This window comes from Rhinoderma darwinii, chromosome 10 (genome assembly GCF_050947455.1).
Source record: "Rhinoderma darwinii isolate aRhiDar2 chromosome 10, aRhiDar2.hap1, whole genome shotgun sequence".
NCBI classification, from domain to species: Eukaryota; Metazoa; Chordata; class Amphibia; order Anura; family Rhinodermatidae; genus Rhinoderma; species Rhinoderma darwinii.
The window spans coordinates 49,038,156-49,182,334 of record NC_134696.1 but is presented as its reverse complement, the minus strand read 5'-3'; the positions used below and the strand labels follow the sequence as shown (position 1 = coordinate 49,182,334).

The 144,179-nt window shown below is 41.7% G+C and overlaps 1 protein-coding gene across 1 annotated transcript; it reads right to left on the bottom strand.

The window, feature by feature from the left end:
* Positions 1-47,515: 47,515 nt before the first annotated feature.
* Positions 47,516-140,559, bottom strand: MYBPC2 (myosin binding protein C2). Its single transcript, XM_075840811.1, has 30 exons — positions 140,523-140,559; positions 128,960-129,049; positions 125,282-125,308; positions 124,027-124,104; positions 122,385-122,533; positions 119,521-119,638; positions 116,186-116,228; positions 116,025-116,087; positions 111,226-111,404; positions 107,645-107,777; positions 100,626-100,750; positions 99,323-99,428; positions 98,142-98,308; positions 97,874-98,039; positions 94,137-94,243; positions 92,578-92,607; positions 92,344-92,483; positions 91,052-91,211; positions 90,850-90,954; positions 90,546-90,734; positions 89,105-89,239; positions 87,088-87,255; positions 86,902-86,990; positions 86,076-86,271; positions 79,368-79,507; positions 78,319-78,478; positions 74,615-74,751; positions 62,400-62,586; positions 49,946-49,991; positions 47,516-47,725 (listed from the first exon to the last, which is right to left on the bottom strand). The coding sequence occupies exons 1-29, from the start codon at positions 140,557-140,559 to the stop codon at positions 49,981-49,983; spliced, it is 3,435 nt and encodes a 1,144-aa protein (XP_075696926.1). The 3' UTR covers positions 47,516-47,725; positions 49,946-49,980.
* Between the last annotated feature and the right edge of the window lie 3,620 nt (positions 140,560-144,179).

The following is a 144,179-nucleotide window of genomic DNA, read 5'->3' as shown; positions in this document are numbered from 1 at the left end:
TCTCCATGGCTGCCGGACGGCGTGGGAGCGGGAATAAGGTGAGTTTGAATTTTTAAAAAAAAATTGTAATAGAAGTGTGGCTGTATCTGCGGGGGGACTTTGTCTACACGGGGAACTTTATCTACCGGGGGTGTCTATCTACAGGGGGACTATATCTACAGGGCTGGGCTATATACAGGAGGACTATATCTACAGGGCTGGGCTATATACAGGGGGACTATATCTACAGGGCTGGGCTATATACAGGGGGACTATATCTGCTGGGCTATATACAGGGGGACTATATCTACAGGGGGGCTATATACAGGGGGACTATATCTACAAGGGGGCTATATACAGGGGGACTATATCTACAGGGGGGCTATATACTGGAGTGGGCTGCCTATAGAGCACCATATACAGGGGTGGGCTATATAGTATATAGCCCCCTGTAGATATAGCCCATCCCTGTATATGGTGCTCCATAGATAGCCCACCCCAGTATATAGCCTCCCCTATAGATATAGTCGCCCTGTATATAGCCCAGCCCTGTAGATATATTCCCCCTGTAGATATATTCCCCCTGTAGATATATTCCCCCTGTATATAGCCCACCCCTGTAGATATAGCCCCCCTGGAAACGGCATCTCCCAGCATATCCTTACCATTGTTCGGGCTATGCTGGGAGCTGTAGTTTTACGCCGTACAAACCTATACGGCAGCGGTTGCACTAAATTGAGCTGTATTTGTTCTGGGACTGTATATATGTACCGAGCTTGGTTCTGGTGTTGTGTATAGAACCATATTGCTTGTGAAATGTACAAATAATTTTATGCTCGCGTTACATAAAAAGAAATGACACGTCGATTGGTAGAGAAAACAAACACGGCGAGGGGGAAGGAGATGTTGGGGGGGGGGGGGGGGGGCGCCAAACTGTATCTTTGCCCCGGGTGCTGGAGAACCTAGCTACGCCTCTGGTGGGGGAATCCTTCAACTCATGAATACACCCGACTCAAGGCTCACAGAGTTTACACCACGCTGCAACTCATAAAATGTAAGTTTAGCCAAACGACACAATATGAGACACATTCTCTGTAACCCCATTCTGCCATGCGCAGTAAAAGTATGTTACGGCATCTCAGTTACTTAATGCGAGCTGCCGTCCTAACACAGTGTGATGGTGTGGGCTCAGGAGCTGTACCGGCACCATCATTTGCTGGTGTTTGCTGTAATATGCTGCTAGGGCCGATTCTAGCTTATCTGCTGCCTGAGGTGAAAGTTTAAATGGCACACCCTCCCTTATCCTCAAAAAAAATCATAAGAAATCCAAGTAGCCAACCAGTATTGGATTATTCACACTTGTAAATTGAAACAAAAAAATTAAAACTATGTAAAAAATTTGATACTGCTAACTTTTCTTTTTTTGGTAGGTTCCGCTGAACAGTTTGGACTATGTCCTAGATTCGGTGAACTACTTCGATGATCTATGGTTTTTTTTAAAAATAAAATGGTGAAAGAGGGTTGCATGAGGGAGTTTTTATTTCAATAAAAATGTTTTCTTATGGCTGCTTTTTTAATACTTTATTAGCGCCTTAGTAATGGCCGCTGTCTGATTGACAGTGTTCAATTACTAAGGCTGGGGCTTAGTGTTGGCCAGTAAAAAGGATAGCACTAACCCCCCATTATTAACCCGGTACCAGTGTCGGACTGGAGTACCTTGGGCCCACCAGAGTAAATAATTCTTGGGTCCGATCCGTCAGCTATATAGAAATATTGCGACCACTCTTAATTGTGTAGTAAAACGTGTGTAGTAAACCAAAGACCAATAATCCCACCACACTTTTTCCCATCTTAGACATTTTATTGCATATCCACAGGAAATGCCAAAAACTTCTTTTAGATGCGGGTCCCAGCTTTGGGACCTGCACCTAAATTTATAACCTACTGCAGAATCCAGACAGAGACCGGTGGAGAGAGGGTCACGTATACGCGCAGCTCTCTCCATTCTGTTCAATGGGTGTAATGGAAAACAGCCTGTGGATATGCCATAAATGTCTAAGATGGGAAAAGTTCTTTAATATAATAGAGTGAAATTCAGTGATTCACCGGTGATGTCTTCTCAGATTGGAGCCGTTCACTTTTCCTTTTTTCTTCTTCATCTGACCCGGATTGCCCTGATGCCTTCTCCTGACTACGAATTGCCTCTGCAGAATTTGCAACACAAACATCTTTGGCCTCTTGCTTTTCTAGCATCTCCCCACCCTCTACAAAAACCTCACCATTTAAAGTGCCCCAGATGGAAATAAAGCCCCTCGGTGCCATGCCACACACTATAATAGTACCCCCTTTAGGCCCCACAATAATAATAGTGCCGCACACATCTCCCTGTAGATAGTGCCACACACAGCCCTCTGTAGATAGTGCCACACACAGCCCCCCTCTTGTAGATAGTGCCTCACACAGCCTCCCTCTTGTAGATAGTGCCACACACAGCCCCCCTCTTGTAGATAGTGCCACACACACAACCCCCCTAGTAGATCGTGCCACACAGCCCTCCTGTAGTAGATAGTCCCGTTCAGTCCCCTAGTAGATAGCGCCACACAGACCGCCCCCTGGATAGTGCCAAGCAGCCCCCTAGTAGATTGCGCCACAAATCCCTTCCCCATGTATAGTGCCACACAGCCCCCCTAGCAGATAGTGCCACACAGCCCTCCCCCTGTATGGTGCCACACACACCCCTTGTATACAGTGCCACACAGCCCAGCTTAGTAGATAGTGCCTCACAGCCCCCCTAGTAGATAGCACCACACAGCCCTCCCCCTGTATAGTGCCACACATCCCCCCTTAGTAGATAGCGCCACACAGCCCTCCCCTGTATAGTGCCACACAGCGCCCCATAGATAGTGCCGCATAGCCCCCCCTAGTAGATAGTGCCCCACAGTCTTTCTCCTGTGTAGTGCCACACAGCCCCCCCTAGTATATAGTGCCACACAGCCCCCCAAGTAGATAGCACCACTAAGCCCCCCAAGTAGATAGTGCCATACACCCCCTTGTATATACACACAGCCAGCCCTCCCCACAATTTCTTTTTACTTACCTAGCCCTGTTCCCACGACAGACGAAGCGCTCCACAATCTCAGACGGGACCCTTGCTTAGGCTAGCGTGATGCAATGACGTCATCACGCCAGCCTGCGCAGGGACTCCGTCCCAGCGTCTTATAGAGTGCAGGCTTAACGTGACCTGCAGCTTATACTACTCAATTGTATCTGCGCCCTGAAATGCAGATGCAATTGAGTGTGGCAGTTGCTAGCACTGGGACTCCCTCCTCATGCTTCAGGCCCTAGCAGTTGCTATGGCTGCTATAGTCGGCAGGGGGCCCTAATGCCTGCCCTGCCTACAAGAGTAAAATTCCCACCCATAGAACCCTCTGCAGTCAGTCAGAGGCTCAGACACCCCCCTTGCAGTATAATAAATACTGAGGGCTATATGGGGGGATTATTCTCTCGTCACGGCTGTGGGGTATGTAGACCCACTGGGCCACTCCGCCGTAGCGGAGAAGCAGCTGCTCAAACAACAGTCAATGATAGTGTATAGGGCGAGAGTACCTGTAGAAGACTTGTGCCAGACTGTTGGAAACTTGCCTTGCGCCGGACTATAGAAAGCAGACTTGCGCTCAATAACAGGACTTGTCTTGGATACAGGACATGGATACAGAAGTCGACACACACTCTTGACTTGGCACGGACACATGACTTGAAACGGACACTTGACTTGATACGGATACAGAACGCGGTTAACGCAGTCATCTCAGATACTTGACTTGACTCGACTCGGACACAAATACTGGATACAGCTAAGGAACCATTTGCAGGACAAACATGGGTAGACACAACATTGCTCAAGCAAGGAATGAATGGGCAGAGTTCTTTTTGTAGTTCCTGGTATGCTGGGATAGGTTGGGGGAGATTTTCCTGCTGTGCACGCTGGCACTTTAAGGCCAGGAGCGAGCGCGCACACTACGAGCAGCAGTAGCCAAGTACAGTAATGTGTGCTGGCGTCTCAGAGGAGGGGGACGCCGGCTAGATTTCATTGGTCTGCTGCCACTGGAGTGTAGGTGATGTTGGCAGTCCGCGACTGCAATCATTACACCTCTGCTTTCAGCAAGATGCTCAGACCCCCCCCCCCTTGCAGTATAATCCCGCCTAACTTACTGTTGGCAGATCACTTTTAAATTCGTGGGGCTAGGAGGCTGAGTACAGTAAGTGGCACTCTGTCTGTGGCTCAGCCTTACCTTAAAAATCACAGGCCGCTCTGCTCCTCCTGCTGACCTGCTCCTCTCTGGTGGTGCGTGCTGCATGCAACGTCAGAAAGGAGGAGTGTTCTAGCAGACGTGCACCTATCGTGCTGCATGTCTGCTAAATAAGTTCTGCTTTGCCGTGCCCCCCTCTGGCGGGCCCTTCGTCGCCCCGCAATGGAACCCCCCTCCCGCGATGGCCCCTCTCCCTGGCCCAGCCTGTCCATAAGTGCAACAAGGCTCACCTTGCCTCATGTCAGGTGCGGTCCTGTAAGCCACCGACACTCAGTTCTAACTGATGGGATCAGACAATGTGTTGAACACCTAAATAATGTCTAGATAAAGACTTTTATCCTACAATAGTGTAACACAGGCCTCAGCTGGTGCAGAACTTGTGCCCAATTATTGAAAGTTTTCACATAGTGCCAAACCCATCCCCAGCGGCAGTATTGATAAGTATGCCCCATTGTCTTAAATAACACCAATATTCCTCCTGCTGGAAGTATGTCAGGACTTGCGTATATTTGCACCATTGAATAAAGACAAATAATTGCATAACTTCAGATGAATACTCTTTTCTTCTTTGTATAGTGATACATATATCATGCAGGTAGCAGCCGGTTGCAGTCAAACACTGTGTAGGCCACAACACTATGAGGTGGCATTACTAATTACCTCGCGTCTCTAAGTAGCATACGATGAAATGCAGACCTTGAGCGTGTTTATACATATTACATTGACATGTTTGTTTCCATTTTGTTCCAATGTTATGACCATTATTAGTCGGTGGCAGAGGTCATGACCTTCGAGGATTAAATCTCCTCTTCTACTTAACGTGTCAATCTAAATCTCCTCACTGCTATTACTGATCGCCTCCAGGCATTCTTCATAGAGAACAGAAAGAGTAAAGTTCTTCAATGTTTAAACAAAAAGACACATGGACTGAGCAGACGTTGGAATACCGCATGAATAAAATATTTATTGTCCTATGAAATATATTTTACAACATATTAAAATAACAGCAAAAAGTTAAGCTCAACTTTATCCAATTTTTTCCTAATAAAATATCTTTTTATAACAGCTTTGGGGGGAATTAACCCCTTAGTGACCAGCCCATTTTAGGCCTTAATGACCAAGCTATTTTATTCGTTTTTCTATAGTCGCATTCAAAGAGCTATAACGTTTTTATTTTTTCGTCTACATAGCTGTATGAGGACTTGTTTTTTGCGGGATTAGTTGTGCTTTTTAATAGCACCATTTTTGGGTACATATAATTTTTATATTAACTTTTATTAACCTTTTTGGGGGGATTATAAAAAAAAACTGAAATTCCGCCATTGTTCTATGCGTTTTTAAATTGACACCGTTCACTATGCGACGTAAATAACATGTTACCTTTATTCTATGGGTCGGTACGATTACGGCGATACCACATATGTGGAGGTTTTTTATGTTTTACGACTTTTGCACAATAAAAACACTTTTGAACTAAAATTATTTGTTTTTGCATCGTCGCTTTCCAAGAGCTGTAATTTTTTTATTTTTCCATCAATGTAGTGATTTTTTGGGCTTGTTTTCTGCGGGACAAGATGTAGTTTTGAATGGTACTGTTTTGGGGTACATGGGACTTATTGATTCATTTTTATTATGACTTTTTTGGGGGGCAATGGAAAAAAATTGCAATTTCGCCATGGTTTTTTGCGTTTTTTTTTTACGGTGTTCACTTTGCGGTTTAAATTACATATTAACTTTATTAATGGAGTCATTACGGTCGCGGCGATACCACATATGTGTACTTTTTTTTTTTTTTTACACTTTTACTAAATAAAACCACTTTTTATGGAAAAAAATGGTTTTATTTATTTTTTTACTGTAGTTTTTATTAATAATCTTTATTTCACTTTGATGACTGATTTTATTAGTCCCACTAGGGGACTTTACTGTGCGATGTTCCGATCGCTGCTATAATGCTCTGGTATACTTCGTATACCAGAGCATTATTGCCTGTCAGTGTAAATCTGACAGGCAATCTGTTAGGACGTGCCTCCGGCGCGTCCTAACAGGCATATGTCCAGGGCAGACCTGGGGGCTTTTATCAGTCCCCCGGCTGCCATGACACCCCATCGGAGACCCGCGATTGCATTCGCGGGCCGCCAATGGGTGACAGAGGGAGCGCACTCCCTCTGTAAACAAAGTTAAATGCCGCGGTCGCTATTGACGGCGGCATTTAACGGGTTAAACGGCCGCGATCGAAGTAAACTTCGATCGCGGGCGTTGGAGCAGGAGCTCAGCTGTCATCAGACAGCAGAGCCCCGGCTCCTGCCTGCACGGGAGACCCGTGCAGGACTTAGACTAGGCTGACGTGAAAAGGCGTCAGCCTAGCCTAAAGCCCATTAGTGAATCACATAAAAAGGCGTATTAGTGGTCACTAAGGGGTTAAAATCTAACTTTACTAAAACCTAAACAATCTGATGTGGCAGCAGTAAACCCCAGTACCTCATCCATTCCCCTGCAGCCTTCTCTCAGGGGTCCAGGGGGTTGTTTGTCAGGGTCTCTTTACTGGTGAGCTGTTTGTCAGTGAGTTTTATTTCGAAGACTTAGAAAATAGTAGGGGCTCATTTTCACAGAACTGTACAACTAAAACACCAAACATTGTCAGGGAATATTTTATTTTAATTAAGGAAACAGGTTTAAGTGATGTTTCTATGTAAAAATGAATGAAGATTACAGCTAATCCATGCTCATAGACCTCTAAAGAGGTGCATGGACTGCATACAAGTCTAATGGCACCAAATTACGGCATAAGCCCTTCTAGTTAAAGGGGTTCTCCGGTCATTTTATGTTGATGGCCTATCCTTAGCGTAGGTCATCAATATCAGATCGGTGGGGGTCCGACTCCTGGCACCCGCACAATCAGCTAACCATTTGTCGCCGCAGCGTCTCCAGTGTTTACCAGGCACAGCGCCGTACACATCTGTAGCGGCTGTGCCTGGGATTGCAGCTCAGTCCTACTCACTAGAATGGGAACGGAACTTCAATCCCAGGCACAGCCGCTACGGATGTGTACGGGTCTGTGCTTGTGAACTGGGAAAAGTCTGCAGCGACAAATGCTGCTGCCCCATCAATCAACTGATCCATGTTGGTGCCGGGAATCATAACCCCACCGATCTAATATTGATGACCTATCCTAAGGATAAGCCATCAATAAAAAAATGCCTGGTGAACCCCTTTAAAGGGAATGTGTCGCTAGAAATTTTATTATTTTTATTTTTTTTCAGTTAAACAATTATTATTTAAGTGATTACACATTGTTTTAATTTTTTACATTTTTTTCACAAGTCAGGAAATATTATAAATTAGATTCTAATTTATAACATTTCCATGTGCTGGCCACTAGAGGGAGCAGTTCCCAAAATTGCAGCATGGTCAATGTGGTAAAGCAACCTCATTGATTTATGCTGCAAATTTGTGGTAGACACACTCTCTCTAGTGTCCTCACACAATCCCCCCTCCCTTCTTCTGGCTAGTGCCAGGAGAAGGAGGGGTTTGAATCTTCAAACCTCCTACACTGTGTGCCGCCATTTTCTGGGCGTCTACACAGTGTAGGAGGATTAGATACAGGGCTCAGCAGACAGTATAACACAAATATAATACACACATCACATACACGAACATAAATTACCTGCTCCTGCCGCCGCCTCCGCTCTTATTCCTTGCGCCTTTGCTTCCTTGAACATATGGCCAGAAGCCGCGGCCGGAAGTCGTCATCTTACTGTCCGGCAGCGGCTAACGGTCCACATCAAAATGGCACTGGATTTCGCTCTGCGAACGAGCTTCGTTTTGGTCTATGTGGGATCGGCGCATGCTTCGTTACCACACATACGGCGTACGCTTCAGAGAATGGAACGGCTCCCAATCACATTCTCTATGGGGTTGTATGTGCCGTATTCCATCTCTGTATGTGTCGTTAATCGACACATACAGAGATGAAAAACAAATGGCAGCCCCCATAGAGAAGTAAAAGTAAGAACAAAGTAAAAAGTAGAACAGGAGAACACTAATAAATAAAATTTATTTTAATATCATATTAAAAGCAATATGATAAACAATAATAATTTCATGACACCTTCCCTTTAAAGGGGCTGTACAGGATTACAAAACAATCGCTATTTTCTTCAAAAACAGCGCCGCACCTGTCCACAGGTTGTGTGTGGTATTGCAGATAAGCCCCATTCACTTCAATATAACTGAGCTGATATACCAGACTCAACCTATGGACCGGTATGGTGCTGTTTTTGGAAGAAAGCAGACATGTTTTTCTAATCCTGTACAACCCCTTTAAAGTTTGAGTGCAGGCCTACAGTTGCCATAGGAGTACCATAATTACTATTGAAACTGCTGTGCTGCAAAGTGTAAACAAGTGTGTACTGTGAGAACAAGGTCCGATGCAGAGTACAACTCTTCCATACTAAAAATAAAGTAAATTCTTTGTTTACGTTCTTGTCCTTTTCCACAGTTTCACGTCAGGCCACACTGACACCAATAGGGTTACTTAATTTGCTTCCTAAAAGTATCTTCTAGTGTTATTTGTGTGACATTCCGAACAGTGAGCGTATATAAGACGCAGCTGCGCCCTCTATGACCTAGCGAATCCCAAGAACACATCAATTTGATGCATTCATATATTTACAAACTATCATTTCTAAACATGTTGTACAGAAAGCAATGGGAAAATATTGGATTGTGTCCCGTACCTCCAGCAACCATTAAACTACAATTCCCAGCATGCCCTGACAACTGCAAGAACCGCGGGTTGAAAATGATTTCATTATAGCAACCAGGATATTTGTTGTAGCAGTGAAACTGTTCTTTCCCTCATTGTTAGTTTCATGGAAAATCTAGTTAAAAGGTCATGGTTGTTAGAAGTCAGAGTAGAGTATAGAGTAGAGTATAGTCTTGATTTATTAGAAAAAGTATAGTTACAAAATAAGATTGTCTGCCTAAAGCCGCCACTAGGGGCTAAATACCCTTTATACAGCTATCACTGAATTTTTTTTTATTTTTTTGTGACTCGAAATATGGAGGTTGTGGTTAAGATCTACAAATAGAGCAAACACTTTACATTCTGGATGTTCCTATTTGATATGTAAATGTTAAATGTACGATAATTCTGTACCTTTTTGTTTAGCTTTGAACTAGAAAACCTCCATAGTAGATGTCTAGAGATTTAGGAATTAAGAAATCTGTTATGTGATGGGAAAAAAAGAGACTGTTCGCTTGTTGCCTTCAGAATTCTAGACATCTGTTGTTAGTCTTCCCTCAAACTCTAGCTTGTCTACCGTCTCCTATTTTACAGACTGAAGGTCTACTTTCTCATCTTTAAACTATATTAGTTCAAAGCAGGGGCGTAGCTAAAGGCTCATTGGCCCGGGTACAAGAATTCAGCTTGGGCCCCCTACCCCTCCCCAACACCACCATCATCATCAGACCCCTGCGCGCGCCTATGCCCAGACGCCTTGCCCAACAACCCCCATAGTATAATGCCCCCACACAGTTAATGCTCCCATAGCTGCCCCCACACAGTATAATGCCCCATAACGTATAATGCCTCCCCATAACAGCCCCATACCGTATAATGCTCCCCATATCAGCCCCCCCATACAGTATAATTCCCCCCCCCCCGCAATATCAGCCCTCCATACAGTATAATGCCCCCATATGTGCATAATATAAAAATAGCATAATTACTTACCTATCCCCGTTCCCGTGTCAATTGGAGGATCCTTCGCCTCCTCCGGTGTGTGCTATGAGTGACTCAGCGCAGGCAGGCGCGATGATGTCGGTACACCTCGCCTGCCTGCGAGGAGCCGCTCAGGGCACAGTGAATGCTGGATCAAGGAGATGTCAGCTCCTTGCTCCAGAATTGATTGGAACCGGGACCTCGGTGAGTGACTCACGAACCCCCAGGGGGACGCGACCCACAGTGTAAGGATGTTACGATACCAAAATTTGGACTTCGATACCGATACGTCGTTTACTTTGCCAACAGTAATAAAAAATTAAAAAAGTTCTTTAGTTTTCTAATGTGAGGCACGAGGTGTGATGATGAATTTTGAATGTGCCCCACATTAATAGTAATTAACCTTATCATGTTTCTCAGTCATAATGGGTTAATATGTAAGGTACATGATGGGGTTAATTACTATTAATGTGAGGCACATGGAGGTTAAATTCATCATCGCACCTTGTGCCTCACAATTAGGCCCCATGCACACGACCGTAAATAACCTCCGTTTTTGCGGACCGCAATTGTGGTCCGCAAAAATGGACCCATTCACTTTCATTGAGCGCGGACACATTTCCGTAGCGCTACGGATGGGTGTCCGTGCCGTAGAAATGTTCCGAAAATTATGGAACATGTCCGTCCTTTAGCATTTTGCGGGCCGCGCTCCCATACTTTGTATGAGAGCACGCCCCGAAAATGCGTGTGGCAGTCGGCGGCTGGCCGTGCCCGCAATCGCGGGCCGTGATTGCGGGCACAGTCGTGTGAATGGGGCCTAAGTGGCAGAAAGCAATTTTTATATTCTTTTTTTACAGAGTACACATCATAAATGATGCAAAAAAATAGTTGTGCAGGTTATTACGGCCGCGCCAATACCGATTATGTGTATGTTTTATGTATTGAGACTTATTTTAATGTTTATTGTAAAAAAGGTGTGTGTGTATTTTTTTTAATTTAACATTACTTTGTTTTTACTTTATTTTTAAACTTCAATGTACTGGCCTATAGCTATATACCTGTACATTAGCCTGTGTACTGATAGTACACAGGCAGTTGTTAGGACAGACCTCAGTATGCCCTAACAACAGGAAATATGGTAACACAGCCCTGGGGTCCTTCAATGGACCCTGGGCTGTCTGCCCATATATGGTATGTCCCTTAATCGCGTCACAGGAATTCCCTGTGATGCGATCCAGGGGCATCCCCCCTTCTCATTTTCCCCTGAATGCTGCAGTCAGCTTGGATCGCAGCATTCAGGGGAATAGCGGCGGAGATGAGAGGTTTCTCTGATCTCCGCTGTTATAGAGCGGGGCTGCGGCTGTGTAATACAGCCACTGCCCCGCTCCTGACAGGAAGTGCACGCGCGGTCAGCATGAGGAGATGCGGCCGGCGCTGTACTAATGAGCGGCGGTTCAGGCACTGAAGACAGAACATGGGGGTGTTTTGTAGCGCGGCCGCCATGTTCTGTCTTCAGTGCCGCAGATCATTAGTGCAGCGCCGGCCGCATTGCATCATCCTGACGGCGCACACATGTCAGGACTCAGGAGCGGGGCAGTGACTGTATTACACAGCCGCAGCCCCGCTCTCATAGTCATGTGTACTATACTGTATTGTGCAGTTTGCGGTGGAGGAGGGGGGGCTGTGATTTAACGCCCCCCCCCTCTCCACCGCAAACAACACAATACATGACAAGGCATCACAACACAATACATTACATTACAATACATTAGATTACAACACAACACAATACATTGCATTACACTGCAGCTTACCTGGAGTCCTCCGCACCGACTCTTCTGCTCTGGCTGGAAGACGTGTCACATGACAACACGGTCACATGGTACACTAAGTGTACCATGTGACTGTAAACAGGAAGTGCCGGCAGAAGATTTAGTTAGGAAACATGCTGTATGGCAATGGGGGCCCGTGGGCCCCCCAGGCTTAGGGGCCCGGTGGCAACTGTGACCGCTGCTACCCCTATAGCTACGCCACTGGTTCAAAGTATCCACCACATTGAAAGGAAGACCCCCAACTTCCCACTCCGCCTGGAAAAGTGATTTACCCTTTTGTAAGAAAGGTCCTCCAGTAGTCAAGTGGGCTGAAGAGCTGGAACTTCCATTGAATAGTTATTAGTCCTTCTGGGACCTAGTCTACCTTAAAGATTTTCATTTCTTAAGGGTTTTTTAATCGTCATATGTCTCAATAACGTTCATCAGAATGTATAGTTCTAAGTATTATGGACATTTTGTCCAGAGGAAAGAGATTAACCTTCTTTACAGTGCTGCTTCCAGACGAAGAGTCTACTTCATTTAAAACCCTATGCACTTCCTCTTGAGTCATTATTTTTTTAAAGATAATGCCATCTCTAAACATCTGGGAAAGTCCTCCCTGGATACTAGGGGGTTTACACAGGGATTCTTTGCTTCCTACATAAAAAGGACACAAGTACTCTGCTAGTATTATTGTATACAGTATGGGGGAGCTCAGCTGGCACTGTTTATTGAGGGCACTCTGTTGGTACAACTGTTAATGCAAGGCTCTCTGTTTGCTCTGATGGTGCTATTAATGGTGATGTTGATGAGGACCATCTGACTGTCGCTATATCAGCATGTTTGTGTACTATATAGATTTAGTTATGTGTATAGTATGGCAGCATTTTATATATATATATATATATATATATATATATATATATATATATATATAATATTCAAAAAATAGGCAGCACTCCGCAGTAAATGTGAAAATAGGGTACTTTTATTGCCCCCTGTGCAACGTTTCAGCTCTGTCCTCTAGAGCCTTTCTCAAGCAAATAACATGTGATACATTCCAAGTATATAACATAGTGACAATCAAGTGTGTGAATCAAACATAATCAAAGAAAAAGTATATAACAGCATCACAAAAATAGCGTAATAAATATATAGTAAAAAGTGACACATCAGAATTAAACATATAGTGTCAAAGTAAGATGGATAAGCAACAGTTAATGTGCATATAACTCACAATACAGTTAAAGTATCCAATTAAGAGTAGTGTTCACATGTGTGTGAATCATGTGTGAAACATAAAAACAAATTAAAATTGAAAATCACCTCATAGGACGTGCTATCACGGCGCCGCCATAGCGGTAAGCGAAAAAACGCTATTGCGCATGCGTTGGAATATTGCCATGTTCTAAATATTGCGGATATCCGGTATGCATTCGCGCATGCGCAATGAAGCGCAGACGCGATGCAGACATCTTTAAATAGGGAAAAGTCCCATTTGTTTAGGGTTATATCAAAAGGTATGTGTATATATATCTTAAATAACCGAATCATACCATAATGGGGACTATATAGCTCCCAATCTAAGATAAAGCTTTATCAATAGAGAGTGTGAATACATTCAAATGAATGTCCCAACAGGGCATCCAAAGAGGAGAGAGGCATAAGCGCAGCGGTACAGCCCTGTTCACACCAGAGTTTTAAGTATTGTTGTTAGAAATGGAGTTCAAGGGGTGGACGGTGGCCATTCTATAAATGCCCATCCCCACCTCACTAGTGGGTAAAACAAATGCAATGCAGACATGTCATATGTCCCCTTGCCGTATTGTTTCCCGTAACTCCTATATTTGTTCTTTGAGAAGTCAAAGTAAATACTGCATCTACGTCTGAACCTCTCAATCCTATAGGTTCTATTGATATGTATATAATACACCCTCTAGAGATATAATGGCATACTACATATACTGATATATATTTTTATAGAATATTATAATATGATATCCGTAAAAAATAAAAATTGCAAAAATTCCATGAAAAATATAATAATTTTTAATAATATTGGATAATAATTATACACAGAAAAATCCGTGATATTCTTCGTCTGTCGAGGTAATCTTCAAACAAGTTCAAAAGAACGCTCTAAAGAAAAATAGAGAAAAGTAAATATCAATATTTCAAACAGGTAATAAAACCAATAAGTATACATGTTAATAATTACTGATAATAACATCAAGTGTATCAACATAATGGGGCATGACGGAAAGAGGAAGGAAAATCTCTCACATTACTCCACTAAACGCATAATCGACATTGAGCCCATTTGGTTTCAGGGTGTTGAGCCTATTGATCCATTGCAACTCCCTAGTTTTTAATAGTCTAGTCCTATTGCCACCTCGTCTCAGGGGGGGTATGTGATCCAAGATCCAAAATTTTAGTTGCTGTTCTGTATGGCCCATCTCCGAAAAATGTTTCGAAACAGGTAAATCCAAACGCTTTTTTCTAATCGTATACCTATGTTGGTTTAATCTGATTTTTAACTCGAGTGTGGTTTCTCCCACATATAGTAGATGACAAGGACATTGTAGAACATAAACAACAAAATCTTTGTTGCACGTTAGAAAATGTCTAATTTGGAAGATTCTTTGCGTGATGGGGTGTGTAAAAGTGGGGCCTTTTTGTATAAGCTTACAATTTATACAATTTAAGCAGGGGAAACAGCCAACCCTGGGTTTAGCCAGATATGTCTGTCCAGTGGATTTAAGGGACCCAACATCGGTTTTCACCAATCTGTCCCTAAGGCTTTTGGATCTGCGATAAGAGAGCAGCGGATATTTCGAGAATTCAGGAATATGTGTCAAACAATTGTTTAACATGGGCCAGTGCCGTCTGATAATATCTGTAATAGCCTTACTCTGGTCTGTAAATGTTGAAATAAATGGAATACGATCCATTTTTGATTTAGTTTCCTTAGGTCTAAGAAGTGTGTCCCTATCCATTAGAGCTACTTTTGACCTATGCTTATTCAATATTCTTGCTGGATAACCCCGAGTACGGAATCGATTGATCATGTTTCCGAGAGTCACGGTGGCGGTGTCTGTGTCACTGACTATCCTTTTGACCCTCATCAGTTGGCTAGTTGGTAAATTCTCAACCATACTACGTGGGTGGTTGCTGCTATATAGAAGTAGATTGTTGCAATCTGTAGGTTTTGTGTAGAGCTCAGTACTGAAGGTGTTGTTATTGATCTTAACCAGGACATCTAGAAACTGAATCTCAGTATCTGACTGTACCAATGTAAATTTGACCTCATCATCATGCATGTTAATGCATGAAAAGAAGTCCAAGAGAGTATCACTATCCCCTGACCAAATCATGAAAATATCGTCTATGTAACGCCACCACTTAATAACATGTTTAAAGTGGTGGGATCCATAGACAAAGGTCTCCTCAAATGATCGCATAAATATATTGGCGTAAGTGGGGGCAATATTTGACCCCATCGCCGTTCCTTGCAGCTGGAGATAAAAATTGTCACCAAATAGAAAGTAATTCATACTTAGAATAATCTCCAATAATTGCAAAAGGAAGGTGCAGCAGTCAGGTGTATAATCCGATGAATTGAGGAAATTATTGACCGCCTGTATACCCCTGGTATGGTCTATCACAGTGTATAAATTAACCACATCGAACGATACTAATGTGACTTTCGTATCCACAGGTAGAACTACTTCATTAAGTTTATTTATGAAATCAGATGTATCCCTAATATAAGAGGTCGCCCCGATGGCATATGTTCTTAAAATCTTATCCAAAAAAATGGCAATGTGGCAGAAAATAGAATCAACCCCTGACACAATGGGTCGACCCAGAGGGTCAACTAGGGACTTATGTATTTTTGGAAGTATGTATAAAATAGGGGTTCTAGGTTGTGTGATATATAGATACTCTGCCAAATTCCCATCTATAATCCCACCCGTCTTAGCTTCATCTAATATATTTCTAATCCTCCTACCAATTTCAAATTTGGGATCATATGGGATTTGTTTATATACTGTATTATCATTAAGCTGTCTCATGATTTCTCTAAGGTACATAGTAGTATCCATTATCACTACTGCCCCACCTTTATCAGCTGGTTTTATAGTGATATCAGTGTCACTAGCCAATTCCTCTAATGCTTTGGACTCCTCACTGGTTAAATTAGGATGAGTAAATTTAAATACATTAGTACATTGTGTTTTAAGATTCTCAATTTCACCTTTTACAGCTGCAACAAATGCATCAACAACCGGTAAATTAATTGGTGGCATAAAATTGCTCTCTTTGTAAAGACCAAATTTTCTAAGATTTAATTCAGAATCAGTATCAACATTTAGATCAGATATAGGTCTACCAGAGAACCAGCATTTCAATTTGATAGCTCTAAAGAATTTAAACAGATCAGCTTCAACCTGGAACCAATCCGTCAGAGATGAGGGGCAAAAAGAAAGCCCCTTATCTAAAAGCCTTTGTTGTGGTTCAGACAGTACCTTGGAAGATATGTTTACAACTAACGTTTCCGTAATGCCATCGCTCCCCTTTTCATCATCTGTCTCGGTCTGCTGCCTCTGTAGTTTACGTCGCCAGTGTTTCCTTGTTCCCCCACGTCTGGTACGCTTCCCGCTGGTGTGGAAGTCGCCGGGGTCTCCCCCAAAAAAGACGGGGAATCAGTCGTGATAAGTCCACCTTGTGCAGTAGATTTCTTCCTTCTCCTATTATCCCGATAGTTGAATATGTGTCCATTATCCATATTCTGCCAATTGTAAACCCGACCTTTGGAATAATCATCTGCATCTCTATTCCATTTCCTTCTTTTAACCTCTTCTTGTTCCATCCTTAATCTCTGTACTTGCATTTTAAGATTATCAGAAAATCTAGTATATTCCTGGTCATCAATCGTGGATTTCAATGTAGTATCAATTTCTTGTATATTTCTATGTACCGTCTGGATTTCTTGTTGCAAAAATTCAAGATTTAGCAAAATCACATCAAGAGCAAATTTGTTGGATATTTGTTTCAATCTATTGCAGTAAAACTCATTTTGTGAAAATAAATTTGGGTTCACATTTGAACGCATTCCTCTCGGTATCCGTTGATGTTTATAATATTCCCCCAAGGTCATCAAATGGAGCTGTAATGTAGTCGCTCTTTTTGTTTCATTTTCCAATTTTCTCTTAAGATCAGTAGAGGAAGGAGTAATAAGAAAATCCACCTCACCATCAAGGCCCATCAGGATCCGCTTGATATCCTCATCAGTATATACAAAGGTTTCAGGAGGCAAAGTACTTCTGGCTTCAGTAGTAGTAGTAGTCATTCTTGTAGAAAACCGTGCAGGCTAGAAGGTCAACTATACGGATAAACAAATATATCTAGCAGCACCGGTGTATGGTGGGTGCAAATCCTGAGGAACAGACCACGCTCCAAACTTGATAATATTCAAAAAATAGGCAGCACTCCGCAGTAAATGTGAAAATAGGGTACTTTTATTGCCCCCTGTGCAACGTTTCAGCTCTGTCCTCTAGAGCCTTTCTCAAGCAAATAACATGTGATACATTCCAAGTATATAACATAGTGACAATCAAGTGTGTGAATCAAACATAATCAAAGAAAAAGTATATAACAGCATCACAAAAATAGCGTAATAAATATATAGTAAAAAGTGACACATCAGAATTAAACATATAGTGTCAAAGTAAGATTGATAAGCAACAGTTAATGTGCATATAACTCACAATACAGTTAAAGTATCCAATTAAGAGTAGTGTTCACATGTGTGTGAATCATGTGTGAAACATAAAAACAAATTAAAATTGAAAATCACCTCATAGGACGTGCTATCACGGCGCCGCCATAGCGGTAAGCGAAAAAACGCTATTGCGCATGCGTTGGAATATTGCCATGTTCTAAATATTGCGGATATCCGGTATGCATTCGCGCATGCGCAATGAAGCGCAGACGCGATGCAGACATCTTTAAATAGGGAAAAGTCCCATTTGTTTAGGGTTATATCAAAAGGTATGTGTATATATATCTTAAATAACCGAATCATACCATAATGGGGACTATATAGCTCCCAATCTAAGATAAAGCTTTATCAATAGAGAGTGTGAATACATTCAAATGAATGTCCCAACAGGGCATCCAAAGAGGAGAGAGGCATAAGCGCAGCGGTACAGCCCTGTTCACACCAGAGTTTTAAGTATTGTTGTTAGAAATGGAGTTCAAGGGGTGGACGGTGGCCATTCTATAAATGCCCATCCCCACCTCACTAGTGGGTAAAACAAATGCAATGCAGACATGTCATATGTCCCCTTGCCGTATTGTTTCCCGTAACTCCTATATTTGTTCTTTGAGAAGTCAAAGTAAATACCGCATCTACGTCTGAACCTCTCAATCCTATAGGTTCTATTGATATGTATATAATACACCCTCTAGAGATATAATGGCATACTACATATACTGATATATATTTTTATAGAATATTATAATATGATATCCGTAAAAAATAAAAATTGCAAAAATTCCATGAAAAATATAATAATTTTTAATAATATTGGATAATAATTATACACAGAAAAATCCGTGATATTCTTCGTCTGTCGAGGTAATCTTCAAACAAGTTCAAAAGAACGCTCTAAAGAAAAATAGAGAAAAGTAAATATCAATATTTCAAACAGGTAATAAAACCAATAAGTATACATGTTAATAATTACTGATAATAACATCAAGTGTATCAACATAATGGGGCATGACGGAAAGAGGAAGGAAAATCTCTCACATTACTCCACTAAACGCATAATCGACATTGAGCCCATTTGGTTTCAGGGTGTTGAGCCTATTGATCCATTGCAACTCCCTAGTTTTTAATAGTCTAGTCCTATTGCCACCTCGTCTCAGGGGGGGTATGTGATCCAAGATCCAAAATTTTAGTTGCTGTTCTGTATGGCCCATCTCCGAAAAATGTTTCGAAACAGGTAAATCCAAACGCTTTTTTCTAATCGTATACCTATGTTGGTTTAATCTGATTTTTAACTCGAGTGTGGTTTCTCCCACATATAGTAGATGACAAGGACATTGTAGAACATAAACAACAAAATCGGTGTTGCACGTTAGAAAATGTCTAATTTGGAAGATTCTTTGCGTGATGGGGTGTGTAAAAGTGGGGCCTTTTTGTATAAGCTTACAATTTATACAATTTAAGCAGGGGAAACAGCCAACCCTGGGTTTAGCCAGATATGTCTGTCCAGTGGATTTAAGGGACCCAACATCGGTTTTCACCAATCTGTCCCTATGGCTTTTGGATCTGCGATAAGAGAGCAGCGGATATTTCGAGAATTCAGGAATATGTGTCAAACAATTGTTTAACATGGGCCAGTGCCGTCTGATAATATCTGTAATAGCCTTACTCTGGTCTGTAAATGTTGAAATAAATGGAATACGATCCATTTTTGATTTAGTTTCCTTAGGTCTAAGAAGTGTGTCCCTATCCATTAGAGCTACTTTTGACCTATGCTTATTCAATATTCTTGCTGGATAACCCCGAGTATGGAATCGATTGATCATGTTTCCGAGAGTCACGGTGGCGGTGTCTGTGTCACTGACTATCCTTTTGACCCTCATCAGTTGGCTAGTTGGTAAATTCTCAACCATACTACGTGGGTGGTTGCTGCTATATAGAAGTAGATTGTTGCAATCTGTAGGTTTTGTGTAGAGCTCAATACTGAAGGTGTTGTTATTGATCTTAACCAGGACATCTAGAAACTGAATCTCAGTATCTGACTGTACCAATGTAAATTTGACCTTATCATCATGCATGTTAATGCATGAAAAGAAGTCCAAGAGAGTATCACTATCCCCTGACCAAATCATGAAAATATCGTCTATGTAACGCCACCACTTAATAACATGTTTAAAGTGGTGGGATCCATAGACAAAGGCCTCCTCAAATGATCGCATAAATATATTGGCGTAAGTGGGGGCAATATTTGACCCCATCGCCGTTCCTTGCAGCTGGAGATAAAAATTGTCACCAAATAGAAAGTAATTCATACTTAGAATAATCTCCAATAATTGCAAAAGGAAGGTGCAGCAGTCAGGAGTATAATCCGATGAATTGAGGAAATTATTGACCGCCTGTATACCCCTGGTATGGTCTATCACAGTGTATAAATTAACCACATCGAACGATACTAATGTGACTTTCGTATCCACAGGTAGAACTACTTCATTAAGTTTGTTTATGAAATCAGATGTATCCCTAATATAAGAGGTCGTCCCGATGGCATATGTTCTTAAAATCTAATCTAATACTACTATGTACCTTAGAGAAATCATGAGACAGCTTAATGATAATACAGTATATAAACAAATCCCATATGATCCCAAATTTGAAATTGGTAGGAGGATTAGAAATATATTAGATGAAGCTAAGACGGGTGAGATTATTGTGATGCTGTTATATACTTTTTCTTTGATTATGTTTGATTCACACACTTGATTGTCACTATGTTATATACTTGGAATGTATCACATGTTATTTGCTTGAGAAAGGCTCTAGAGGACAGAGCTGAAACGTTGCACAGGGGGCAATAAAAGTACCCTATTTTCACATTTACTGCGGAGTGCTGCCTATTTTTTGAATATTATCAAGTTTGGAGCGTGGTCTGTTCCTAAGGATTTGCACCCACCATACACCGGTGCTGCTAGATATATTTGTTTATCTATATATATATATATATATATATATATATATATATATATATATATATATATATATATATATATATGTATATATATAGTCCTGCAAATAGATGAACACAGCACTCCACAATAGCAAAAAATCAGGCCATGTGCTCGTCACCAGGGGATGAATCAGTTCCCCCTTTTTTTTTTAAATAGAAGAAAGCATAGAACACAGTGACGGCACCAGGACTTCAAGTCAGATGAAAGCAAAGTGGATTTATTCACCTCAGAAAAAACAGCAACGTTTCGGTTCAACAGGAACCTTTCTCAAGCCATGAGAAAGGTTCCTGTTGAATTGAAACGTTGCTGTTTTTTCTGAGGTGAATAAATCCACTTTGCTTTCATCTGACTTGAAGTCCTGGTGCCGTCACTGTGTTCTATGCTTTCTTCTATGTAAATATATATATATATATATATATATATATATATATATATATATATATATATATATATATATATATATATATATATACATACATATATATATACACAGTTTAGCAACACTATTTATTCACTTTACAATGAGGGCACAGATTGTGTCTGTCAAGTGCATGTGCATCTATTTGTATGTGTGTGCGTTCCGCATATCCATAACCAAAACCCTGAATCTACCTTTAATAATCAAGATACCTTAAGATAATCTTTGTCTGGTAATTTTTTCCTATGCAATGTTCTTCATTAGAATTCATTAAAACAATAAGTCTGTGTTCACACAGTACGGATACGCTGCGTAAAAGTGCACAGATTATCCGCCCATGGTGCCGCAGGGAATTCTGGCTTAAAAATCCCACCAATTTTTTGGGCCGGAATGTCCACTGCAAAAAACTGCACGTATTAAAAACAGTACTGCAGGTCAATTTCTGAGCGTTTTTTCCACTCAGTATTTACGCAGAGTGTGGAAGAGATTTGTTCAAATCTCATTCACGTTTCTGCTACAGAATTATGTTGAGGATTTTCCGAAACGAAATACGTTGCAGAAAATCTGCACTGGTTTATCCGTTTTAAGGCTATGTTCACACGGGGTATTTTGCCGAGTTTTTTGACGCGGAAACCGCGTCGCAAAACTCGGCAAAAACGGCCCGAGAACGCCTCCCATTGATTTCAATGGGAGGCGTCGGCGTCTTTTTCCCGCGAGCAGTAAAACTGCCTCGCGGGAAAAAGAAGCGACATGCCCTATCTTCGGGCGCTTCCGCCTCTGACCTCCCATTGACTTCAATGGGAGGCAGAGAAAGTGTATTTCTCGCTGTTTTATGCCCGCGGCGCTCAATGGCCGCGGGCGAAAAACGGCGCGATAATCGCCGCGAAAATCGGCGTGCAGGGAGAGGAATATCTGCCTCAAAGTTCCAAACGGAATTTTGAGGCAGATATTCCTCCCCCAAAATACTCCGTGTGAACATAGCCTTAGGATAGTTTTTATTTTCTGCTTTTCAGCATCACCCCGGGTAGGTTGTCCTCAGTTATAAGTAAATCTCTTTCAGCAACAGAGGCAGCAATGCCAAAGGATGGCTTTACACGCCTCAATAATGCATACGATGAAACAATTTTTGGACTAATTTAGATTTATTTGATTTTGATTGATTACAATCATTTCAATGCGTAAAGACTCGCAGGCAACTAATTCGAAATAGTGATCGCAAATCATCCGAAGTATTAAAAGTCACAAAATCGTTATGTGTAAATGTAATTCCTTGATGATCTTGCAATCAATATAGTGTGTTGCCATGCAAAACCATCTGGTACAATGATAATCGTGACTATGATTTGGGCTAATCACAATATCGAATAATCGCCACATGTAAAGACGGGTTGTACACATGATTGATGATCTGTGGCTATATATAGTCCAACAAGCAGTCGTATTATGAAAGCGTGTAAAGCCATTCTAAGCCTTTTTATGTATTCACCATTTAAAGAATTCCCCCACTAAAACATATCAGAAGATCGTGTTGTTGGGGTCTAAGAGGTGGGTCCCGCTGTGATCGCTTGTACATATGGGCTGTGCTGTGAGATTTCCGTATTTCCCAACAATGTCAAAGTTAGTTCCATTTAGTTCAATGAAAATTCAATGAATGCGCATGCTGGATGACAACTCTTATTGGTAAAGTAATGGTTGACGTATTCGCTGTCACCTTTGCTTATTCTTTAAATTGTCAGCTTTAGGCCTGGTAATGTCTCTGTAATATTGCACACATACATTGCTATGGGCCCATACTGTCACTTTATGTGCCTCCAATTATATAAGAAGGCATATAGAGGTAAAGAATTATGCCATGTTCCATCGGATGCTGTATTACGGAGATATTCATCCCTAGACACATTGCTTATAGGGGAGAATACAGTGCTACCCTGAGTCAGCACATGGACAAAACGCTAACGGGTCTGTATTAGGGACTCCGCAGGGGCAATGCCGTGTGAAGAAACTTCACACCTAGACAATGCAGTAATTCTGCAAGCAGAGCAAATACATGGGAACCTATTAAATGGCTCACTCAATGCTGATCTAATAACAGATGGAATCCGTCACATATACAACTATTGTTAGTGTCAGTAACATTTTTGTCTAAACAAATCCTATAAACAAACAACACATTTTTATGCAAAACTTAATGATTGTGTTGAATTTGTCAGTGAGGCAGAAACATGTCAGTTTGATCAATTGTACTTGGAATAGTTTGTTATAGAAAGCCATATATAACTCAGGTTCTGTAAGCTGCTGTCATTTGTTTGGAGCCAGAGAAGCCATGTCAGCATGGATCTTTGTTTGTACGGCTTCACAAAATTTTATGCAAGATTTTGAAAAAAAAAACAACAATTTTTATGCTCCTATGATATTTATGATATTTTGCAGTGTCAACCAGTAAAATACACAGATAACCAATGATATGTGTAACTTGCCCTCAATGTGATATATGTAACAGGGCCCCTACCTACAATGTAGCATTTATAATACTCATGTCTTCATATGTGGCAGACAGGCCTTTGGGGCCAACTCAGGCATCAGGGCCCAAGTGCGATTGCTACCTCTGTACCCCACATAATTATGCTCTGGGAGTTGAGCAAGGTGTAATGTATTCGGTTCAAATGTGGAAAAAAATCTGCAAAAAAATATTTTATAAATCCCAGAAATTCTTCCCTTCATCATAACTGTGGAAAAATATATAAAAAAATATTTAACGTGTCCAAAGAGATCAGTGATTGTCCCGCCAATTTCTCACTACCCTCAGATTAGACTTAACATTGACTGTAAGGCAACTGGCTGCAGCAGGAGCACTCCCCCACTGCAATAGGAGACCACACATGACAAGAAAAAAAAAACCTTAATAAAGGTGTCATCAGTCGTCTGCCAGACAAAAATGGAAGAGATCAGGAGAAAATAAACCCCTGCTGTTCTCTGGAAGATTTCTGCAAAAACATGTTTAAGGAACATGCAGAAAGTCCTGGAAACGAACAACAATATTCCTTTAAAATACTGTTCAACTATGGTGAAATCTCCAAATAATGGACTGACTGTCTTCTTCTGGGCACTAAGGCAGAAAATCTATAACAGGGTCTCCCATCTACAATGTGCCATTTATAATACTGGTGTATACTGTAGGGCACCAGGGCTTGGGTACGACCGTTACCTCTGCACTGTTTTGTAACACCCATGCTCCCAATAAATGAGTAGTGTATGTGCAAGTGATAATAATATAAGTGAAATATAGGGGGCAGTAATGAGTAAAGTGCCTCAATAAAAATAAATGTATAATGGGGTGCAAGTGTGTGAAACATGGAGGGATAGTGTGTAAGTCATGAGGCGCAACATGTATAGCCAGGTAGAAGCCTATTTGTGACGCCTTTCAGATTAGGTAGGAGATAGGGCACTTACAAACTGTGTACAGAGCCTCTTTAATGTTTCCATTTACTGACTGGAAGTAGATCCTGAATTAATGAATTGATACACAAAGTATATTAGAAAATTGAATAACTTAATACATAAGCTAAATTCCCTAGATACCTCCAAACCCCTTTAACAAGAATACACACACATAAATCTTTGTGTTAATGGCAGCAATGGTGATAATGATGTGGAGACTGCAACATGGGACATTTGGAATATTTCTGACCACCAATCTTTTTATCTGGCATATTACTTCATCTCGGTGCCATTCGGTAATTCTTCTTTTTTCCGATAGAAAAGACAATGATTTGACCCCAGAAACCTTTCTGGTGCAGCATTGGCTTGTGTATAGCCAGACTTTCAAAATTTTAGATGTTTTATGTAAGCAGATGCCAAAGACTCTACTTCCAATACAAATGGCGTGAGCCAGAAGTACAATTTAAGACGGCCTCTAAGGTAAAAAAAAATTAGAGATGGGGCAACCTCTTATAAGATGGAAGCCATCACAGCATTATCTGTTATCGTGGGGGGATGTGGTTGCTGTAGGGGAATTGTAGAATTACATGGCACTTAATCAAATGAATGGGTGACCATGTAAAGCATTGTTGTGTTAAGACCCTCAAGAGCAGGACCTGCTTCTTGCAGCTGCTTTCTGCTATGGTTCGTAGAGGGGGATTTCAAGCGAGGACCCTCCTCTATAGCATCCATTTACCCTAACAGGGCATTAGTAAGGGAGTTGTCCAGACGGGACAACCCCTTTTACTTTTTGGTCACTATTTTTGTTCCCTGTCAACCAAAATCCTAATTTCCTCTCTTAGCAAAGAGACAACTGCCAAATTTTGTTTGAAGCAGAAGGAGATGACTAGCACTGAGGGAATTTCAGAGCCATAAAAATCGAATGGTTACGTTATATGCAACTGATTGGCTGGATGTGATTCAATAAATGATTGGATCATGGGATCCTGCTGGAACATACTGCTGAGAGAGGGGCAGAGAGAGTTGCTTTGTTTACAGTCTGGATACAGAGCTTTTCTCTTAACCCCTTGAGTACCCAGCTCATTTTGGCCTTGAGGACCAGACCCATTTTTTCAAATCTGACATGTATCACTTTATGTGGTAATAACTCCGGAATGCTTTTACCTATCCAATTGATTCTGAGATTGTTTTCTCGTGACATGTTGTACTTTAGTTTAGTGCAAAAATTTGGTCGATAAATTCATTGCTTATTTGTGAAAAAAACCAACATTTAGCGAAAATATGAAGAAATTATGATTTTTCCAATTTTAAATGCATCTGCTTGTAAAACAGATGGTAATACCACACAAAATAGTTACCAATTAACATTTCCCATATGTCTACTTTATGTTTGCATCGTTTTTTGAACATCCTTTTATTTTTCTATAACCTCACAAGGCTTAGAACTTTAGCAGCAATTTCTCATATTTTTAAGAAAATTTCAAAAAGCGATTTTTTCAGGGACCAGTTCAGTTCTGAAGTGGTTTTGAGTGCCCTATATATTAGAAACCCCCATAAAACACCCCATTTTGAAAACTGCACCCCTCAAAGTATCCAAAACAGCATTCAGAAAGTGTTTCAACCCTTTAGGCGTTTTACAGGAATTGAAGGAAAGTAGAGCTGAAATTTTAAAATTTCATTTGTTTTTACAAAATTCATATGTAATAAAAAAAATTCTGTACCACAGAAGGTTTTACCTGAGAAACGCAACTCAATATTTATTGCCCAGATTCTACAGTTTTTAGAAATATCCCACATGTGGCTCTAGTGCGCTACTGGACTGAAACACAGGCCTCAGAAGCAAAGGAGCACCTCTTGGATTTTGGGGCCTCTTTTTTTTAGAATATATTTTAGGCACCATGTCAGGTTTGAAGAGGTCTTGTGGTGCCAAAACAGTGGAAACCCCCAAAAGTGACCCCCATTTTTTAAACTACACCCCTCAGGGAATTTATCTAGGGGTATAGTTAGCATTTTGACCCCACAGGTATTTTGCTATATTTTCTGGAGTTAGTCTGTGAAAATGAAAATCTACTTTTTTTCTGGAAAAACGTAAAAATTTCTAATTTTTGCAAGAAATAAAGGAGAGAAAGCACCCCAACATTTGTAAAGCAATTTCTCGCGATTACGGAAATACCCCATATGTGGTAATAAACTGCTGTTTGGACCCACAGCAGGGCTCAGAAGGGAAGGAGCGCCATTTGGATTTTGGAGCTCTGATTTTACTGGAATGGTTTTCAGTGCCGTGTCACGTTTGCAACGCCCTGGAGGGACCTAAACAGTGGAATCCCCCCAAAAGTGACCCCATTTTGGAAACTATACCCCTCAAGGAATTTTTCTAGTGGTATAGTTATCATTTTGACCCCACAGGTTTTTTGCTGAATTTATTGGAATTAGTCTGTGAAGATGAAAAGAGACTTTTTTTTGGAAAAAACACAGAATTTTCTAATTTTTATAAGGAATAAAGGAGAAAAAGCACCTCAACATTTGTAAAGCAATTTCTCCTGATTACGGAAATACCCCATTATGTGGTAATAAACTGCTGTTTGGACCCATGGCAGGGCTCAGAAGGGACGGAGCACCATTTGGATTTTGCAGCTCAGATTTTGCTGAATTGGTTTCTGGGGGCCATGTCGCATTTGCAGAGTCCCTGAAGTACCAGTACAGTAGAAATTCCCCAGATGTGATCCCAATTTGGAGACTATACCCCTGAAAGAATTAAATTAGAGGTGTAGTGAGCATTTTGAGCCCTCAGGTGTTTTATAGATTTTATTCGAATTGGTCCGTGAAAATGCAAAAATTTTTTTTTCCAATAACCTGTAGCTTTAGCTCAGAATTTTTCATTTCCACAAGGAATACAGGAGAAAAGACACCCCAAAATGTGTTACACAATTTCTCCTGATTACGGAAATACCCCATATGTGGTTGTAAACGGCTATTTGGACATACGGCAAGGGTCTAAACGGAAAAAGTGCAATTTCGTTTTTGGAGTGGAGATTTTACAAAATTGTTTTTTGGTGCCATGTTGCATTGCGCTGAGGTGCCAGTACAGTGAAAACTCCCGAGAAGTGACCCCATTTAGGAAACTACACCCCTCAAGGAATTCATCTAGAAATGTAGTGAGCATTTTGACCCCCAAAGGTTTTGCAGAAATTAGTGCACAGTGGATGTTGCAGATTGAAAATTGACATTTTCCACATATATGCTATTTCAGTGCCCAATGCGTTGGGCCCAGCTTGTACCACTGGAGACATACGCCCCATAAATTGTTAAGCGGTTCTCCAGAGTACGGTAATACCCCATATGTGGTCAAAAAACGCTGTTTGGGCACACTGCCAGGCCCAGAAGGAGCGCGATTTGGCTTTTGGAGCGCAGATTTTGCTTGGTAGTAGTTTTGTTTAGCGTTTTACTGGTGTTTCAGTTTATAATGTGGGGGCATATGTAATCTGTGCGGAGTACATACATTTTTTGCGTGACACACTGTCGTTTTTATTGGTACCATGTTTGGCTACGCGACTTTTTGATCACTTTTTATTCCATTTTTTTGGAAACAACGTGACCAAAATGGAAATTCTGCCATTGTTTTTTATGGTATTTTTTTTACGGTGTTCACCGTGCGGGATAAATAATATGATATTTTTTTAGGTCAGGCCGATACGAACGCGGCGATACCTATTATGTCTAGTTTTTGTCTTTTTTTTCATTTTTTTTCTAATTATAAAGGGCTTGGTCAGGGAAACAAGGCGATTATTGTTTTTATTACGTAAAACTTGTATTTATTTATTTATCTAAAACTTTTTTTTCACTTTTTTTTCACTTTTTATTTTACACATACTAGGGGACTGGAAGATCTGATCTTCTGATCCCCTGTACAATACACTGCACTACTTCTGTATGTACTGATGTAGTGCAGTGTATTGTAACTGTCACTTTACAACTGACAGTTGAGCCTATTACGTCCTGCCTTGGGCAGGACCTAATAGGCTCCCGTTCCTGGCAACCAGGAAGCCGTTGCTAGGCTTCCTGGTTGCCATTGCAACCATCAGAACCCCGCGATTTTTCGCGGGGGTGGGGGGGGGGCAATGGGGTGCAGAGGGAGCCCCCTCTGTATCAATCACTTAAATGCCGCTGTCGCTATTGACAGCGGCATTTAAGGGGTTAAACTACAGCGATCGGAGAGGACAGTGATCGCTGTAGTTGCAGTGGGATGTCGGCTGTATATTGCAGCCGACATCCGATGAAGATGGAGCGAGCACAGCTCCTGTGCCCGCTTCATCCTCAGGGCGTTACTATACGCCCATTTTCGGGAAGGGGTTAATAAAAATAGTGTTTTGTTTTTTTACACCGCTTTCTCTGATCTCCTCACGTATCTCACAGAAGTGAGGAGATCAGTGAAAGTGACAGGAGCTTTCTCCTGCAGACGACGTCACAGACGGCTGTGATTGGTCAGTCTTCAGAGACTGACCAATCACAGCAATCGCCGGCATTGGGGACTGCTAATTGGTCCCCAGGCCGGTAGCAGAGACGGTTAGCTGTCAATGACAGCTGCCGCTGCTGTTCTGTCACTATGTGATTTGACATAGTGACAGTTTATTCCTGCGCCGTAATAGTACGTCGAAGGTACGCTGGAATAAGCGGCCAGCGACGTACTATTACGTCGAAGGTACGCAAGGGGTTAAATATAGCAGCTATCACATATTATAAGAATCTTGTCAATTAAGTGGAAAGCAGGATAGTTTTGTATAGGGGTGAAACTAGTTCCCATGAAAACTACATATATGAGTACTTTTTTAATTTGTATAGAAAAACTGTTTTTGTGTTTGCAACCCCATTTTGGAGCGGTGGTTGCATGTCTATAACCATTGTCCATGTTGTGTCCGCGGACACTGAGGGCTCGTCGGCGTCTCCCTCCTAAAAGACACCAACACACACGGCTACACTCTCCTGCCTCTCTTCCCCCGCCTTAAAGGGCCAGCGTGTGCACCAACAAAATGTTCCCTAACCCATCCCCTAACATCCTGGAATATATAAATGGCTCTATTCTCCCACTTCTTGCCTAATCGTTGTTGTTGTATTCCCATGTTAGTTTTGCAAATGGTCCCTTAGTTGTTATCCTGCTCCCACTGTTCCCGTATCCTACTACCTATATCCTGTATCCCGTAACTGCGCTTGTTCCTGAGCTCTATCTAGTTTTGGAGTCGTGTTGTCATCTGCCACGTCTGGTATCATCTGCCACATCTGGTGTTGTCTGTCACGTCTGGTATCATCTGCCATGCCAAGCATCACCTGGGCCACATGTCTGCTACCCCATGCATCTGCCTGAACATCCTCCCAGGAACTCTTGTCCGAGAGACTGTTATTGACTTTTGTTTGACCAGCTGCTTCTCCGCTACGGCGGAACGGTCTCGTGGGTCCACATACCCCACAGCCGTGACAGTCCATATGCCCCATTAGGACATATGGACATTATAGAGAGGGGTCCCCTGCTCAGGACCTCCTTCTATTAGCCAAAATGGAGAGTCGCAGCAAGTAGTGTCTCTCTGCTCTGGCAGACTCAGCGCAACCATGTATTTTTTTGAAATGGCAGCATGTTTTTCTGTACCTATAATTTGCTGCTATTAAATTAGATTATACTATAGATTATATCTTAATAGTTTTTAAGACTTTATATATTTTTTTACATTTTATTCTGTTTCATAAATTGACAATGTACTAATCATGTGTTGATAACCAGTTTAGAAAAAAATCAAAGAAATCCCCCACTGGGCAGTAACATGCATTGATGGATATAATAACCTGGGAAATAAACACAACTTTAATCAACAAAGTCTGCTTCCTGTCCTAGTTTTCCATCTTTGTTTCATGACTGAAATATGACTAAATAAAAGCTGAAATTATGCAATGATCCGACTCTGCTTTGAAGCTCCGTATCTATGTACGGTGTAGTTTTTTTTTTATGACTGCGGCATATTACACTTTGACCTCTGGAACCTTTGTAGTAAAATTGGAAAATATGTTTTTATGGCATAGTAGTTGTGTGCTCAGGGATCACTAGTAAATAATCCTGTCACATTAAAGGGTAACATGCTGCTGCCATTCTCTAGCCAATAATATTATTTTCGTTTTTGGGTTTCCACAGCTTTTCATTATCTCTTCTTTTTCATTATCTCTATACCTATCGTTTTGTTATTCTACTACTATGACTTAAGGTGGTTTTACATGGGCAGCTATCGCCCGTGTTTACCACCTTTAAAACGAGCGCCAAACAATGATACTTTATCCTGCATAAAAAATGCGATCAGCAGATAAACAAGCATTTCCCCGTTTATCGGCTGAGATTTGCCCTGTTTACACAGGGCAATGATCGTGAACGAGCGTTTATATGAATCATTGCCCCATGTAAAAGAACCTTTAAGCTGGCCATGTGCTTAAAGAGGCTCTGTCACCACATTATAAGTGGCCTATCTTGTACATAATGTGATCGGCGCTGTAATGTAGATTACAACAGTATTTTTTATTTAGAAAAACGATCATTTTTGACGGAGTTATGACCTATTTGAGCTTTATGCTAATGAGTTTCTTAATGGACAACTGGGCGTGTTTTACTTTTTGACCAAGTGGGTGTTGTGGAGAGAAGTGACCAATCAGTGACCAATCAGTGACCAATCAGTGACCAATCAGCATCATACACTTTTCCCCATTCATTTACACAGCATATAGTGATCTTATTACATCACTATGTGCAGCCACATAAACACACAGTAACGTTACTGAAGTGTCCTAAAAGTGAATATACATTACCTCCAGCCAGGACGTGATGTCTATTCAGAATCCTGACACTTCTGTAGCGTTTCTGTGAGATTTACAGCAAGGAAAGCGTAATCTCGCGAGATTACAATGTAACCTGTCATTTAAAACGAGATTACGCTTGCCTTGCTGTAAATATCACACAGACGCTACAGAAGTGTCAGGATTCTGAATAGACATCATGTCCTGGCTGGAGATAATGTATATTCACTGTCAGGACACTTGAGTAACGTTATAGTGTGTTTATGTGGCTGCACATAGTGATCTAGTAAGGTCACTATATGCTGTGTAAATGAATTGGGAGAAGTGTATGACACTGATTGGTCACTGATTGGTCAGCGTCATACACTTCTCTCCACAACGCCCACTTAGTCAAAAAGTAAAATACGCCCAGTTGTCCATTAAGAAACTCATTAGCATAAAGCTAAAATAGGTCATAACTCCGTCAAAAATGATAGTTTTTCTAAATAAAAAAACCACTGCTGTAATCTACATTACAGCGCCGATTACATTATGTAGATGATAGGCCACTTATACTGAGGTGACAGGGTCTCTTTAAGATAGCTGTTGACCGATAGCTATTCTTCCTGACTCCACCATAAACATCCACGTTCGGCTCTGCCGAGCATGAATGTTTTTTTATATCTTGCTGGCAGAACTACCAAGATAGCAGCCATGGCGGCTGCTGCTGGGCCCCCTTCTGCCCGGTGGCGTCGCTAGCACTGGGCATCTGGGGGGGGGGCACCAGATTCCCGGTGCTAGCTACTGCCACATTCAATTGTATTTGTGTCCTCGGGAGGGCTGTGTGTGGCACTATCTACAGGAGGACTGTGTGTGGCACAATATACAGGGGGACAGTGTGCTGCACTATCTATAGGTGGACTGTGTATCTCACTATCTACTGGGGGACTGTGTGTGGCACTATCAACAGGTGGACTGTGTGTGGCACTATCAACAGGGGAACTGTGTGTGATACTATCTACAAGAGAACTTTGTGTGATACTACCTACAGGGGGACTGTGTGTGATACTATTTACAGGGGAGCTGTGTACCATCTATAGGGGGCTGTGTAGGGTACTATCTACATAGGTGTGTCTGGTACAATCTACAGAGGGTTGTATATGATCTATCCCCCAGCGCCCCCTATTTTATGAGATCCCTTTAATATAGATCTACCATAGATCTATATTAATGGGATCTCATAAAATAGGAAGGAAGTGTTGAGGATGAATGCAGGGATAGCTGTAATGTTATAGAAGAGGCTATACTCACCCCTCCCCTTTACACTTTAAAAGTTAGCAAGAACAGATGGAAACAAGTCCTTCCTGACCGAGTACTTTGAGTTTCAGATCAGTTTTTTAATTAACTATTATGACTATGAAATAACAAAATTAAGTGATAACAATTTTTTTAAATATTCGTGCTTAAAGAGGCTCTGTCACCAGATTTTGCAACCCCTATCTCCTACTGCAGCAGATCGGCGCTGCAATGTAGATAAGAGTAAAGTTTTTTTTTTTTAAAAACGAGCATTTTTGGCCAAGTTATGACCATTTTTATAATTATGCAAATGAGGCTTTCTAAAGTACAACTGGGCGTGTTTAAAGTTAAAGTACAACTGGGCGTGTATTGTGTATGTACATCTGGGTGTGTTTACTTCTTTTACTAGCTGGGCGTTGTGAATAGAAGTGGATGATGCTGACGAATCGGCATCATCCACTTCTCTTCGTTACCACCCAGCATCTGGCAGTGCAGACACACAGCGTGTTCTCGCTCGTCCGACGCGATGAAGTTCCTGTGGGAGGAAGTGAGTGATGTCACAGCGTGATCTCGCGAGGACACGCTGTGTGTCTGAACTGCCAGATGCTGGGTGGAAACGAAGAGAAGTGGATGATGCCGATTCGTCAGCATCATCCACTTCTATTCACAACGCCCAGCTAGTAAAAGAAGTAAACACACCGAGATGTACATACACAATACACTTCCACTTGTACTTTAACTTTAACCCCTTCCCTCTTTGGCCGCTTTTGACCTTCCTGACAGAGCCTCATTTTTCAAATCTGACATGTTTCACTTTATATGGTAATAACTCCGGAATGCTTTTACCTATCCAAGTGATTCTGAGACTGTTTTCTCGTGACACATTGGACTTTATGTTACTGGCAAAATTTGCCCGATACATTCAGTATTTAATTGTGAAAAACACCAAAATTCAGCGAAAAATTGCAAAAATTTGCATTTTTCTCAATTTAAATGTATCTGCTTGTAAGACAGGCAGTTCTACCACACAAAAATGTTGCTAACTAACATCCCCCATATGTCTACTTTAGATTGGCATCGTTTTTTGAACATCATTTTATTTTTCAAGGACGTTACAAGGCTTAGAACTTTAGCAGCAATTTCTCACATTTTCAAGAAAATTTCAAAATGCTATTTTTACAGGGGCCAGTTCAGTTGTGAAGTGGGTTTGAGGTCCTTAGATATTAGAAACCCCCAATAAGTCACCCCATTTTAAAAAATGCACCCCTCAAAGTATTCAAAACAGCATTTAGAAAGTTTCTTAACCCTTTAGACATTGCGCAGGAATTAAGGCAAAGTAGAGGTGAAATTTACAAAGTTCATTATTTTTTTCCAGAAATTCATTTTGAATCCATTTTTTTGTACCACAGAATGTTTTACCCAAGAAATGCAACTCAATATTTATTGCCCAGGTTCTGCAGTTTTAGGAAATATCCCACATGTGGCTCTAGTGCGCTACTGGACTGAAGCACCGGCCTCAGAAGCAAAGGAGCACCTGGTGGATTTTGGGTCTCCTTTTTATTAGAATATATTTAAGGCACCATGTCCGCTTTGAACAGGTCTTGTGGAACTAAAACAGTGGAAACCCCCCAAAAGTGACCCCATTTGGGAAACTACACCCCTCGAGGAATTTATCTAGGGGTGTAGCAAGCATTTTGACCGGCCAGTTTTTTTGCAAAAATGTTTGGAACTAGGCCATGAAAATGAAAATCTAAATTTTTTCAAATAAAATGTAGGTTTAGCTAATTTTTTTTCATTTCCAAAAGAACTAAAGTAGAAAAAGCACCACAACATTTGTAGAGCAATTTCTCCCGAGTAAAACAATACCCCACATGTCGTAATAAACGGTTATTTGGACACACAGCAGGGCTTAGAATGGAAAGAGCGCCATTTGGCTCTTGGAGCTCAAATTTAGCAGGAATGGTTTGCGGAGGCCATGTCGCATTTGCAAAGCCCCCTAGGGGACAAAACAGTCGAAACCCCCAACAAGTGACCCCATTTTGGAAACTATACCCCTTGAGGAAATTATCTAGGTGTATAGTGAGCATTTTGACACCACAGGTTTTTTGCAGAAATTTTTGGAAGTAGGCTGTGAAAATGAAAATCTACATTTTTTCAAATAAAATGTAGGTTTAGCTAATTTTTTTTCATTTCCACAAGGACTAAAGGAGAAAAAGCACCGTAACATTTGTAAAGAAATTTCTCCTGAGTAAAACAATACCCCACATGTAGTAATAAAAGGCTGTTTGGACACACGGCGAGGCTGAGAAGGGAAAGAGCGCCATTTGGCTTTTGGAACTCAAATTTAGCAGGAATGGTTTGCGGAGGCCAGGTCACATTTACAAAGCCCCTGAGGGGACAAAACAGTGGAAACCCCCAACAAGTGACCCCATTTTGGAAACTACACCCCATGAGGAAATTATCTAGGAGTACAGTGAGCAGTTTGACCCCACAGGTGTTTTACAGAACTTATTGGAAGTAGGCCGTAAAAATGAAAATCTACATTTTTTGAAATAAAATGTAGGTTTAGGTATTTTTTTTTCATTTCCACAAGGACTGAAGGAGAAAAAGCACCATAAAATTAGTAAAGCAACTTCTCCCGAGTAAAACAATACCCCACATGTGGTCATAAACGGCTGTTTGGACACACGGTAGGGCTCAGAATGGAACTAGCACCATTTGGATTTTGGATAGTGTCTGGGCACCATGTCACATTTGCTGAGCCCCTGTAGTACTAGTACAGTGGAAACACCCCAAAATTGACTCCATTTGGGAAACTGCACCCCCTGAGGAATCATCTAGGGGTATAGTGAAAATTTTGATCCCAAAGGTTTTTTGCTGAATTAATTAGAATTAAGCCATGAAAATGAAAAATAATTTTTTTTTCCAACAAGATGTCGTTTTAGATCAACATTTTTCATTTTTACAAGGAATAGAGAAGAAAAAGCACCCCAACATTTGTAAAGTAATTTCTCCCGAGTACGGTAACACCCCATATGTGGTTATAATCAGCTGTTGACATATATGGGAGCATTCAGAAGAAAAGGAGCGGTATTTATCTTTTGGAGCGTAGATTTTGCTGGAATGGTTTGCGGACGCCATGTTGCATTTGCAAAACCCCTGATGTACCAAACAAAAGTGACCCCGTTTTAGAAACTACACCCCTAAAGGCATTTATCAAGGGATGTAGTGAGAATTTAGACTCCACAGGTGTTTTGCAGAAATGAATACGCAGTGGATGGTGCAAAGTGAAAATTGCAATTTTTCCACTGATCTGCCCATTCACCACACAAGATGTTGTGCCCCTAGAGAATCTTACCCCATAAATTGTTAAGCGGGTTCTCCCGGGTATGGTAATGCCTTACTTGTGGCCATAAATTGCTGTTTGGGCACACTGTAGGGCTAAGAAGGGAAAGACCGCCATTTTGAGCATGGATTTTGCTTGGTAGTTTTGTTTGAGTTTTGCTGGTATTCAGTTTATAATGTGGTGGCATATGTAATCTGTGCGGAGAACATCAGGGTATATGTAATCTGTGCGGAGTACATCAGGGTATATGTAATCTGTGCGGAGTATATCAGGGTATATGTAATCTGTGCGGAGAACATCAGGGTATATGTAATCTGTGCGGAGAACATCAGGGCATAATAAGAGGGTATAATAATGGGGTAAATAATACAATTATCCATAGATGTGGGTTACGCTGTGAAGCGATCCGTTATGCACAGGCCGGTGTCACACTGATAAACGGTTTTCTTTCTTATCCCCCTTTTGTAACGCTCTGCACCTTTTGGGGACTTTTTCTCCTTCGTAGTTTGGGAAATATTGCTGGGAAAGTTTTGCGCTGGTATAATACGGGCACCCTCGCTTCCAGCGGATGTGCGATTTCCCTTTCCTAGTTCCTAAATACTAGGGCCCTGAAACTGAAGAAATGTTCCCCTCCGGCCTGCGCATTGAGATGTTATTTCATCACCGCATTACTAGTGCCATAACTTTTTTATTTTTCAGTTGATTGAGCGGTGTGCGGGCTTGTTTTTTGTGAGACGGGCTGTAGATTTCATTGGTACCATTTTGGAACACATACGACTTTTTGATCACTTTTTATTTCATTTTTTGGTCAAGGAAATTAATCAAAAACAAGCAATTCTGGAATCGTTTTTTATTGTTTTTTTTATCGGCATCCACAGTGCGCCCTAAATGACAGGTTAGCTTTATTCTGCGGGTCGATACGATTACGGCGATACCAAATTTATATAGTTTTTTTTATGTATTGCGGCTTTTGCACAATAAAATCACTTTTTTTATAAAATCATTTGTTTTCTGTGTCGCCATATTCTAAGACACATAACGTTATTATTTTTGCGTGCACAAAGCGGTGTCGGGGATTATTTTTTGCGGGACGGATTGTCGTTTTTATTGGTACTATTTTGGAGTAAATGTGACTTTTTGATCACTTTTTATAGCATTTTTTGGAAGGAGATGTGACCTAAAAACAAAGATTCTGGCGTTGTTTTTCCTGTTTTTTTTTTTACGGCGTTTACCGTGCGGGATAAATTACATAATAGTTTTGTAGTTTGGGTCGTTACGGACGCGGCGATACCAATTATGTATAGTTTTTTTAATTTTTACGGTTTTTCCCATAATAAAAGACTTACTATGGGAAAAAAGTCAGTTTAGCTTTATTTTTATTTCAAATGTGTGTGTTTTTATTGTTTTACCACATTTTTATTAACTTTTTTTTACTTTTCTGACTTGTCCCACTAGGGGACATTAGGGCCTGATGCCCCGATCGCTACTCTAATACACTGCACTACATACGTAGTGCAGTGTATTAGCGCTGTCAGTTATTCACTGACAGCAAGCCTATGAGGACACGCCGAAGGCGGGTCCTCATCGGCTCCCGTACAAGGCAGACTCGGACGCCATTTTCTGGCGTCCGATTGCCACAGCAACCCAGCGATTATTGAGCGCAGCATCTGAGATGTTAATCTGCCGGATCGGAGAGTAGCTCCGGTCCTGGCAGTTACAGGAGGGTGCCAGCTGTATAATACAGCTGTCACCCCGCGGTGATGGTGCCGGCTCTGCTTCTGAGCCCGCACAATCACTGCGCCGTACATGTACGGCGCTTTGCGGGAAGCACTTCCCGACAGCGCCGTACATGTACGGCGCATGTCGGGAAGGGGTTAAACATGCCCAGTTGTACTTTAGAAAGCCTCATTTGCATAAATATAAAAAGGGTCATAACTTGGCCAAAAATACTCGTTTTAAAAAAACAAAACGTTACTCTTATCTACATTGCAGCGCCGATCTGCTGCAATAGGAGATAGGGGTTGCAAAATCTGGTGACAGAGCCTCTTTAACTGTTTGTAACAATTTTCATAACTCTGTAAACTAAAGGTTAATCAGAATACACTTGTCGGCCTAGCTGTATTTTACTTTGCACACAGTAAAGATAAATGTTTATCGTCGGGAGGGCGGGATTGTGGGGGTGGGGTGGCGTTGGTTGTGGGGAGGGGGAGCCCAGTCAAAAGTTTCCTATGGGGCCCAATGTTTCCTAGTTGCGTCCCTGATTGGGCATGTTGAAATCCAACATGCCCCATCCTTATTTCCCACCGACATTGTCGGGAAAAAGTAGGCTGTTAAGAGAAGAGAATTGAGAGACCCATACATATAGTATATTAGATAGTTGACTTCTCCTGACAAAGTTTGTGTATTCGGACTACTTTTATCCAGTGTTTATAACCAGCTTTAAGCCGCCCATACAAATAACAGAACATTTCGGTGTATCTAATGTATATGGGGGCCTCCCATATACATCGAATAAAGTAAAGTGGATTTAAACATATCTGATCCAATTATTCTGCCAGGAGAATTGTCTGGCAGAGGCTTGCTTCTCCCTCCCTATTAAAACAAACCAGCTGAGCGTGGTTTTCTATTATCTTAAAATGGGATCTATCACTAGTTTATTAATTCCCTATCACCTGACTAATCTATTAGGCGCTATGGTGCTGATAACTACAGTGTAATTTCTTTTAAAAACCTTTATTATTTAGAAAGCTATGAGCATTTTTCAAAATATACTAATGTGGCTCTAATAGCCAAATAGGAGGTGACTCTTTCTTTTTACTCTGGGCGGTGTAATGTTTTCTGTATGACGCTGTCCAATAAGCATCATACAATTCTCCTCTTCCCAGCCTGGCGTGATCTCAGCTTCAATCACGAGATCACACTGTGTTGCTGGGCTGGGAGGAGGAGAACTGTATGTCGCTGATTGGACAGCATCATACAGAAAATAGTATTTTCGGGATATAGAAAATAAATAAATTGTAATAAAATTAACTCTAGCCATGAAAATATAAATTGTACTGTTAGAAAACCCTTGTTTTTTTCAAGGAAAGCTATAGCCAATAAATGGATAACGTCAGCAGTGCCTAGTAAGACCCAATGGATACAATACTGTAATAAGTTAGTCGGAATGGAAAAAATGTACTACATAAAAGTAAAATAAAGGGAAAAATATTGAAATATTTGGAAAACCTGGAAAGACCAGGTAATGTAACAAATAGATGAGAAGTGTCTTCTTTTTCCTTTTTTATTTTTACCGTGTGTGTGTGTCTGTGTGTGTGTGTAGGGGGGGGGGGGTTATAATGGATTGTATAATTTGTTTTTCTCTTTTGTGTTTGGTATGTATAAAAAAGGGTATTAATAAATTTATAAAGAATGTTAAGTGTTGTAGCTATTTTATTTATTTATTTTTAATCGCTCTGCATCTGCCCATATTAGACACACACTTCCTAGTATTTCCTGTTCCTTCCCCCAGACACCAGAGATTGATAAGGGAGATACCTACAGAGTCTGTGTGAATATTGCTACTATCCTGCCTTATGTCATTTGTCACTAAATCCAAGCCCTCTTATTAAAATTAGATGACTCTGCTGAACCTATCCCAGTTTACACAGCACAGGAGCTTCAAGTTATACCTCAGCTCACACGTTTCTTTTCAAATGAATGTGGCTTTGCAATATCAGTCACAGCCTATTGATAGCAGTTGTTTTTTTTCTGGAAAAAATAGACACTTTTCTCTAATCTTATTGGTCTATGCACTTTGGTTGTTCTTGTGTTGTTTATACTGAACATATTTTCCTACTACTTGAATCTGGAGTATAATAGTCAGTTTTTAAGTATTAAACCAAATAAAGCAGTCATCTTTTTTTTGTAGTAATGAGTTATTTGCAGAGGAATGCAGGACACTGTGGGTGTCAGGTGGATCTAATTAAAATAGTGGATACTCTAGGCAGAGGGATATCTTCTTCATCATTAGCGGCTTAATCAAAAGCAAAGGGTAATCTTATCATATGACCAGATACGTAAAATGTGGGGAGATCACAGCATGTGTCCAAATATTGTAAAGTGTGTAACCTTATACAAGTCTATATTATAGTCCTGCAACATAGCTATTATATACAGTGAAGGAAATAAGTATTTGATCCCTTGCTGATTTTGTAAGTTTGCCCACTGTCAAAGTCATGAACAGTCTAGAATTTTTAGGCTAGGTTTATTTTACCAGTGAGAGATAGATTATATATAAAAAAAAAAAAGAAAATCACATAGTAAAAATTATGTATATTTATTTGCATTGTGCACAGAGAAATAAGTATTTGATCCCCTACCAACCATTAAGAGTTCAGCCTCCTCCAGACCAGTTACACGCTCCAAATCAACTTGGTGCCTGCATTAAAGACAGCTGTCTTACATGGTCACCTGTATAAAAGACTCCGGTCCACAGACTCAATTAATCAGTCTGACTCTAACCTCTACAACATGGGCAAGACCAAAGAGCTTTCTAAGGATGTCAGGGACAAGATCATAGACCTGCACAAGGCTGGAATGGGCTACAAAACCATAAGTAAGACGCTGGGTGAGAAGGAGACAACTGTTGGTGCAATAGTAAGAAAATGGAAGACATACAAAATGACTGTCAATCGACATCGACCTGGGGCTCCATGCAAAATCTCACCTCGTGGGGTATCCTTGATCCTGAGGAAGGTGAGAGCTCAGCCGAAAGCTACACGGGGGGAACTTGTTAATGATCTCAAGGCAGCTGGGACGACAGTCACCAAGAAAACCATTGGTAACACATTGCGCCGTAATGGATTAAAATCCTGCAGTGCCCGCAAGGTCCCCCTGCTCAAGAAGGCACATGTACAGGCCCATCTGAAGTTTGCAAATGAACATCTGCATGATTCTGAGAGTGATTGGGAGAAGGTGCTGTGGTCAGATGAGACTAAAATTGAGCTCTTTGGCATTAACTCAACTCGCCGTGTTTGGAGGAAGAGAAATGCTGCCTATGACCCAAAGAACACCGTCCCCACTGTCAAGCATGGAGGTGGAAACATTATGTTTTGGGGGTGTTTCTCTGCTAAGGGCAAAGGACTACTTCACCGCATCAATGGGAGAATGGATGGAGCCATGTACCATCAAATCCTGAGTGACAACCTCCTTCCCTCCACCAGGATATTAAAAATGGCTCGTGGCTCGGTCTTCCAGCACGACAATGACCCGAAACATACAGCCAAGGCAACAAAGGAGTGGCTCAAAAAGAAGCACATTAAGGTCATGGAGTGGCCTAGCCAGTCTCCAGACCTTAATCCCATCGAAAACTTATGGAGGGAGCTGAAGATCCGAGTTGCCAAGCGACAGCCTCGAAATCTTAATGATTTACAGATGATCTGCAAAGAGGAGTGGGCCAAAATTCCATCTAACATGTGTGCAAACCTCATCATCAACTACAAAAAACGTCTGACTGCTGTGCTTGCCAACAAGGGTTTTTCTACCAAGTATTAAGTCTTGTTTGCCAAAGGGATCAAATACTTATTTCTCTGTGCACAATGCAAATAAATATATATAATTTTGACAATGTGATTTTCATTTTTTTTTTTTATATAATCCATCTCTCACTGGTAAAATTAACCTAGCCTAAAAATTCTAGACTGTTCATGTCTTTGACAGTGGGCAAACTTACAAAATCAGCAAGGGATCAAATACTTATTTCCTTCACTGTATGTCCTTTCTACTATGCAGTTTATTATAATACCTATATAAGAACAGAATAAAACCCATTTCCCCTGAGAGCTTCACCTCATGATTGCCAGCTGGAAGAGGAAGTGACTTGTGAGCGATAGATAGATAGATAGATAGATAGATAGATAGATAGATAGATAGATAGATAGATGTGAGGTAGGTAAATAAATATATGTGAGATGGATAGATGGATAGATAGATATATATACAAGAATAGGCAGCACTTCAATTCAAAGTTAAAAAAGTTATTTTTTAATCGCCCTCGTGCAACTTTTCGGCTCTATTGCTGCAGCCTTTTTCAAGCATGGACGATGGATTTGTCTTGATAGATAGATACAATATCCAAAAATGGCGACTGCACTCTGCGAACTAATGCCACCTAAACACTATAAATAAATGAATAAATATGCATTGCGGCTGAATCTACTTACAATAGTAAGGTTCTTAGCGCACATTTTGATCAAATTGTGTGAGCCCACTTGCAATGACAAGGCAACCTCTATAAGGTGGGTCCCTACGCTGTTCATACACCCAGAACTTGGACTAAGCCTACAAATACCTGGGGATTGTAGGAACCAGCATTAAAGAGGCTCTGTCACCAGATTTTCAAACCCCTATCTCCTATTGCAGCAGATCGGCGCTGCAATGTAGATAACAGTAACGTTTTTTTCTTTTCAAAAATGAGCATTTTTGGCCAAGTTATGACCATTTTCATATTTATGCAAATGAGCCTTTCTTAAGTACAACTGGGCGTGTTTAAAGTTACGTCCAACTGGGCGTGTATTGTGTGTGTACATCTGGGCGTTTTTACTTGTTTTACTAGCTGGGCGTTGTGAATGGAAGTGTATGATGCTGACGAATCAGCATCATCCACTTCTCTTCGTTACCACCCAGCTTCTGGCAGTTCAGACACACAGCGTGTCCTCGCGAGATCACGCTGTGACGTCCCTCACTTCCTCCCACAGGAACTTCATCGCATTGGATGAGCGAGGACACGCTGTGTGTCTGTGCACTGCCAGAAGCTGGGTGGTAACGAAGAGAAGTGGATGATGCTGATTCGTCAGCATCATACACTCCCATTCACAACGCCCAGCTAGTAAAACAAGTAAAAACGCCCAGATGTAACGAACACAATACACGCCCAGTTGGACATAACTTTAAACACGCCCAGTTGTACTTAAGAAAGGCTCATTTGCATAAATATAAAAATGGTCATAACTTGGCCAAAAATGCTCGTTTTTAAAAAAACAAAACACGTTACTGTTATCTACATTGCAGCGCCGATCTGCTGCAATACGAGATAGGGGTTTGAAAATCTGCTGACAGAGCCTCTTTAAACTAAATAAAATAACCGAGAGCAGAATGGGAGGAGTGCAAGATCAAAAAATGGAGGTAGTTAACCCCACATATATGCAATATGTTAAGGATCTGCCAGGCACAACTTCTGTATCTACGCCCATAGGTAATCAATCTGCACCTGCTTCTATGTCGGTGAGACTGACTCCATCTTCCACCACTTAGGATGGCAGGCTTAGGAGTGGGAGAGCCTATCACAGCCTGGCCAGACGGAGCTAGCTCCCACCCTCTGTCTATTTATACCTGCCTTTCCTGTTCCTCCTTGCTTGTGATTCTTCTCGTGTGGTTTCCTGGCCCTGCTGCAGCTTCTTGATCTATTTGATCCTGCTTCATATTGACCCTTGCTTACTGACTACTCTCCTGCTCTGCGTTTGGTACCTCGTACACTCCTGGTTTGACTCGGCTTGTTCACTACTCTCCTGCTCTGCGTTTGGTACTTCGTACACTCCTAGTTTGACTCGGCTCGTTCACCACTCTTGTTGCTCACGGTGTTGCGGTGGACAACTGCCCCTTTTCCCTTGCTTCTGTGTACCCTTGTCTGTTTGTCTGTCGTGCACTTATTGAGCGTAGGGACCGTCGCCCAGTTGTACCCCGTCGCCTAGGGCGGGTCGTTGCAAGTAGGCAGGGACTGAGTGGCAGGGAGATTAGGGCTCACTTGTCTGTTTCCTTACCCCCATCATTACACAATACATAAGAGACACAAAAGTATGATCAGCACAAATCTTGTTTCATTTTGATGGAATGTGCTGATCAGATTTTGTTGTCTCTTCGATAGATAGATAGATAGATAGATAGATAGATAGATAGAAAGATAGATAGATGTAAAAGGGCCCTTAATGTCATAGAAGCAAAGGAAGATCATCCATAAAAGGATTATAAGAGGTTTAGGGGATTATTATTTATGCAATTACTTAAATATATCAGTGAAGGTTCACCAAAGTGCAGTGTCATTCTAATTTTAAAGAAAAACTAATTCCAATGGAAATTAGTGTTCTGCCTAGTGCGGAGTCTAAAGGGCTTTTACACAGGACGATAATCGGGCAGACGAGCGTCCATGGAACGCTCGTTGCCGATAATTGCCCAGTGAAAACACGGGAACGATCAGCAGATGAACGAGCAAACGCTCGATCATCTGCACGTCGTATCGTTTTAATAAAGTAAAAGATTATCATTGTCGGCAGCACATCTTCCTGTGTAAATAGGGAGACGCGCTGCCGACATGATAATAATGGATGGGAACGAGCGATCGGAGTAACGAGCGCTCGTCCCCATCCATAACTCTGTGTGACAGGAGCAAACGAGGGCCAATCAACAATGTCTCGTTTATCGGCGCTCACTGCACTGGCCGCTTATCTTTCAGTGTAAAAGGGCCTCAAGGGTGTGGAGAATGACGTAGTGTAGATATTCTATCAAGTGTTTTTTATTTTTGTCATGCTCCGCCCCCTCAGACTATGCACTAGGGATAACACGGTGTATCAGTTTATCCCAGTGTAAGTAGCGTCGATAAACAGACAATTCTCAATTTTAGGTAAATTGTTTCTGCTAAGTGATTAAAAGACATGAAAAGTCATGTGTTGCTGACAGTGTGTCTTTAAGCAATCTTTTAAGAGTATTATCCCCAGACAACTTTCTTAAGCTTAATCCAATGATTATGTGTGTGCATGTAAACTCTCAGAACGGTTTGTTGCTATTGTTTAACAGACAAAGCTTTTACTATGACCTTCCCTCTCTTTTGCACTTGCAGCGACATTGGTTTATATCCAATCAGAATAATCATGTCGTAGACTTCCGTGAAAAAACAACCAACAGACGTGCCTGTATGAACTTTTATTGACAGACAAAACTTTGATAACACTGTAGCGTACAGTTCCAATGAGTAACAAGGCTGTAGTGAGTTATGATGACAATGAAGTGTCTGTGCTATGAATGCTGGCAGTTGCGGAAGCCACTCCAATCCCTATGGTGTGCACTGCAGACCGCAAATGTATTCAACAAAGAAGCAAAATCTAACAATGATCAGCCAAAAACATCACAACAACAGCCAGGATTTGGTACAGTACAAAGACCATATCCTAAGCCAGCCATAATGCTATACTATTAAAATTACCACTTCTAGGTCCCCTGCTATGTAATCACCTCCCCCTTCATATGTAAATTCACAGTATTTCATTTTGGAAAAAATAATATCCCTTCTAATGGGTCATTCTTACATATGTGACTATTCAAAATACCAAACTTTCTCTCTTTAAAAGGGCCATACGGCTTTCGGACGCCAACTAAAGCTGGTCATACACATTAGCTAGAACATTGACAATCCAATGTGCATAGGGACAGCCCAATCCTCACTTGTTAATCCAGGGATCAGCCGGTGATTTGTCCCCTGCTCCCTATACCGGTAAACATGCATGCTCAGCCGATCAATACATGTTTATTGGGAAGTCAACGGAGATGTTACAGGCCAAATGAATGTTCAGCCAACATTATGATGGTGAACGTAAGATGGCCAATTCCACTATTACCATGTACATTGAGCTTGGCTACATGTTAGTTCAGTGAAAGCGGTGGAGATGAGCAGCTGTCAAGCACCTCTGGTGTCGCATATCTTGGAGGAAACCATAAATCCAACATGCCTGGTTAACATTCTCCCACTATCAGATGGGGGTCTGGCTTCCTGTATTACATAGTCATATACTTAGTACGGTTGAAAAAAGACGTATCTACATCAAGTTCGATCAGGGGAAAGGAGAGGACGTGGGTCAGAGAAAGGGGGAAAGGTAAGTCTTTTAAGTTGGTTTGTCCCTATAAATACAGAGGAAGACATTGACATATTGTTGGACGACGGTGACGATTTTGACAAATATCTTATTGTCTATTGGGACCAAAAGGGCTCATATACTGTATTTTAAAGTCATTTGAGTATGTTCGAGATTGTGGTTGCTTATTTTTCTTTAGAAAATATTGTCAATGTGATATAGGCCTTTCCATCGCCCTACTAGATAATAAACTAGAACACTATTGGGGCATTTACATTTGAACATATTGTACAGAATTTTACGAGCAAGCTGTAAAATATAGAACCATGACAATTCTAGAATGATAATAATAATAATAATAATAATAATAATAAAAAACTCAATTAAATAATACTCATGCACGTAGTAACAATATAATGACCAGTTAGACAGATCAGGGCTGGATTAAGGTTTGTGTAAACCCCTTGACATAACATGGGGGAGGCCTTCAATTTTTGGAAGTGGAAAGGGAGAGTAATCGTGCCATAATAGTGGCGCAGCCTAAATGAGACCGTCAAACAGTGCTTACATAATATTGCCATAAGGTGAACACATAAGAGCTTCATGGGAAGTCCAAATAACAGTGCTATACAGTGCTTAAGTAACACCACTGCTGGCATCATGTGATATATTTGAGGTTTCCTGCCAGAAAACTAATTTACAGTGGACCACCCTTAGTGGGGAAAAGGTGTAAACCATTTAGGTGCCAAGACAATAGCCTCTTTTACCCATGCTACAAACCGGCCCTTGAAAAATGTCCTTAAAGAGGCTCTGTCACCAGATTTTGCAACCCCTATCTGCTATTGCAGCAGATAGGCGCTGCAATGTAGATTACAGTAACGTTTTTATTTTTAAAAAACGAGCATTTTTGGCTAAGTTATGACCATTTTTGTAGTTATGCAAATGAGGCTTGCAAAAGTCCAAGTGGGTGTGTTTAAAAGTAAAAGTCCAAGTGGGCGTGTATTATGTGCGTACATCGGGGCGTTTTTAATACTTTCACTAGCTGGGCGCTCTGAAGAGAAGTAACATCCTCTTCTCTTCAGAACGCCCAGCTTCTGACAGTGCAGATCTGTGACGTCACTCACAGGTCCTGCATCGTGACGGCCACATCGGCACCAGAGGCTACAGTTGATTCTGCAGCAGCATCAGCGTTTGCAGGTAAGATCGACTTACCTGCAAACGCTGATGCTGCTGCAGAATCAACTGTAGCCTCTGGTGCCGATGTGGCCGTCACGATGCAGGACCTGTGAGTGACGTCACAGATCTGCACTGTCAGAAGCTGGGCGTTCTGAAGAGAAGAGGATGTTACTTCTCTTCAGAGCGCCCAGCTAGTGAAAGTATTAAAAACGCCCCGATGTACGCACATAATACACGCCCACTTGGACTTTTACTTTTAAACACACCCACTTGGACTTTTGCAAGCCTCATTTGCATAACTACAAAAATGGTCATAACTTGGCCAAAAATGCTCGTTTTTTAAAAATAAAAACGTTACTGTAATCTACATTGCAGCACCTATCTGCTGCAATAGCAGATAGGGGTTGCACAATCTGGTGACAGAGCCTCTTTAAAGAGTTAACCAGGGATCAGGGAGACACACACTGCTCCTTTTACGCCCTGATCCATTTCCTCAAACTTTATTACTACTCAACCAATTTAGTGAACAGCTGACACACTTGGCACTTGCGACTTTAACTCTTTAATTAAGTTTTAGATCTTTTGACATATTTGACAATTTCCATCCAATTACTTTCCAGATAAAGCAAATAACAAATACACAAAACAGCCCAGTAACAAATATGACATAACAAAACACATAGGGTGTTGAAAACGCTGTTCTCTTGTTCTGTTTGGGGTTACGTTGTAGAAGGCCAGCAGAAGACTCATCCAAACCCTGCTATGGGAATATAAACAGAGACCAAATTACTGACTGCACATTTATATAAACCACTAGAAACAAACTGCTGACACTAAATTAATGAGTTAGACAAACTTTTTTTCTGCAGATTATAAAGTCCGTACTCTGGAAGATACAACCGTTGTTTAGAGATCACTGTCAAGTAACTTAAAATTGAATGTACACCATTTAAAAAAATAAAAAATCTTAATAGATACAAAATTCTGTGCTTATTAATTTCTTAATATATGTTCACAGTGGTGAGTGGTCAGTTTTTCTGACATAGAGCTCCTTCATAGGATAACATTTAGGCTACCTGCAGTCGCCACTAGAGGGAGCATGGGAGCATAATGCATACTGTCAAACCTTAAAGGGAATGTGTTGGCAGCAAAACATGATTTTTTTTTTTTTAGTTAAACAATTAGTGTATAGGTGATTAAACATTGTTCTGTTGTTTTTTTTTTTTTCACGAGTCAGGAAATATTATAAATTGGATTCAATTGGATTCTAATTTATAATATTTCCCATTGCTGGTCACTAGATGGAGCCATTCCTAAAATTGCAGCATTGCATGTGGTAAAGCAACCACATTGCTTTATGCTGCAAAATTGGGTAAAAAGCCCTCGCTCTAGTGAGCTCTCAGCATCCCCCCCTCCTTTATCCTGGCTAGTGCCGGGAGAAACGAGGGGTTTGAACGGTCTAACCTCCTACACTGTGTGTCGCCATTTTTTGAGCTAACACACAGTGTAGAAGGTTTACATACAGTAGTAAACACACACAAACATGAACATACATAGAAATCTCTTACCTGCTCCTGCCGCCGCGGCTCCCTCCGGCCCGTCCGCTCCGTCTGCTGCCGCTGGTCCAAGTGCACAAGTCCGGAAGCCGCGACCGGAAGTAGTAATCTTACTGTCCGGCCGCGACTTCCGGTCCACAGGAAAATGGCGCCGGACGGCGCGCATTTCAAATTGAACTGTGTGGGAGCGGCGCATGCGCCGTTCCCACACAGCGGCGTACATGTTAGTGGATGGAACGTGCCCCGTTCGCAGTCCCTATGGGACTGTGGCTGCCGTATTCCATGTCTGTATGTGTCGTTAATCGACACATACAGAAATGGAAAAAAAAATGGCAGCCCCCATAGGGAAGAAAAAGTATAAAAATAAGAAAAAGTAACACACAAACACACAAATTAATCCAAACGTTTTTAATAAAGCACTAACATCTTTAACATATTAAAAAAATTTTTTGTGGTAACACTGTTCCTTTAAACTCTATAGAGTGATAACAGATTGTTCGGGCCCTTTAAATAGGAAATTCACCCTATTCTCCCAATAAAGGGGCTGCAACATTCTTTTGAGTGCCTAAACTAGTTCAGTGATGGTTAAACTTCCATCATTGGGAATCTTCAACACAACGCTCAACATACATTTCAATGCACTCATCTACATAGACTTCTTCTAATGACATGTAAGAAGTTGCTTTTGGTGGATTTCCCTTTTAATGCATTAGGTACGTCACAGTTATAGAACCTCCTGTTTACTCTTAGGGTATGTTCACACGCAGTGACCAAATACGTCTGAAAATACGGAGCTGTTTTCAGGGGAAAACAGCTCCTGATTTTCAGACGTTTTTTAAGCCACTCGTGATTTTCGCAGCGTTTTTCGCTGCATTTTTTTATGGCCGTTTTTGGAGCTGTTTTCAATAGAGTCAATGAAAAATGCCTCCAAAAACGTCCCAAGAAGTGTCCTGCACTTGTTCTGATGGGTCGTCATTTTACGCGCCGTATTTTGACAGCGACGCGTAAAATAAAGGCACGTGGGAACAGAACATTGTAATTCCCATTGAAAGCAATGGGCAGATGTTTGTAAGCGTATTAGGGGCGTTTTTTCAGGCGTAATTCGAGGCGTAAAACGTATTACGTCTGAAACCACTGCGTGTGAACATACCCTTATAGGTGCAGCATGTGAATATATAAGTTATCATATGGGCAGATACATAGGGAAGGGATCCACTGCAGCAGCTATCCCAGCTTCTGCTCTGCAATATAGAATTTTCGAAGCGATGACTTACTTCTATATTGTGTAAAAGTACATGTGTGATTTACAGCCAGCTGGCTCGAGGTGTCGGGTTAGTCACAAGGCCTGTTAATCCATGCCGGCCACAAGATCATGCATTGCTTTTGAAAAGTAATCATTAAATACATTTGTATGTGATACTTACTGTTATTTTTTTTTATCCAAGTAAATGAGGCGTCTTTACTGGGGAGCTACAAAAAAATAAATAAAATAGTGAACAGCTGTGAGCCATATTGCTTTATTTATTTATTTTTTTTTAAATTTCTTTAGAGAAAATCTTCTGTCTGCCTCGTGTTTTCAGCGCCTTTATTATACACTGTAACCTTCACTGTTATTTTGCAGATATTGTAAGTGGATATATCTAGGTAATGCACTGCCAGGACGTTATTTCTCAGTGACACCATGCAGCAATAACACCCTGTGGTCATTTATTTTTGGTGGTGGCCGTATCTCCACATTCCTGCTTGTGTTTCCCTCTATCTCAGTAAATGTCGCTTTGTACCCAATAGGAAGCAGATGGGGCATGACACTGGCTGACAGGGACATGAGGGAGAAGTGATCAGGGCAGGGTCGGATATAAAGCATGGACCGCTGGTTCCGTTCGGAAGGACCCCCTCGGCCACAGTTTTACTTGGTAGCATAAGCTAACTAAGCAACAGACTGGAGTCTCGACAGAATTATCTAGAAAGTTGTGTGAAAGGGGCATGACTTAATAACGGAGTGGGCAGGGTCTTACCAGAACGGGTCCTTTTTACAGCTTGTAGGGATTCTACCAGGGCTCAGCAATTAGAAAAAATAGACCTGGTGCGTGTGATTGAGTGACGTGTAGTGCAAGTGGTCAGTGTGTGGTATGTATCCTGTGTGTGAGTGGTGTGGGAACTGTCTGTGAGCAATGCGTGTGCACCATGTGTCCTATGTGTGTGCGGTGCATGTGTCCTGGTAATGGGTGGCACATGTGCGGCATGGGTCAAGAATGTACGTGGCACATGTGCTACATGGGTCCAGGTTAGGAGTACCTCATGTGCTCATCGGTCCAGTTAGTGAGTGATGCATGAGCACCATGAGTCCAGCATGCGAGTGGCATGTGTGTAACATGCGTACAGTACATTTGCAGAATTGACACATGACAATATATTATAGAAAAAATACAAACTTTATTCACAAAAAACTGTAACAATGTTGATTAAAAGATAAGTCATGCAGAGCATGAACAAGGCGTCGCTCTTTGCAGGAATAATGTGTACACAATGTGCAAGATACAACAGTGCATGGAAACATTGAAGCTGCTATTACATACCCATGTGGTTAAACCTGCTGGAGAGAGACGCCAGACCCGACGCGCGTTTCGGCGACCCCCGGACTAAGGCATTTCCGCCGAAACGCGCATGTTACTAGCAGTTGATATAGTCTGGGACTTGCTGCTGATATAATACATTTTGCACCTTGTGCTCTATTTACTCATTCATTTATTCATTCATGCCCATGTATTACATAGTCTTGTGTACACATTATTCCTGCAAAGAGCGACGCCTTGTTCATGCTCTGCATGACTCATCTTTTAATCAACATTGTTACAGTTTTTTGTGAATAAAGTTTGTATTTTTTCTATAATATATTGTCATGTGTTAATTGAACCCCACACCCTGTAGGTTTTATGTTAATTGGTAGGGTCAATGCACCAAGGTTACTTGGCGTACACATTGTTCCTGTCTATACATGAACTTACATATTGACTTTACATGTATTTTGACAGGACTTTCCTGAATGTACCAATAGGTCTGCATTTGCAGAATTGGTAGAGCTTGTCAGTAGTGAATGTTCAGTGCGTGTCCAGCGTATGTGATGGCTTGTGTGTGGTGCATGTGCAGAATGTGTACATTGTTGCGAGTGGCACGTGTTCACTCTTTTTGGATATATATATATATATATATATATATATATATATATATATATATATATAGAGTAGCAGTGCAGCTACTGGACGGTGCAGAAACTCAGGTTTTAAGCAACCAGGGAGCATGTACAGCAGAGAGGGTTTTCTCTGCTGGTGCTTGGGCTGTCTGGTGAGCTTAGTTAGGCTCCACCTGAGACGGCTCTTTATATCAGGTGTGTGCAGTCCATCTATATCAGGGCTCTCAGTCTGGGGAAGACAGGCATGCTAGCCTCTGAGAGTCACCACCGTGTGAGGTAAAACTGAAGGTTTTGAGGTGCTGGGCACAAGGCTCAGTGTCACATAGTGAGGGACACTGAATGTGTTAGTTAGAGGCTGGACGGCCTAGGGTTTATTTTGTATGTTTATTGCTGTACCACTGACTGCTGTTGTGAAGACAATAAAGCTAGCTGCGGCTGGTTTAAACCTTTTTGGAGTGAACTTTCTATGTGTGTCCCCAAGTTGTCACAATATATATATATTTATATTTTATGTATATGAAGAATATAACATTCCATTTTGCAGTTGTGTGGGCATTAAAGGGAGTGGGGGGCACACTTTTCTTGCACAAGGGCCCTATGCTGTGAGTGTCCGCCCCTGGATAAGGGAATATGTTGATGTAATACCACAGACTTGTAATTTGTAAAGGAAGACCAGCTGAAATTTGAGAGTCTTTCTACACTTTCTACACATGTGAATTCTGGAATAATGTGACATTTAACAATATGCTTTGTATGAGAATTACCAGAAGATGCATAATAAAGCAGCTTCTGTATGCTTTAAATAATTTCTTATTTTGGGCCCCATCACAAGAGGCTCAAGTTGTGTGTGGATCTGGCAGCCCAGTGTTATCATAGGGCCAATAGGCAACTAATCAGAAACCAGCTTTTAAGTGCTAATAAAAAGAAAAAAGAAATCTTATTGGTTGTTATGAGATCCAGCATCCATATGGTAAGGCTCCATGCACACGGCCGTGCCCGTAGTTACGACCCGTAATTATGGGCATGGCCGGCCGTGGACAGCCGTCTGTATTTATGGGCCGTGCTCCCTTTATAAAGTATGGGAGCACGGTCCGTAAAATAAAAGAATAGGACATGTCCTATTTTTTTCTGAAAATTTCTACGGCATGGACATCTTCCCATAAATATACGGGAAGGTGTCCGTCGGCTATAGAAAGAAATGGGCCCGTAATTACGGACCGCAATTATGGGCGATTTTACGGTCGCGTGCATGGGGCCTGACACTGAATTGCCGTTTATGGGGCATTTCCATCACAACATTTATGGAGATGCCTTACTACTATCTAATATCTGTCTATGGGGCATGGCTAGAGAAGGGGCTGGTATGCCCTGGGTGCTGGATTCTGGGGGGAGGGGTCGTGAGAGGAGTTAAAGGGGTTGTCCAGTCCTAAGAAATTGATGGCCTATCCTTAGAATAGGTCATTAATCTCTCAACGTTTGGGGTCCAACTTCCGGGACCTCTGCCCGATCAGCTGTTTTGATGGGGTCACAGCACTCATACGAGCACTGTTTTCCCTTCTTTTCCTCTACTGCTCACACTGTGAATCGCCAACACCCTAACCAATGAGATACTGATAGTCTATCCTGAGCATAGGCCATCAATTGCTTAGGACTGGATTACACCTTTACTAGGCCACTTTGTCTTGGCCAGGGGACTGAGATACAGGTCTAGGGCATCACATGACTATTGTGGTTACTAGACTAGACAATACGAGCTGTATCTGGGTAACTTTGTGCAATGTTTAAATTGTTCTAATTAAAACTTTAGCTTTTTTTTTTGATCATTTTTTGTTTTCCTATGTGTCTCTTTTAGGTCATTGCATGTTTTTTGTGTTACTCTAGTTTTAGTTTATGCTGTATAAAGATATCACATGCTATTGTATGAAATGCAGCACTGAACCAGTCAGCTACATTCATGTTTATGTAATCTCTGCCTAAAACACTTAACCCCTTAAGGACACGGCCAATTTTGACCTTGAGGACAGAACAATTTTTTTAGATTTCTCTCTTTGCATCCCGACGCTCATAACTTTTTAATTTTTTGTACGACGTAGTTGTATGAGACTTTGTTTTTTGCGGGACGAGTTGTACTTTATGTAGGTACAATTTTTTTGGTACAAATACATTATCGTTTAATTTCAATACATTTTTATTTTGGCGAAAATGCAGAAAAAAAAGCAGTTCCGCAGCAGTTTTAATATTTTTTTTTTTTACACCATACACCGATCATCATAAATAATATTATACATTTGTTGTACAGGTTGTTACGGTCATGGCGATACCAAATATGTCTATTATTTCATGTTTTGGGACTTATATTTTAAAAAGTTTATTTATTATAAAAAAATGTGTGTTTCTGTATTTTTTTTACTTTTTAGTTATTTATTTATCATTCATTTTTTTTACATTCATTTAACTTTTTTTTTTAATCCCATAAAGGGATTTATCATTTTGATTTTTATTTTGTAACTGTAATGTACTGGCATAGATCTATATGCAAGTACATTAGCCTGTGTACTGATTGTACACAGGCAGTTGTTAGGGCATACCTCAGTATGCCCTAACAACAGGAAATATGTTCAGACAGCCCTGGGGTCCTGCAATGGAACCTGGGCTGTCTGGCCATACAAGTTATGGGCTTTGATCGCGTCACAGTTATTTTCTGTGACGCAATCAAAGTGCAGTCCCCCCTCGAATGCCGCATTCAAAGGGTTAACGGCGGAGAGATGTTTCTCTTCTCTCCACTGTCAGAGCGGGGCCGTGGCTGTGTATTACAGCCATTGCCCCGCTCTCGATCGCGCACACAGACGGCTGTCACACCCGCCGCTCAGGATGAGCATTCTCGTCCTGTATCGGCAACCAGTTAAAGGGGTTTTTCTATGAGGGACATTTATGACACATCCACAGGAAATGTCATAAATGTCAGATAGATCTGGGTCCCACCTCTGGAACCTGCACCTATCTCTGGAACGGGGTCCCCTAAACCCTGTTCTAGCTTTTTGTGCTCACGCTGGATCCTGGCCACTTCCTGATTACATGGTCGGGAGTTACTGAAACAGCGTAATTCGCTGAGCTACGCTGTTTCCATATCTCCCATAGAACTGAATAGTAGTTACGGAAACAGTGTAGATTGCATGCCACGTTGCTTCCGTTAGGGTATGTTCACACGACAGCGTCCGTAACGGCTGAAATTACGGGGATGTTTTCAGGAGAAGACATCCGTCATTTCAGCCGAAACGGCATGTGCAGGCGCTTGAACGCCGCGTCCATTACGGACGTAATTGGCGCTGCTTTTCATTGGAGTCAATGAATAACTGCTCCAATTACGCCCCAAGAAGTGACAGGTCACTTCTTTGACGCGGGCGTCTATTTACGCGCCGTCATTTGACAGCGGCGCGTAAATATACGCCTCGTGTGAACAGACAAACGTCAGCCCATTGCTTTCAATGGGCAGATGTTTGTCAACGCTTTCAAGCCGCATTTTTCGGACGTAATTCGGGGCAAAAACGCCCGAATTACGTCCGTAATTAGTGTGTGTGAACATACCCTAACTGTCATTCACTACTATGGGAGTTACGGAAACAGTGTAGCTCAGCGAATTACGCTGTTTTCGTAACTCCCGACCATGTAAACAGGAAGTGGCCAGGATCCAGCGTGAGAACAGAAATCCAGAACAGGGTTTAGGGGACCCCGTTCTAGAGATAGGTGCAGGTCCCCGAGGTGGGACCAACATCTATCTGACATTTATGACATATCCAGAAGAGGCTGGACGCAGCCTGCAGGGCTTAGGAGGGAAGCCTCCATGACTGACCTAGGAGGGAAAGGGTTAAGTATTGAGGGAGAGTTAGGAGGAGGTGGAGGAGGGACAGGGAGGAGTTAGGGGCCATTACGGAGCTTCCCGCTGTTTTCGGCACTGAGCCGGAAGCAGCGGGAGGAGTAACACACATTTGAGCAAGCTCCCCGTTGCCCCGCTCTATTGTGAATGTCTGAGGCTGATATAATTGCGCGGCTGCGCGCCGCTGCTGTGCACCACGGTCTCGGATGGTTGGAGGAGACCGTGGCGGCACTTACCAGGATCCCGGACGCCGAATCGCCACGTCAGGCCCGGCATACGAGGTCTGTTGCTGTGGGGGACAGGCTCCCCTCCCCCGGCCCCCTTCCTAGCAGTAATTTGGCGGCGGGGGGGGAGTCAGCATCACACGCTCCTGCTCAGAGGAGGCAGAGAGCGTCGCCAGGGGTGACGGTGACTCAGGCCGGGTCTACCCGTCGCTCCCGGCGGTCCCGACCTCCAGAACGCCTCAGCCCTGAGGTGGTCCCGCGGACACGGCGTCGCAAGGGGAGCCCTAAAATGGACGCTGTAGGCCAGGCAGCTGGGAGGGCCGCCTCTTCCCAGGCCCTGCGTACTGGCAGGAATCCCCAGCCACGACGGGGTCCGGCGGTAATCAGGGAGTCGCAGGCCGGGCTCCCTGTCACCCCTCCCCCATCAGACGCAAGACTTGGAGGACAAGCTACGGCCGCCCCGCCTGGTGATGTTCCGGCCAGGGGGCAGGCTTCATCAGGATCGTCGAGACGGACGCTTAGAACTGCAGCGACGACGAGGCAACAGGTCCGGTCGGAAGTCTGGGTCCCAGCGGTTGGGCGGCAGGTTGCCGGCCCATCTATCAGCGCGTCATCATCCCCGTCTCGGAGATGTCGGTGGGATGGCCAGTCGTCTGCGAGAGAGGAGCTGGAGGAAGGCGAACTGGACGTGTATCGGCGAGGTCAGGATGGTCCGGCTGACGGGAACACAGCGCCTGTGCAGCCCGGTGAGTGCATAACTCCATCTTTGTCGTATCCAGCGATTTTTATGTCGGGTGTCGGCGGGGGGGCTGCTAGCGTCCTATCGGTGGCCAGTAGTGGCGCGAGCGGGCGCGACGGCGCGGGTCTAGCGGACTTAGTGGGTTGCTTGCGGGAGCTGGTCGGGCGTCTAGATAGGGCGGCGGCGCCAGTAGTTACGGAGGTGTCCCCGGCGGTGGTTTGGGAAGGCCCCAGGGAAGCGGGATCGTTACAGGCGCCGCTCAGGATGGCGGCTAGGGCGGCGGTCGCGGTGTCGGTACAGACCGAGGCACAAAAAGAGGGCGATCGGGTGCGTATTGATGATCGTGCTCGTGGGGAGGTGTATGTTTGCTTCGAAGGTCCGTTGGGGGCGCACTTAAAACCGGAGGTGCATGAGCGTATCTGGAAGGACGAATACGTCGAGATTTTTTCTCTCCTGCCGCTTGCTAAATTCAATTTGGATAAGAGCAAGCGGGACGAGAGTAAGAAGGACGAGGAGGAACGTAGGCGGTATAGGCTTATCCCGCAGACGTTCGTTAATTGGTCGCAGGCGTTCGCCATATTAGCCAGTGTAATAGGAGAAAAGGCGCCGGAAAATTGTTCGGCGTTGTTTTGCTATTTTGACGCCATTGGGGAGGCTCATAGGGCGTACGGGGGGCAGGCGTGGTTAAGGTACGATGAGCAATTCCGTCAGCGTAAAGCGGTTCGGCCTGCGATTCGGTGGGACCAGAAGGATATTGCTCTCTGGTTAAGGGTTACGGCTCCGGTTAGGCAGTCCTTTCCCGGGAGCGTCGGCCAGGGGGGCCAGTCCAGTCAGGTCGGACAAAGCGGCGGGGCAAAGTTGGGATTCTGCTGGCAATTTAACGATGGCCAGTGTAAGTTCGGGGCCACGTGCAAGTTCAAGCACGTTAGTTCAGAGTGTAATGGTGCATCCCACGGGGCGGCAAAATGTATGCGGAAGTCAGGGAACCAGTCCTCCTCGGCTGGTCAAGGGGTTGTCACCGGTGAGGGTGGAAAGGATGGCCCCTTATCTAAATGAGTATCCGGATAGGGCAACGGCCAAGTTACTTTACGAAGGGTTTTGTGTTGGTTTTATTATTCCTCCGCCACCTTATGAGGTCCCGGTTACGCGGAGGAACCTTAAATCGGCCTACTTGCATGCCGAGGTTGTGTCGGAAAAATTGTTTAAAGAAGTTTCGTTGGGTCGCATGGCAGGGCCTTTCGTTGACCCGCCAATAAAAGATTTAGTGGTGTCCCCGTTGGGTATTGTTCCAAAGCGCGAGCCCCGGAAATTTCGTTTAATTCAGCATTTATCGTTTCCCAAGGGTTCGTCGGTAAATGACGGGATTGATCACGAGTTGTGCTCCGTAGTGTATACCTCATTCGATAAGGCGGTGGGGTTAGTTCGTGCTGCGGGTCCAGGTGCGCTGCTAGCAAAGACCGACATCGAGGCGGCGTTAAGGTTGTTGCCAGTTCATCCAGAAAGCCAACGGCTGTTGGGTTGTTTTTGGAATGGGGCTTTTTACGTGGATCGGTGCCTTCCGATGGGGTGTTCTCTTTCTTGCGCATACTTCGAGGCCTTTAGTAGCTTCGTGGAGTGGGTGACGGGAGTAGCCGGGGTCGACTCGTTGATACATTACTTAGACGATTTTTTGTGCGTCGGCCCGGGGGGTTTGCCGGTTTGCGGTAATCTGCTTCATGCACTGCAGAAGGTTGCGAGGGATTTTGGGATCCCTTTGGCGCCAGAAAAGACTGAGGGCCCGGTATCGACGATTTGTTTTTTGGGAATTGAGATAGATTCGGTGGCAATGGAGTGTCGTCTTCCTGCGGATAAGTTGGGGGCATTGAGTCAGGAGGTACGTCGGGCTTGTAGGTTAAAGATAATTACGCTGCGTGAGCTTCAGTCGTTGCTGGGGAAGTTGAATTTCGCTTGCCGGATTATGCCAATGGGGAGGGTGTTTGGTAGACGGTTGGCGGCGGCAACGGCGGGAGTATGTGCGCCACATCATTTTGTGCGGCTCAAGGAGGAGCATCGGGCTGATCTGCAGGTATGGGATGACTTCTTGGGCCAGTATAACGGTCGCTCGCTATGGATGGCTCCAGCGCAGGATACGAGTGATTTAAATATTTTTACGGATGCAGCTGGGGCGGGCGGCTTTGGAGCCTACGGGAGGGGTCCGTGGTGCGCAGGTCAATGGCCGGCTAGCTGGGTGTCCAGTGGACTCACGCGGAATCTGGCCCTGCTCGAGCTGTTCCCCATCGTGGTTGCGGCGACCATCTGGGGGGACAGGCTCAGGGATAAGAAGGTTCGTTTTTACTGCGACAACATGGGGGTGGTGCTGGCCATTAATAACATCACGGCGTCCTCTCCTCCGGTAGTTCAGTTGTTGCGACATTTGGTGTTGGTGTGCTTGTCGTTGAACGCGTGGGTGGTGGCGGTGCATGTGCCGGGGGTACGGAATTATATCGCTGATGCTCTTTCTCGCTCGCAGTGGGACCGGTTTCGGCAATTGGCACCGGGAGCGGAACGTCTCGGTTTGGCTTGTCCGGAACATCTTTGGGATCTGGTCTCGGTCCCGTAGAACGATTGGTGGAAAGGTCTTTGGCGCGCACGACGTGGAGTGCTTATGCTGCTTGTTGGAGGCAGTGGGAGGAGTGGGTAAGAGAGTTGGGTGACGTCAACACGGATAGAGACAGGTTGGTGGCACTTTTGTACTGGTTAGGGGACGCCTGGGAGGCGGGGTTTTCATTGTCAAAGGTTAACCGGTTCATGTCTGCGGTGGCGTTTGGTTTTAAGTTGCGAGGCTTTCGGGATGTATCTAAGGAATTTTTAGTGGGACAGGCTTTGAAGGGTTTGCGCCGAGGTAGGGTTGAGGCGGATCATAGAAGGCCTGTGTCGTTTTCTCTGCTTAGCTCTTTGGGCGGTTCATTAGCATCGGTCTGTCGTTCTTCGGGCGAGATGGTGTTGTTTCGGTTAACTTTTTCTTTAGCGTTCTTTGGGGCATTTAGAATTGGCGAGTTGGTGTCGCCGAGTACCAAGCAGGCAGGGGGGTTGAGACTGGGGGAGGTGAGTCTTTATGCAGATCGGCTGGAGGTATGGTTGCGTCGGTCAAAAACTGACCAATTAGGGAAGGGGAAGCTGATAGTTTTGTTCGCCCTCCCTGGTTCGGGTATGTGCCCGGTAGCGTGCATGCGGGGTTTTAAGCCACATGTGGGGTCTCCAGAGTTGCCATTGCTATGTCACGAGGACAGGTCGTTTTTGTCGAGATTTCAATTTGGAGCTGTATTTAAAAAATGTTTGGCGGCGGTCGGTGTTGCGGCGGGCTCGTATTCATCTCATTCCTTCAGGATTGGCGCAGCAACAGAAGCAGGGCGCTGGGGGTTGGATGATGAAGGGGTGCGGCGCATCGGTCATTGGGAGTCCAACAGATTTAGGTCTTATGTCCGCCCTTATCTGTTATGAGTCTTGTGGTTAGCGCTTACAAAATGTTTGTGTGGTGGTATTTAACTTTCTTTTTCCGTTTCAGATCCGCCTCCGTGTTTGGTGTGGTTACTGGGCCACTCTTACGTGCATTGGGGGGCTTTGAGGGCGGACGTCCGCCCGGTCGGTCGCCAGTTGCGCATTCCGCGACAGGATGCGGTTTTGCATTGGCTGGGATTTAGAGGTATGTCATGGAGCAGGGTGTTAGCAGAATTCCAGACATATGCTCGGCTTGATAGGGTCCCAGAGGTTTTGGTATTGCACGTGGGTGGGAATGATTTGGGAGTCTGCCCCTTTCGTGAGTTGGTGCGGGATATTAAACACGATATGTTGTGTTTGTGGGTTTCTTATCCCAGGCTGGTGATAGTGTGCTCGGACATTGTCCCAAGGAAACATTGGCGGCTGGCTAGGTCAGTGGAAAGAGTCAATAAGGCTCGCATTAAAGTTAATCGTGCGGTGTCCTGTTTTGTAGCCAAAAACGGGGGCATTTGCGTGCGGCACAGGGATTTGGAGTCAGGAGAGGGGAACTATTGGAGGAGCGATGGGGTTCATTTGACCGAGGTTGGTATTGATCTGTGGAGCTTGGCAATAGCAGAGGGAATTGAAAGGGCGGTGGTGGTGTGGCGAAACTCACAGGCTTAAGGTGGTCAAGGCCTGTTTCGCTGTGGCGGGGGGAGTCCTTGAGGTCAGTCAGTACAAAATGGTGGGGGGGTCGCATCGGGGGTATGCGTCCCCCAAAAAAGGTACATGGTTGAAGACTTCATCGGGTGTTATCCCTTTGAAGTGGTCTTCTGGTGGAAGGTATATCACTTGAAGGCTTCATCGGGTGTTATCCCTTTGAAGTGGTCTTCTGGTGGTTGGAGCCATCTGCAGAGGTGAGCGGTGCCTCTGAGCTGGAGGTAATTGGTTGGTGGTGGTTGCAGATGGCTAACTCGGGGTGTGTTAAAAAGGAATATCTAAAATGGCTTCAAGGACTTCCCCTGCTCGGATTAATGTTAATGTTAAATTGTTATTTATGATTCTGACCCATGTTGGGTCATGTGAATTATTAGGAGGAATTCTCTGGTGGATTCCTAATTAGTTATCCGAACGTTTCGGATTTAAATTGTTTTATAAAACTGTGAAATTAATAAACGGCTGCTGTGGCCATTTCACATCCAACCTCGGTGTCACGTGTCTTTTCTAAAGGGGGGGGGGGTGGAGGTAGAGGTAGGGATAAGGGAAGGTTCACTAACACACGACTCTACTTAGGCAGGTCATGTGGATATCAAGAAAAAAAGGATTTTTGAAGCAGCACTATTCCCGAGTATGATGCGGTGCACGCTGTCAAGCCAGGCAAACCCACTCCGGCACGATGTAAATTTCAAAGAAGTAGTAGGACAACAGCACCCGTCTTCAAATCATCAAAGTGGTTTTATTGTCAAGACATCCACAAACGACAGGCAACGTTTCGACCCATAGTGAGTGAGGGGTCTTTGTCAAGCTTGATGATTTGAAGACGTGTGCTGTTGTCCTACTACTTCTTTGAAATATCCTGTGGATATGTCATAAATGTTCTTTATGGGAAAACTTTAACTAGTCAATTTAACTTGGGATTGTGTATCATGTCTCAATGCGACATAACTATGTGATTCACACCAATTACCACAAGATGGCACAGTTTCTTAATCATGATTTATTGTGTGCTCTGCAGCTTTAAGATCCTCCGCCAGTAATCTGTTATGAAAGATACTGTGCATTTCATCCAGGGACCTAAATCGTACTAAGCAGTGCAAATCTTCATTTATCAGCTCTTTTTATAAACAGGATGTTCTTGAGTCATGATATCATCTACTTGGCAGAATATAAAAGTACCACACTATCTTCAGTTAAGATTGTAAACACTGAATCTGCAGCATATGTTGTAATCTGTTAGCAGCAGTAGATACTTAAAGGGCCACTAAACCTAAAGTACAAAGCTTATGAAAGTATACATAGAGATAGTATTGATCAATCCACACAAACAATAAAAGGGCCATCTCCAGCCTGAAATGGCTGATAACAGGGAGCAATAGATGAAATGCAACTGCTCAAAATCAAGACAATCAGGGGCTTATCTATAAGGGGTACAAAGGTAGCAGTTGCACACAGGCCCAATGCTAATATTTTAAATGGCACATTGTGGTGGGGGCCATGTTACAGATTTTGCACTGAGACCCAGGAACTTTAACTTACACCTCTGAAGACAAGAGCAATTCTATGAAGAGTTAATAGCCCAACCTATTGTATACTTTGTCATCTTCAAAATAATTACTATTTATTTGCACAAATCTGAAATAAAATGTTGCGATATATTTACAGATCGCCCTCCTACCTCTGACTTCCAGTCTACAGTCCACCTCGGCTTCTCCCAGGTCATTAATTGCTTTGCATGTGTAGGTTCCACCATCAAAAGGACTGGGTTTGCGGATATTCAGAGTGAGGACCCCCTGGTTGTGTTTCATGATGAATTTGGGGTCATCTCTGATCACCATTTTATTTTTCATCCATACGACCTTAGGCTGTAGAATAAGAAAGAAATAAGAACCTATGTAACAACATTAACTTAGGACCTGTTCACATCTGCGTTGGAAGCTCTGTCACAGATCCGGCAGAAATTATCGGAAACAATAGCGCAGCATGCTGCACTGTTGTTTCCGGTAAAATCAAGGACACACTGACGGAAATCCAATAGAACTCTTTAAAGTCAATGGTTTCTGTTAACTGAAGGTGGTGTTTGTGTCGGAGCTGTTGCAACCGGCATTCCCTTGTTATGTTTCTCTGACAGAACCAGAACAAGAAACAAGTCACGACCAGGTGTTTGAAAAAATACAAATAATCTTTATTAAAGTCAATTAGACACATGGAGACAACGTATAACACTTAGACATAATAAAATGCCATGGACCCTCGAACACAAACGGAATCCGAACGTAAAAGCAGAGTAGCCCCCCAGATGTAAAAATGGTCTGACACAACCTATATATGGCTAAAGTGCATAAGTACATATTAATGAGCAGGTACTAGGCATGGTACGCTTTGCACAGATGAACACATAAATAAGTATAGAGAATATATATAAGGTACAATCTAAGTAAAAACGACATATAAAGTAGTATACCTACACCTGCGTATAAGAAGATAAATAGGAGATCAAGACCAAGAGGGGGACCTCTGCTTAACCCAACGCGCGTTTCGCTGGTGCTTCGTCAGGGGTTCGTCAATTGACTTTAATAAAGATTATTTGTATTTTTTCAAACACCTGGTCGTGACTTGTTTCTTGTTCTGGTTTAGTTTTAATTAGTCACTAGGACCACTAGTATCATTCGGGGTATTATTCGGTTTGCTAAGTTTCTCTGACAGAGCAGATCAACAGAATACCCTAACGCACATGTGAACATGGCCTTATGGGGAGAACTATGAAAGAACTCATATATACTAAGGCTGGATTCACACGAGCACATTACGTACGTAATGGACGGAACGTATTTCGGCCGCAAGTCCCAGACCGAACACACTGCAGGGAGCCGGGCTCCTAGCATCATAGTTATGTACGATGCTAGGAGTCCCTGCCTCTCCATGAAACAACTGTCCCGTACTGTAATCATGTTTTCAGTACGGGACAGTAGGTCCACAGAGAGGCAGGGACTCCTAGCGTCGTACATAACTATGATGCTAGGAGCCCGGCTCCCTGCAGTGTGTTCGGTCCGGGACTTGCGGCCGAAATACGTTCCGTCCATTACGGACGTAACATGCTCGTGTGAATCCAGCCTAAGAGAACCCTTTCATAAGAGGGTATCTGAAAATATACAATCAGTTTAAAGAGGCTCTGTCACCAGTTTAATACTTCGCCTCCAGCCGTGCCAGGACAATGCAGCAGTCCTGGCACGGCTGGAGCCGATGTCTGGTCAGTCTCCCGTCCCTCTGGTGAAGGAACTCAGTGACGCCACAGCGTGATCTCACGAGATCACGCTGTGCTGGGAATAAAGCTGGGCATGAATGAAGAGAAGTGTATGACACTGATTGGTCAGCGTCATACACTTTTCTTTACAACGCCCACTTGATGAAATGAAAAAAAAACAGCTGCCAGTTGGGCATTCAGAAAAAATTAGCATAAATTTAAAAGTGATCAGAACTTTGCCAATAATAAACGTTTTTCGAAAACAAAACAAAAAACAGTAGTTATCCACAACAAAGCTTTTATTAGATTATATAGGAGATAGGGAAGTATTAAACTGGTGACAGAGCCTCTGTAAAGAGTATGTCCACCAATTCATTTTTTTAAGTGCTCCAATGCATCATCAGACTATAGGTAAACTTTGTGTAGTATAAACCGTCAGTCATGAGTAACTCTCTTCCATCGGTCTCTTCTTCTACTATCTGTAGTTTACAAAGCAATAGGGCAGTTGATGACTGCAGGATCAGACTACATAGGTTTTGTTTGTAGTCTGTAACCCTGGAAACACATAGCACTGCATTGGAGATGTAGACACAAAATGGTAGGATATTTTATGTTTTTTTTATATGCATTTTTGGTAATGGTTTTAGCAATGACTCATTAATGAAAAATAACCACAGAGCAGTTTACCTTCGGTCTGACCAGCATTTTAATATTTTATTTGAAGGGTGCTGAGCTGCAATACCAGTCACAGCCATGGAAAAAACAGCAGACACTTTTTTCTGCTTGTATTGTTACAAATTTTGGTTTTGTGTGATGGGGGGGGGGGGGGGGGGGGGACGGACGGACGGGACTGGTCACTTACCCATATGGTCACTGTAGAGCCAGTCTATACAGCTGGGTAAGTATAAATATCAGTTTTGGGCTAAGTATTCCATTAAGTAAACAACACTTGTTAGCTTTAGTGGTCTTGCACACGACCAAGATCAGGCCGTGAAAAACAATCAGAGTGTCGGCTGGATTTCCCGGCCCGACCACGGTACAGGTGAACGGGACTCCTGGCATGAAAAACATTTTATGATTCTAGGAGTCCCCGCTTTCCCGCGTAACTGCTGTAATGTACTGTATCATTTTGTTTAGTACGGAACAGCAGTTTCGCGGGAAGGCAGGGACTCCTGGCATCATAGACATTTTATGATGCCTGGCGTCCCGTTCACCTGTACAGTGGTCGGGCCGGGAAATTCAGCCGACACTCGGACCGTTTTTCACAGCATGATCTCGGTCGTGTGCAAGAGCACTTATACTTTTCAGAAAAGTGTTTTTTATAAGCTGTGGGCAGGATAATTACCACATTGCATGTCTTCCATTTCATGGTTTATGTCTTCCATCATAAATCTAAGACTTGTTTAATATTTTAGGGGAAAATCTTGAGAAACTTTGGTTCCCTACACATCAGCGTTGTAGCATTCTTTTATAACAGAAGCCACAGATCTATGTCAGATCAGTCAGAACATGACGCAAACCGACTGCGCCCATCGCTATCCATTGACCTATAATAACGTCTGTCCTTTTTTGACGGTAAAATTAGCACTCCATGCCCCAGCTCCACAGGGGCCAGGGACTGATGTGGGTGATAAATCTGAGTCAGTCCATGACCGCTGAATACGTTGGTGCTAGATCAACAGTACTCATTTTCTGTCTTGTATTGAATTGTGAAGGACTGGAAACAGAGCTCTGCCATCTTCTATTGTGTGTTAAAAATGGCAATGTGCGGTAAAAATACCACATTAACTTTATTTTGGGGGTCGTTACATTTCCAGTTATGCCACATATGTATACTTTATATGTTTTACTACTTTTGTACAATAAAAGCATTTTTTTTTAAAAACATCCACTACATTATCTGTACCCAGGGAGTTATCACTGTGTTATCTGTGGTTTTACATAGGACTGCAGGTAACATCTACTACATTATCTGTACCCAGATATTTATTACTGTGTGTTATCTGTGGTGTTACATAGGACTGCAGGTAACATCTACTGCATTATCTGTACTGTGTATATGTATGCCTGTATGTCTATATATTTACCTGTGTGTATGTTTGTATATATATTTGCTAGTATGTCTAAATGTCTTTATGTATGTACAGTATATATCTACCACTGTGTGCGTGTCTATATACGTAGTTAATTTTAATTTTGTGGAGGGCAGCAATAAGGAGTCCTGCACAGGGCGCCATCCAACCTAAGGCCGGCTCTGCACTGACGTCACTGTTTCACAGTCCACCTGCTCACTAAAGTTTCAAGCCTGCGCACTGTCACGGGCGGCGGGCGGATTCAGTGGCATCACTATCACCAGAGGGGGCTCCGGTGCTAGCGACAGCCACATTCACTTGTATGTGCGTACTCAGGCCGCACATACAAAATTTATACTATAGGCTGCAGGCCACGTTAAGCCTGCAGCCTATAAGGCGCTGGGAGTCGTGCAGGCCGGCATGATAACGTCACATCACGCCGGTCTGCGCATGCGTCCCGCGGTAGAGGCAGTGTAGCGCTATGTTTGTGGCAGGAACGGAGCAAGGTAAGTACAATCTTTTTATTTTTTTATTTTTAAGGAGCTGTGGGGGAGGGGGGCTGTGTAGCGCTATATACAAGGGGAGTAGTGGGGCTGTGTAGCGCAATATACAGGGGGGATTGCTGTGTAACACTATACACAAGGGGAGGAGGGGGGGCTGTGTAATACTATGTACACAAGGGGAGGAGGCGGCTGTATAGCACTATATACAAGGGGAGGGGGCTGTGTAACACAATATACAAGGGGAGGGGGCTGTGTAGCACTATATACACAAGGGGAGAAGGGGGGCTGTGTAGCACTATATACACAATGGGAGGAGGGGGGGCTGTGTAGCACTATATACAAAGGGAGGAGGTGGGCTGTGTAGCACTATATACAAGGGGAGGAGGGGGGCTGTGTAGCACTATATACACAATGGGAGGAGGGGGGCTGTGTAGCACTATATACAAGGGGAGGGGGGCTGTGTAGCACTATATACACAATGGGAGGAGGGGGGCTGTGTAGCACTATACACAAGGGGAGAGGGAGGCAGTGTAGCACTGTATAGAGGGGGGAATTGCTGTGTAGCGCTATATACAAGGGGAGAGGGGGGCTGTGTAGCACTATATACAGGGGGATTGCTGTGTGGCACTATATACAAGGGGCTGTGTGCCACTATATATACAAGGGGGCTGTGTGCCACTATATATACAAGGGGGCTGTGGGGTGTTATCTACAGGGGGGCTGTGTGCCACTATTTACAGGGGGCTGTATGGCACTACCTACAGGGGGGGCTGTGTGTCACTATCTACAGGAGGGTCTGTGTGGCACTATCTACAGGGGGTCTGTGTGGCAGTATCTACAGGGGGCGGCTGTATGGCACTATCTATAGGGGGGTCTGTGTGGCAGTATCTACAGGGGGGATTTGTGGCGCTATCTACAGGGGGGATTTGTGGCGCTATCTACAGGGGGGGCTGCGTATGGCGCTATCTACAGGGGGGGGAAGACCCTATCTACAGGGGGCTGTGGGATGCTATCTACAGGGTGGCAGCTGTGTGTGGCGCTATCTACAGGGGGGAAGACGCTATCTACAGGGGGTCTGTGTGGCACTAACTACAGGGGGATGTGTGATACTTTCTACAGGGGGTCTGTGTGGCACTATCTACAGGGGGTCTGTGTGGCACTATCTACAGGGGGTCTGTGTGGCACTATCTACAGGCGGTCTGTGTGGCACTATCTACAGGGGGGGCTGTATGGCGCTATCTACAGGGGGACTGTGTGATGCTATCTACAGGGAGCCTGTGTGGCGCTATCTACAGGGGGGCTGTATGGCGCTATCTACAGGGGGTCGGTGTGGTGTTATCTATAAGGACAGTGGTGTAATAGAAGGATTCTTTCATTTATGCGTATAATTGGTGTTTATAACGGTCTATTTTACTGGTGGACTTGCAATATTATAGTATTTAAAAAAGTAATTAAAACTAATTTAAAATACATTTCCATATTCTCTTATTTAGTCGTTATATTAGCGATTACTAGGGGTATTACGTTTAGTCATCACATCGCCCACCATTGATGGAGACTTGCCCTGCTCCCTAACTGCCCCACTCAGGAGCTGCTAAAACTTAGCGTGAACATTGGTCAGAGGCTCCCTCTAGGAACGGAATCCCTGGCCAGAGCGCTCTGACCGGGGATTCCGCTCCTAGAAGGAGCTAACGTGGCGCAATCTACAGGGGAGTTGTGTGTGACGCTATCTACAGGGGGATTGTGTGTGGTGCTATCTACACTGAGTTGTGTGTGACGCTATCTACAGGGGGATTGTGTGTGGTGCTATCTATAGGAGGGTTTGCGCTATCTACAGGAGGGTGTGTGGCGCTATCTACAAGGTGACTGTGTGTGGTGCTATCTACAGGGCAATTGTGTGTGGCGCGGTCTACCGGCGGATTTGCGCTATCTACAGAGGGATTGTGTGTGGCGCTATCTACAGGGGGGGTTGTCTGTGGCGCTATTTACAGGGGGGTGTGTTCCGGGCATCTCAAAGTCCAGGCAGACATGAAAGTGCAGCACTGTTTAAACTGAAGCAGCACTGCACCTGTTCCAGGCTGCCAACGTTTATATAAGTGACAATTACATGGGGCATCGGCAGTTGGAACGTCGTGAAGGGGTTAATGTTATTTTTCGTATAATTAAAAATATACAATTTTCCAGTATACTTTCTGTATTCATTTCTCACGGCCTCGAAAATCTCTGATTGCTGTCATTCATTAGGAAAACTCATTGTTTACTTCTAGTGGATAATATTCTGTCCATGGTCATGTGATGGACACACAGGTGTTGGGATTGTCCCAGCACCTGTGTGTCCATCATATGACCATGGACTGAATTGTATCCACTGGAAATAGGGCTGCCAACCGTTTAACTTCTATTGTGGGTAAAATGTTCAAGCTTTTTTAAGAGATGCTATCCTGGGGTATCCCAATGAGAATAAAGGTATAACTCCATATCTGCATGGGTTTATGAGGGATTGGTCCTGTCACACCAATCTGATCAGCTTCTATGAGGAGGTAAGTTTTAGACTTAATCGGAGGGGAGACACTAGATATCAAATATCTTGATTTTTCCAAAGCATTTGATACTGTGTCACATAAAAGGTTGGTTCATAGAATGAGAACGCTGGGACTGTGGGAAAATTAAAAAGTATTTCCTTTTTGTAGAGACTGTTCCATTGTCTATTTGTGTTGTCTTGTATGTATTACATATGCTGTTATATCTGAACTTTGGCCACTAGATGGCTCTATAGTTGCATAAAACATAAGGGTATGTGCACACACACTAATTACGTCCGTAATTGACGGACGTATTTCGGCCGCAAGTCCCGGACCGAACTCAGTGCAGGGAGCCAGGCTCCTAGCATCATACATATGTACGATGCTAGGAGTCCCTGCCTCTCCGTGGAACTACTGTCCCGTACTGAAAACATGATTACAGTACGGGACAGTTGTCCTGCAGAAAGGCAGGGACTCCTAGCATCGTATATAACTATGATGCTAGGAGCCCGGCTCCCTGCACTATGTTCGGTCCGGTACTTGCGGCCGAAATACGTCCGTCAATTACGGACGTAATGTGGTCGTGTGAACATACCCTAAGAGTGTGACTGCAGGGAGTGACAGAGAGACCTGCTCAGAGTGTGTGAGCAAGCAGGCCCGAACACAGCCACCATGGAGTGAGCCGGTGGGCTGTAGGTAGAAGCAAGCTGTAATGGCAGGAAGGAGGTGAAGGGAAAGTGAGCCCTAATCTACCCACCGCCCTGTCCCTGCCTACTTGCAACGACCCGCCCTAGGCGACGAGGTACAACTGGGCGGCGGTCCCTACGCTGGCTAAGTGCACAGGAAGACAAACAGGGAACACGCAAGGGAAGGGGCAGTAGCCACGGAACGCCACGAGGAAACGGGGCGGCGAACGAACAGTCAGGACCAGGACGAAGTGAGTACACCCGAGCGGGCACGGAGACAGAAGCAAGCCAGGGCAAGCAAAGCAGGTCAAGCAGAACTGCAGCAAGGCAGAAGCACGGCAGAAGCAGGCTGGAGCAAGCAGCAGTGGGGCCAGGAATCCAAAAGAATTACAAGCACTGAGGGAGAGCACAGGGCAGGTAATAAAGGGCAGGGGGCGGAGCTAACTCCGAGAGACCAGGCCGCGATAGGCTCTCCCACTCCTGAGCCTGCCACCCTGGTTGGTGGGAGAAGGTGTCAGTCGAACAGGTCTGGCCTCAGGTGTGGATTGATTAATCCCAGGAGTGTAGCTAGATGAAGTACCTGGCAGATCCCTAACACAAGCAGCAAGGAGCCTGAGTGAAACCATGCAGCGTGGTCCACTGGAGCCACGGTGAGAATATTGGTTGGCCTAAGCGAGGAACCAGGGAACCCTGACTGCTGAGTAGTGCTGCACAACTATTGCCACAGAGAATTAAGGCAGTGAGTTAGTGAACAGAAAGACTGAGTTAATGGGAGGGTATGTAGATGCACTATGATCAGGGCTGCCAACCGTCCGTAAATTTACAGACAGTCTGCAAAAAAACACAGTCTGGGATTTATTCTCAATCCCCCGAAACGTTGCACTGCGTATACGCCAAAATTAACATGTGCAGTGCAAACGAGGGAAGAGTAGGCTGCGGCCCACGGAAAATGCATTTAGGAGCAGGAGGAGGGTGGATGGAGCCAACTAAATGACGTTCTAAGTGAGGCTGGTGTCGGGAGTGGACCAGTCCAGTCACCTGACTTGGGTCACCTGACCTCACGTCAGTGACGTGAGGTCGGGTGACTGGACTGGTCTACCCCCGGACTGGCACCAACCTCACTCAGACCGCCGCCGCAAAATTCACTACCGCTCCACGCTCTGGGGGCTGTGTGGAACTATGTACAAGGGGGGGCTGTGTGGCACTATGTTCAAGGGGGGGGCTGTGTGGCACATTGTAAAAGGGGGGGCTGTGTGGCACTATCTACAAGGGGGGCTATGTTTCTCTATCTACAGGGGGCTTTGTGTGGCACTATCTGCAGGGGGCTGTGTGTGGCACTCTACAGGGGACGAGGTGGCGCTATCTACATTGGCACTGTGGCACTATCTACAGGGGGCACAAAGGGGGCATTATTACTGTGTGGGGCACAAAGGGGGAATGGTTACTGAAGGGACACTTTTATTGTGTTGAGCACAAAGGGATCATTATTACCATCTGGGGCACAGTGGATTATGAGTTTGTTTAGAGGATGGGGTATAAGTGGGAGGATGCTTGAAAAGCGAGAAACCAACATGTCTGTCTGTCAAATTCTGTGGAGACAAGTTTTGGCTGGAATAAGTCGACACAGTTGTCTGGGCCGGATGGAGGAAAAAAAGGGAAAGTGAATGACTAATCAGAGAAAACATCACCTGTGAGTCACTGGATATAAATGTGCTGTAATCACTTATATAGTCTGCGGAGCTCCTGTGTATAACTGGCATCTACCAGTATATGGTCACTATATTGTGGTAATATTGGTCTCTGTATAGTGTTTTTTTATTCAGTAACAGTATGGGGATATTATTCAGACACTATGTGGTTATGGTGTGGCTGTATTATTTGGACCATATATTGTGTTATTATTGGTAATATTGGTCTTATAAGAGTGAGTTTTGTTCAGTAATTGTATGCAGGCAATATTTAATCTGGTATAGTAGTATGATATAATAACTGTATATGTATATAGATATTTTCTTTTTGTGAGGGGTGACATATGCTGCGGGGCTTGCAACACTCCTGGACACGCTAGAAATGAGCGATGCAGTTCTCTGCACACCACCTTCTGAATTGACTGCGCTATTGATACAATTATTCAACATTTGGGGCCCCAAATTTAATTTTGTCAAGGGCCACACTTTGTCTAAAACAGGCACTGGCGGTGGTGGGGGTGGGGTGTAGAGAGTTGTGAGTAAGTCGGACTCACCAATCACAGCACCACTTGCTGCTTTTCCACACAAAGTTAGTGTGGGAAAGCTACAAGCAGTCCTGTGATTGATTAGTCACTCCTAGAACACTGCACAGTATACAGTCAATGATTTTGTAATGTGTCCGTAAAAAATGTCTGTGATTTTTAGCTCAGTTGTCCAGAAATTACTGAAGTGGGGGTTGGCAACCCTGAGTATGATTCTGCTCATCGTCAGAACAAGTGTGTTGCACTATATGTGAACTGCACTGTGTAGGAATTTCACTGCAAGAAGCTCTGCATTGTTAAAGGGGTTGTCCACTGCCGGACAACTGATGACCTATCCACCGGATACAGTCCCCTACAGTGGCGCTATCTACAGGGATGGAGTGTGCCATATACGGGGGTGCTATGTACAAGGGAGTTGTGTGGTACCTAGAGCCCCCCGCTCTGTGTGGCACTACCTAGAGGTGGACTGTGTGGAACTACCTACAGGGGGGCAGTGTGCGGCATTATCTAAAGGGAGCTGTGGCAGTATCTACAGGGGCTGTGTGGCATTATCTACAGAGGGCAGTGTGTGGCATTATCTACAAGGGGGCTGTTGGCAATATCACAGGGGTTTTATTCTGATACTTCATACTGGAGTTGGGAAGGAAATTTGATGAGGAAAATTGGCTTTTGCCTCTTGGGGGTTATACCTTCCTGTGGATCAACATTGCAAAATAATAGGCTGAACCAGATGGATATTTGTCTTTTTTAGGCCATACAAACTCTGATAACTGAGATCTTAACCTTGACCACCTTCTTAGTTTTACCAACAAATCTGAGGTGTTTATTATATTTGGTCTTTGTTGTACCAACTGTAACAAGAATTACATAAAGATATACGGTAATTCTTTGTAACAAACTGAATATTAGATTTTGAACATTATTTTGAAAAATAAGTTGTATAGTGTACATGGTAGATTTTTTTAGAATTACATATTCAAACTTTATATGTCGCTAATACAGTGAAGGAAATAAGTATTTGATTCCTTGCTGATTTTGTAAGTTTGCCCACTGTCAAAGACATGAACTGTCTAGAATTTTTAGGCTAGGTTAATTTTACCAGTGAGAGATAGATTATATAAAAAACAAAACAGAAAATCACATTGTCAAAATTATATATATTTATTTGCATTGTGCACAGAGAAATAAGTATTTGATCCCCTACCAACCATTAAGAGTTCAGCCTCCACCAGACCAGTTACACACTCCAAATCAACTTGGTGCCTGCATTAAAGACAGCTGTCTTACATGGTCACCTGTATAAAAGACTCCTGTCCACAGACTCAATTAATCAGTCTGACCTCTACAACATGGGCAAGACCAAAGAGCTTTCTAAAGATGTCAGGGACAAGATCATAGACCTGCACAAGGCTGGAATGGGCTACAAAACCATAAGTAAGACGCTGGGTGAGAAGGAGACAACTGTTGGTGCAATAGTAAGAAAATGGAAGACATACAAAATGACTGTCAATCGACATCGATCTGGGGCTCCATGCAAAATCTCACCTCGTGGGGTATCCTTGATCCTGAGGAAGGTGAGAGCTCAGCAGAAAACTACACGGGGGGAACTTGTTAATGATCTCAAGGCAGCTGGGACCACAGTCACCAAGAAAATCATTGGTAACACATTACGCCGTAATGGATTAAAACCCTGCAGTGCCTGCAAGGTCCCCCTGCTCAAGAAGGCACATGTACAGGCCCGTCTGAAGTTTGCAAATGAACATCTGGATGATTCTGAGAGTGATTGGGAGAAGGTGCTGTGGTCAGATGAGACTAAAATTGAGCTCTTTGGCATTAACTCAACTCGCCGTGTTTGGAGGAAGAGAAATGCTGCCTATGACCCAAACAACACCGTCCCCACTGTCAAGCATGGAGGTGGAAACATTATGTTTTGGGGGTGTTTCTCTGCTAAGGGCACAGGACTACTTCACCGCATCAATGGGAGAATGGATGGAGCCATGTACCGTCAAATCCTGAGTGACAACCTCCTTCCCTCCACCAGGACATTAAAAATGGCTCGTGGCTGGGTCTTCCAGCATGACAATGATCCGAAACATACAGCCAAGGCAACAAAGGAGTGGCTCAAAAAGAAGCACAATAAGGTCATGGAGTGGCCTAGCCAGTCTCCAGACCTTAATCCCATCGAAAACTTATGGAGGGAGCTGAAGATCAGAGTTGCCAAGCGACAGCCTCGAAATCTTAATGATTTACAGATGATCTGCAAAGAGGAGTGGGCCAAAATTCAATCTAACATGTGTGCAAACCTCATCATCAACTACAAAAAACGTGTGACTGCTGTGCTTGCCAACAAGGGTTTTGCCACCAAGTATTAAGTCTTGTTTGCCAAAGGGATCAAATACTTATTTCTCAGTGCACAATGCAAATAAATATATATAATTTTGACAGTGATTTTCTGTTTTTTTTATTTTTATATAATCTATCTCTCACTGGTAAAATTAACCTATCCTAAAAATTCTAGACTGTTCATGTCTTTGACAGTGGGCAAACTTCCAAAATCAGCAAGGGATCAAATACTTATTTCCTTCACTGTACATTAAAGACATTTATAAAAAAAAAATGAAAAAAAAATTGTGTACCTTTGGAAAGCCTCTTACTGCACAATTCAAAGCTGTGCTGTAACCAGCCACTACAGTGCGGTCTACGAGAGGAATAAGGAACTTTGGTGGCATGGTGACATCTCGTTCTTTGTAGTCCAGTGGCTTCAAGATTATGCCTGTGGAGACATCAAAGATATAAAGGGGTTATCTGGGGACCAAAAATGACAAAAATTGCTTTGCATTCATATTTCTATGTAAAAAGAAGTCACTTACTAATATACTTTAATCAAAAATTTGGTACTAAATGGTGCCGTTCAAACCAGGTGAACTGTTCCCGGAAGTCCTGGAGCTTTTAAAATATCGATGACGCGCCAACATGGCCCCTGTGCTGTTCATGTCGGCGTGTTACAAATGGCATGACCGCAATGGGCTGTCACACTGCCTATTGCAGGAGTCCCTGAGCAGAACATCAGTTAGAGCTTTGCTCGGGACTCCAGCACTGCTCCCGACATTTGGTCAGTGACTTCAGGGGTTACCTATAGCTGGAGTTCCCAAGCAGATCATCAGCTGATGCTCTGCTCAGGGGCTCCAGCATTGCTGCCAACATCACATTTACTGTTCATATATGGACAGTGACATCGGGAGCAGTATGGGAGTCCCCAGGCAGAGCATCAGCTGATGCTCTGCTCGGGGACTCCACTACTGCTGCCGATGTCACTGTCCATATATGGACAGCGACTTCAGGGGTTTCCTATCGCTGGAGTTCCCCGATTTTCTATAGATCTTTGTTTCCCATGAGATCAGTTAACTGGGGGTCATGATTGCCATGACGGAGATAAAGAGAAGTGGATACAAAATACTCATTCTTAAGCCATACACGTGAGCAAGCTTTTTGCCGGAAGCAATTTTTCAAAACTTCACCATAAACATGCACGCTTGCCAAGTGTGCAAAGTGGATCTGCCAAGTGTGCATGTTTCTTTCAATGGGACAAGGGGAATAAGCTGCTGCCAAACCCCTCTGGCAGCGGCTTATCTCCCACAGGAACAAGGGTTTGGGCATGGTAAAATCCAACATGCCCAATGCCTCTATTCCGCAACATATTCCGTCGGGGGTAGTCAGAAGATCTCCATATACATAATGTACGCCCCTGACCCTTCCAAAAACGGTGGGTAATGCCGACTTTTATCTTATGCGTGTGCCCAGGTTTAGCAAACAATGAATAAAATAAAGATTGACCTTTAGCAATGGTCTAAGGTAACTCAGTTTACAGTGCTGTGTAGAAACTGGATTATAGTCAATATGTTTTCTTTTTTACAATTTGATTTGGTCTTTTACCTAATAATGGACCTTTAACAAGTATAAATGGTGTGGTGTAGTGCAGTGTGGCACTATATCAATTTGGGTATATTATAGAGTAGAAAGAGTGCCCAGGGCAATGTTAGCTGTAACCACAGTTTTGAATGAGCAGTACATGTGAATATATAAAAACCTGTATAATATATATTATTAGGAGACAATGACATTCTTTATTTCCTGCAACCTTTTCAGAACAGATTGTTGTAATTTACTTGTGAACATGAGGAATAACACTATTTTTGGTCATTATATGACTTGTATCCTGAATTTTTAGCAGTTCTCCCCACTGCAGGCTCTACATCTATTTCTCAGTTTTCCACAGCTAAGGGATGGAACCTAACATCTATCATGTCTTACATACACAACACACATAAAGAAGAGTATCCTGCTCCCCAATCTCTTTGAAGCACACCCTCTGAAACAGCAGCATGGAGGAGATTATACAGAAGTACTAAGCACTGTTGCTGTGAATCCAGCACTGGGGTAAGATAGAACACTTACTAGAAGCTGCAGCAGCGTCTGTGTGTGTCTCTGCCTATCTCTCACTTATCCCCCTCCCTTCTCTATTGACTTTTATGGGAAGTATGTAACCTGATCCTTAAGTAAGCTGAGAATCAGTCTTGTCTCTCAAGATGAATTTAGCAGTAAATTCAGGATATGTAAACAGTTAAGGAAGGAGTTGGGAGGAGCCTTATAATGTAAGTGAAAAAAGAGGCATTTTTCTCTAAAATAGATTACAAAGTTTCTTATATTCGCTTATAATATAAATTTATTCAAAGTTTGTTGAAATGATAGTGCTTATTTAATCAACCCTTTGCCTGCACTCCCAATGTTATTGCTTAGAAACCTCCTCAGTCACTTAGAAGTATTTCTTTAGTAACAAAGTAATTGAAGGCACAGGAAAGGGAATGGGATGAGGATGATGATGCTGCAGTCTGTGTGCGAGACTCATGCTGGAAACAGCAGGGGAGACATCTGGTTAGAGCATACAGCTAATTTTTCCAGATCCACACCAGAAAGAGGACAGATCTCTGAACAGTTATGCAGGAAAAAACTAACATTTACAGAAATGATATAAAGGAAAGGTAAAGACCTAAAATACACAACATTCCTAGTTACGTTATATTTAGCGGCTGCCCCAGCAGCTATTGGGATTTGTTTGTATGCATTTAAAGAGGCTCTGTCACCACATTATAAGTGGCCTATATTGTACATGATGTGATCGGCGCTATAATGTAGATTACAGCAGTGTTTTTTATTTCGAAAAACGATAATTTTTGACGGAGTTATGACCTATATTACTTTTATGATGTGTTTCTCAATGGACAACTGGGCGTGTTTTACTATATGTCCAAGTGGACGTTGTGGAGAGAAGTGTATGACGCTGACCGATCAGTGTCATATACTTATCTCCATTCATTTATTCAGCACATAGCAATATAGCTATATCGCTATATGTAGCGGCATAAACACACTGTAAAGTTACTGCAGTGTCCTGACAATGAATATACATTACCTCCAGCCAGGACGGGATGTGTATTCAGAATCCTGAGCACTTCTCTGCACTTCTCTGTGATTTACAGCATAGCAGGCGTAGTCTCACGAGATTACGCTGTAAGCTGTCATTTACAGCGAGATCTCGCTGTGCTGTGCTGTAGTCTCACGCAGACGCTACAGAAGTGGTCAGGATTCTGAATAGACATCACGTCCTGGCTGGAGGTAATGTATATTCATTGTCATGATACTGCAGTAATGTTACAGTGTGTTTATGTGGCTGCACATAGCGATATAGCTGTATAAATGAATGGAGAGAAGTGTATGACGCTGATTGGTCACTGATTGGTCAGCGTCATACACTTCTCTCCACAACTCCCACTTGGACATATAGTAAAATACGCCCAGTTGTCCATTTGGAAACTCATTAGCATAAAGCTAATATAGGTCATAACTCCGTCAAAAATGATTGTTTTTCTAAATAAAAAACACTGCTATAATCTACATTACAGCGCCGATCACATCATGTACAAGATAGGCCACTTATAATGTGGTGACAGAGCCTCTTTAAGTAATGCATTTACTATAGATATGATGATTAAGGTGGTATAAAAGAACTAATTTCCTAATTCTTAAAAATAAAGTAATAACATGAAAGATCTGAATACTGACAGGAAAATATATGATTATATGAATACTGCAGAGACAAGAGACACAATAATTAGTGACTAATACATTATAGGGGACAGTGATGGGGTCTTGAGGCAACCCAGACACAAAAACTTTACCAGGGCCAATGGGTCATTTGCCAAATCAGCTTACCCGTTCAAATTTTTTGCATTAGGACCATAAATGTACACTTAATTAAATCAATAACTAATTGAACGCGTACCTGATTTCTGGATGACTGCAGTGTTCTTGGAAGTTGCAGGGTTCTCGCTAAGGCCACAAATGTTCTCACTGAACACTCTGAAGTAGTATTCATTACCCATGACTAAGTCTGAAATTGTACATTGGGTTTTTCGGTTGTGTTCAAATACAGTAAACCATTCCTTTGGAGAATAAAAAATGCACACAATTTTACAGGATAAAATTATTCTGCAGACTGTCACAGCTGTCAAAACTCAAACCAATCAAGTGTCTCAGATCTTCGAAACCAGTCCCAAAGAAGCATAAGTGACCTCGATATACTATGCTGGTTGTCATGGTCAGGAATGAAAACCGTGTAGGGGCTCCAATAATCGTAACTGGATTAAATTAAGGACATCAGGGGCTAAAAATTTGGTGTCTTCACCATCTAGGTCCTTCCTCTACTCCCTCTGGATCTTTAACAGTAGGGGTAAAATAAAAAATCCCTAATGCATCAGCATCAACAAACTTTGGAACCCAGATCCTGTATATGGTTTTTGGACATTGTGTGGTGGACATTGCTGCTTTTACATCAATTATTACAGCAAAGTATCAATATTAGATACAGTTACATTTGTATCTCTATTTGGTGAGTAAATCCAGGATACATTGTATGGACAGAGGACCCTCATGTGGGCCATGGCTCTAACATGATAAAGTGGTCCTTTTACAATAGGGGGGTTAATTATTTTTTGGACAGTCTGGCATAACGTTTTTTTGTGTGCAATGATAACAGCAGAGATTACTATGCAGCTAAGAGTTAACCTGCACATTTCTCTATTGAATGAGCCCTCAGAAATATTTCCTCTTCTGGGCTCAAAACTGAATATAGGAGACCTTTGAAATAATTTTTGGTGAATAATTTTGTGGCTGAATTGTACCATATTGTAATGTGCTCCTTACTATATGAACATAGCAAATACTATTTTTATGTTTTTGTAAAAAGGAGGCAAGACAACATCTTTACGTCTGTAAGCATAGTCAAGCCACCTTTGCATGGTTACTTTAAAGCAATAAAACATTCATAATTACCATTGTTTTCTTATCAGCTTTTTGTATAGTGTAGCCTGTGATTTCCGAATTCCCATTGTCTTTCGGGGGCAGCCATTCAACAAAAGCATTAAATCCCCAGACCTCTTTGATGGCCACTGCTTGAGGAGGACCAGGTTTTTCTAGGAATATAATCAAACATTTTTGACATGCAATATCTAAAACCCTTTAAAAAGAATTGCTCAACTAGTATTTCCCCCAGTAACAAAGTACAGTAACATTTTTATATTTTTTAGATACTTCCTGGCATTGACTCAACTCTTCCTGCTTCCAACCTGATGTTTCTCACCACATGCTTTATAAAATGAAATTTTAGTCTATTTTGGATCATTATGTGTAAAAATATATATGTTATTTATGTTGCATTTTGTCTTACTACAGATGGAGCATTAAAGCATAAGTAACCAGTCCAACTTGGCATGACTGATGCTGTTACATTGTTTCCTAACCAGGGTTCTGCTACACTGGGTTGTTCCTTGGTACCTGGTCATTGATTATCCAGAAGACGGCTGCATCAAGGTTTTAGAGTAGGGATAATGTGATAGCAATCCTGCTCAAAGATGGTTGGAATGGAAGCAGACAATGTAGTCAAAACATTATTAACTTTGCAGAGAATTTGGGAATGTATTGCCAACCCAACACAGCTACATCGGAGTATGTGTAGTGTGAAGGTGATTAAAAAATATTTATTCGGTCGTCTGTGAACACTGCCTATGGGTTGGAGTTTCAATTCGCAGCCTTGACTTTGGCAAAAGGGGATATTTCAGAACGCTGGGCTCCCTGGGACCCTGAAATTTCTCTCTAGAGTAATGTCTTCTATAAGACCCGGGTTATTAGAATATCAGAATAATGATCTTTGTTTTTTCCTAATTATTTCCTTTATTTATTTATTTATTTTTTCTTTTAGGTATTTTTTGTTGCGCATATAAGTGTATGTAATTTATGGCGGTGCTGATAGCGACACTTTGCATTTCATTCATATTCAGTACGGCAACTGATTATTCTGTCATAATTGGCATTAAAGTTCCTAGCTTACCAAAGCTGTATTTGGTAAAGTTTAAACTTTGTTATTGGGCAAAGAATGTTTCTGGATAACAGTAATATTGATGATTCTCTATACAATGTTTATTATGTACCGTTTATACCATCTTTTTTGAAAATTCAATGAAAAATATTTTGGAAAAAAATGAAAAAAATGTTTATTGATTCCATTTTAATGGTATGGCTATGTGACTCCATCTTGCATCTTAAAAAATCCATTTAGTGAATAAGAAGTCATCTGTTGCTTTAATAATGCTGATCTCGTATGTTTCTCAGCTATGTGTCTCATCTGATCCTGCTACAAACAATGTGTGTTAGGGGTTCCGTCAGAGGTTTCCGTCGTGTTAACCCCTCAACGGAAAGGCAAACGGAAACCTTAGCTTCCGTTTGCATCACCATTGATCACAATGGTGACGAAAACTTTGCAAAAGGTTTCCGTTTGTCACCGTTGTGACAGGGTTCCATTGTTTTGAATAGCGCAGTCGACTGCGCTATTGCTTGGCGGTTGCCGCTGCAAAATCTGCCGCGGAATTGTTCCTGCTGTCGGCAGGAAGATTCCTCCTCTTCCTCCTTCACTACAATGAGAGGTTCAGGCAGAATCCGCTCGAAGATCGGGCAGGACGATTCTTTTGTCCACTAGCTGAAAAAATCAGCTATCGGGAAAAGGAAGCGTCCAACTCCCATTTAAATGAATGGGAACGGGAAGGGCCTCATATACATAAAAAATGTGCAACCTCTTATTTTTATCCGTATTTACGTCTATAATTGATCAGTTATTGTATCTGCTACATGGGAGAAAACAGAAATAAAACTAAAGATGAAAAAACTGTGACACAATGCATAACTTCAATATATACACGATACAAACCAAATATGGAAAATAAACTCTTGACAAGTGATGAAATGATAACCTGGTGAATGAGATTGTCAATGTCTTACTAGTCAGATGATGAAATCAAACCAGCAGGCAAAGCAATGAAGTCAATTGGGTGGCCTTGCCAAGTTCCCAGAAGAGCTGGAGCGCCTTCATGACCAATTCAGGACTGGTAAATTCACACTTTCAATTCTGAATTAGGAGGGATTAAAATAAACCTTCTCTCACATTCTGTAGCCTGTGATGGATCTGGGTCTCTGCAGGCAGCGCTGGATATTGTCCAGCAGAATGAGATAAATATAGTTGAAATAAAGGAACCTGATCTATGTAGATATTCCTCTCAGATGAACTTCAGATGTTGTGATGTCTACAACAGTCAGCATTATGAGGACTGTATTATGAACATAGGTAGGGTTAATAGGTTTCTCCAGGAGTTTAACGTGAAAAATGTTGTATTATGGCATACTATATAATATACTATATTACATTATATAAAAGAACAGAACAGATCTATATTTCCTCTGTGTAGGTCAATCTTGTGTTATCCCCATTGTTTACACTGTTAAGCAGCTCAATGTGGGTGAGAGTACAGTGTGACTGACAGCTGTATTCTTAGGCCTTGTGCACACCTCCATTGGCTGTTGAACGGCGGTCATTGACGGTTCCGTCACACACGGGCTGCACACGGCTGACTTCCGTGTGCAGCCCGTTGTTTCACGGACCAAATTCAATGAGAAGGCCGAGACTGTTCCATCAAAAAATGGCAGGAGTAGGACCTGCCCTACCTTTGACGGAACGGCCGCACGGTTCCGTTAAAACAACGGAAGTGTGCATGGCCCCATTGAAATGAATGGGTTCAGGGTGCTATCCGTGACAAAAACGGATAGCACCCTGAAGGAAAAAAACTGAAGTGGGCATGAGGCCTTAGGTCCTATTATGCCATACCCTTTGTAGGAAGATAAATGCACAAAGCCATCAGCAAATATCATTTTCATTGACATGTACTGTATGTGTCTTTGAAAATGAGGTTTTACGGCACTGATGACTGTGTGCAGAACAAGATACGCGCACACATTGATGTTTTACAATGCTGATGGCTGTGTGCAATAATCTTCTAACAATGTACTGTACATACACTGCAGCACCAAATGCAAAGTGTGAAGAGACATGTAGGCTAAAGCCATCCACAGCCCTCCCTCTCTGTCCATGGACAGGATGAAGATATTGTTTGGATACAAGACTACATTGTTAGTTTACATCCCCTAAAGCATCCCCAGAGTAAAGGAATAAGGTCAGATCTGGATACAATGGGTCGTGTAATGTAATATATCATGGGTTAATAGAATCGGGAATGGCATTGTGTAGCTGGACAGAAAAGAAGAGCTGCAGTAAGATCAGATTCCTTGTGGTTGTCTTTAGAGCCCATCAGCAAATTTTGTCCCACAATTTACATTGTTTACCCATAGGGGGCAGGCTTCAGGCACCAGTTGATGGACTCTGTGGAATGTTACAGGGAATCAAATTTCCCTGCGACTCTACTGCTCTACCATCAGGCTGTCCTTGCTTGTAACATCAGCAAAACTGATAGTGAGAACGGCTATGAAAACCTTTACAGTCCCTTTTTATTGCTCCAATAAATCTAGAATAAAAAATGAATTCACTTTGCTAATAGTCTTGATCAAAAAAATCTCATACGATTCTGTTTATACTGCTCCTATGCAGATTTATGAGTTACAAACTTAAAACAAAACTGTGTAGTCTGATCCTGCAGTCATACCCCTTCCATTTATCCTCTACTTCTTGCTAAGTAGGTAATTACCTAATATAGTGGCATGTATACCTCCAGCACAGGGGTAATCTTACACGGGCAATACACGCTGAGATAAATTCATTCTATATCACCATTCTGAGCGATAAATTTTTAGACATGTTGCTATATTTCCTTGCCTATAGTTGTTATTTTTGCAAAGTATCATGAAAATGTGTAATTCATGTGTTCCTATTGTAGCAATTTTTAGAGTGGACTCAATTTTTGCGATCTAAGGAAGAAAAACTATTGGCTGGTTGGTTAAAAAAGTGAGAAATCTTTACATCCCTGGCAAATCTGCCCACCATCTTTTTGATGGATCCTGTTGATTCGGACACCGCATGTGCGGATTATAACCATCTACAGTTACTGCACAGCTAAACATTGCGGTGATGACATTTGCTTTCCTACTATGGAAGTGCAAAGCATTTCAGTTCTTGAAAGGACGGAAGGAAGGAAAGACTGCAATTTAAAACTCACCAAGTATAAACTTCCTATTAATATATTTAATGTCTAATGTGACATGATGTCAGGTCAGTTCCTTGTAAGATAATACATGACATCTGCTTTATAACTAGGCAAACTTAATTTGCCTTGTAAATACTTACCAACCAATGCTAATATAGTGGTGGAATGACTGCCGTAACATATTAATGGACTTGGATGACGGCTGACCATAGATGTTAGATTTTTGTCAGATGATTCCACCAATTCCAATGTGATCTACAGAGATTCCAATGTCTATCTAGTCTTGGTGACAGTCCCCCAATGTCAGCTATGGAGGTAAATGATTTAACAGGTTGGATTTTAACATTTCCAACGGTTTGTTTCCCTCAGAGATAAGTGTGCCCAATGTGTCTACTTACTTCCCCCGAAAATGCATGTTAATGGGCAAGTCAGGATGATAGCTGAAGGACAACAGCTATATTAAATATCTATAGCCCTCTTAAGGCCCTATTACACGGGCCAATGATTGGGCAAAAAAGCTTTCATGTGAACGCTCGTTCACGATCATTGTCCTGTGTAATAAGGCCAATAGTCAGCCGATGAACGGCGAAACGCTCGTTCATCGGCTGATCTGCTCTTTTATGCAGAATTAAAAATCATCGTTGTTGGCAGCACATCTTCTGTGTAATAAGGGAGATGCGCTGCCAACATGTTGAAAATGTATGGGGACGAACGATCGTAGTTACCCTATACATATCCAAACATTGCTCCGTGTCATAGGAGCGTACGAGAGCCAATCAACGAGCTGTCTCTTTGATCCGCGCTTGTTTACATGGCACATGTCGTGCTGTGTAATAGTACCCTTAAAGTGAATATCCACGCTTGCACACTATTTTTTTTTCTTTAATAGGTCTAATAGTTTGTTCTGATACGTTTCTCAGTATATCTTTGTAACTGTCACAGTTCTCCAATTCCCTGAATAGACATAGAGTTAATTATTTTATCATTTAACTCTAAAGGCCCTTTTACACGGGCCAATGATCAGGCAAACAAGCATTCATATGAATGCTCGTTCCCGATCACAGGGCAGCGATCAGCTGCTGAACAAGCAAACGCTCGCTCATTGGCTGATCCTGTCGTTTATGCAGCAGAAAATATTATCGTTGTTGGCAGCACATCTCCCTGTGTAAACAAGGAGATGTGCTGCCGACATGATAGAAATGTATGGGGAAGAGCGATCATAGTAACAATCTCTCCTGCCCAGGCATTGCTCCTTGTAAAAGGAGCAAATGAACGCTGATCAACGAGCGGTCTTGTTGATCGGCTCTCGTTGTTATGGCCCATATTGGCCGGTGTAAAAGGAGCCTTAGTTTATGCAGCGGTTTGGAGCTTGGTATCAAACAGAGATCTAACTGCTATAAACATATAATGATATGGTGCTTCCAATCAGATTACTAGGACATTTACTTATTTTGCTAGTATGGTTAAAATTTTTGTGCAATCATAGTGGTAATGTTAATTATGAGAGAAATATTTTCAATTCTGTCATATACATTTTCTGGGGGATCAGGTAGGTGTCCATTAGATGCATTGTCCATTAACATGACAATTTTAATTTATTAATTATTATAGGCTAAAAAAAAATCTTTGGGTGACAGCTATGATCCTAAACTCCCTCAAAAACATGAACATTCGGCCCAGCTAAACATACATGTTATTTTTGTAGAAACAGGAGAAGATGAGGACTTGCCAGTCAACTCTGGTGGCACTATCTTCATGGGAAACAAAAGGATTGATAAAAACCAACCTGCCTGATCCATGTTTCCCTTACTGGCATCCCTCGGGCAAGGGACTTCAGAGCCTTATAACATTTTCTCGGAATCCCACTGATGTAATGTCGAAGATTGTAAGGTTTTTCACCACCTCATAGATATTTTTGTATGGCAGATTTAGACAACCCCTTCTCAAACTGTGAACCCTTTTGTTGGCACCCCTTTTTATCAACTGTTATTGCTGGGGGATCCGAATGTGAATGGTTATTATCCCTGCTGCAACTCTACAAGAATAATGGAGCTCATCAGTATCAACGGCATACTGTGATTTTAATAAAACAACTCAGGTCCATCAGAGCAGAGGAAATCACTATACGTGGCTCTCGGGTCTGAATCATTGAGGGGAGTCCACATTGGGGTGCCTACATCCACTGCCTAAACATGTTCAAACATGGTTTTTTTTAAAAGTGTTGCCTAATACACTACTATTCAGTTGTGCTTCTAAACAAGCATAGTTTGAAAATAACTTTCTATAGCTCAATACTTTTAGCACCTGATAAGTCAACATTGGGAGTGCAATATATCTTATTGAATTATATGGATTTGGTTAGTTTTCTTGCAGCAATTTGTCATCTATTATTTACAGTAAAACCTCTCCAGAAGACCACCTCTTGGAAAAGCCCACCCTTAATATTAACCCCTTTTACTGTATGTATGTATAAAAATTGTCTCCAAGCTGTAAAACCTACCCACAACTCGAATGTTGATAGTTGCTGTATCTTCCATGTTTTCAATCTGTACAGTAAGGCCATATTTTCCGGAGTGTCCCCTTTCGGCTGATCTGATAAAGAGGATGGTGTCCACTTCAGAAGTTCTGACATTAGCTTGCTTGGCATCCAGAGGTTGTCCCTCTTTGTTCCATGTCACCTGTGGCCTTGGTTTTCCCTATGTTTTGTTTTTTTTAGGTCAGAAAGACTTAATTATATTAAAGGTAACTTAATATGACAATCTGATGTTTAAAACAATATTGAAGCTAATATATTGTTGCAAAAAAAAAATAAATTACAATCACTCATTAGACAGGTGCAGATGTATATTAGATGTTGTGCAGCCAGAATTTCACCTAACATGCATAGTTTGGGACTTTTTCTCCTCTGCATAATTACTATAAATGTTCATTTTCTTTCCTTAACTGTGCTGAGTGGGCCGGCTCATACTTGTGTCATGTGACAGCTGTGCTGTATACTCTGACCAATTAAATGTCTTTCCCGCTGCTCCCCCTTCCCTCTCACAGCATAAGTTTCATAGACTAGGTGAGACAGAGGGACAGTAACATGATCCTCCCCCTCCTCTCTCACAGCATCTCACACAGGCACAGAAGGACAAATACCGCTGCAGCGGCATGTCCCTCCTCCACCCTTTTCCCTATGTAGGATTTTCTTTGCTAATGGCGGGTGAAAAAGATGGCACTTTCTTCTAAGACATTGTACAACATTTTATATATTCATGTTTACTACTTATTTGTGCAAAAAATGATACCGGTGTGTACCCTAGATAATTCATGAAACAATTTACCTGGAAGGGGATAACCAGATTGACTTGCTGTCCAACTTTTTTAATATAAGTTTGCCTGAGGTGTCTAGGCAAACGAATCTTTGGTTGTTCTGTAAAAGGGAAAGATGTGAGGTAATATGAAAATGAATGATACTATTTTTGCGTAATACTAATAATCATAATATACAATAATTTCTTGTGACTTACGCACAATCTCCCGGATAGTGACTGGCTGGGACATTAAAGCTGGCTCACTTTTTCCTGCAATATTTACAGCAATTACACGGAATTCAATTTTCTCTCCTGTTGGTAAATCCCTCACCGTGTATCCACATCTTTCTACCAGTTTACTATTGCCTTCAGTCCATTCAGCAGCTAAAAATGTAAATATATAAAAAGTTAAATGTATGACAGTAATGTAATTCTCGAAAATTCAAGAAGTCATTTATCAATAAGTATAATCAGTTTGAGGATAGATCTCCATGGCAGCTTCTGGTCGTGGGTATGTCGCTGTAAAATCGTAAGTTACCACAACCTCAATCTTTCTCTATGAGGGAAATAGTCAAGTAACAGTTTCAAGAATTCTAACATAGTTGGAACTGTTGTGATTGTCACAAGTTACCTGTGACCTTTATCCCCATATGGAAACTCAGAAATTAGTATCTACCATTAGGCCCCATGCACACGAACGTGCTTTTGCGGCCGCAATTCCCTCGAAAATCCACGGGAGAATTGCGGCCCCATTCATTTCTATGGGCCCATGCACACGACCGTGGTTTCCACGGTCCGTGCATGGCCCAGGAGCCTGGACTTCAGAAAGAACGGATATATCTTATTACAGCCGTGTTCTGCGGTCCAGGCTCATAGAAAATAATGGACGCGGCCATGTGCACGGCCCGCGATTGGCGAGCGTCTCGCGGGTGACACTCCACTGCCGGCCGACCCGAAAATCACTGTGTAAACATGGCTACGGTCGTGTGCATGAGGCCTTACTGTTAAGTGCAAGCAAAACTAACTTGCAATAAACAGTGAAATATGTGTCTTTCTATTTGATTATATATTTCCAGAATAATTGGCCCACTAGTGGATCCTCCGGCCCACAATAAATGGTTCCAAAGGTCCAGCAGAAGACAACTCCATTTGGAGCTGACTTTGGAGCCAATCACTTGCCAACAAGGATCCATTTTTCTTACAAGTTACTTCACAAATAACTTATTAGATATTATTAATGATAAGTGGACATATACATGTTCTGTATAGATGTAGAGTGGGCCCTTGGAAATATTTCTTCTAGTGTGGGTACCCTAGCTTGAAACTGGAGAAGTGGCAGTAAGGGTATATTCACATGCTTAGCAAATAACGTCTTGGCTTGTCGTTTTTCTTTATGTTTTATTTTTTTACATTTTGATCCATGATAAAAATCTATGTTATTTTATATCACATCGATTCTCCTGCCTGTTAGTGTTGGAGTTTATGGTGCGTTCACCAGGAAGGACCTTGCATTGTTGTCCCTTGTCTATAGGAGTGACATCGGTACCAAGCAAGAGCCGCAGCTTGCTGAGGAGAGCCAGAGGGGAGAAGTGAAGAGAAGCAGTGAGGTTTATTTTTTTGCTCAAGGCGGTCTAGTCTAATGTGAGTGGTAGGCTAATCGGGGGGAGCAATGTATTAGGCTTCTCCCTTGCTACGCCCCAAAGAGTGGAATCTTTCGACAGTTTTCTTGCGTAAATTATAAATTTGGCTGCGGTGGTCCGGTCCCATTTTGTTAAGCCACTCCCCCATTTCACAGATGTTGTGAGGATGTCGTAAAAAGTCCAAAAGTTGCAATTTGCAATGCAAATTGTGACTTTTGGGCCCATTTGCAATTTTCTATGCCAGAAAACTGTCGCAGGAGGGTTGATAAATTCCCCCCTTTGTGTTTCTAAGAGTTTCCTTTGAAATATTTGTTTATCCACCTTCTTCCATATACAGATGGAATTTATTGCTGTTCTGTGGCACTAGAGAGACATTGCATGAAATATATATGAAAAAATGTATAAGAATACATATAGTGCTGACGTGTTCATAAAAAATCCAGTTGACATAATTGTTGTGCAGACCAAATGGGCCTAATGATGAATATCTTATGTTTACATCATTTTGTAACATTGCTACTAAATTTAAGTTAAAAAAATGTTTTAAGAATATTTATCTCTCTATTTATATTAGGAAATCACCAGAGACTTACCTCCCTCCTTGCGGTATTCAATCAAATAACCATCAATTCCTCCAGCTCCAATACGATCTGGTGGTCTCCACTTCAGAGTGCAGGTTGTATCTGTGACATCCTCAACCGTTAAGTTTAGGGGTAAACTAGTTGGAGCTAAGAAAAAGAATATTATTAGTCTTAAAACCACTCCACGGCATGACATAAAAAATGTTTGTGTTACCCCTTGACCTTAGGCCGTACCTTTCAAAACTTCTACTACTTTTCTGTGTATAAATACACTGTATATTTATGGACCTGTATATTTCAATTCAGTTTATAGACCTACTGAAGAGATCGATTCTGTCTTGAACGCGTAGTTTGTTACAATGGGACATCACACTATTGCCATACTTCACCTGTTCCAATTGATGGCCATTGTGGAATCACAATTTTCCTTTACCAATATTACCCATAAAAAGTCCCTATTCATTAATACGGTAAATAAAAAGTGTTCATTGATGTAACTATTTTGGTCATATGGGTTTCTGTTAGTGGAGATTAGAAATTAAACTTGATATGAAAGTGGTGTGACCCATTGAAATAAAGGGCACTTCTAACCCAATATATGTTACTTTCTTCTGTCTTCGAGATTCATTAGTTACTGTCTTCGAGATTCATAGAGCTCTAGGTAACCAACCAATATTTTTATTTATTTTTTCACCAAGTGGTGTGGTGTGCTTGGATTATCTATTAGATTTTATGAACAGGATATTTGGCAGTTCTTTAGGAATTCTACTATATAAAAAAAAGTGTATATGTCTTTTGTTCAAGGTAGTGATGACATTTTATAAACCAATGCTCTTTATCATATAAGACCGTGCTCCTCCACCAGTATCTCTGAAGGCACCACCAGTTTTTGGCAGCTACAGATACTATTGTGTATTAAAGAGCACTATGTTATAGCATTGCTAGAACTTGTTACTGGAGAAAAAAACAATATCACTAGCTGTTAACATTAGGGGGAAGGAGATTATCAATAAGCCATATCTTTTATCTGCCTTTTTATTTTTCACCCTTTTAATGTATTTTGTGGCTCAACGCCATCTATTGTACTTGAAAGTGGCTTGTGACCATCAAAATGTTGGGGAACTCTGATATAAGATGTTTACATAACTTAGTTTAGTGACACCGTCTGTTAGACCGGTTTCCCACAACCATAACATGGCCACAACATCTGGACCTGTTGAGGTTCTACTGAACATAGATCACCACAGAACCTATGGTGACCTAAGTTTTGTTCAGTATAACCCCGGGAGTCCGGGTGATGCAGTCATAATATGGATTCCATGTTATGGCCACTGGATTTATTTTAATCTATGGGGCTACTGCCATATTGATTTATTCCATGTACATTGACATAATTGTACATTTAGGATAGGACAGCATAGATGTGAATATCATGATCCCCAAAGACACTTACCTATTGGCATAAATGGTTTGGATGTGTTGGCTTGCTGAGATATACCAATGGCATTCACCGCAAACACCCTAATTTCATACATGATGCCTTCAATCATCTTTACTGATTGATATGAAGTCTCTGTATAGACTTCAAAGTTCATCTTCATCCACCTCTGACTGCCTTTCTTTTTTCTTTCAATGAGGTATCCTAAAATATGAAGAAGTCAAATGAATAAATCAGTTCTGATTGAGATAGAGGAAATGTAAAAGTTATTAATATAGAAATTAATGTCCTGTAACTTTTTTATACTATTTTTGCTCACCTGTTACCTCCTTTCCACCATCATATAATGGGGGGTCCCATATAACACTAGCCCAATCCTCACCAACACTGGTAATACGAACGTTCTCTGGAGGGTCAGGCACATCTTAAATATAAAAATGATTAATGTATCAAATCAGGTAGTTATTTCAAAAAGTCTTTGTACAAACAGTTGAAAAAATAAAAGGTAAAGTTCAGTTTACCCACTACTTTGATGATCAGGCTGGCCTTGTCCTCTCCAACTGGGTTGGTCACCACAATGTTGTATGTGCCCTCATCAGACCTCTCAGCCCCTTCAATCACAAAGCTGCTAAGCTCTGTCTTAAGCTCAATGTGCACTCGTCCTTCTTTGTCAGTGAACTCCTGTTAGAAAATAAATCAATAAATAAATTGCATACATCGACATTTCCAACAATTTACATAAAAGTTGAGTTACTTTGTAATACGTTGCTTTCTTTCTCTTTCACTGATCCTGCGTTACAGTCTGTATTATAGTTCACAGCTGCATTCACAATTCTGCAAGCTTCAGAGCCGAAATCACCCAGCATTTCTTGATGGCTCAATGTCTGTACAGAGATTTCATTGAATATATTGCACTGTGTAGCCTTTATACGAGGCAGTGTACAGTGATCTGATGTAGGAAAAACTGATTGTCCCCCTGCATTATAGGAGCTGCTAGGGGTGTGTCTGACAACAAGCATGTCGACAGTTTCCAATGACAGCCGTCACTTATTTGAATAAATAATTTATTGTCAGATAGACAATATATCTATATCTAAATTGTAAAAGGCGGATATAGCCTTTAAATGACAACTGCGATCAAATGAAACAAAAAGTTGAATCGATTTTTAGAACTGTATTTTATCATTATCAAGTCCTTTGATTCAATGTTTAGTTCAGAATGTTCTTTTGTAGAACAATGTTCCATTAAATGGGCATTCGCTTCTTAAGAAGTGATGGCATATCTTTAGGATATGTTATCACTTCATGATAGGTGGAGGTCTGACCTCTAGGAACCCTGTCGATCCTGAAAACAAAGAGGAAGAAAAAAGTTAGGCAATCTCTGCACAGACCGTGGGCCCTACCACTCGCTGAGCAGGGAACTACAACACAGCTCCATTCAAATTAATGAGGCTGTATAGCATTTCTCTGCATACTGCATGGAAAGGAGCGGTGCTGTGCAGAGAGTCCCTTCATTTTGGGGATTAGGAGGTTTTCTGGTAGCTGGACCCCAACCAATCAGTATGTGATGACATAGTACTACTTATTACAATTGGGGTCGCAGGATCCAGACATATACTGACGAAATGTCTGCCCAAAAAAAACACCCCTTTGGCATACAGTTGACCATTAAAGTTTATGGGCACATCAGCGTATATTGTACATTGTCAGACATGCTCAGTTTGGTTATGACTTTTTAGCAATATAGACACGACTTGTGACTGGTCATTCATGTTTTTTACATCTGCATTAATAGCCACTGCTTTCAACTTGCCTTGTCTCCTCGGAACCAAGAAACCGTTGGTGCAGGTTCTCCAGTGATTGGAACATCAAAACGCAATTTGTTTCCAGCCACAACAATAATGGTGTTAACATGTTCACCGCCAGAGCAATCAAGGTGGATTTTGGGTGGTTCTAGAGAAATATAATTTAGGTTACAGGTTACTCTTTGCAGCCCTTACACAGAAGACTCATTACATATAGATTTACTTATCTTGCTGTCACTTACCTTGACGTGGGACATACTCAACTTTGATCTCTGAAAAGAAACAATAATATATTATCCTGTCAGGATTTAAGCTGCAGGGAGAAGTTTTCATAGGAACTTGTGATTTTCTCATTGTTTCCATGAATCCTATTGTCATGCATGGCACTAGGCATAACACAATGTATACAATTTGTCTGTAGTGTTCCTTTCAGTCCTTTATAATCACTGTCAACTCATTTTAATGTTGTTGTCCATTGACAGTCTCAGGCCTCATGCACTCTACCATATCACGGTTTCTTACAGCCTCAGAGCCGCGACTAAGCCACTATATGTTTCTCATTTCATACAGGGGCACACAGAGTTTTTGGCTGTTGAATATTTATGGAATCCAACCGAAAAAATTGTGCCATGTCCCATCAGATGTCACATTACCGAGCTACTCCCACCAATAAGCCTTGCTTTTAGGAGAGAATATCTTAATAATATGGCACCATACGGATGCACTGTATGCTGCCACATGGAGCGCCTTATGCCTCTGTAGTATGGAGTCAAAAAGGCTGTGTCTGCTTTTAAACAGCCTCCGTACACATGGCACTACACTGTACATGAGGACTAAAGCTGTCCAAACACTTTAGAAAGATCGTTTAGCCAACAGCTATTCCTCTTGAGTCCTTCATACACATGCCCTCTCAGCTAGGCTGAGCATGCATGTGTTTTCAATAGGGAAAGGGAGAGAGCCATACACCTCTGGCCGCGGCTTATCTTCTAGCAAACAAAAGGATCGGGCTTGTTAATAGTTCAACATTCCGACCCTTCTCTCCCCCAACATCTGCCGCTGGGGGAGAGTTGGGACACCGCCTTATATATTAGATGGTCGGCCGGTTCCACCGAAATTGGCGGGTACGGTCGACATACACCTAATGTGTATTGCCAGCTTTAGGCTGGATTTACATGGTGCGGACTTTGTCCGCAAGCAGAACCCTGTGAAAATCTGCAACACAATTTGCAGTAAATCTAACAAGATTGAATCTGCTACAGAAAATATGCAACAAGCATGCCCCCTGTGAATGTAGCCTTAAGGCACTTTTACATTGGCCAATTATTGTACAAACGAGCGTTCACAGAACGCTCATTCCCGATAATTGCCCTGTGTAAACAGGGAGTCTTGCTGCCGACATGATAGAAATGTCTGGGGAGTAACGCGCGCTCGCCCCCATACTAGCTCCTTGTGAAAGGAACAAACAAGCGCCGATCAACTAGCTGTCTCTTTGTTCCAGCCAAATTGTGCCAGTGTAAAAGTACCACTAGGCCTTACGCTAGGGCTACACTAAGACTTGCTACTGATTGAGTTGAACTATTTAGCTACAGCTGCAGTGCAAATGAATACATTGAGTTGCATGCAATCTTGTGGACTGCAGCTGTCACTCAAGAGTTAAAGTAGCGCTACAAAAAGTCTTAGTGTAGCCCTGACCTTATCTGGCGGAAAGCGTATGTTATCCCAATAGCTGGAGTGGCATTTAACAAGGTCCCTGTAAAAAATCAATTTAAAAAAAAATATTTCAAGTTGATTATTAATTTACCAAGGAAATTAAGCTTAGCAGAAAGAGTCAAAGCGAATCCATCAGGAACAAAAGTGTAGTCAGCCTCATCTTCTGGCCTCACATCATCAATCACCAACTTGTGAATCCTGCAATGATAAATGCATATGTCTTATAACTTCATACTTTATTTAAAGTGGGTTTCCAGTTTTTTTCTATATATATATAAAATTATATATATAAAAAAAAAGCTTAATCGTTGCATAACGAAATGTTCTGCAACTTTCTGTTATATTTGGGGTTAAAACTTTTCAACATTTAAATACAGTATTTCTGCTTGCTGTCAGTAAATGTGAACCTTTCTCTTCACACTAAGGGGCTGAAAACATGTACAGACATAATACTTCTCACAGCTGAGAGTTTGCTACAATTGTATCTAGTCTATATATTGTAATATACAATTATTTTTGGCTGATAATGAAGGGTATAGGATCATTTTGGGTATGTAAATAATTGGCAAGGTTTCTTCAATCACAGCAAAGTGAAACAATGTGGGTAACACCCAGGGCCTGCCTTAAGGGTGTGCAATCAGTGCTGTCGCACAGGGTGCCTCCCTCTCACTACTGAAGGTGTTACCATTGTGCCTGATAGCCTGGGCACTTATAGCTTGCATCCCTGATCCCACACTTGATGCCCAAAGCTATGGAAAGGCAGCTACATTCACTAGTGTATTGTTTGGAGAGTGTTGTTTAGAGAATTGTCTGGCAGTATTATATTGGCACTGTATGATAGTATTATACGGGCACTATAAGGTAAACCATAAAGCAGGGGGTGTCAATAGAAGGTACTGCACAGACACCTACCAACTTTAATCGGACCCTGGTAACACAGGTCAGTAACACCAGTATTATTCACAGTCGAGTCACATTGTTATGACGACCAGCCAATATCCAGAGTAACCGCCGTGTGCAGCACGGACAGCAGCTAGACGGGCTGGGAGTGACTCAATAAGGTGCTGGTAGATTGTCTCAGGTATCTGGAGCTGTGCTGACTGCAGTGGATCCCACATTTGCTGGAGGGTGCGTTGGGGAGGATCCATGGAGCAAACAAGATGATTGAGGTGATCCCACAGATGCTCAATTGGGTTCAAGTCTTGAGAATTAGGGGGCCAGGGAAGTATCATATTTTTCGGACTATAAGATGCAGTTTTTATCAAGAATAAATCTTGCTAAAAAGCCCCTGCATCTGATAGTCGGCAGTCAAGGGACCCGGCAGCGCCGGGCCCCCTGACCGCTTCTTACTTAACCCGTTCCCGACCCATGATTTGCCGGCACATCATGGAGCGGGAAAGAGATGATGTTTGGAGTGGAGCTGCTGATACTGCAGGTGTCAGCATCTGACACGCTGCTCTAATGGCTAGGAACAGCGATGGCGCTGTTCCTGGCCGTTTAACTAGTTAAATGCCGTGGTCAATAGCGACTGCAGCATTTATAGGGTCTTCCCATGAAGGACATTTATGATATATCCACAGGATATGTCATAAATGTCAGATAGATGCGGGTCCCACCTCTGGGACCATCACCTATCTCTAGAACGGGGCTCCCTAAGCCCTGTTCTATCTTATATGGCTCCACTGTCTCCTGGCCACTTCCTGGTCACGTGGTCGGAAGTTATGTAAACAGCCAAGTGCTCGTTGAGCTACGTTTCCGTAACTCCGAAAACTGCGTAGATTGTCGAGTTACGGAAACAGCGTACCTCGCTGAGCTACGCTGCTTCCGTAACTCCCATAGAAGCGAATAGTAGTTACGGAAACAGCGTAGCATGCTACGCTGCTTCTGTAACTGCCATTCACGACTATGGGAGTTACGGAAACAGTGTAGCTCAACGAGTTATGCTGTTTCTGTAACTCATCCATGTATTGCAGTGTATTGTACCAGTGATCTAATGATCGCTGGTTCAAGTTCCCTAGGGGAACTAATAAAATGTGTAAAATAAAATAAAAAGTTAGATACATTTTCAGGAGTGTACAAAAATATTCAGTTAAAAAAAAAATATTTTCCTAATTTTCCCCAAGCACTATGTGAAAATGGAATGCAATAAAAAGTGATAAAAAAAATCGTATGTACCTAAAAATGGCTCTCAGAATATGGTGAAACAAAACAAATAATTTTTTTTAACAAATTGTTTTTGCTTTGTAAAAGTAGTAAAAGTAAAACCTGGGTGCATCTGATAGTCAGGTTCGTCTTATAGTCCGAAAAATACGGTACTTGGAAGTCTTGGTCATGCTCTTCCAACCACTGTCGGACATTTCTAGCCATGTGACATGTCGCATCGTCTTGCTGGGAGATTCCATCTGCCCCAGGGAAGACAAACAGCATGTATGGGTGGACATGATCTGCAACGATGGATTCATACACAAATCGGATCAGAGTGCCTTCCACATGGATGAGTGGGCCTAAAGAATGCCATGAAAAATTCCCCAGACCATAATCTGCCGCCACCAGATTTTGTTCTTCCAGTCATGGTTGCAGGGTGTTTGTTCTCTTATGTTTCTCTGTCCATCCGTTCAACGAGGCAGAAAACGTGACTCATCAAGAAGGCAACCCTTTGCTAATCATCGGTGGTCCATTTCCTATACTGCCATGCAAATTGAAGCCTTTTTTTCCAGTGCTCCTTGTTAGCATAGGAGCAGTGACCATCCGTCTGCTTTGGAGCCCCATACACAGTAAGGTTCGCTAAACTGTTGTTTTAGACACAAGTCTTGTATCCCTCTGGTTGATTTTCATGGTGAGCTGCTCCACTGTAGTTTGTTGTTCGTCCCTCGCACACTTTCGCAGCCGACGTTCACCTCTCACATCAATGGCACGTGGTGCTCTGCACTTTCCATGGCGGTTATTCCCAATGGTGCCATTTGTCCTCTCCACGATACACTTTCACCACAGCAACACGTGAACAGTTCACAAACTGCGCTGTTTGAGAAATACTGACACCCCTGGCCCGAAAGCCAATAATCATCCCTTTTTGCAACTATGATAAATCGCCCCTTTGACTCATGGCAACAACGAGTGATATGTGTTCAGACAGCCTATCGCACACCTTATATACCCACCAAGCCAGCAACGCCACATCACTTACTTCATGGGCTACGCGCTGCCGACATCGAAAGTAGGAGGTGGTCATAATAATGTGACTCAACTGTGTATATAAATACATAGGCAATGCCCCAGAGGTATGTTGAAGATAAATAATCACACTATATCTATAACTTTATAATATAGGCTAGATAATTATGGATGTAAAAGAAACTGAATAACTATATACATCAATGTCCTTACAAGTACACACATAACTGACACTATTCGAGGAAGTTAGTATAAAGATATTTATGTTGATGGTGATTTGGACCTACAAAATGTCCCTATGAAAAGGCTGAATCTCCATGAGTTGTCATAGGGACACAGTAGCGGCTGCTTGAGTTGCTGAGGGGCATATGTGCATAGCTCAGTATGAATTTCTGGACTCTTCTCTGGTCATTTATAACTACTTTTTAGACAAAATGCTAAAATGGACAGTTTTGAGAGGGGCACGTTTAGGATGCTGTTGTTTTATTGTCTTAAAATCTAGCGACAGGTTCACTTTAAGTAATTGTTTGGTTAGTTTATAAAGCTGTGATGAAAAAATTATTTTTTGTATGTCATTGTGTCATGATGTCATTTACCTGGCTGTTTTTGTTTTATTTTTTGACTTCTGTAAAAAGTCATATTCCAAACATAATTTACCTGCCCTTGTGAGTCATGGTGATGCGCTTGCTTGGTCGGATCTCCACGCCATTTTTATACCATTTACCAGTCACTTTCTCATCAGACACTTCACATTTAAAGATGGCTTGGTCTGAGGCCTTCACCGTTAGATCAGCAATGTCTTGTATCACTTCAAGCTGTTTCTCTGGAATTAGGAATAATTTAGATGAGATTTTCCAGGAGATTGTATATAATTTTGAATTCTAATATTACAGCTATTGCTCCTATATAGGCATGTGACCCATACCTTCAACAATAAGGTCAGCTTCACACTTTCCACCATTGGTCATTACTTGGTAGCGTCCAGAATCTTCTATTGTGGACTCATTAATTATCAAAATGTGTTTTTTCACATCTTTCTTGAAACGATATTTGAATGTCTCCTCCCGAGTCAGCTCAACACCATCTTTCATCCTTGAGAAAAAAGGGATTAAATAAGTGACTTAGTTAAGAGGATGGGTTGTATATGTTCTTCTCATGTTTTTATTCCATTCATGCAAAACACCTTAAAGGAACAGTGTCATCACAAATAATTTTTTTATATGTTAAAGATGTTAGTGCCTTAATATAAACGTTTATTTACATTTGTGTGTTTGTGTTTTACTGTTTCTTATTTTCACACTTTTTCTTCCCTATGGGGGCTGCCATTTTTTGTTCCATTTCTGTGTGTGTCGATTAACGACACACACAGACATGGAATACGGCAGCCACAGTCCCATAGGGACTGCGAACGGCTCCCGTCCCATTGACTGCCGTGTACGGCGTCTGTGTGGGAACTGCGCATGCGCCGCTCCCACACAGTCCTATTCGAAATTGGCGCCGTCCGGCGCCATTTTCCTGTGGACCGGAAGTCGCGGCTGGACAGTAATATTACTACTTCCGGTCGCGGCTTCCGGACAAGTGCACATGGAACAGCGGCAGCAAAGGGAGCGGACGGGCCGCGGCGGCAGGAGCAGGTAAGCGATTTCAATGTATGTTAGTGTTTGTGTGTGTTTACTACTGCATGTAAACCTACTACACTGTGGGTTACCTCAAAAAATGGCGACACACAGTGTAGGAGGTTAAACCTTTCAAACCCCTCGTTTATCCCGGCACTAGCCAGGATAAAGGAGGGGGGGATGCTGAGAGCTCACTAGAGCGATAGCTTTTAACCCAATGTTGCAATGCTGCAATTTTGGGAACTAGCTCCAAACAGCTCCATCTAGTGACCAAAAATGGGTAGTATTATAAATTTGAAAAAATTTATAATATTTCCTGACTCGCGAAAAAAATAAAAAAAATTTGAACAATGTTTAATCACCCACACACTAAATGTTTAAATTTTAAAAAAAAAACATGTTTTTGGGGCGACACCATGCCTTTAATTACATAAGTGCTGTTTATTGTATTAACAGCCTACACTGCTTAAAAAACATGGGGAAAACATACCACATGACTAGAGCTCCTTCTTCTGACACCTCCACTTCCATTTCAACTTTGTCTCCTACGAACACTTGCTGGTCTTCAAGCGGTTTCAGAATTGTGACAGGAGGCTCTAAATACAAGATTTTAAAGTCACACAATATATATATATATATATATATATATATATATATATATATATATCTATAAAAGCCACTCTCTTGATGAGAGTGCCAACCAACTCTATAGGAGTGTCCAGACGTTGCGTACAATTTCCACATCAAATTTTCTGCACATTCAAATACAAAACCACAAAAAAATCTGCGGCAAAATGTGTTACATGCAGAACTTTTTCTCCCCATGAGAATGAGCCTGCTATGGATTTCAAAATCCCCAGTATTTTCTGCTTTCAGAAAACCAAAGATTTTCGTTTCCATCACCACTGATTCCAATGGTGACGTATTCGGTGACAACGGTTTCCGTTTGTCACAGTTGTGTAAGGGTTCCGTCGTTTTCCGGGAATCAATAGCGTAGTCGACTACGCTATTGATTCCAGCAAAATGACGGAACCTGAGACAAACAGAAACAATTGGCACCAGATCCGTCACCATTGAAATCAATGGTGATGGAAACGGAAACCTTTGGTTTTTGTTTGTGTCAGTCAGGGTCCCGTTCCGTCGGAACGGAACCCTAGCGCGGATATGAACAGAGCCTTAAAGGGCTTGGAAAATGTGGCTGTATAGTAATAATAGAAATATCTCTATTTCAGTTTCAAGGAACTCAAGAACATGTACCTTTTAGAAGAAGACAACTTGAGGTGAAATGTATACTATCTTCCCTTCTTTGCTTTTTCATCTCAGGCTATGTTCTCATCATGTTTTGTCTACTTTTGACGAATATGCCGGGTAAACCTTCCTATGCACACAACAAACATAGGCTGTGTCGAATGCCTAATAGTTGCATGTCACCCATAGGTTCCTGAACTTAGATGTGATTGATAATAGCTGGATACTGTGTGTCAGAGACACGCAGGACTAGCGTTCACCGTAGCCGTCAGTCCTGCAGAACTGACGCATTTGGCTTTCACTGATTCAGGATACATAAAAGCTGTATCTCAAAAAGTAAATTAAAAAAAAATAAAAAACAATTAAAAAGTTGTTGAAAATGAAATATAACATTGATTTATTAAAGAAATAACATTTCCTTCAAGGAACCTACAACTAAAGCTAGTACTTTTCATTACTACGACTATGTATGTAGATGTGAACAAACATGGTAATTCACCATTTTCGTATGTATCACAGAATTAGTTTAACATTTTAGTTCTCACCCTTGACAAAGAGCTCTGTAGCACATTTCTCATCACCAATAATACACTCATATTGGGCATCATCTGCCAGGGTACATTTGTTGATGGTCATTATTCTTTTTAGGCCAACATTCTCAAACAAATACCTGAAAGACACGGAAGATTATGTGGTCTAATAACATGATTGTACACAACACACACACACACACACACACACACACACACACACACCATTAAAACCATATGTAACATATATAACATTAAAACCTCTGACAAGTGAAGTGAATAAAACCGATTATCTAATTACAATGGCACTAGTCAATAGGTGGGATATATTAGGCAGCAAGTAAACAGTCAGTTCTTGAAGTTGTTGTGTTGGAAGCAGGAATAATTGGCAAGCATAAGGATCTGAGCGACTTTGACAAGGTCCAAATTGTAATGGCTAAATGGCTAGACGACTGGATCAGAGCATCTCTAAAACAGCAGGTCTTGTAGGGTGATTCCAGTATACAGTGGTTAGTATCTAGAAAAAGTCGTCCAAGGAAGAACAACTGGTGAGCTGACAACAGGGAGAGAGCAAGTTAGCCCATGGATTTTATTTTGACACATACCACCTATATAAACATTGTTGCAGACCAAGTATGCCCCTTCATGGCAACAGTATTTCCTAATGACAGTGGCCTCTTTTTAGCCGGATAAGGCAGAGGCGTACCTAGGTTCTCCAGACCTGGGGCAAAGGTTCAGTGTGGCGCCCCCCCGAACCTCTTTCCCGACATCTCCTTCCCCCTCGCCATGTTTGTTTTCTCTATCAATTAATGAGGTGTCATTTTTTTTCCACATTTTTTTTTATGTAACTCAAGCACATTTTACAAGCAATATAGTTCTATATACAACACCAGAACAAAGCTTATTCATTACATATATACAGCACTAGAACCATGCTCAGTACATATATACAACACCAGAACAAAGCTAATTTCATATATACAGCACCAGAACAAGCTCAATGTATATACAGCACCAGAACAAAGCTCAGAACATATATACAGCACCAGAACAAATCTCATTTCATATATACAGCACCAGAACCAAGCTCATTACATATATACAACACCAGAACAAAGCTCAATTTATATACAGCACCGGAACCAAGATCAGAACATATTATAGCACCAAAACAAAGCTCATTACATATATACGACACCAGAACAAAGCTCATTAGATATTTACAGCACCAGAACAAAACTAACTACATATATACAGCACCATAACAAAGCTCATTACATATATACAGCACCAGAACAAAGTGCAGTACATATATACCACACCAGAACAAAGCCCAGTACATAAATACAACACCAGCACGAATACAGCTCAATTTAGTGCAATCTTGGTTGCGCCAAACAATGGTAAGGATATGCTGGGAGATGCTGTTTCACAAAAAAAAAAAAATATCATACCACCCATCATCTTGCTGCAGATCATACAGTGACTACAGTGCTGATTAGAGGCAGAATAAACATTTACATTAAGTGACTTGCAGGTGACGTCAGATTCTAGTTGTTCTTTTTCTCTTTTCTTCTCCATCCGATCCAGACCTCTATGACAACTTCTCCCAGCCACAACCCATTTCTGCACCTATAAACACAGATAGTTCTCATGGGGCCAGACACTATGCCCCTAAATATAATAGTGCCATATACTGCACCTCTATTTATAATAGCACCACTCACTGTGTCACACACACACACACACACACACACACACACAGTGCGCCCTGTAGATAGTGCCCCCATAGAGCCCTCTGTAGATAGGGCCCTACATAAATTCCCCTGTAGATAGTGACCCCCATAGAGCCCCTTGTAAATATTGGCCCACATACATCCCCCTGTAGATAGTGTCACATATAGCCCCCCTGTACATAGTGCCCCACATATAGCTTCCCCTGTATATAGTGCCTCACATATAGCCCCCTCTGAAAATAGTGCCCCACATGTAGCCCCTCCTGTAGATAGTGCCCCACATATAGCCCCCTGTAGATAGTTCTCGACATATAGCCCATTCCTGTATATAGTGTCCAACATATAGACCACTCCTGTAGATAGTGTCCTACATATATCTCCCCCTATAAATAGTGCTCCACATATAGCCCACCCCTGTATATAGTGCCTCACATATAGCTCCTCCTATAGTACTCCAGATATAGCACACCCCTATATATAGCTCCCCCTGTAGATATAGCCCACCCCTGTAGATAGTGCCCTACATACATCTCCCCTATAAATAGTGCCACTGTTTATAGTGCCTCACATATTGCTCCCCTATAGTGCTCCATATATAGCCCACCCTTGTATATAGCCCCCTATATATAGTGCCTCACATATAGCTCCCCCTATAGTGCTCCACATTAAGCCCATCCCTGTATATAGTGCCTCCTATATAACCCCCTCTGAAAATATTGCCCACATGTAGCTCCTCCTGTAGATAGTGCCCCGCATATAGCCCCCTGTAGATAGTGCTCCACATATAGCCCACCCCTGTATGTAGTGTCCAACATATAGCCCACCCCTTTAGATAGTGCCCTACATATATCTCCCCCTATAAATTGTGCTCCATATATAGCCCATCCCTATAGATAGCTCCCCCTGTAGATATAGCCCACCCCTGTATACAGTGTCAAACATATAGCCCACCCCCGTAGATAGTGTCCTACATATATCTCTCCCTATAAATAGTGCTCCACAGATATCCCACCCCTGTAAATAGTGCCTCACATATACAGTGAAGGAATTAAGTATTTGATCCCTTGCTTATTTTGTAAGTTTGCCCACTGTCAAAGTCATGAACAGTCTAGAATTTTTAGGCTAGGTTAATTTTACCAGTGAGAGATAGATTATATATTAAAAAAAAAAAGAAAATCACACTCAAAATTATATATATTTATTTGCATTGTGCACAGAGAAATAAGTATTTGATCCCCTATCAACCATTAAGAGTTCAGCCTCCTCCAGACCAGTTACACGCTCCAAATCAACTTGGTGCCTGCATTAAAGACAGCTGTCTTAAATGGTCACCTGTATAAAAGACTCCTGTCCACAGACTCAATTAATCAGTCTGACTCTAACCTCTACAACATGGGCAAGACCAAAGAGCTTTCTAAGGATGTCAGGGACAAGATCATAGACCTGCACAAGGCTGGAATGGGCTACAAAACCATAAGTAAGACGCTGGGTGAGAAGGAGACAACTGTTGGTGCAATAGTAAGAAAATGGAAGACATACAAAATGACTGTCAATCAACATCGATCTGGGGCTCCATGCTAAATCTCACCTCGTGGGGTATCCTTGATCCTGAGCAAGGTGAGAGCTCAGCCGAAAACTACACGGGGGGAAGTTGTTAATGATCTCAAGGCAGCTGGGACCACAGTCACCAAGAAAACCATTGGTAACACATTACGCCGTAATGGATTAAAATCCTGCAGTGCCCGCAAGGTCCCCCTGCTCAAGAAGGCACATGTACAGGCCCGTCTGAAGTTTGCAAATGAACATCTGGATGATTCTGAGAGTGATTGGGAGAAGGTGCTGTGGTCAGATGAGACTAAAATTGAGCTCTTTGGCATTAACTCAACTCGCCGTGTTTGGAGGAAGAGAAATGCTGCCTATGACCCAAAGAACACCGTCCCCACTGTCAAGCATGGAGGTGGAAACATTATGTTTTGGGGGTGTTTCTCTGCTAAGGGCACAGGACTACTTCACCGCGTCAATGGGAGAATGGATGGAGCCATGTACCGTCAAATCCTCCTTCCCTCCACCAGGACATTAAAAATGGCTCGTGGCTGGGTCTTCCAGCACGACAATGACCCGAAACATACAGCCAAGGCAACAAAGGAGTGGCTCAAAAAGAAGCACATTAAGTTCATGGAGTGGCCTAGCCAGTCTCCAGACCTTAATCCCATCGAAAACTTAGGGAGGGAGCTGAAGATCTGAGTGGCCAAGCGACAGCTTCGAAATCTTAATGATTTACAGATGATCTGCAAAGAGGAGTGGGCCAAAATTCCATCTAACATGTGTGCAAACCTCATCATCAACTACAAAAAACGTGTGACTGCTGTGCTTGCCAACAAGGGTTTTGCCACCAAGTATTAAGTCTTGTTTGCCAAAGGGATCAAATACTTATTTCTCTGTGCACAATGCAAATAAATATATATAATTTTGACTATGTGATTTTCTTTTTTTTTTTTTATATAATCTATCTCTCACTGGTAAAATTAACCTATCCTAAAAATTCTAGACTGTTCATGTCTTTGACAGTGGGCAAACTTACAAAATCAGCAAGGGATCAAATACTTATTTGCTTCACTGTAGCTCCCCTATAGTGGTCCATATATAGCGCACCCCTGTATATAGCTCCCCCTGTAGATATAACCCAACCCGGTATATAGTGTCCAACATTTAGCCCCCCCTGTAGATAGTGCCCTGCATATATCTCCCCCTATAAAGAGTGCTCCACATATAGCCCACCCTGTATATAGTGCCTCACATATAGCTCCCCTATAGTGCTCCACATATAGCCCACCCCTGTATATAGCCCCCTGTATATAGTGCCTCACATATAGCTCCCCTATAGTGCTCCATATATGAAAGGCCCTGTCAATCAGCGCCATTCAATGACGTAAGCGGCGCAAAGAAGTAATCAAGCCGCTTGAGTCGGTGAAAGGCGCAGAATGGCAAGGCACGGAACGTACCCGGCCATTAATCGCCTATAGTGCAGAAGGGGGTGGCGGCGGCTGGTTTTAGTGGAGTTGCTGCTTCCTCAGAGAGGCAGCAGGCTGCCGTCATGCGGCCAGGCAGCCCTCATGCGGCCCTGGCGCCCACACCTTCCCTCTTAGTTGCGCCCTGGGGCACTTGCCCCGCCTACCTCCCCTAGCTACGCCCCTGGATAAGGCACCCTGTCACACTGCAAATATTGTTTAGGAATAGTACGTCAAGGAGCAGGAAGGGGTTAATAAAAATAACAAAAAGTTTACTGTGTTGACTTGGCCACCAAATTCCCAAGATCTCAATCTGTTCGAGAATCTTTCGCATGTGCTGGGAATCTCAGTTGCAGTCTCTTGCAAACAACTATTTACAATGGTTGACTGTGGTGACTTCCTCTTTAAATGTCCTTTCACAGTCTCTGGCAGTGGCTAGTCAGCACGATGCGCACAGATGGCATAAGTAGAGATAGGATCGTTCTCTCACACTGCACGGTATCTTCTCGCGTCTCTGACACTTTCTTTTCAGTGGTGGCCTTCTTTAGCCAATCAGTTGTAGCTTACTTCTCGCAACTTCCGCTCAGGACCACGGCGTTCAGCTTCCTTCAGTCTGTCACTCCGATCATGTGGCACTTGTTACACTAACGCGGTCTGAGTCGCTCAGACCCCATTCACGTCACAATATCTCTTGCTCACTCTTGCCCTCCTCTGCTCTGCTACATCACAATTTGCGACCTGTTCACTGATAGGTTCCTGCTTCCCTCACTACATTCATACACCCAACAGCGTTTGGCATCAAGGGCACTTACTCCTGTTAGCTCCAGTTGGCTCACCTCCTGAACATGTAAACGCGGCATACCTAAAAGTCCTAAAAACTGCAGAGTTCAGTGTAAGAAACCTGACACCTTAGTAATGGCGTCAGGACCGCACCTCCCTGCCACCAGGGATACACCACCACAGCTTTCCAACAAAAGCATCTTCAGTATCACACTAACTTGAGGACCTGCACATCATGCTTCATGTGACCACAGGTCCTACCTCCATAACACACAACAGCACAATATTAAATACTATTGTTTGGCCACTAGGCAGAAACACCATAAATTACATAGAACTGCTTCTCAGACCAACTTTTACAGAGACAAGCTTGGTTTTGAACCTGCTAAGAAATTAAATAAATGAAAGTACAATCACATTCACAGCCCCAGGCACACATTACAGCCAGATACTCGAGGACACCTTAAGAGGTCTTGTGAAGTCCATGCCTCAACAGGTCAGAGCTGTTTTGGCGGCTTGAGGAGGACCTACTGTAAACAATATTTGGCAGGTGGTTTTACTATTATGGCTGATCAGTGTATATATAAAAGGCAAAGATGGAGTCATTGGCTTTAGCCATAGCTGAAGGGGCCCACTCAGTTTCTGAAATATTTTTCCCTTTTGTGGATATAAAACACAATGGCAATTTTCTGTTGTCTAACTTTATTATGTGGGTTTTGTATTGTGCCGAGATCAGATATTGACAGATATATATAAATGTAGACAAAAATCTGGGGTCCTACTCTTGGCTTTTCTATGGTGCCCCATGAATTGGAGTTAGGCCCATAATACCATTGATTAGACAGGATGTCTCACAGGACAAATACGTATAAAGGTGGGAGACAACACTCAACCACCCATATGAATAATTAGAGATAAGGACTCTAACAATATATGATAAAAAAGAGAAAAGAAGAGTCCATACATATCAACATATGAAAAAATTAAACATCTTTATTGATAACATAAAATACATTAAATGACAAAGACAGAGAATCTAAAATAAATCCTTGTAAGGATCACAGATGTATACATTGAGTATATATATATATATATATATTTTTAAAACACTGATGGTATACACAATTACAGTAATGTATACTCAATGTATACATCTGTGATCCTTACAAGGATTTATTTTAGATTCTCTGTCTTTGTCATTTAATGTATTTTATGTTATCAATAAAGATGTTTAATTTTTTCATATGTTGATATGTATGGACTCTTCTTTTCTCTTGTTTACCATAATACCATTGGTAGAGTGAGCATTATCAAAAAGGGTCTTTTGCAAATAATTTCACCTACATCAAAGGCTTTGTTTGATAAAAGACGATTCTTCTGCCTGGTGTATATCCAAATACGACATCTAGTTGATGACTTTATTCAGCGGTGGCCTTACATGACACTGGTTTTAGCTAAAGTAAGAGGTATGTCATACTGGTAAAAAGAACAAGGATTCAATGTCACTTACTTGGCACTGGGACGAATCTCTTGCCCATTCTTAAACCATTTTACAGAAATATCAGGGTTTGCAACCTCCACTATCATTTTAATCCTCTGACCCTTGTCTATGGAATAACACTGGTCCAGTCTCTTAGTAAATGCTGAAAATGTGAAAGAAGAAATGTGAAATAATTTTATTTATGACAATTTCTATTCATATTGATTAAAGTGAGGTTTTAAATCCTAAAAACAAATAAATATGTATACCAAACACAGTGCCTGGACCCCTTAGTGACCACCAATACGCGGCGGTCATTAAGGGGCCACAGGCTAGGCCGTCGCCTTTCACGGCGGCCCAGTCTAAGTCCTGCACGTGTCCCGTCCAGGCTGGAGCCTGGGCACGGCTGTCTTATGACAGCTGGGCTCCTGCTCCAACGGCCGTGATCGAAGTTTACTTAGAACGCAGCCTTTTAACCGTTAAATGCTGCAGTCAATAGCGACTGCAGCATATAAATAATTTACAGAGGGAGAGAGCTCCCTCTGTCACCCATATGCAGCCCGCAAATGCAATCGCGGGCCTCCGATGGGGTGCCATGGCAGCCGGGGGCCTGATAAAGGCCCCCAGGTCTGCCCTGGGCATATATGCCAGAGGCACGTTCTAATAGATTGCCTGCCAGTTTTACACTAAGGGTATGTGCACATGCTGAGTCAAAAACGGCTGAAAGTTACGGAGCTGTTTTCAGGCGTTTTTGAAGCTGAAAATGAAGCTTCTTTTAAGGCTATGTTCACACTGAGTTTTTAGCAGGTGGAATTTCGGCCTCAAAATTCTGCTTGGAAGTTTTCCAGATTTTCCTCTCCCTGCACGCCGATTTTCACGGCGTTTTTCGCCCATGGCCATTGGGCGCCGCGGGCATAAAACGCCGCAAAATACACTTTCTCTGCCTTCATATTGATGTCAATGGGAGGTCAGAGGCGTAAACGCCCAAAGATAGTTCATGTCCCTCCTTTCTCCCGCGAGACGGTTTTACCGCTCGCGGGAAAAATACGCCTCCGCCTCCCATTGAAATCAATGGGAAGTATTTTAGGGCCGTTTTTGACGAGTTTTGCAGCGCGATTTCCGCGTCAAAAAACTCTTCAAAAAACTTTGTGTGAACAGGACCTTAATTTGGAGCTTCTTTTGAGGCTTCTTTTGAGGCATTTTTCATAGTGTTCAATGAAAAATCAGCTCCAAAAAACGCCTCAAGAAGTGACATGCACTTCTTTTTACGGAGCATCTTTTTACGCTTCGTTTTTTAAAACAGCGGCGTAAAAAAAATGGCCCGTATGAACTAAATGCGGTTTTTCCCATTGATTTCAATAGGCAGATGCTTGTAGACATTCAGCTTCCAATTTTTCAGGCATTTTTAGAGGCGTAAACGCCCCGAAATACGCCTGAAAACACAGTGTGAACATACCCTGACAAGCAATTATTATAGCTGCGATCTAAAGATCACACAGTAAAGTCCACTAGTGGGAATAAAACAATAAGTAATAAATGTGAAATAAAAATTATTAATAAGAATTACAGTAAAAAAAACAAAAAAACATTTTTTTTCCATAAAAAGTAGTTTTATTTAGTAAAAGTGTAAAAAATAAATAAAAGTACAAATATATGGTATCGCCGTGACCGTAATGCCCCAAACAATTAAGTTAATATGTAATTTAAACTGCAAGGTTAATACCATTAAAAAAAAAAGCGCAAAAAAACAATGGCAACATTGCTATTTTGTTCCATTACCCCCAAAAAAGTCAGCCCCCCAAAGTTAATCAAAAAATGATATGTACCCAAAATGGTGCCATTAAAAAGTACAAATAATCCCGCAAAATAAAAAGTCGTCATACAGTTATGTCGACGGAAAAATATAAAAGTTATAATTTTTTTTAAAAAATAGCTTGATCATTAGGGCCTAAAATAGGCTGGTCAATAAGGGGTTAAAGTCGTTGTTCCTTCTAAACCTGCCTCACAATTAGTTGTTATCTGCAGAGGAAGCTGAAGTCGACCTCCCCTTAACATGAAAAGAGGCAGAGGCTATTTAACCCCTTCCCGACATTTAACATATCCATACGCCAAAGTCGGGTAGGGGAAGTATGGAGCAGGCTCATGGAGTGAACCCGCTCTATACGATGCCGGTGTCGGCTGTATGTTACAGCCGACACTTGAGAGTAACGAGCGGGATTGCGCTCGAGCACGATCCCACTCGTTTAACTCATTAAATGCTGCGGTCAATAGCGACCGCAACATTTAAATCGTTAGAAAGAGGGGGGCGACCCCCTCTAACAGCTCATTGCTCCAACCCGCAACGCAGTCGCGCGGTGGGGGGATGGTTGCTATGGCTGCCTGGGGGCCTAATGAAGCCCCCCAGGTCCGCCGTCTTTGTGCACCTATTAAGCCTTGCCTCCGGCAGGACTTAATAGAAGCCTGTCAGAATCACGATATACTGCAATACATTAGTATTGCAGTATATCGTGCAAGCGATCTAACGATCGCGGGTTGAAGTCCCCTAGGGGGACTAATAAAAAAAAGTAAAAAGGAGTTAAATAAAGTAGTTTTTTTTGTGTAAAAAAAATATATATATATGAAAAGTTCAAAAAAAAAAACTTTTCCTATTTTCCCCCTAGAGCATAGTAAAAAAAATAAATAAATAAATAAACATAATTGGTATCGCCGCGTCCATAAAAGTCTGAACTATTACAATATATCATTATTTAACCCGCACGGTGAACGCCGTAAAAAATAAATATTAATAATCTATTTTTTGGTCACCTAATCTCCCACAAAAAATGAAATAAAAGGTGATTAAACCGTCGCATGTACACCACAATGGTATTAAAAACTACAGCTTATCCCGCAAAAAATAAGCCCTCATACCACTTAATCGATGGAAAAATAAAAACGTTATAGCTCTCGGAATTTGGCGACACAAAATAAATTTTCTTTTTTACACTTAGGTTTTTACTTGTAAAAGTAGTAAAATATTGAAAAAACTTCATATATTTGGTATTGCTGTAGTCGTATTGACCCACAGAATAAAGTTAACATGTTGTTTTAATTGCACAGGGAATTTCGTAAAAACGGCGCGCGAAAAACCATGGAGGAATCGCTGTTTTTTTCATTTTTGACCCCACAAATTATTTTTTTCCCGTTTTCTAGTACATTATTTGGCAAAATAAATGGTGCTACGAAAAACTACAACTCGTCCCGCAAAAATCAAGCCCTCATAGTACTATATCGAGGGAAAAATAAAGATGTTATGGCTTTTGGAAGGTGGGGAGGAAAAAACGAAAATGAAAATCTGAAAAAGGGCTGCGGCGGGAAGGGGTTAATAACCCAGGATGGCACACAGGTTTGTTAGTAATCTGTAACCATAAGGATACATAGGCCTGCATTGGAGATGTATGCACAAAACGGTAGGATACTTTAGGTTGAGAACTATATGCAAAGTTAGATGAATTTTAGATGCGTTGGAGCAATAAAGGAAAATTCTCAAAAATACGAGATATGGATTAAAAGCTTCATAACAAGTCTGTCCGCCTTAAAAAACCAGACATGGATCTCTTTTCAGACATTACCTTCACTTTTTTTGATTTCTACTTTCACCTTCTTCAGGCGTTTCAGCATGCCTCTAAGGTCTGTTACACCATATTGAAAGCAAATTTTTTCATACTCGCTTGGCTTTGCTTTTTTAAGTATTTCCCAGACATCAGGAGGAATTCCCTCTGGTTCTTCTTCCTTTTTCTTTTCTTCCACTCTGCAAATAGAACAATATATCATGTGCATGACTGTGTAATAGAGTTATAGAGTAAGCGAACATCGCATAAACTATAGGTCAGAAGAGGGTAATCCTGCTTCAGATCTCAATATATATCCCTGAAAATAATCTGCAAACTGCTGTCCATACATGGGTCGAGAATTGGATACATCAAACAACCAAACATGCATTGCTGAACGTCACTCATAGAGACTTTTCTGCACCCTACATCTTTGCAATTAACAGATCCTTCTTTCCAAGAACTGTACAAAGGACTGTGCGAAGGACAACGGAATATTCTGGAGGAAAGGTGATTTAGACATAAATATAGGAAAGAGTTCTTTACAGTTAGGGCATGGCCCCACGTGGCGGTTTTCCTCCGCAACTGTCCGAATCTGCGTTGCAGATTCTGTCGCGGATCTGCCCAAAATGTGCAGTAAATTGATGCGGACTGGCTGCTGCGTATTGCGGTGAAAGTACTTCCCTTCTCTCTATCAGTGCAGGATAGAGAGAAGGGACAGCACTTTCCCTAGTGAAAGTAAAAGAATTTCATACTTACTGGCCGTTGTCTTGGTGACGCGTCCCTCTTTCGGCATCCAGCCCGACCTCCCTGGATGATGCGGCAGTCCATGTGACCGCTGCAGCCTGTGATTGGCTGCAGCCGTCAGTTAGACTGAAACGTCATCCTGGGAAGCCGGACTGGAGAAAGAAGCAGGGAGTTCTCGGTAAGTATGAACTTCTTTTTTTTTTTACAGGTTGCTGTATATTGGGATCGGTAGTCACTGTCCAGGGTGCAGAAACAGTTACTGCCGATCGCTTAACTCTTTCAGCACCCTGGACAGTGACTATTTACTGACGTCGCCTAGCAACGCTCCCGTAATTACGGGTGCACACACATAGTCACTCGTAATTACGGGAGCCCCATTGCCTTACTCAGTCTGGCTGTAGACCTAGAAATACATAGGTCCAGCCAGAATGAAGAAATGTCATGTTAAAAGCAATACGCATCCGCAGCACACAACATGTGCATGACATCTGTGGACTTCATTGCGGAATTTAGAATCTCCATTGAAGTCAATGGAGAACTTCCGCAATGAGTCCGCAACCAGTCCGCCACTGGTCCGCAACATCCATTGTATGCTGCGGACACCAAATTCCGCACCGCAGCCTATGCTCCGGAGCGGAATTTTCCGCCTCGTCTAAACAAAGCCTACTAAAAAGTGGAAGGCAATGGAGAAACGGGTCCGCTGCGGATTAACGCTGCGGAGTGTCCGCAGCGGAATTCAAGAGCAATTCCGCCACGTGGGGCTTTGCCCTTAGAGTAGTCAAACTATAGAATGCCCTACCCCAAGAGGTAGAAGCTGCAGACGCAATAACAGCATTTAAGCTAAATATTTGTCGCACATGTAATGGTATTGAAAGTTATAATAGTTAATATAGCAATGATTTGATCCACAGAAATTATCCAAAATAATATATTAGGAAAAACTATGGAATGGATATACACCACTAGCCTTCTGCTACTTCATTCTACTGTATTTTATTACACAAGGTATCCAGGTTTATCTTACCACATTACTTTATAATCTGTTTTATACTGTGAACCGTAATAGTGTTAGCCAGAAAGACAAATGTTTTTATGACTTAATAATCCAACTCCGGATGACGATGCCAAAATCCTTGATACTTGGGATGATAGGGAAGGGATGATGTGCATTGTTTGGTTTACACCAGATCTCTTTAATCCAGGATTGGCAGATGATCAAGTATCTGCTTCATCATAATATTACCTAACTAAAGTATCTATATTACATAACACCAACAATGCTAATGATAGCCAACTAATGATCCCCGGCGGGCACCACATACCCTGAAAACTTGAATATAACAAAACAACACACATATGGCTATGTAAATGGCAAACAAACTAAATAGTTATTATTACTATTCAGTACCAAAGAAGCACCAGTAGAGCATGTAGTATCATATAATTTCAGAAAATACACTGAAAGAATTAGTAATAATCTATGCAATATAGAGTCAACAAGTGGAGTCTGTTATTAAACATTCATGATCACATTGACATTGATGCCAATATGCAAAATTAAACTTAGGACAAGTAAAAAGGTTGTCCATTTTGGACAATCCCAATTTATTCACAGTCCCTCTTTAAAAATAGGCTGATCATAGGGTGTCCCACTGATGGAAACCCCAGTGATCAGTTTTAGGGTATGTTCACACGGCCTATTTACGGACGTAATTCGGGCGTTTTTGCCCCGAATTACGTCCGAAAATAGCGCCTCAATAGCGCTGACAAACATCTGCCCATTGAAAGCAATGGGCAGACGTTTGTCTGTTCACACGAGGCGTAATTTACGCGCCGCTGTCAAATGATGGCGCGTAAATAGACGCCCGCGTCAAAGAAGTGACCTGTCACTTCTTTGGCCGTAATTGGAGCAGTTATTCATTGACTCCAATGAATAGCAGCGCCAATTACGCCCGTAATTGACGCGGCGTTCAAGCGCCTGCACATGCCGTTACGGCTTAAATTACGGGGATGTTTTCAGGCTGAAACATCCCCGTAATTTCAGCCGTAACGGACGCCCTCGTGTGAACATACCCTTAATCTACAGGGAAACCTGGCTACACGTGTTAAATGGTCTTGCAGCGCCACCAGAGGAAAAATGAAGCATTACATGGTCTTCATTAAAACCAATGGACTTGATAGGTTCTCCAGAGAGAGGGAGAGACATTCTGCAGTCCAGCTAGTTGATGGCCTTTATGAATATTTGACTCTTTTCATTCAGGATGCTCTAATAGGGGTATTTGAAAATGGGTTTTCTAAACCAGACAACCCCTTTAAATAGTATATATAATTATTTATCTCTTTAAATGTATTCTGTAATGGTCAAAGCTACATGTCCTTGGCATTGAATGTGGCCATTTGAGGACCAGCCATTACATAGAAATGATCTCAAGATATGCATCGTCTAGACCAGGGGTCTCAAACTAGGCAGGGTAAATGGGCCGCACATTGAAAAAATGTCAAGTTGACCGGCCGTATTACTTTCAAATTTGATACAATACAAAATTATTGTTAATCAATTAGTTATTTGAACTACTATAACACTATATTACTATAACAATACTACATTACTTTAACAATATTACATTACTATAATACTACACTACTATAACAATACTACTTTACTGTAACAATACTACATTACTATAATAATAATAATACATTACTATAACAATACTACATTACTTTAACAATATTACATTACTATAATACTACACTACTATAACAATACTACTTTACTATAACAATACTACATTACTATAATAATAATACATTACTATAACAATACTACATTACTATAACAATACTACATTACTATAATAATAATACATTACTATAACAATACTACATTACTATAACAATACTACATTACTATAATAATACTACATTACTATAACAATACTACATTACTATAATAATACTACTTTACTGTAACAATACTACAATACTATAATAATACTACATTACCATAGTACTACATTACTATAACAATACTACATTTCTACAACAACATTACTATAATAATACTGCTAGGTTTAAACTTATCGGAAATTTTCAAGTTTACTCCATGTGCTTATTTTAACAATACAGTTTTCCAGTTTAAGTGTCGCTAAATGCAGTCTGGCGGCTCAGTTGGCAGCGTTTGGCAGACACAAGAATATCAAGATTGGGCAGCCCCTTCTTAGATAGTGCCACAATGCCCTCTGTAGATATTGCCACAGAGCCCTCTGTAGATACTGCCACACTGCCCTTTGTAGATATTGCCACAGTGTCCTCTGTGGATGCTGCCACAGTTCCCTCCGTATATACTGCCACACTGCCCTCTGTATATACTGCCACAGTGCCCTCTGTATATACTACCACAGTGCCCTCTGTAGATAGTGCCACACCCCCTTCAAGATAGCGCCACCACCTGTAGATAGCGATACACCCCCCATAGATAGCACCATTGGGACTCCCTCTAGGAGTGGAATCCTCAGCATAGGCCAGGGATTCCGCTCCTAGAAGCGGAATCATATATGAACAGTGACGTCAAGGGCATCCCCGGGCTCAGCTATTAAAGTAGCTGTGCCCAGGGAGCCTTGGTGAGCGGAGGAGCTCCCCCTGCTCTAAACTAATGCTGAAGCAGGGAGCTGACGGATCCTTGCTTCAGCATTGGGTTCAACTATATCTGCGTCCTGAGGATTCAGATACAGTTGACAGCAGGACATACCCCCGGCCGACCTTTCTCTAGGCGTTTCGGTCTCTGACCTCCCATTGACATCAATGGGAGGCAGAGAAAACGGTTTTTGCTTAGTTTATTGCCCGTTTTTTGCCCGTGGCCAAAAAAACGCAACGAAAAATGTGACATAGGAGTTTTGAGGCAGATTTTCCCGCCTTCAAAAAACTCTGTGTGAACAGGGCCTAAGTCTTCAAATCAATAAGTTTAGGTAACATATTGTTAATTTAAAACACAGCATTCACAGGAAATGTGCTTGTCATGGGAGTATTACTTCATCTACAGTATGTGTGTATCCACAGATGTCTTTGGTTACCTTTTTTTGAGCAGTGCACTGAAGTCGAGTTCACCAGCATGCTCATCCTTTGTTTGTTCACCTCTAGATGTGATTAAAGACAATAAAAAATATGTCATATTTACAAAATAAAGAAGCTTATAAATAATATAAAATCTATGTAAAATGTATAGCTGGCTTACGTCCTTTTGAAGGATTGCAAGATATTGTCGTCTTCTCCTGCCGCTAAAAGAAGTTTACAACAAATACCGTGAGTGGTTTATTGGAAAATAATAAAGTGCAAAAAATTAATAATTGAATAAGTATGACATATTTGTTTATAGGGTTTTCCGGACATTTTCAGTTGATGGCCTATCTTTAGGATAGGCCATCAATGTATGATTGGTGGGGGTCCCACCCCCAGTACTCCCAAAACAAAACAAAGCAAAACAAAGTGGCAGCATTGCCCCTGGCTCCTTTATTGAAGTACATGGCATAGCAACATCCATATGAGTTTGGCTGTGCCTGCTACTGCAGTTCATCTTAACTCAGTCCTGTTCACTTAAATGGGAACTAAAGGTTCAACAAACTTCTGACATGTCATAGTGACATGTCAGAAGTTTTGATTGGTGGGGGTACGAACACTGAGACCCCACCATTTGCTAAAACAAAGCTGCAGAAGGCCTTGTGTGAGCGCTCAGCCACTTCGTTTCTGTTCAGCTTTTTCCAGAACTCAATTTAATGGTGTACGGACTCAATAGAAAGTCTATAAGCCCGTACTCCGCTACATCTGCTTTCCGTATAAAGCCGAACAGAAACAAAGCGGCTGAGCGTTCACACGAGCACTTCTGCTGCTTCGTTTTACCGATTGTGGGATTCTCAGTGTTCGGACCCCCACCAATCAAAACTTCTGACATGTCATGTCAGAAGTTTGTTGAATGTTTAGTTACCCTTTAAATGGGCTGAGCTGCATTACCGCGCTCCTGCTGCAATAGTTGGGATCAGCAATAACCCAGATCTTGGCTGTTTAAAGAGGCTCTGTCACCACATTATAAGTGCCCTATCTCCTATATAAGAAGATCGGCGCTATAATGTAGGTAACAGTAATGCTTTTTATTTCGAAAAATGATCTATTTTAAACCACTTTATGAGCGATTTTTAGCTTTAGGCTAATGAAGTGGGCGTGTTTTACTTTAGACCAAGTGGGCATTGTACAGAGGAGTGTATGACGCTGACCAATCAGCGTCATGCACTTCTCTCCATTCATTTACACTGCACTAGCGATATAGTTATATCGCTATGTGCAGCCACATACACAAAGACTAACATTACTGTAGTGTCCTGATAATGAATATACATCACTACCAGCCTGGACGTCATGTTTATTCAGAATCCGTTCTGTGAGATTCCAGCAAGGATGACAGGTTACATCATAATCTACGCTTGCCTTGCTGGAATCTCACAGAAAAGATTCAGAAGTGTCAGAATTCTGAATAAACATCACGTCCCGGCTGGTAGTGATGTATATTCATTATCAGGACACTGCAGTAATGTTATAGTGTGTGTATGTAGCTGCACATAACGATATAACTATATCGCTAGTGCAGTGTAATGTAAATGAATGGAGAGAAGTGCATGACGCTGATTGGTCAGCGTCATACACCCCTCTGTACAACGCCCACTTGGCCTAAAGCAAAACACGCCCACTTGGGAATGAAGAAACTAATTAGCATAAAGCTAAAAATCGCTCATAAAGTGGTTTAAGATAGATCGTTTTTCGAAATAAAAAGCATTACTGTCATCTACATTATAGCGACGATCTCCTTATATAGGAGATAGGGCACTTATAATGTGGTGACAGAGCCTCTTTAACCCCTTAAATGCCGCGGTCAATAGTGATAGCTGCAATTATGTTTTTTTTTACAAAGGGAGGGTACTCCCGCTGTCACCTAACTAAAGCCCGAGACCTGACATGGCTGTATGCTTATTAGACCGACCCCTGCTGGTATTTCACTGATAGGCAGTAATGCTTCAGTATACTGATCGCTTTGTGAAGTCCCCAAGTGGGACTAAAACAAATCATTAAATACAGTGAAATAAAGCTTATAAAAAAAAATCTGCATAGTAAAAAAATAAAAATAAAACAAAAAACATTTTTTTTCAATAATAAAAAAAATGATTCAGTTGCTTTTTTTTTCCATCCCCTCCAAAAAATTATAAAAGTGGATCAATAGGTCCCATGTATCCCAAAATGGTACCAGTGAAAACAACATCTCTTCCCGCAAAAAACAAACTCACATACGGCTACATTGGTGGAAAAATCAAGTTCTGGCTCTTGGAATGCGGTGACATAAAAACAAATAATTTTTGTTTTAAAGTGTTTTTATTGTGCAAAAATAGTAAAACATGTACATATTTGGGATCACCATAATTGGACCAAACGATATAATAAAATAAATATGTTATTCACGCCTCATTGCGTAAATTTAAAACACATATATATGTTCCCTGAAATAGTGAAAAACACAACTCATCCTGCAAAAAACAAGCCCTCCATCAGCTACCTCAACAAAAAAATAAAAAGTTATGGCTTTTGGAATGACGTTAAAAAAACCTAAAAAGATTGTGTGTCTTTAAGACCAAATTAGGCCTGGTCGTTAAGAGGTTAAAAAGGACCTATCACTAGGTCATATAAGTTGAACTCATACCAGTGCTGTTTTTTTTCTTTCCTAGACCCCCCCCTTCTAGAGTTATGATCCACTGTTGTGTTGGCTCCCTACATGCTAATTTGCTGTAGTTAGCTAACAGGGTGGAGCTAGCTTCCCTGCCTCTAATGCTGACCAATCAGCGCGAGGCAGTTTGAGGCTAGTTCACGCCCTGTTGGCTAACTACAGCAAATTATCATATAGGGAGCCAACACAACAGTGAGCCATATCTCTGGAACCGAGGGATCCAGGAAAGAAAAAAAAATGGCTCTGGAATCAGGGAGACAGCGCTATTCAGGTCAATTAACCAGTACAACTTATTTGACCTAGTGACAGGTTCACTTTAAAACCTATTACCTAACTGAATACACATATTTCAGTTAGTAATATATTTTTGTGCAGAATCTATGTTCATTTTCTTGCATCCCTTCCCTTAATTTAGGTTGCCTAGTAACCAACTGGTTCCTTGTCTACGTTCTCTCTATGTACTGAAGTAGTAAAAATAATTCCTATCAGTTGTACAATAGACTGCTTCTCAATGCTGCACAAGCTTGTTTTAGACAGCACTAGACAGTATAAAGCCAGCAAAGATAGCACAATAAATAATTCAGCTTAACAAAAAAGTAGAATGACAGGATAAAAGGTGCAGAAACAGGAATCATTGTGGACTACATTCTTTCTATGTACAAAGTGGGATCCGAAGTTAGTTTTAAAATGACTTAGTGCCCATGATAATACAATAGCATAAAAATAAATTCATGGCGAATGGGCATATGATCAATGTAATACTTAACACACACATTATACATATATTTATTTTAAAAAATTCATACCTTCCACATCAATATTAAAAGAAACGCTATCACATTTGTCTTTGGCAACCACTTCACATCTGTATCCACCTGCATCTGCTACAATTGCTTTAAGAATCTTCAGTTCAAAATGGTATATCTGTAAAAAGACATGACATCAGTATCTGATAAACCCATCTGTTTCCCCTCTGGCAGGACAGCCCCTCTTTTTGACCAAAGTCCATCAATCTTTGGTTTCTAACCAGCATACTTGCCAACAGTCCCGAATATGCCGGGACTGTCCCGAATTTACAGGGGACAGTCCCGAAAAATTATTGTCCCAGACGTGTCCCGGAAACGACTATATTCCATTGTACGTGCGTCCTCAGGACAGTGACGTCAGGGGCCCCTTCTGGAGTGGAATCACTGGTCAGAGCGTTGCTGATGCAATGGCCAATGATTCTGCTCCTAGAGGGAGCCGATGACGTCACTGTCCATATATGGACAATGACGTCAGGGGCTCCTCCAGGAGCAGAATCCCTGGCCAGAGCAGCTACGGGGGTTGTGTGTGGCGCTATCTACAAGAGGGTGTGTGTCGCTATTGTAAGGGAATGAGGTAGCAGGACAGTCGTCTCCTGGGGTAGACGGGCACTCGGTATCAAACACGCCAGTAAATTTCAGTCCGCACAGCAAAGATGTGGTACTACTGGCCTCAGCCAGTTTTATTTACAGGTTGTACATGAATAAAAAGAAAACAAACAAAATGAAAACTCTATGCATGTCCGGCACTAACTATACAGTCAGGTATCCTAACTAACACAGTGCAGGCCTAATGCCTGGCACCATAAACCATGCAGACCATACAACCTGTTATTAATGCTGTCGGTTTGCTCTCACAAGCTCCTCTCCCAAGGCTGAGAGAGAGTGTGACTGAACTGCAGCCTTTTTAAAGGGCTATCACACCTGACCCCTGATTAATAGCTAGACAGCCCAAGACCAGGACTGTGAGGAAGTAGTGGGGGCCCACCCATCTCTCCCCACTCCAACAACCAGGCCCTTTTCCTGGTTTTAGATAAAACCTATTGCAGAGGGAGAACCACATTCTCTACTGAATTTAGTCCCTGGTTGTTTTCAGATAGCAGAAGACAGAAATCTTGGGGAAATATAGACCCCATCCACAACCTCCCCACATGGTCTGTCACACTATCTACAGGGTGTGTGTGGCGCTATCCACAAAAGGGTGTGTGTGGCGCTATGTACAGTCGGGTGCGTGTGGCTCTATCTACAGTGAGATGCGTGTGGGACTATGTACAGTTGGTGTGTGTGGTGCTATCTACAGAAGGATGTGTGTGTGTGTGTGTGTGTGTGTGTGTGTGTGTGTGTGTGACACTTTCTACAAGGGTGTGTTTTACACTATCTGCAAGGGTCTATGTGTGACACTATCTACAAGGGTGTGTGTGGCACTACCTACAATGGTGTGTGGGACACTATCTATAAGAGGCTGTGTGGCACTATCTACAGAGAGCACTGTAACCAGCACATACTTGCCAACAGACCCGAATATGCCGGGACTGTCCTGAATTTAGAGAGACAGTCCCGGAAAATTATTGTCCCGGACATGTCCTGGCAACTGCCATATTCATTTGTATGTGCGTCCTCAGGACAGTGACGTCAGGGGCTCCTTCTGGAGCAGAATCCCCAGCCACAGCGTTGCCTACTCACTGGCCAGGGATTCTGCTCCTAGAAGGAGCCTGTGATGTCACTGTCCATATATGGACAGTAACGTCAGGGGCTCCTCTAGGAGCAGAAGCCCTAGCCAAAGCAGCTACAAGGATTGTGTGTGCCGCTATCTACAAGAGGGTGTGTGTGGCTCTAACAACAGGGGGTGTGTGTGGAGCTACTTCCAAGAGGGTGGGTGTGGCACTATCTACAGGGGGGTGTGGCACTATCTACAGGTGGGTGCATGTGGCTCTATCTACCGGGGGATACATGTGAGGCTATCTACAGGAGGGGGTGTGTGGCACTATCTACATGTCGGTGTGTGGCACTATCTACAAGGGTGTATGTGTAACACTATCTACAAGGGTGTGTGGCACTATCTACAAGGGTAGGTGTGGCACTACCTACAAGGGTGTGTAGGGCACTATCTATAAGGGCCTGTGTGGCACTTTCTACAGAGAGCACTGTAACCAGCATACTTGCCAACAGTCCCGAATATGTCGGGAATATCCCGAATTTACATAGACAGTCCCAGAAAATTATTGGCCAGAACGTGTCCCGGCATCTGCCATATTTAATTGTATCTGCGTCCACAGGACAGTTACGTCAGGGGCTACTCCAGGAGAAGAATCCCCCTGCCAGAGCATTGTGTGTGGCGCTTTCTACAAGAGGGTGTGTGTGGCGCTATCTACAGGGGGTGTATGAGTGGCACTATCTACAAGAGGGTGTGTGTGGCGCTATCTAAAGGGCGTGTGTGTTTCACAATCTACAGTGGTGTTCATGTGGGGCTATCTACAGGGTGTGTGTGTGGTGCTATCTACAAGGGTGTGTGGCACTATCTACAAGGATGTGTGTGGCACTATCTACAAGTAGATGTGTGTGGCACTATCTACAAGGGCGTATGTGTGAAACTATCTACAAGGGTGTGGGGCACTATCTCCAGGGGGGCACTATCTATAAGGGGCTGTGTGGCACTATCTACAGAGAGCACTGTTGCTTTATCTACAGAGGGTACAGTGGCATTATCACCTCATTGATTTGTAGAGAGAGCAAACATGGCGAGGGGGAAGGAGATTTCGGGAAAGAAGTTGGGGGGCGCCAAACTGAATCATTGCCTTGGGTGCAGGAGACCCTAGCTACAACACTGTCCTATAATAATGGTTTCACTCCCGTGCCTCACATCTCACCTTCTTCTCTTTCTCAATAGTTTCCTTAAATTGGAATCGAGTTCCACTTTTGCTGCCCAGTTCCAGCCATTTTCCTTTAAACCACTTAATTGATGGCTTCACGGTCAGCTGGCTCGCATCAACACTTGCATTTAAAATAATATCCTTCCCTGTATAAAAAAAAAAAAGTTAAAAAGAAACATTTTATCTTCAACTGAGTTATTCTTTGTAAATTATGCTCATCTATAGATAGATATTGACAGTGGCATAACTACAGCTGTATCAGCCATAGCGACTGCTACGGGGTCCCGTGCCGCCAGACGTCCTGAGCCCGCAGATGCTTTGGACGCAGATGCTATTGAACACTATGACAGATATCTCCCTGCTCTGCCATAGGCTACTGTAGCAGTAGCCCAGCAGTCACGATGTAGTAACGTCATCGCTCCTGTCTGCGCCGAATCACTCACAGCACAGACTGAAGGAAAAGGATCCTCCACCCGTTGTGGGAACAGGAAAAGTTAAGTAATTATGTTATTATTTTTCTATTAGGCACTATGGGGCATTATACTGGATATGGGAGGAGGCCTGATATGGTGGCAGCTATAGGAACATTTTACTATATGCGGGGCATTATACTGTGGAGGCAGCTATTGGGGGATGTCCAGGTCCAGTTGCAATGGAAAAACATGGTGTAAAAGAAAATAAATAAATGAAGTCCCCCAGAGGTCTTTTCTGATCTTTTGAGGGACAGACCATAATAATAAAAAAATAAAAGTAAAATAAAGTGCACATAACCTAATACACATGAAGTACCAACCCCAAAAAAACGTTCCCCTGCCAATGATTTTCGTAATGCTATCCTTGAACTAATTACGCTAAAATAGACATGCAATATATCAAAATTTACGGTAGACAAGGATGATCACAAATAAAAGGGCTATTTTAGGGTAAAACTATATTATTACCAGAAAAATTAGCTAAAAAGTAAAAAAGCATATTTTTTTACTATTATTTTCAAAATACATATAAGCCTAAAAATTCTAAAAGAGCAAAGAGGATGTGTATAAAAATGATAAAAAAATAAACCCGCATTGTCTACGAAAAAAACATTGCAAACATTACGTCGCTAGCCCAACAAATAAAAAAGCTATAGCCGTATAACAAACGTGTGCTAAGAAAGGCTAAATACGCTAAAACTTTTTTTACACTAAAAATCCTCTCCTGTTTCATTTGGCAAAATGGTAAAATCTTGAAAATGAATGCTGCTTTGAACTCATTCTGTTTCTTCCTGTTAATGAACATTAATAAACATTTGCCAAATAGTAGAACTCTACAATTGCTATATCTCCATAAATTTCTTCATGTACATGAATGATTGTATATTGTAAATATTGTGTATGCATATAATAGTAAAGCACTGCAATAAGGGCATATATGTTAAATATAGTTCATTTTTGGTGTGGAATTGCACAGAATTTGATCTATCTGAGATTCTGTTCCGACTAGAGGGATGTCCGACATAAAAATAAACTGGGGGAGTGTTCATCAATGTTTTCTGGGCCTAATGGATGCATTATGTTATGCCTAGTGCAGGGCATGAGGGGCGGGGCATGACACATGGATACATTCTTATATTCAATGATACCTTTTGTTTCATACCTACCATTTTCCACTGATAAATTTTCTGGTGCCTTAATAAATAATCCTATTAGTTCAGGGGCACGTTCTTCAGGATTTGTGTCTATAATCAAGACAATAACAATATTATAAGTTAGCAAACAACCATAATTATTTTTTCAATACAATTATGAATTAAATCTGTTATAAGAAAACAAGAAAATGGGACCTAGTATTTCAAAGCCAAAAGGAGAGCAGCACTTAGCAGATTGTATCAAGAAAGGGTTATATAATATAATTATAATATTGTCATTTATTGCTTGGAGGGGGTTTTCCAACCTCTAATCTATGTATAATATGTTTTAAATAATGTACCCGACTACAAATTATAACCACTATGGCCCCTATCACAATGTTTGTGATTTGCGTACCTCGTAGAGAACACAAGGTCATTCTCTGGGGTTAAATGAAGAGAGGTTTAATCTCAAAATATGAATGAATTATGGAACCTGCTCCCACATGATTTGGTATTGGCCGACAGAATGGATACATTTAAACAAGGGTTAAATATTTTGCTTGAGTAATACAGTATACAGGGTTATGGGTATTAATTACATAGAATGCTGATCTGGGAATCTGTCCTATTGCTAGTAGGGATCAGGAAGGATTCTTTACACTGTATAGTAAATGGGTCTATGCTGTTCAAGGATGGCTTTTGACCTCCTCTGGTTTGTAAGTATAAAAAGTTGAACTTGATAGACTTTTTCTACCCACTATATAACTATGAGGTACCATTAAATAGTTAGTTTTTTTGCCTATTTCAATAGTGACGTTGAGTCCATTGAAGATAATGCCCTCATGTTTCAGAAATAATGACTTCACAAGGTCAGTTTTGTATGCAGAATTTTTTCATTGTTTTCTCGTCCTTCATTTTGATAGTTGCAGTTGTACGATAACAAGCCTGGTAGATTTGACTGCAGGAAAAAAAATCTGGTCTTATTCCGTTAGATCTTTCTTGTTAGTATGTCTCAGTTTGATTGTAGATGTTCCCTTTTGCTGTAGTTATATATAAAATGGAAATATCTATGGTTTCAAGTATAGTAGGGTCTTGAATAGTACTCATTATCTTGGTTCTCTTCAACATTATTTGATTGCATTCATTTAAAAAAAAAAATAAAAAAATCCAATCCCCAGAACTTCTTCACGCTTTGATATTTCTGGATTTCTTCAGATGTTCATGTTGACTATATCTTTCAGCAGTCTGACAGTATTAGATATTTACCTTTGTGAAGAACACTTACCATCTGGTGGAAGTTCATCAAGGGCTCCTGTAAATCAAAGAATGAAAATTGACACAATAAATGATTAATACAAAAAATAGAAATGAGACCATTTCATGCCACGAGTTCTATACCATCCAATCCTGTTTGCCTGAAGAAGAATCAGGATGTTCATGGAACTAGTGGAAATAACCTGGATTCAAGATATTGAAGGATCTGTGTGCTTTTCTGCCACAGTGAACTTTTCTGTCTTCCTTGATGACATCAGACACTATTCATACCCAACTTGAAAATGTTTCTTCATCCTCATCACCCAACCCAAGAAGTTTTGGAATCTTCGATGACGTCACTGATGACAGTTTGATAACTTTGACATGCAGCCATGCACATTCAGCACATATAATACAAACACACATGTAGTATAGAAACTGCACATAAAACAGATTAAATAATGAATAAATTATTCAATTTTAATAGATTATTAATATATTACAAATATATTAAGAGTGTCAGCTAAACATGTCTTTTTTATGAAAATTGCAATTAAATACTGATGACACAACAAGAGATACAACTTTCAGCAAAAGACAATTCAGTTCATCAGTGCTGATGAAGAGTTAATAAAAATACATTATTGCAGGGCTGGATCAAGGTTTCTGGAGTTCCCTGGGCAAAATAATGTGTAGGATCCCTAATGGCAACAATAAAAGACAGAGGGCACATCGCAATGATCAAAATGGGCCCCCCATATGGTGCCAGGCTTTGCCAAGTATTATAGAAGGGCCTGGTTTTTGTTTCCTCCTCCACAACTTTATCTTCACCCTTGTGGCAATTCTCCACACTGTGGTTTGCTAAAAATGCAGTTGCTCTGTAGATGAGAATACTGCACAGGCTCTCACCACCCAATAGCATTAGGTACGTATGAGTCCAACTAGGACTGGGATCGCTCTACCCAAATATGTATTATCCAAGCATGGTCGGTTTATGTGGTATTTATGGGGGGGGGGGTTCATTTTTTATTTTAGTTTTAAGGATGGGTATAAAGACTATAATCTTAGAACATGTATTCAGCTGAAACTTATTAAAAGGTTGTCAACAGTAGCTGAATCACAAAGAAACTGTGCATAAAATATTACCACTGCAATGACTAGATAATAGTTCTATATAGTGCATAAATAATAATGCCATAGAGTGCACTAATAACAGCACCATACACTGCCCAAATACTAGTATCAGTCAGTGCCCAGGTCCCAATTTTCCAATCCAAGCATCAACAATAAATAATTAATTGAGGAAGATGGTGAAGGCCTTACTTATAACCCAGCTCTGCATTATTATAACCCAACTAAAACATTCAAAACAGGAAAGCATGCACATGAGTATTGATTTTAGATATGCTCTCTGTTGTTAAGCACACTTTTGTGGCATCAATGGGGACATTTATAAAGTCAGTATACTAGAAAAAGCTGGGAACCACTAGAATAAAATCTAAGAAAATGCACAGGGCATATGTTGACCACAATCCCAATAAAATGTACTCTCTTTTCTTGCCACTTTTCAAAAGTGGCGAGAGGAGACAAAAGTCACAAATCATACCACAAATCTGGCGTCTGCCATAATTTGTGACTGTTTTGCGCCAAAATACCAGAGCCAATCAATTGATAAATTCCCTCAATATTGTTTGTTGAGAGTAGTTACAGCAACTTTTTCCTGTGGGGCAGTTTTCATAAATATCCACCATTGTGTCATCGTGTCATCATGAAAAATAGGGTTCTCTCCGATAAATGACGATAAATACCATTAATTGGACTGCTTTAGGGTAAGATTTTTATCCCCACAACAACGACCTGTGTTTGTTTAAAGGGCATATGCACCTTTAAATATCTTCTGACATGGCATTGAAATATGTCAGAAGATTTTATCGGCGGGCTTTCTCAAATTGAGACCATCTATTGCAAAACACAAGAGTTTCTGAAAAACTGTACTTTTTGTAGTAATAAAAATACTGACAAATATTATAAGAAACTAATTTACAATCTTTCCATAAAAAAAAGTTGATGCCCTCTCAAGATTAGAACACTAAAAACATGGAAGGGCCAAAATTTTATATATTTTAAAAAAAAACTAAGTTTGAGTGTAAAAAAATGTTTTTTAAAACTTTTTTAACTTTAAAAAGTACAATAGGCAAACAGATCAAGCAGATGGTGAGATAGATATGAGATACAGTACGAGATGCTACACTGTACAATGGGAACACCTAGAAAAGTCATTTAGCGATAAATAAACTAATGTGTGAAGTTATTTTGTATATAAATAAAGGTTAATTATTAATATTATTATTATCATCATTATCAGGGTTGAAGTGGCCCACCAGAGTACCAGGGGATCTTCTAGTGGGCCAAGCTCTAACACAATAATGGGATCCAAAGGTCATTAAGAAGACAACCCCATAAGGAGGTAACTTTGGAGCTAGTCATAGAATGACTAATAAATAACATATTAGACTTTATCGCCGTGCATATCAAGATTATGATGCAATTAATATTGGACGTGCATGTTATGTATAGATGTTGGGTTAATCCTAAGATTAGATTCTTCTGGTGGGTACAAGTGACTCCTGTGTGACCTTACTATAATCATCATTCCAATTAATTTTTGTTCTCACCAACCAAAAATGCTTATAGCCATTATTACTTGATGTAAAATGTATCCTACATCGTATTGTAAATTTAGATAAAAATTTTTGATATTTAATAAAAACGTTTATTTTTGTGGTGTAATGTAACCACAAATTAGTTTAAGCCATAAAATAAGCCTTTAATTTATAACCTATTTTTTCTATTATTATTATCATTATTATTTTTCCTATTATTATCACATTTCTCCATATTATTGATTGTTTTCTAGAAGAACTATTTCCTAAGGAGCCCTCTTAGCGTGACAAGTAGACAATTTCCTACAATTTACACACTACATCTATTACTTGAATATACTGACGGGCCACATATTGACCACACAATACATAAACCAATACAAACATTTCAACAACTGACAATCTTTGTATATTCAACCACATGTAAAATATAACCGACAGATAAAAGACAAACTAAACCATAACTCAGTGACAGTAAACACTACATTGATCAATAAAACCAGAAAAACAACATAGTCTTTATATTTCAGAGCCAAATTTATTAGATTGTCATCAAACATTTTTTTAAATTCATTATACATCTAGTGCACCAGTTACTTTGTTCTCATTTTCCTATTTTCTTCAGTTCACCTAGTGGGATTTCATCATGATTATTTGTGGTTGTGTCAATGGGACTTTAAAGTGTACCTCCAATTTTTGGAGCTTCATGATGAGATACCTCCTATGGGATATGTAATCAGAATTAGCTACACCGAGCTTTATCTTATAGCTGTCCTCAATTGACTACAATGGATAATTTCAAACTAACCTCCAGGTAGGAGAGTAGCATCTTTGACATGCATACTGCATGGAAGGGATCAGTCAAGGACTTCACTGCCTCCATTTGTTGGTGTCAACTCTAGAAGCTACTGGAAGTCTTCTGCTGTGAGCCCCTATTGGGCCACGTCCAATCAGATCAATTGGGACTTACACCATACCAGTGAAATTTTGGACAAACCACCAAAAATGGAGCTTCAGTGTAATAACACAGTGTTAAATAGTATTACCTTTTGGCTCTTCTTTAGGGACATCTTTTTCAGCTGTTTTTGCCGCCGGCTTTGCAGCTGGTTTTGCAGGACCGGGTCCTTTTTTAATTGCTGAGGAAAAAAAAATGTTGTAAATAATTAAACCTTATTACTCGGTAACATGTATATCATCATATAATAATATTATTGTAATATGCAATATGTATGTACAGTGAAACCTCTTTGAAACAACCATTCAAAATTGGACAAAAATGTGGTTTTCTAGGGGTGCTCTTTTCAAAGAACATGACCAGCATGTATATTATATGGTGGAACAGAAAATCTGTCTAGGGTAATCTGGTCTGAATAAAGGGGTGGTCTTCTCAAATTGGTGGTCTTTTGGAGAGCTTTCAATGTATAGATACAGTACTGTGCAAACGTTTTAGGCAGAAGTGGAAAAATGCTGCAAAGTAAAAATGCTTTTAAAAATAGAAGTGTTAATAGTTTTTTCTTATCAATTAACAAAATACAAAGTGAATGAACAGAAGAGAAATCTAAATCAAATCAATATTTGGTGTGACCACCCTTTGCCTCTAAAACAGCATCAATTCTTCTAGATACACTTGCACAAAGTCTTCACAAAGGATTTTGTAGGATTATAGTCAAGTGTATGATTAACCAATTATACCAAACAGATGATAATGATCATCATTTTCATATGTAGGTTGACAGAAACAGCTGTGTAGGAGAATTAAAACTGGGTGAAAAACAGCACAAACTCTGCTAAGAAAGGTGGGTTTATATCACAGATCCACCATGGCAAAACTGAGCACAGCAACAAGACACAAGGTAACTATACTGCATCAGCAAGGTCTATCCCAGGCAATGATTTCAAAGCAGACTGGGGTTTCAAGATGTACGAAGCACAAAGAATGGGCAACGTTGAGGACTTAGTGCAGCAGATCATAGACACATCATGCTTACTTCCCTTCAAAATCGGAAGGTGTCCAGCAGTACCATCAGCTCAGAACTGACAGAAACCAGTGGGACCCAGGTACACCCCTTTACTGTTCGGAGAAGTCTGGCCAGAAGTGGTATTCCTGGTAGAATTGCGGCCAAAAAGCCATACCTTCGACATGGGAACAAGGCCAAGCGGCTCAACTATGCCAATAGCAGCAGGTTCTCTGGACTGATGAGTCAAAATTTGAACCGTTTGGCTGGAACAGAAGGCAGTTTGTTCGCCGAAGGGCTGGAGATTGGTACAATAATGAGTGTCTACAGGCAACAGTGAAGCATGGTGGAGGTTCCTTGCAAGTTTGGGACTGCATTTTGGAGTTGGGGATTTGGTCAGGATTAATGGTGTTCTCGATGCTGAGAAATACAGGCAGATTCTTATCCATCATGCAATACCATCAGGGAGGCGTCTGATTGGCTCCAAAAATTTATTCTGCAGCAGGACTACGACCCGAAACACACAGCCAATGTCATTAAAAACTCTCTTCAATGTAAAGAAGAACAAGGATCCCTAAAAGTAATGATATGGCCCCCACAGAGCCCTGATCTCAATATTATTGAGTCTGTCTGGGATTAAAAGAAGAGACAGATGGATTTGAGGAAACCTACATCCACAACCTACATCCACAGAAGATCTGAGGTTAGTTCTCCTAGATGTTTGGAACACCCTCCCTGCCGCGTTCCTTCATAATCTGTGTGCAAGTGTACCTCGAAAAATTGATGCTGTTTTGAAAGCAAAGGGTGGCCAACACAAATATTGGTTTGATGTAGATTTCTCTTCTGTTTATTCACTTTGCATTTTGTTTATTCATAAGTAAAATCTTTTAACACTTCAATTTTTGAAAGCTTTCTTACTTTGCAGCATTTTTCCACAATTGCCTAAAACTTTTGCACAGTACTGTATAAATGTGTGTATATATATATAAATGTATATATCAATTTTCCATCATTTATTCCCAGATTTAACTTTGGAAATATCATCTAGCGTTATTACTACTACATATTATTAGTGCTAACATAGTATCCCACAGCAATGACACATTTCATAGTACTTAGTATTACCCTGTTGTGTTGCCTTTAATATTTACTTGTTTCCTCTGACTGTATTGCACCAAGTCATTCTCTATAAAAAGACACAGTAAATGTGTGAATCTATTTTATTACATTGGGGACAGGTGACTGACTCGCTAAATCTCCCAGAAATCCTTCTGACCACTGGCAGAGAAGGAGAGAAAATGCTAAGCAAAGCTGTCAAAAATACAGCTCAACAGTGGCTGGCTGAAAGCAAACTGAGTATCAGACTTCTGTGACAGATGCTTAGAGAAGAAGATGGGTAAATCAAAGGTCCAAGCTACTACTTGTTCTTTCTACTGTCTTAGATAATCTCAATTTCTTGTCTTAGTTATGTAATTATTCTTTATTATTCTGTGTACCGCTTAGTATTTTTAAAGTTGGCAGCATTGCGCCAAGAGATCAGAGGGATTTGTGTGATGGTCTATGCCCCTTCAGCTTTTGTGGACTCCAAGCATTTTAAATCATATGTAAAATAATGGTAAGGTAATTCATGTAATACAGAGATACTTTTGTGAGAAGATGTAAGTTAAAATTTAAAGAGAACCTGTCACTACTTTATTAATGCCCAATCTCCTAACTAATCTGTTAGGTGCTGTCATTCTGATGAAAATTGTATCCCAAAAACTTTTATTATTTAATTTATGAGATTTTTTTCTAAATATACTAGTCAAAGGGGCGGTAACACTGCTCTTTCTCTTTGGGCGGGGATTGTGTTGTTAGTGTGATGCTGTCCAATCAGTGTCTTACAGCTTCTCCCCTTCCTGCACAGCGTGATCTCAGCTTCAATAGCGAAATCACGCTGTGTTACACTTCTGGCCGCAGCTCCTACAACCGTCTTCCTGGATGAGCGCTGAGTCGTTGTGTTGAAGGAGCTGCAGCCAGAAATGTAAACACAACATTACCACCCCTATGGCTAGTATAGCTTCATTTGCATTTTTGGAAAAATGCTCATAACTTTTAAAAATATTAAACGTTTTTGGATAAAATTTTCACTGGAATTATCAGTGTAACAGCACGTATGAGATTAGTTAGGAGATTGGGCATTAATAAAGTTGTGACAGAGCCTCTATATGGGAAGATACAGCTCCTACAATGGTATTCACTTCCCTCTCCAGAAAGTTTTCATGCTTATTTGTGTAACATTGAGGAGTAACTAGACATTATCTGACATTGATCAACAGAAAAATATCAAAGTGAAAACAAATTACAATCATTAGATACAAAATAGGTGAATGCATCGCTATACAATTACAGCCTTAGATATTGCAATTGTCTTCAATTCTTCTTTGCATCAGTGTTAAGGCTCTGTCAAGTTGCATGAGGACTTGAACAAACAGGTTAAAGGGTTTATCCAGGGCACCCAAAGAAAACAATTCCACAAAGCCACCTGCAAACACCTTCACTAGTAGTTTGAGTGGCCAAAAACATAATTTGACATTACTTCTAGCACCCCAATGTTATGCCAAAGCAGCTTGTTATCTTTTGGGAATGAGGCGGTACTTGCAGTTTAAACTTGTGCTGTAAAACTACAAATCCCAGGATCCTCTTCTTTCCCCTGTGCTCCTATATCCCCGCCCACATTGTGCATGAACTGGGCAGTGTGCTGCCGAGAGAGCGGAGTGGAAAAAGGGGGCAGGCTTGCTTCCTCAACAGCGTCACTGTGCCAGCCCCCAAGCAGTCATGTGACTTGCTGACGTGCCAATGCGAAAACCATCTTGGTCACGTGGGCCTGTGTCGCCACATCATCACTGCTGAATGCACTACAGGACTGGGAACATGTGACTGTGTTCTTAGTCCGCGAACGGGCAGACTTTAATAAGAAGTATATTAGTAAGTTACCTAATATAGAGTTATTGGATAATTGCCATATAATTTTATGGTACTGGATAACCCCTTTAAGTCCAGCCACAAACTTTCACTAGTGTAGGTTTCCACAACCTACCGAAAGAAGTATTTCCAAAGCATGGCCATCATCATTCTTTATGGTAGGGTTGGTAAGTTCTTGGTAGGTTGTTTTGGATTTTATGACCAAAAATCTAAACTTTGGTCTCATCAGACCATGGAACCTATCTACTCGATTTTAGGGTCTTTACATAATTTCAACAATGATTTTCTTTTTGCCACTCACATAAAGCTGTCACTAAGAAAACACCTGGGCAACAGTTAGCGTATACATAATATATTCTATCTCAGATTCAATCTCCATCATAGCTCTCTCGGTGGCCTCCTTCACTGGACAGTCTGCTCTACATTTAGACATAGACGTCCTTCACGCTACATTCAGGAGATCAATTCTCTTATATGTATTTTTTCTTCAGCAGTGGGGCCAGATCCTAATACAAAGGAGAAGAAAATGTTTGGGAATGTTTCCCTTCTCTTTGTACTAAGATCTGTTCCCACTTTTGGAGAAAAAAGACGAGTAGGAGAACATAGCATGAACACAGCCTCAACTGTATTCTAATGTTCAGTGACTTGGCATTGTTTCCGAACTGGTACTTCTCAATAACCTTGTCACAGACTTGCTCGGATTATTCTTTTACCAGGGCACTGGCTCATGAGCAATTGTATTGTCCAGACCTGTGTATCAATCCTATGGGGCTTCTAAAAACAACTCTGTTACAGTGATTATTTGGTTGTGTCATACTAAATAAGTTATTAGCATTCAGTTATTCTACCATGAAAGTCAATGAAAATATGCAATAATTAAGATTACTCTTCTGCATGGAATGATTTTTTTTCATGTAGTAAGGGGTAGAATATGGGACTGGATTATGTGCTTATGTTATGTTCTCGGATGAATGGTGCAAGCATGGAAGTATTCCAACCCACGTTACCCACCTCTCCTGCTTTTATGGTTCTCAAGATGCTCTATTAGGAAATTCCATCATGTCTATTGACATAATCCTAGAGAACCCTTTTAATGCAAATATCTAATTTCTAAAGGATCAGCTCCTAATATAGTATATCATAGTGCTGAACCATCAGATAAGGAGACCTATTAACTGCTCTCCCTTCCAACAAGTGCTCTCCCTTCCAATAAGACTCCCACTCTTTACCTCATACCCCTTCATAGAATGTTTTAAATAAGCCTTGGTATGCTAGTAGAGCACTCAGGTTCCAAACGCGTTACATACAGTGAAATAGATAGAGTTCCCTGCACGTCCTCCCATCCTTCCTTATTTCTGCTCTCTGAGATATCCAAGACCAGAGGCAGCTGCTGGAGTTTTTGTGCGTTCAGGCTGGTACAGAGACGAGCAGCTCAACCTAGACTGAACCTTGTCTTACATGCTTATCATTTCTAAACCACTGCAGATTAAAGAGTGGAGATCTGTTATGTTTAGAGGGAATGAAAACCTTTCATCCACTTGCAAAGGATTATCCACTGAAGCCCCATGTATTTCTATGTATCTTGTATATATCTTGTAGAGTTAAGGCCCTTCTACACCGGTCGATAATCGGTCGGTGCAGCGAGCGCCAATCAACGAGACATCGTTGATCAGCGCTCGTTTGCTCCTTTCACACTGAGCTATGGATGGGGACGAGCGGTCGTTACTATGAACGCTAGTCCCCATACATTATTATCATGTCGGCAGCGCATCTGCCTGTTTACACAGGGAGATGTGCTGCCGACAACGATAATATTTAACTTTTTTTAAAACGGTACAACCAGCAGATGATCGAGCGTTTGCTCTTTCATCTGCTGATCGCTGCCCTATTCACGTTCTATGAACGCTTGTCTGCCGGATAATTGCCCACTGTAAAACCCTCTTAATTCTTTGTAGTTTCCGTATGTGCACATACCATTAGAATTTAGTTTTGTAAACCATAACATAATGTTGTAGCTTGTCTCTCCATTATTGGTTTGATTTTTTTTTTTTGTATTCTAGCATGTACTGCAAAAACATGACCTGGGTAGTAGTTTATATATTGTATAACTTAAAATTCAAGAAAAATGGGTGCATCTGTACTGGTCAGTGGAGTCTACAGACATTAGTAGTCCCTGCTCCGTAGGCATACTGATAAAGTCATGAAGGTTATGAGATTACAGCACGATTGGTTTCTGAACATAGATGAGTATTATATTATTATAGTGAATATCATTGTTGCCTTGCAGCCATGCAGTTATGACTTTAGTGCCAACATGGGATCTAAAGATGTCCCTAGAGATTAGACAGAAAATAGTTGTCAGATGAACGGCAGATAAGACTGACTACCTAACAAAAAATTCACTTTGACACAAAAGACAGTTTAGTCATCATCACCACCTAGAGTCACTGAATACTATATCTGCTAATGAATACATATACATTGAAATGTGTCAGTAACTTTTGAACACCATTTCATAACATGCAGTCATTCTATAGGAATCTTCAGTAGAGTAGAAATGGATGGAATGCAATATGAGTCTTATTCTGCCATATCAAGTCATGAGAGGGAGTCTCATGTGGCAAATACTTATCCAGTCTATCTGCCACTAATTAAAGAATCCACAACTGAACGCTTCTACTCCTTAAGTGACCTCCCTCCTCTTTGACTACAGTCTGACCTTTTGATCCCCTTCTCCGATTGCTGTCTTTCTGGGTCCTTGCCTAATTGGGACAGATAGTTCTGGGCAACAGTCTGTTTATTAAACATGCAACCAAGATATAATTAGCTGTTTACTGAAAAGTTGATCAGACAGGTTGTTTTTTTTCTTGTGCAATTTCCTACTTTATTCTGCGATAAGGAGAAAGTGTCCGACTGTTCATCTTTTCCCACCTCTATACAATTAATAGGATGTGCACTTTGGACAATTCCTTTTTGTTAGAAGGTTCCTCAGACAATAAGCTGATCAGAGGGTGTCCTGCTGATGGAACCCCCAACAATCAACAGTATGTGGTAAAATGTCAGCAAGTGCTCAATTCCCCTGCAGCGCCACCACAGGAGAAATTAAGAATTACATAATTCCCATCGAATATGGTGAATCTATGTAACGCACGGTCATGCTGGGTCCTCCACAACCAGAAATGCTCTTTTCAGCAGTTATCCGCTCTGGCTGATAGATGAGGGTCCTAAATGGGAGACTCCGTTCTATTAATTTAGCATTTCCTAAAAAGGTATTTCAAATTAGTTTTCCCGACAACTCAATTAACATGTATTTTAATAGACAAATTGCTCATTATAATTTTCATCTGAGAGATCTTTGATTTTTTAGACAAAAACAGACAATCATCCTATTTGTATATGGTTAGTAGAGGATATATATGCTAAGCAGGACTAGTTCTTAGGGTAGGGACACACGTAGCAGCCCCTGTCCGGCCGAGGTTTCTACAGATAAAATTGCTGTTTACCTGCAGAGATTAAGCCCTTAATGAGAACCGTATAGTATTACCGTGTTTCCCCGATAGTAAGACACCCCCGATTGTAAGACGTATCGGGGGTTTCAGGGGGGTCGGCTAATATAAGCCGTACCCCGAAAGTAAGACATATGTCTTACTTTCGGGGAAACACGGGGGTATTGCCGCCTCCTGCCCACTTCCACTCCCACTTAACGCCGAAGGACGGATATATCCGTCCTCAGCAGCTGCTAGTTCGCGCAGGAGGACGGATATATCCGTCCTGTGATGGCGCGGGTACTGAAACTGTACCCACGCGATCAGCGGCAGGAGCACGGCTGTTATACACAGCCTGGCTCCTGCTGCAACTGCCGGAATCGAAGCGCGCGCCGATTCCGGCAGTTTAACCCATTAAATGCCGCTGTCAATAGTGACAGCGGCATTTAATGTGTTTGACAGAGGGGGGAGCTCCCTCTGTCACCCGATCGGCGCCCCCGCAAACAAATCGCGGGTCGCCGTCGGGTTTCCATGACAGCCGGGGGTCTAACAAAGACCCCCAGGTCTGCCTTCAGCATCTGCCTGTTAGGCGATGCCGGAGGCATGACCTAATAGGTTGCCTGTCAGTTTTACACTGACAGGCAATAATGCTTCGGTATACTAAGTATACCAAAGCATTATATATGCGATCGGCACATCGCATAGTGAAGTCCCCTGGTGGGACAAAAAAAAAAAATGTAAAACAGTTAAATAAAGTTTGTGAAAAAAAAAATAAAAAAAAAATATATATTTTTTTCAATATAAGACATACCCCGAAAATAAGACATAGTGGGGCTTTTGGGGATAAAAAGAAAGTAAGACACTGTCTTACTTTCGGGGAAACACGGTATTACGGCGGCCGTTCGGGGTAGTTCATCTGAAGCGCCGCCTTTTGACGGTGGCATCTCAAAAGAACTTGTCTCGCATCGGGCGGTGATCTCCTGAAGCCCGTTCTGTTGCGAACAGCCTCGGGCTTCAGGGCAACCACAAGCAGTGGTCTCCGATCATATTTAACCCCTCAGATGCGGCGCTCAATAACGAGCTTTTGGAGGGAGGGGGCTCCCTCTCCTACCCCACTGACATCCCGCGGTGCAATCGCGGTGTGTCAATGGTTTCTATGGCAGCCGGGGGCCTAACAAAGGCTCCCAGGTCTGCCTCTAGTGATTGCATGTTAGGCCATGCCAAAGGTATGGTCTAACAGATGCCTGTTAGTTTTACACTGACAGGCAATAATACAATGCAATACTGGAGTATTTCAGGGTATTATAAAAGCGATCAAAAGATCGCACAGTAAAGTCCCCTAGTGGGACTAAAAAAAAAGTTTAAAAGGCTTAAGAAAGTTTGAAATAAATAAATAAAAAGTCCCAAGTAAAAAAAATTAAAACCCACTTTTTCCCCCTTACCAAATACTTTATTATGAAAAAAAGTAAATAATTACACATATTTGGTATCGCCGCGTCCGTAATGACCCCAACTGTAAAACAATTACATTATTTAACTTGCACGGTGAACGCTGTAAAAACTAAAATAAAAAACAACGTCAGAATTGCTATTTTATGTTCATCCTGCCTTCAAAAAGATTTGATAAAAAGTGATCAAAAACTCGCATGTACTCCAAAATTGTACCAATACAAACTGCAAGTTGTCCCGCAAAAAAAAAGCCGCATAGGCGGAAAAATAAAAAAGTTATGGCTCTTCAAATATGGAAACACAAAAACAAATAATTTTGAAAAAAAAGTGTTTTTACTGTGTAAAAGTAGTAAAACATAAAAAAAACTTTATAAATATGGTATCGCCGCAATCGTAACGACTTGCTGAATAAAGTTATTATGTTATTTATACCACAAGGTAAACGGCGTAAATTTAAGATGCAAAAAAAGAATGGTGAAATTTCCATTTTTTTTACTCTACCCCACCAAAAAAGTCAATAAAAAGTTAATCAATAACATATATGTACCCCAAAATGGTGCTATTAAAAAATACAACTTGTCCCACAAAAACATTGTCCTTATACAGCTATGTCGACGGAAAAATAAAGAAGTTATATCTCTTTGAATGCGACGATGGAAAAACCTTAAACAATCATTTGAAAACCGCTCTGATTTGTGCAAAAACGCAATATGGTGCAGTTTTTGGCAAATAGAGTTGACAGGAAGCCTGGCAGCACTTGATTAATCTTACAATTAATGTATTATATATTTATTTTTTCATTTTAATATTTTATGTCTATGAACGTGTTTCTCAGCATTAACTTGACAGTAGATCCAGCGAAAATTGATGAGACCAGTTAACAAGTATCTAATACGTATTGGCAATATTGCATAGATTTTGGTATATGTACAATTTTGCAGGGTTAAAGAGGCTCTGTCACCAGATTTTGCAGCCCCTATCTGCTATTGCAGCAGATCGGCGCTGCAATGTAGATTACAGTAACGTTTTTATTTTTAAAAAACGAGCATTTTTGACCAAGTTATGACCATTTTCGTATTTATGCAAATGAGGCTTGCAAAAGTACAACTGGGCGTGTTGAAAAGTAAAAGTACAACTGTGCGTGTATTATGTGCGTACATCGGGGCGTGTTTACTACTTTTACTAGCTGGGCGTTGTGTATAGAAGTATCATCCACTTCTCTTCAGAACGCCCAGCTTCTGGCAGTGCAGACACAGCCGTGTTCTCCAGAGATCACGCTGTGTTGTCACTCACAGGTCCTGCATCGTGTCAGACGAGCGAGGACACATCGGCACCAGAGGCTTCAGTTGATTCTGCAGCAGCATCGGCGTTTGCAGGTAAGTCGATGTAGCTACTTACCTGCAAATGCTGATGCTGCTGCAGAATCATCTGTAGCCTCTGGTGCCGATGTGGCCGACACGATGCAGGACCTGTGAGTGACGTCACAGATCTGCACTGCCAGAAGCTGGGCGTTCTGAAGAGAAGTGGATGATACTTCTCGTCAGAACGCCCAGCTAGTAAAAGTAGTAAACACGCCCCGATGTACGCACATAATACACGCCCACTTGGACTTTTACTTTTCAACACGCCCAGTTGTACTTTTGCAAGCCTCATTTGCATAAATATGAAAATGGTCATAACTTGGCCAAAAATGCTCGTTTTTTAAAAATAAAAACGTTACTGTAATCTACATTGCAGCGCCTATCTGCTGCAATAGCAGATAGGGGCTGCAAAATCTGGTGACAGAGCCTCTTTAAATCCATATGACTTTACAATATCGGCTTTTCAGAACATCTTTTCATAATATATATATATATTTCTTTGAATATTCTCCATCAATAGCAATAATAAAAATGTTTGACATTTAACCTCCAATCATCACATACTCTGTCTATATACATCAGGGTAATGGAATCTGGAAATGGGAGATCTTGCTTGCACTAAAAAAAGATCATGTGACAGTATACTAAGATTTCTATCACCACACATATCATATCAGGGTCTGAAAAGAAAAGTATCACTCGCAGCATTGGGCTTGGGTGTCTTTGGCGACTAGGGAAATGTATTGCAAGGATTTTCTGGTTTAGCCAACCAATGTTATATACCCTATTAGGGTGGATTCACACACAGCAGATTTTATGGCAGTAATTTCAGTTACTGAAAATCAGTTCCATTCACCTGAATGGGATTATATATGCAGCAAGCACTTGAATTTCGGCAAGTTCTATTTAAATAATGAAATTTATTTTCAGTCGCAGAAAGCTCTGCAACAGGTTCTAGCTCATCACATAAATAAATCAGGATTAATACCATGAGGACTAGAGGAACACAAGAGCTTGTTTTATGAACAGATTGTATCAGCTATGTTTTGGTGCCTACACAGTAGTGTCAGCTATATGTCAGTACCGTATAGCTCCTACAGGCCTTGCCAATTCACATTCCCAGATCCTTCAATGACAGAATTACTTCCCTCTTTACCAAGTATATTTGGAATAACGAATCACATTTTCAACTATGGTTCCTCATAGATCATTTGCGTGTTACCCATTAGCGTTGAATGACTCCTGGCCCTCCCTGGACTCTCTGAGCAACATTTCAGATCCAAGCCCACTTGGCTTTGGATGGCAAATCAACTCTTTCCCTCCTCCATTCTGCTTTACTCACTCTAAAACACCTCTAGAAGTTTTCCACTCTAACAAGGGCCCAACGAGACTTACCCTGTCTCCAATTTATACCATGTTGACGTCCCCCCATCCCTTTCCTATGCAAATAGTAGAGGGGACCTGAACCTGTAAATTTATTTTACTCTAATAGTGAGACAGTACTGCTTAGCGCATGGGCTTTTCTATCTCCAGCCAAGACCAAGAGAGCTATAAAATTCTCGTTAGATGGTATTGAGTCCCTGAGCATGGCCGGATGTAGACCGGAGCAGCAGCAATAGTGGTGAGCTCCGTGAACCAGCGGGATTAAAGAGATTCAAATCGGGCACATATCTCCTGCTCCAGGCACCAAAAGTCTCAGTACAGACAGCTAAGAAGGTCAGGCATCAGTCATGCCGAGATCAACCCGAAGAAAACCAGGAGGCCCTACAAAATTAACCTCCTTCTTCACTGGTGCTGTAACCTCCCAAAATGGCGCTCGGCAAGGCGGCGCAGCAGCATCCACACTGAAGAAAACATCAACTAAGCAGTCATCTCCTAATTCCAGCGCTGAACACAGCTTTGAAAGGGATAATAGCTTTCAGAACAAACAAGGTGAGATCTGTAAACGTTCTCCCTCCTTTACTGCATCTGATTTTCCTAAACGTGTGAGTAATTTTACTTATATCCACTCACCTAGAAGCGACTTATCCACTCATAATAATTTTCCTCCTGATCACCCTGTCACTATATCTGACATGAGATCCCTGCTTTCTGATCTTGAAGAATCTATCCATATTGAAATCCGTACAGCGGTAGCTGCACTTAGATCTGATATTTTATCTATAGGTGAACGAACAGTGGACCTTAAAGATAAAATTGAAGAATTCACTGAGGCACATAACAATTTGGTAGACGCACACAATGCAGCTGACGATGATTTATCACTTATCAAACTGAAACTGGCAGACTTGGAGGACCGTTCGAGATGGAATAATGTCAGTTTCAACATTCCTGAATTGATTTCAGATGATGATCTGGAAGAATTCCTGTCAGACTTATTTGTTGCCCTAATACCCAAAGCTCCTGAAAGAGACTTCTCGATTGATAGGGCCCATAGGGTCCCCAAACCCAAGCATCTATCTACTTCAGTTCCTAGGGATGTTTTGGCTCGCCTCCACTTCTTTCATTTTAAGGATGCCCTTCTAAAAGCTGCTGCTTCCAATAAAGACATGCCGGAACGATTTCAAAAGATTTCTCTGTATGCCGATCTATCAATAGCTACACTAGCGAGGAGAAGAGAATTTGCCAAATCTACTCAAATACTGCGTTTTCATAATATTCCCTACAAGTGGGGATTTCCTGTCAAATTGATAATCAGAAGGAATGGTGTGACCCATATCATCTCTTCCCCCAAAGAAGCAGAATCTCTAATGTCTACATGGAAGCTTAGTTCCTCTCAAGATAACGCAACTTCACCACTGCCTAAGAAACGAGGGACTATCTAACCTGACTGGATATCTGTGGATGCTACCAAACCTCTGAAGTCTCCTACAACTTGATCACCGTTCAAGGACTTTCACTCAATATATTCTCTATTTTCTTTCTTGGCGCCACAACATTTTGGGATATGTACCCTGCTATTCCTGATGTTTTAAACGACCCACTGGAACACCCTCCACCACAATTTTTTGTTTTTGTTTTTTTGTTTCTGTCAAATCTCCTCGACCCTCGAAGTCACCAGGTCATATGGAAAGACCAGACAGGTTCACTTAGAACCAGAACTGTTCTACTCTAAAGTTCTGTTATTTTGTTTTTGCTCTAATTTTTTATATTTTTTCAGGTTGGGCAATTGTGACTTAACTGTATTCATCATAATATACTATGTATGGTCAATTCTACTTCATGTGCCAATTTATGTATATCCTTCATTCTCTGTAACACAATATTATATAGTGATGTTTTTCTCATCCTAATTATCAAATGTCATTTACTCTTGAGCATTGATACTTACTTAAGATGTTTTTTAAAATATGTACCTTAAATGTCAAGGGCCTCAACAGCCCTTTCAAGAGGTCTCTGTTTTGGAATGAACGTCAGAAGCAACAATGCGATATCATATGCGCACAGAAAACTCATATAAATGACAGCGATATTTTCCGAATTCAGAATAAATATTTTCCAAATATTTTCTTTTCCCATGCAGTAAATAAAAAAAAGCGTGTCTTGATGGCTTTCAAAAACGGCATCGCTTTTCAACTTATCTCCACTGTTCAGGATCCAGATGGTAGATTTTTCATACTCAAATTGCTTTTAAATAATGTACCATTTACCATTTCAACACTGTATGCACCCAATACCTATCAGCATACATTTCTTTACTCCTGGTTCAATCGGTCAAACAAGGTTCTTTAATCCTTTGTGGAGATTTCAATAAAGTAATTGATCCCAAACTAGATAGATATCCCATTAATCAGAAGGACAAAAACTATGACTTACGAAATTTGCTACATAAAGAAGAGTTATAGGCTCTGTCATCAGATTATAAATGGCCTATCTCCTACATAATGTGATTGGCGCTGTAATGTAGATAACAGTGGTTTTTATTTTGAAAAACGATATTTTTGAGCAAGTTATGAGCAATTTTAGATTTATGCTAATTAGTTTCTTAATGACCAACTGGACGTTATTTCTTTCTTTCACATTTTTGTTCTGTTTCATGTATAAAGTTTAAACTGTACCTTATATTTCTCTTGATGATACAAACATAACATATGTACAGTTCTGTTTTTGTGTATTTTCTTCAATTTCTCAAAAATAAAAAATTCAATGTTTCAAAAAAAATAAAAAAAAATAAAAGTATTGAGTGTTTGACAAATTACATGCCATAATACCCAATATTCCTCCAGACTGCTGCCATTGCTAGAGGACTGTCTTCCACATCTACTGGGAATGCCCAATACTACAGGGCTTCTGGGTGGAATTTTGGAGAATCATCTCCACCTTCTCAGATTGCCCCATTCCAATCTCCGCAGCCTTCTTCCTACTTCATCGCAGCAACATTCCCAATATTTCCTACAAGATTTCTATCCTACGACATCTTATTAATGCTGCACAGGACTGCATCTTTGCCGGAAATGTTCAGACCCCCCTTCTTTTAGGCTCTGGTTTCAAAAAGTGGAGGACCTATGGCACATGGAGAACCTTACTTCTCAAATTAATAATCGCCACACATTTCTCCTTACCTGGAACTGCTGGATATTGTACCAGGACTATGCGGAATACAAAACCATAAGAGCTCAATGATACTGTTTTCCTACACCTGTCTCTTCCCTTTCACAAAGTCCACAAAGGAGTGTCAGTACAAATAAATGTCCACACAGAGGTGCCAGGTATATAAAAGTGTCAAACAGGAGTGCCAGCTATATAACAGTAATGACAGTTGTGCCACTTATTTTATAAATGCCTCTACAGTGGTACAAGGTATATACTGTAATTGCCCACACTTTAGTGATAGGTATATGTTTGTCCACAAAAAAAATCTCACAAATATATGTGTCGAGACAGTTGTGCAAGATGTATATAATCATTCATATAGTAAGCAGTCTTATCTCCTTATAACTGCAGCTCGGGGAAGCGCAGTATATGAAGGGCTGCAGGAGGATGGAGTGTAATGCAGGATTAGGAGGTGTTGGTCATTCGAGTATTGGAGCTTTGGAGGACTAGAATATTCTC

Excerpts from the sequence above, each read along its gene's own strand:
- MYBPC2 (XM_075840811.1), bottom strand. The coding sequence starts at position 140,559 with ATGGGGGGACGTCAACATGGTATAAATTGGAGACAGG. Across the intron at positions 116,229-119,520 it reads TTTTAATATTGATGTGGAAG|CGGCAGGAGAAGACGACAAT; the intron begins GTATGAATTTTT and ends AACTTCTTTTAG. Across the intron at positions 90,955-91,051 it reads CCTGATCATCAAAGTAGTGG|ATGTGCCTGACCCTCCAGAG; the intron begins GTAAACTGAACT and ends TTTATATTTAAG.